The sequence below is a fragment of the Rana temporaria genome, chromosome 7 (assembly GCF_905171775.1).
Source record: "Rana temporaria chromosome 7, aRanTem1.1, whole genome shotgun sequence".
NCBI classification, from domain to species: Eukaryota; Metazoa; Chordata; class Amphibia; order Anura; family Ranidae; genus Rana; species Rana temporaria.
In genome coordinates, this window is record NC_053495.1 from 179422355 (window position 1) to 179549332 (window position 126978).

A 126978-nucleotide genomic window follows, 5' to 3' on the forward strand; every position below is an offset into this window, starting at 1 on the left:
ATTCTTCGGCCTGTTTATTGATATGTACAGTATATTGTGTTTATTCTACTTTGTTGCAATATGCTTACTTTATCTAGAGAGACACCTTTAGTAAAGGGAAAATCCACAACTAAGTAGTTACCAGAACAATAAAAAAGGAAAAACCTTTAATTGTTTCAGTAACAACTGTTGAAGCTTAATCCCCTCACCTTAAAAAGATTTCCTTTCACTTTTCATTCTGTGTGTAGCGCTACCCCCATAGGGGCTGCTGGTAATAGCTGGTTCTCCCCAAATAGTACAGAGGTTACCGACCACGCAAGTGCCAGTCCATACACTCTGACTCAATAACTCAGTCTAGAAGATGTCTTTTTGATGTTTATGTTTGAACTTTGAACAAAGAAGGGTTAGGACATGGGCTACTCCAAAGACCAATCAGCAATAGCAATGAGCGGACAATGTTCTTCCTAGTTTCCCTACCTCTCTCTCTCACTGGAGGTATTTAGGGGCTTTGAACGGTCTAACAGCTGTAGACCATAATGCAAATCTCTTTGGCATCAGGTCACCTTGTGCTACTGAACAACTATTGGCAACCGGTGCGATTTCCAGAATGCTGCACAGTAACAGGGAACACTTTCTTCTAGGGTCACGCTCCAGATTCTGCTGAGGACAGGGGAACAGACATTTCTCTAAAACTCTATGAGAGCTGTGTCAGTCCATAGCTACCTCTGTTGCATATATCCCAAGAACAAATTCAGGGTATTTTCTCAAGTCCCAGGGCAGTTGGACACCTTCCAGCTTCCTCCAAACACTGTCCACTGAGGGAGACAATGCTTCTTCTGACTTCTCCAGCTTCTCAGGAGATCAATCCAGGCCCTCGGCCCTGACAATGCTGAGGCATCAAGAACAACTACACAGTCTATCGGCGGTTTTAGGGCAGCAGCCCCTGAGGCTTCTGAAACCCTCCTGGGGAGAAGGAACAATCTCACCAAGGCTTCAAACTATTGTATTTATTTCCTCCCAGCCACCTTTTGGACACTCCTCTCCATGGATTGGCCAGACCATGATAATTATTTAGGCATTTGAATCTCCCTCCCTATGTTCTGGAAGCTACTTCCAAAGACAGGGAGAAGCACTTAAACCCCCAGACTGTGAAACCCTGAAAAGACAAGAACAATCACTTGACTAAAGGAGCTAAAAAAATAAAATTGTCTAGTTTTCCATGCTAAAAGGGTGCTTCATGTGTACATGACCAGGAATGAGGGGAAACCTCCCAGTGGGAACCGTTCCCTACTCTATCCAAATGGGGGAAAAAACATATGGCTTTAAATACACTTTATCAAAAATATTTAAATCTGTAACACTGTATAAATAACGTATATAGACATTGATAAAATTACTTTATTAACTGTTAGTTTCTACAAAAATAAATGACAGATAATATTCTATGTAATTTTTAACAACGTCCATTGTCTGTACTGAGCGGAATATATCCTGAGCTATATCCTGGTTTTACCATCACTAGTCTAGTTATAAGTATAATTTTCAGCTGGTTAGAAAATGGCTTCAGTGCCAAACTTCCTATTAGAATCACAGTTGATCAGCAAAGTAGAAGCCAGTTAGAATGACAGGAAAGAAGGTCAAGGTTCATAGTGTAGATTGCAAGACTTATGCCGCGTACACACGATCGTTTTTTCAAGTTCTAAAAAATTACGTTTTTTTTATGTCATTAAAAACAATCGTGTGTGGGCTTCAGAGCATTTTTCTGGTTCTAAAAAATGGGCAAAAAAAAAATTCGAACATGCTCTATTTTTTAACGACGTTTTTAACGTTGTTGTTTTTTTTCGGGTTGTAAAAAATGGTCGTGTGTAGGCTTTAACAATGTGAAAAATCTGCGCATGCTCAGAAGCAAGTTATGAGACGGGAGCGCTCGTTCTGGTAAAACTAGCGTTCGTAATGGAGTAAGCACATTCATCACGCTGTAACAGACAGAAAAGCGCAAATCGTCTTTTACTAACACAAAATCAGCTAAAGCAGCCCAAAGGGTGGCGTCATCCAAATGGAATTTCCCCTTTATAGTGCCGTCATACGTGTTGTACGTCACCGCGCTTTTCTAGAGCATTTTTTGTTCACGATCGTGTGTAGGCAAGGACGTTTTAATGATCAAGTTGAAAAAAAAATTTTTTTTTTCTAGAGCCTGAAAAACTTAATTTTTTAGAACCCGGAAAATGATTGTGTGTACGCGGCATTAGATTTATCAATTTTAGCTTTGCAGGCAATCATGAACAATCAACCTATCTGCTGCCATCGACCGGTGTATTGTCCATTCAGTTCTTTTCAATCTTCTTCAGCTTTATATGAATCCCATTTAAAGAACGAAGAACTACTTGAGAGATTTTAACAGGCTCATTTTCTGGATCTGGAAGCAGCTGAAACCTCTGCAATGTCAAAGCCAAAGCTACTTTCATTTCATTCATTGCAAAAGTTTGTCCGATGCAATTCCTAAAAAACAAAATATAGATTTGCAGTTTAATTTCTATAACTCAATGTTCTCCCTTAAAATCTGCTGATTACATTCCAGGTGCATCAATACAAAGTTTACGTTTTTAGGTGTTTTATTTTTTATTTTTATTTACATATATTTGCATTTATTTATTAAAATTGATATCTTTGTATAATTTTTATATTTTGTTGTATTTTAAGAAATGCAAAGTCTTAAGCCGCGAACACACAATCAGTTTGTCCTCTGAAAACAGACCGATGGAGTGGTTTCATTGGACAAACCGTTCGTGTGTGGGCCCCATCGGTTTTATTTCCATTGGTGTAAGAAATAACAACATGTTTTACATTTTTCCTATGGATTATTCTATGGATAAAAAAATAAGAAAATCTGATCGTCTGTATGGAACTCCATCGGTCAAAAATCCACGCATGCTCAGAATCAAGTTGACGCGCGCTTGGAAGCATTGAACTTCATTCAGCATTGGACTATTCGGCTCGTCGTAGTGTTGTACGTCACCGCGTTTTGGCACAATCGGATTTTTGACTGATGAAAGTCAGCTTCATCGGATATCTGACGAAAAAATCCATCGGATTAGATTCCATCAGATATCCGATCGTGTGTACAGGGCTTTACAGTTTGTTTTATTTAGAAGCAGCCACAGCCTAAATAGAAAAGCCTGTTCCCTGCCAGCATGGTGTAGAGCAGGCCCGGACTGGCCGTAGGGCAGACCGGCGTTTGCCCAGTAGACCGGGGGGGGGGACATGCACAGCCACAGGTTCGGATATGCAGGGTCGGCCGCCGCCGCCAACGCGGGTTCCGACATGCAGGGCCGGCCACTGATGTTCTGCGCTGCATGCAGGGACATCCAGGGCCGGCCGCTAGTGGTGGTGGGAGGAGGAGGCATTCTCCGCCTACTAAGCCCATCCATGGAATCATAGGCCGTCGCTTCACGCATGCGCCTCGCAGCCGACGGGCGCCTGGCAACCAGGATGCCAGGAGAGGAGGAGGGAGGAGAGCAAGGAGAGACGCTGAGGAGCCGAGAAAGAGGTCGCTATGGGGAGGTGGTGCCGTTCGCCAGTGAACACAAGCGGCTGCGCTGTGACAAGGGGAAGGCGAGCTGCTGGATGTCAGCATATCTCCCCCATATCTCCCCCGCTCGCCCCCCCCCCCCCCTTCTCCTGTCAGCAGAGCGCGGCTCTCATCTTGTTGCCAAATTGCTATTGTCCCCATTGGGACAGTGCAGGGCCAATCAGAAGAGGCTAGCTGTGCATCATGGGACATATAGTACTGGAGGATTTGTAGGCCCCATTGCTGTCCACAGGCAGCAGACTTCAGCCCCCAGCATGCACTCTGCTGGGGGAAAGAGTGAGTAAATCAGGGAGATACGCCTATTCACGAACGTACGCTTGCCCGTCGCAGTAAAGATACGCCGTTTATGTAAGGCGTTTTCAGGCCTAAAGGTATTCCACCAAAAAGATGGCACAGCCAATGTTAAGTATGGACGTCGGAACCGCGTAAAATTTTTAAATTTTTACGTTGTTTGCGTAAGTCGTCCGTGAATGGGGCTGGGCGTAATTTACGTTCACATCAAAACCAAGTCTTTGTGGCGTAATTTGGAGCATGCGCACTGGGATACGTCCACGGACGGCGCATGCACCGTTCGTTCAAAAAGTCAATCACGTCGGGTCACGATTCATTAGCATAAAACACGCCCACCTCTTCACAATTTGAATTAGGCGCGCTTACGCCGGCACATTTACGCTACGCCGCCGTAACCTAGGACGCAAGTGCTTTTTGAATACAGCACTTGCCTCTCTAACTTACGGCGGCGTAGCGTATATGAGATACGCTACGCCTGCCTAACGTTAGGCACTTCTTCCTGAATCCAGCTAATAATATGTTTTTATATATTTTTTAGGGATATTTATTATAGCAAAAAGTAAAAAATATATATTTTTTTCAAAATTGTCGCTCAATTTTTGTTTATAGCGCAAAAAATAAAAACCGCAGGGGTGATCAAATACCACCAAAAGAAAGCTCTATTTGTGGGGGGAAAAAGGAAGTAAATTTTGTTTGGGAGCCACGTCGCATTACCGCGCAATTGTCAGTTAAAGCGCCACAGTGCCGAATCGCAAAAAGTGGCCTGGTCTTTGGCCAGCCAAATGGTCCGGGGCTTAAGTGGTTAATTGTACATCTTGAGTCCATGAAGTCTAGTGAACATGGAATTCATTTTTTTCTCATTGATCTAAAAAAAAATTCTGCCTGCAGGCTATCAATATTCATCTTGCTCACTTGGACTATGTTGTACTGTATTTGGTACTGTAAGGGGTTAGCTCGGTAGCGGGGTGTGTGACCCCCTGGATGGGTTTACCACACACTGAATTTATACAGACAGGCAGTCGAAGACGGTTGAAAAAAAAGATTTTGGTTTATTCTTCCATCTTGCTGGAAACAAGTGCAAGCATCCAAACAGCATAAACAAAATCAAACATAAAATAAACCCTGGCCACTTTGGGCGTCTACCTTCCACAATAGTCTCTTTTTTGATTTTTATCACACAGAAAAATCAATCACCACCTCACCTCCTCAGAAGACTTTCAGCTACTGCTCTCCTTCACTCAGAAAGCCTCAGGATGCAGCAAATCAGTGGTAATCCTCTGGATTACTTATAGAGGCCTTAATTGCCTCATTCTGAACAGCTGAAGTTCTCCAACGCCCTTAAACCTTTTCTGGCTACTTCTGCAGCCGACACCTAATAACAATTGGTGTATTGTCTAAACAAGGCAGAAATTTATCTCCCGTCTGTGACAACACCCACTTCCTGTCACAGTACCTAATTGGAAAATAACCATGATATATGGCCATAGTACTGATCTGGTCACAAAATGTGTTTCGCATTTTTTGTTTGTACTGTAAAATAGTTTTTACTTTGTAATTAAACAAATATATATTGCAAAGAAAAAAAGTCAAAAAGGCAAAAACAAATTACATTTGCAGGCAATGAAAAAAAAATAAACTTTCAGCTCCCCTAAAGTTTACGCATCCCTGTGTGCAACTGAAGGAGCCTATTTTGTACCTGACTAGCATTTTACAGAGTACAGTTCCACTGGGGGCTGAATCTCATGACAACATGTTGGATAACCGAGATGATATTTCCTTACCGTGGGCCGGCAGAGAATGGAATGAAGGCATGTGGGTTTCTATCTGATGTGTTCTCTGTAGAAAACCGTAGTGGGTCAAACACCTAATTGACACAAAATATTCAGAGATCATCTTGCAGTAATGGGTAAGGCACCTTGATAATATCTTAAATGAACATTGAAATTCTTAACTCCATAAGATAGGGCAAAACCTAAGGCCACCGTGACAGTGAGAGAGGAAATGTACCCAATAGGGACACAAACAGCATTAGAAACCTGATAGATGCCAGGTTATGATTTATCCCAATTTTTGTCACTCAATTTTTGTCATTGCTCGCCGCAATCCTGGGAAAAGGCCTTCTGAAGGACCGGTACGACTCTGGATGTCAAGCGCCTTGAGGCGATTAAGTTTGCATTTGTTGCGCTATACAAGTTACTCACTCACTCACTCACTCACGAGGCCGGACGCCGCAAACTAGGCTGAAGCCATGACCTTGCGCCCTTTTCCCAGGATTGCGGTGAGCTGCAGGCAGAATTTTTTAGGCAAGGCCGCGGCTTCGGCCTAGTCCACGGCCTTTTCCCAGGATCGCGGTGAGCTGCAGGCAGAATTTTTTAGGCAAGGCCGCGGCTTCGGCCTAGTCCACAGCCTTTTCCCAGGACCGCGGCGGACTAGGCCGAAGCCGCAGCCTCGCCTAAAAACACCTGACCGCAGCTCCTTAGGACCAGCGCGGTGTCCATCAGAAAGAAAAAAAACCACGATTCGAATCATGAATAGAGGTTTTTTTTTTTAAACGCAGATTTTTTGGGGGGCCAAAATCGCCCATCTCTAGTCTTTTGGTGAACCTACTGCTCTGGAAGATGAAGAGAAATGCGTTAAAATAGAATATTATTGCTCATTACATCACCTCAGGGTCTTTCCAGAAAATGGTTGATCTGTTTATGCAGTAAAGGCTCAGGATAATCAGTGAACCTGTAAAGGATAGAACAAATGTTATTTTTATTACTCTGATATAAAAACACCAAATTTTCAATGCCAACATTATATAAACCTAACTGTAGCGCCTACAGAGGCGTATCTAGTGAAAATGGTGCCTATGGCAAGCACTGAAACTGCGCCCCTGTCAAAATATTTGAAACACATCTTTTAGATAACCTTAACAAAAACAACAAAACAGCTAACAAAACTTTAAGTCAGGCGCTTTAATTACCCCCTTACTCCAGAGTCAGTAGCGTTACATCTTATAACACAGTTCCCCCCTTAGGCCTCGTACACACGGTCGGTTTGGTCCGCTGAGAATGAACCGAAGTTCAGTTTCATCCGACCAAACCGACCGTGTGTATAGGCCATCGGTCTGGTTTCCTTCGGTCCAAAATTTCTAAACATGCTTCAAAACTGAACCGCTGGACCGCTGGGCGATCGGACCAAACCGATGGTTAGTACAGAAAAGCATCGGTTCAAAACCCGCGCATGCTCAGAATCAAGTCGACGCATGCTTGGAAGCATTGAACTTCGTTTTATTCAGCACGTCGTGTGTTTTACGTCACCGCGTTCTGACCCGCTCGGATTTTGGACTGATGGTGTGTACACACGTCCGAGGAACTCGACGTGCCAAACACATCGAGTTCCTCGTCGAGTTCTGTGTTTTATGCCGCCGAGGATCTCGGCGAGCCAACTTTCCTCATTGAACAACGAGGAAATAGAGAACATGTTCTCTATTTGGCCCGACGAGTTCCTCGTCGGCTTCCTCGGGTGAAAAGTGTACACACGGCCGAGTTTCTCTGCAGAATCCAGCTCCGATCGAGTTTCTGGCTGAATTCTGCCAAGAAACTCGGTCGTGTGTACGGGGCCTCAGAGTTCCCAGAGAGCCCTCCTTACATCGGAATCCACAGAGTTCCCCTTCACACTGGAAAATCTGATCTAAAGAATGCTGTGGACTCTGGCATCATCTTTATATACACTGTAAGGGGGGGATGGGACTCTGACACAAAGGGGATCTCTGCAGACTGGGATGTAGGGTAGGGTGACCAGACATCCCCAGTTTCAGGGGACAGTCCCCTGATTAAGGACACTGTCCCCGGACCAAGTCTGTTCCTGGTTTTGTCCCCAGATTGGATTTAATAGGGGGCTAGGGTAATTTCAAAGACAGTCAGTGCAGAATTAAAATAAAAAAATTAGAATTACACACCCCCGCTCCGCCGTGCCTACTAGCATAGGGGGGTTGTATTTTTCCCATTATCTGTGCCCCTTTCTGGTGATCATGTGCTGGTCGGAGCGGAGGGAATATTTCTTCAGTTTCGGGTGCATGCCCATTCAGCTTCGCTCGCATGTTCTTCTGCCTTGGCTCAAATCCTGGCCAGCCACCTGCCTATATCTTTGCCTTCCCTGATCTTCCTCCGCTCTCCATCCAGTAGTAGCCGGGGCCCGAAGAGAAAGACTTGAGAGGCTGTGAGGCGGGCAGCGACGGGCAGAGAGTCGCTGATTGTTGCCATTACTAGTAAAGAAAAAATATGTCCCCGGATTTCATTTTAAAAATCTGGTCACCTTAAAGCGGTGTTTCACCCTAAAAAACAACTTTCTAGCATGTCATTCAGCATAGTAGCGCGAGCTACAGTATGCCTTTATATATATTTTTTGGCGCCGTACTCACTGTTTAATCGCGTAGTAAAGTTTCCGACTCCCCGTGGGGAATGGGAGTTCCTATGCAGAGGGCTCTTGATTGACGGCCGGCTATGGCGCGTCATGCTTCACGAAAATAGCCGGAGTAGGTCTTGGCTCTTCACGCTGCTATACGGCGCCTGCGCACAGACATCGGAGCTGACTGCGCAGGCGCCGTGAAGAGCCAGCCGTGAAAAGCGTGACGCGCCATAGCCGGCCGTCAATCACGAGCCCTCTGCATAGGAACGCCCATTCCCCTGAAACTTTACTACGCGATTAAACAGTGAGTACGGCGCCAAAAAAAAATATAAAGGCATACTGTAACTCACGCTACTATGCTGAATGACATGCTAGAATTTTTTTTTTTTTTAGGGAGAACCCCCGCTTTAATGTAGGGGGGCCTCTGATGTGAGGGGGTATCCGGTTATCACAGAGTCCAGAGATCCCACTTACATCCGCGTTCCCCGTTACCCCAGATTCTGCAGAGTTCCCCCTTAAATCAGTGTGCCAGACAATAAGTATTTCTAGACAGGGGTCAGGTAAGCCATGGCAGCCCTGTAACAGCACATAGCCTTTTACTTTATATGACCAGCCCTCCCTCCACAGTATGAGATCTAAGGCGATCACCAAGTATGGGAAGAAACATGCATGGAACTCGTGCTATGTGTCCTTTTATGATATGATATGCATGCTTCGTCTTACTTTATGTGAGTTGCATATTGATTTCCACTACACGTATTCTGTGCACTTTGCTCTTTGACAAGTAGAATTTTAGTTGAGGAACAAGCCTAAAGGTCAGACGGGAGTGGCAGTGGAGATAAGGACAGCTGCATATATATATGTAAAAGAGCAAGATATAGGCTGGAGAGAGCACAATAATCTGGTAAACAGGAACTGCAGAGACATGGCTTGAATCAGTAGGCCCATGGGAGGAGCAAAGGGTTTAATGGGGTTGTAAAGCTTTGTGTTTTTTTCACCTTAATGCATCCTATGCATTAAGGTGAAAATAACACCTTGCAGTCACCGCCCCCCCCCCCCCCCCCCTCTTGAGCGACTGTTTTACTTACCTGAGACCCGAATCTCTACGGCCACAATCCCGCTTTCCTTTTAAGGAGCTGTACTCGGCTCTTCACTGGATGATTGAAAGCAGCTTAGCCATTGGCTCCCGCTGCTGTCAATCAAATCATGGGCGGGGCCAAGTCATACACTTGGTGGCTATGGGCGCCGGGTTACTTGGTATCGGTGCATCGCTACTATCATCGCTACATCTGTGTACTGTGTTAGGTTGCCACAGTCAGTTATCCAAGTCCACAGCTGTGTCTCAACCTCTTTTGTGACCCAGTCTCTGTAGAATCACTTGGTGTGCCCTGACCTATTTTCTTGATCATGTCCAAATCCTTCTCTCTATCTGCCTAGTTGAATGCAATTACACCTTTGGGTACTGCTTTGTTAGATGTAGAGACCGCATTCTTGACGGTCGAAAGTTCAGAGAACTTATGTGTGACCGTGTGTATGCAAGCCAAGCTTGAGCGGAATTCCGTCGGAAAAACCATCCAAGGTTTTTCCGACGGAAAATCAGATCTTGTGTACGCGGCATAAGTCTTCAGAGACTGGGTCACTCAAGAGGATGTGCTATGGCTCTGGACCTGGCTAGCTCTCTACATCTAACTAACAGTAAACAAGGGTCTGGAAAGCACAAAACAGCAGAACCCCAGTGTCAAAAGATAACATTTCAGCCTAGCTTTAGATCCAACAGGGTTCAGGTATGGTCTCAGCTGTTGCTGAGGATGTGCTGATCCAGATAGCTGCTGTAAAGAGACTACAGTAAGTTCCAGTACACATATCTATAGCAGGTGAACATTTTCCATAATATTCATTAATCATAGCCACTGCTTTAGAAAGAATGAAATACATTTTGATGTTCATTAAAACAGAACTGAGCAAATGACGTAAGCTCATGTAAGCCCAAATGTTCCCTAAGGCAAACCAACACTTATGGTAAATGCCAGAGTAGGCCAGTGGGACTTTGCATAACAGGCCTACAGGGGTAGCTGAGTGGTTGTTTGTTGTGCGTCTCTCTCCCGCTCTGCCTCTTTGCGCCAGACATTGAAAGATGGCGGCCGGAGCTTTGGGCGGCCGGGGACACAGGAAATTAAATTTAGGAGGACGCAGCCAGTGTGACACACACTGGCTTGAAATTGCGCCCCCTAAATATCGCGCACGGGGCCACGGCACCCCCTGCACCCCCCACGCTACGCCACTGTCGACAACATCACCCTTACTGCTAGCGGCCTTGCCACCTATGACAGGTACACGCAATTGACAGGCTGCTGTAAAACTTCTGTTACTCTGGGTAACCACTTGTATCTTCACACTATTCCAATCCACATGGATGTCTTTACAGGGAGTGCAGAATTATTAGGCAAATGAGTATTTTGACCACATCATCCTCTTTATGCATGTTGTCTTACTCCAAGCTGTATAGGCTCGAAAGCCTACTACCAATTAAGCATATTAGGTGATGTGCATCTGTGTAATGAGAAGGGGTGTGGTCTAATGACATCAACACCCTATATCAGGTGTGCATAATTATTAGGCAACTTCCTTTCCTTTGGCAAAATGGGTCAAAAGAAGGACTTGACACGCTCAGAAAAGTCAAAAATAGTGAGATATCTTGCAGAGGGATGCAGCACTCTTAAAATTGCAAAGCTTCTGAAGCGTGATCATCGAACAATCAAGCGTTTCATTCAAAATAGTCAACAGGGTCGCAAGAAGCGTGTGGAAAAAGCAAGGCGCAAAATAACTGCCCATGAACTGAGAAAAGTCAAGCGTGCAGCTGCCAAGATGCCACTTGCCACCAGTTTGGCCATATTTCAGAGCTGCAACATCACTGGAGTGCCCAAAAGCACAAGGTGTGCAATACTCAGAGACATGGCCAAGGTAAGAAAGGCTGAAAGACGACCACCACTGAACAAGACACACAAGCTGAAACGTCAAGACTGGGCCAAGAAATATCTCAAGACTGATTTTTCTAACGTTTTATGGACTGATGAAATGAGAGTGAGTCTTGATGGGCCCGTGGCTGGATTGGTAAAGGGCAGAGAGCTCCAGTCCGACTCAGACGCCAGCAAGGTGGAGGTGGAGTACTGGTTTGGGCTGGTATCATCAAAGATGAGCTTGTGGGGCCTTTTCGGGTTGAGGATGGAGTCAAGCTCAACTCCCAGTCCTACTGCCAGTTTCTGGAAGACACCTTCTTCAAGCAGTGGTACAGGAAGAAGTCTGCATCCTTCAAGAAAAACATGATTTTCATGCAGGACAATGCTCCATCACACGCGTCCAAGTACTCCACAGCGTGGCTGGCAAGAAAGGGTATAAAAGAAGAAAAACTAATGACATGGCCTCCTTGTTCATCTGATCTGAACCCCATTGAGAACCTGTGGTCCATCATCAAATGTGAGATTTACAAGGAGTGAAAACAGTACACCTCTCTGAACAGTGTCTGGGAGGCTGTGGTTGCTGCTGCACGCAATGTTGATGGTGAACAGATCAAAACACTGACAGAATCCATGGATGGCAGGCTTTTGAGTGTCCTTGCAAAGAAAGGTGGCTATATTGGTCACTGATTTGTTTTTGTTTTGTTTTTGAATGTCAGAAATGTATATTTGTGAATGTTGAGATGTTATATTGGTTTCACTGGTAAAAATAAATAATTGAAATGGGTATATATATTTTTTTGTTAAGTTGCCTAATAATTATGCACTGTAATAGTCACCTGCACACACAGATATCCCCCTAAAATAGCTAAAACTAAAAACAAACTAAAAACTACTTCCAAAAATATTCAGCTTTGATATTAATGAGTTTTTTGGGTTCATTGAGAACATGGTTGTTGTTCAATAATAAAATTAATCCTCAAAAATACAACTTGCCTACTAATTCTGCACTCCCTGTATACTCCAATGTGTTTAAGACCCACTCGGTGAACCATGTGTGCCGGTTACTTACAATACACCCCTTTCAGTAACTTCAGACCAGGCAGGGACAGAGTTTCAAACGCTTTACCTTGTAAAAGTGCAAAAATAAAAATTTCACAGTCCAACAGGCAAGACATGATACTTCTTGGACCCCGAACACTACAAGTAAAGTGCTACCCTGGCATACCTACAAATTTTGCTTTTCAGAGTTCATGGTCCTTCCAAGGCTCTCAGGCAAGTGTAAATCCTTATGCGGCACATCCCAGCACTAGTGTCTTTGGGATCAATCCCAGGTTCCGATAGCTTGGCATTCCTATAGTGATAAACAGCATCCTTCTGGTTCCACACGCATTGATGAATCCTGGGCTCTAGGCCATGGTCCCTTTTATGTCACAGGACTAGTGGGTCGGACACAACAAAATGACTTGCCAAAAGGCAAAACTCCTACCCTCCCCCCGGCCGAGGCAGCACCAAACTTACGTCTTTTACTAACATAAAATCAGCAAAAGCAGCCCCAAGGGTGGCGCCATCCGAATGGAACTTCCCCTTTATAGTGCCGTTGTACGTGTTGTACGTCACCGCGCTTTGCTAGAGCATTTTTTTTTCATGGTCGTGTGTAGGCAAGGCCGGTTTAACAATAATCGGGTTAAAAAAACGTCGTTTGTACGCGGTATAAGCCTCCAGAAAAACCTTATATAAATAGTGGAAGAACACACAAACTTCATGCAGATAGTGTCCCAAGTGGGAGTTGAATCCATTATCCCAGTGGTGTATGTGCTACAAAACCAGGGCCGCCATCAGGGGGGTACAGGCATTTTCGTTTGACCCCCCCCCCACCTTTAGAAACTTGTGGTAGGGCCCCCCCATTTTATTTTATTTCCGTCTGCCCCCCCACCTTTAGAAACTCACGGCAGGGGTGCGTCCCCCCCCCTTTTTATTTATTTATTTAGTCTGACTTTAGCAACTCGTGGCAGGAGAGAGAAGAGAAGAGATGACACTTTTGTTACCACAAATCCCCCCCGCTTATCATCTTGTGGCAGGAAAGAGGAGGGCCCCCCCCCCCCCCCGGTTCTCTGCTCCAGGGGGGCCCTGCCTAAAGTTGTGTAAGGGGCTCCAAAATTTGTGATGGCTGCCCTGTACAAAACTGTGCTGTAGGGCTGTTTCACATATACAGTAGTTATTCCTGTTTGTACTTCTACATCCTAGCCTGAGGATGCAAAAATGATAAACTTACCTTCTGGAAGGCTCCGCCCATCACAGAAAGTAATTGGTTTGGTCAGCCTCCTTGCAATACCGGGAACAGGAGGATAAAGACGCAAACATTCCTTAATGCACATAGTTGTGTAAGGTATCTTTCCAATGTCGTCCCTAGTACAAAATGAACAAAGTAAATGTAGATCAATCTCTAGAAACAACCAACACATATTAGGCATCAATTTCTCTTTATGCTTCACTAATACCTTTCTAAAAACACATAGGGCCAGATTCAGGTAGACTTACGACGGGCGTATCAGTAGATACGCCGTCGTAAGTCCGAATCCCCGCCGTTGTATATTTAAGCGCATTCTCAAACTGAGATACGCTTAAATATTGCTAAGATACGACCGGCGTAAGTCTCCTACGCCGTCGTATCTTAACTGCATATTTACGCTGGCCGCTAGGGGCGTGTACGCTGATTAACGCCTAGAATATGTAAATCAGCTAGATACGCCTATTCACGAACATACGCCCGGCCGTCGCAGTAAAGATACGCCGTTTACGTGAGGGGTTTTCAGGCGTAAAGATAAACCACCAAAAAGATGGCGCAGCCGATGTTAAGTATGGACGTCGGAACCGCATAAAAGTTTTCAAGTTTTAGGTCATTTGCGTAACTCGTCCGTGAATGGGGCTGGCCGTAAGTTACATTCACGTCGAAAGCATTGACGATTTGCTGACGTCATTTGGAGCATGCGCACTGGGATACGTCCACGGACGGTGCATGCGCCGTTCGAACGAAACTTCATTTACGTGGGGTCACACTTAATATACATAAAACACGCCCACAGCTTCAACATTTGAATTAGGCGGGCTTACGCCGGCCCTAATACGCTACGCCAATGTAACTTCGGGCGCAAAATCTTTGAGAATACCATACTCGCCTCTCAAAGTTACGGCGGCGTAGCGTATAGGAGATACGCTACGTCCGCCTAAAGGTATGTGAATCTATCCCATACTATATAAGTTTATGTAAAAATTAATCATTTAACCACTTCAATACAGGACACTTTCACCCCCTTCCTGCCCTGGGAAATTTTCATCTTTCAGCGCTGTCACACTTTGAATGACAATGCGCGGTCATGCAACACTGTACCTAAATTACATTTTTATCATTTTTTTTTAGACAGATAGAGCTTTCTTTTGTTGGCATTTAATCATAGCTGGGTCTATTTTTTGCTGTACAAAACAAAACAAAAAAAAAAAATGCAAATGAAACAAAAAAAAAAAGGGGGGGGGGTTCTTAGTTTATATAATAAAAGTTAGCAAATAAGTAATTTTTCTACTGATGAGACTGCACTGATGGCCATTGGTAAGATGCACTGATAGGCACTGATGAGGCTGCAAGGATGGGCACTAATGAGGAAGCACTGATGGGCACTGATGGGGCTGCACTAATGATCAGGGCACTGATTATCAGTGTAAATAGTGTGCTGACAGTTTAGTCAGTTACCGGCACTCCTTTTCTCACACTGGCACAGCGCATGAGGAAAGGAATGCCAAAAAACAGCAATTCTATTTATATGTGATCAGCTGTGATTGGACACAGCTGATCACATGCTAAAGGGCCGCTGTAATTGGCGCTGGTGGGCACTGATTAGGCTGCAAGGATGGGCACTGGTAAGGCGGCACTGATGAGGCTGCACTAATGATCAGGGCACTGATTATCAGTGTAAACAGCATGCTGACAGTTTTGTCGGTTATCGGCACTCCTTTTCTCATACAGCCACAGCGCATAAGGAAAGGAATGCCGATAACCAGCAAGTCTGTTTACATGTGATCAGCTGTGATTGGACACAGCTGATCACATGGTAAAGGGCCGCTGTGATTTGCCCTTTACCCCGATCATAGTACAGGACACAGCAGTCACAGAGCGTGCACGATGCACAGCCCATGGGTTGCGTGGGGGCAGGGTTCTGGGAGGATGCCTATGGGCACCCTCCCAGAACTACAGTACCGCACTGTAGTTGTCTTTTGGCTATATAGCGGTACTAAAGTGGTTAATGTGCAGACTTGACAGAAATGTAACAGTTAAAGTGTTACCAAACCCAGGAGCCTGCATTCACTATATATGGTCTTCCACAGTACACAGAACATGGAAATGCAATAGTTTTATTAAATATAAACGCCTAAATATCTTTTCTCATCAGCAGTTAGAGCCGTCTTGTGACTTCTATCAGTGTCCAACAGAGCACTAGTTAAAGCTTTTGGGAGGAGTTTTCATTCTCCCGTGACTGTCCTTTGAGGCTGAAGGACCCCTGACCCTCTGTCTGGACAGTGCTGATTGGCCCTGTGCTGAACACACACACACTCTCCCAAGAAAAAAAGAAAAAAACACTCCAGCAATACACACCAAATTGAGCATGTGCAGCTTGCCCCCAAGGGTCTGTTCTATCAGAAGATGGTTTGGGGACTGTGTAAGAAGGGGAGGATCAGAGAAGACAGGCTCAAATAGATTTTTTTTACACAAGGCAGAGGATTGACCTCTTAGGTTCCACAGTGAGTATAACAGGCATGCTTTACTCCATATACAGACTGGCCCAGATTCAAATAGATTTGCGCATTTTTTACGGAGGCGCAGGGTAACGTTTTTGCCCTGCGCCCCCGCAAATTTACTGCGCTGCCCTTGATTCACGGAGCAGTAGCTCCGTAAATTGCGTGGGCGCGCCGGCAAAATGCCCGGCGTAAGCGCGCGCAATTTAAATGATCCTGTAGGGGGCGGGAATCATTTAAATTAGGCGCGTTCCCGCGCCGAGCGTAGAGCGCATGCTCCGTCGGGAAACTTTCCCGACGTGCATTGCGGCAAATGATGTCGCAAGGACGTCATTTGCTTCAAAGTGAACGTGAATGGCGTCCAGCGTCATTCACGATTCACTTGCGCAAACTACGTAAATTTCAAATTTCGCGACGCGGGAACGACGGGTATACGTAACATTGGCTGCCCCTTACGCGAAAACCGCCGTATGGAAGCAACGTAAATTGCGTACGCAGGGCTCACGCAACGTTGTGAATCGGCGTTAGTATGCAATTTGCATACTATACGCTGAGCACAACGGGAACACCACCTAGCGGCCATCGCAAGAATGCAGCCTAAGATATGCGGGCATAAGAGCCTTATGCCGCGCATATCTTAGGCTGCAGTCGACGTAACGACGTTCCTGAATCAGGAGCATTCGTTACGCCGGGGCAAGTAAGCAATTGCGCTGTGTAACTTATGGTTACACAGGCGCAATTGCTTCTTGAATCCAGGCCACTGATTTTACTGTTGTGGGTTTAGTAACACTTTAAGCTGGCCATAGATGGGAAGAATTTCAAGCAACAATTCTTAGTGAAAAAGAAGATTCTAAGAAAGTTCAATAGTTTTTTCTAATTTCATTAGTAGGATGAAATTGATGTTTGTTTTTGACCGCATTGACGACAAAAGTCCAAAGAGTGGGATGCAAAAATGTTTCTCAAGAGATGTTCAATCGGGTTCAAGTCTGGGCTGTGGCTGGGCCACTCATAGACATTCACAGAGTTGTCCCGTAGCCACTCCTTTGTTACCTTGGCTGTGTGCTTCGGGTCATTGCCCTGTTGAAAGATTAAACGTCGCCCCAGTCTGAGGTCCATAGTGCTCTTTAGCAGGTTTTCATCAAGGATGTCTCTAGATTCCTATTGGTATTCATTAACCACTTCAGCCCCGGAAGAATTTACCCCCTTTTTTAGCAGAGCACTTTTTGCGATTCAGCACTGCGTCGCTTTAACTGACAATTGCGCGGTCGTGCGACGTGGCACCCAAACAAAATTGTTTGCGCTATAAATAAAAGTAGAGCAACCATTTTGAATTTTTTTTTTATATTTTTAACTTTTTGCTATAATAAATATCCCCCAAAAATCTATAAAAAAACTTTCTTCAGTTTAGGCTGATACGCATTCTTCTACATATTTTTGGTTAAAAAAAAAAATCGCAATAAGCGTATATTAATTGGTTTGCGCAAACGTTATAGCGTCTACAAAATAGGCCATGGATTTATTGCATTTTTTTTTTTTTTACTAGTAATGGCGGCGATCTGAAATTTTTATTGTGACTGTGACATTGCAACGGACATATCAGACACTTTTGACACATTTTAACCACTTCCCGACGGCCGTACGACTATTTAAATTTAAGGGTGGATCAGAGTGTAGTTAAACTCTGATCCAAAATTGTTGTTAAGATAGGGTCTCTGTCTCAGCTTGGCTGTGCTGTGGGCTTATTCTGTTGTACTGGGGTGTTCTTCCAGCCCCGGTGCTACAGGTGGCAGCAGTGGAGTCAAGGTTTGGGTGCTCTTACCCAGCAGCCAATCAGGAGAGTTTGACCTCGCTGTGCATGCTGGTGAGGGGTATTTATGAGGCAGACGCCATTGGTCCTTTTTTTTCCTCGTCCAGTGTGGCACCCACCTTTAGGGTGACCACATCACGGTGCCCCGGCGTTATGGCCTACCTGGCTGGGGTGTGCGTGCCACGCGGTTTTCCTGGTTCCGGGACCATGCTGACTCGGAGCATCTGAACAGCGACGGGGACCCAGTGAGTGACTGGGTTCCCACCTTTGAAGATGAAGCTGAAAATTGGTCTGGGCGGGAGGGTGTATAAGTGCCCTGTATGGAAGGATGAGGTAAGTGATGGAGGACTGCACTAAGGTAAAGGAAGCTATTTAGGAAAAAAAAAATTACCTTTACAACCCCATTAAGTGCTGTGAATACTTTCCGGATGCACAGTATCTGTTAGGAGTTCAGAGACTTAAAAGTGGTCAGTCATGGTGGCCTTCATGTTTCTCTTATAATCAGTTTCCCTAAATATAACTGTAGTCCATCAGTTTAAAGTAAGAAAAGTAAAAAATATCATTTATTTACCATTCCATGGTGTCCCGATCTCCCAGGACCTCACTGATCTCCTCCCGACATTTGTCTTGGTGTTCTGGATATTTGGCCATACAGTAGAATATCCAGGAGAGCCCACTGGCTGTTGTATCGTGTCCTTCAAACATGAAGGTGTCCACCTCTGCACGTAGGTCCTTATCAGACAAACTCTGGCCGTTCTCATCCTAAAAACACACAGCCATCATTTATTTACATTTGAGCTTCTAACTCTTACTTAGCATGGAGAAGCATCTTGCAAGATGGCTAAAAACTGTATTTAACACATTTACATTTTTATTTTTTTACTTTATCTATATGCATTTACATCTGTTTCTATCCATTAATGTACCTTTCCAGGAAAGGAATTAAAGTGGATGTAAACCCACTCTCATCCTTTCTAAACTACTACCATAGTGCTGATCTATAAGTTCTTCACGCCTCCTGCATGTATCCTTACCTGTCAAATGTCTCCCCTCTGTCTGTTATAAGAACTTAAAGACTGCAGATTCTGTGGGTGGATCTGTTGTCTGGAGCTCAGTGGGTGGAGTCGTGATGTCAGTAGACTCCCTGCCCACCTCTACACTCCCCTTGTCAACATGCATTTTTTCCTATGTATTCCTTACACTAAATTCAGCTATGATCACTAACATCCAGTCAAAATCCAGAAAAGTAACCACAGTTACAGAAAAGGAGTGGGGGTGGGAAATAAAAAATAATGCCTGTCTCCAGGCTAGTGCATGAGATATGTAAATAACCTGTCACTCACAGCAAGGGGGCGGAACGGACTAACGTTTTTATCTGTAAGTCCGTTTTATTTCACTGAACAATAAAAGAGGATTGCTTAGAGCTCGATTTACTCTGTGTGGCAAGACTGGGCACAGATTTTAGGAAATCCTTTACTGTACATTGTGACATCAAAAAAAAAAAAAAATCGGGTTTACATCCACTTTAGGCCTATAATAAATGTACTTGTTTCTTAGTACAAGGCACATCAATGTTGGTGCAGAACTATAAAGTTGTCAACAATGATTTTTTTTATTTTATAAAACACAAAAATTATTTTATTTCACATTAAACAGAAGAAGGGGCAGCCATTTAAGCCAATTAGAACAACTGCCCAGTGCTGGCAATCTAACCCAGGGAGCTTGAAAACAAGGGTAAAGCACAACAGATGCTGTTACTTCTTCAAGATCCAATCAGAATCTAAGACAGTTTTTTGGATCAATGCCGCATACACACGGCCGTTTTTGGATTTTTAACCGATGGTCGTGCCTACTAACGATCGGTTTTGACCTATCGGTTAGGAATCCATAGGTTAATTTTAAAGCAAGTTGGCTTTTTTTTAACCTATGGTTAAATAACCTATGGGGCCCACACACGATCGGTTTTGACCGATGAAAACAGTCCATCAGACCGTTGTCCTCTTAACCTATCGTGTGTACGAGGCCTAACATTCACACTACTTCTAACATCTGACCTTTGCACACAGTAGAATATCAAGAAAATCCAGATGTCTTTTTTGGCTGATTTTGTCCAATTCCTTCTCACATTTTAGCAGTTCTTTTCTGTTTTTGATTACTTTATCTAGAATGCAAAGAAAAATGTTAGTTTCACTAATCTATAGATAGATAAACATGCAAGTGTTTATCTCTGTTCCCTACCATATTTTACCACACAAGACCAACTTCATCCCGGCAACGACCCTATCGTCTTTACCAGCTTGATACAATTTAATGTTACCAGCACCAATAGAGCCAGTCCCATACCTTGTCTTAAACGGCTATACATCTCATTTTGTCCACAAAGCCACCTATGCACCTCCAATGGCCCCTGTAGTACTTTATGCCCCGTGCAACTGTGCAGGCAGTATTTCTTATCTTTACTCCAACACAGGCCTCCTCAGATACATCATGTTTAAGGCTGCATTCACACCTGAGCGTCGGTCGTTCGGCGTTTTTTTCGGCGTTTTTTTCCGGCGTTTTGTCGCGCGTATTCATGCTTATTTGCGCGTTTGCATACAGCGTTGTCCGACGTTTTTGTACTTTGACGTTTTTTATTTTAGCCAATAGGAAAAACTATCATCTTTTCATCACTTGTTGCTATGTTGGTAGATTTTTTTAATCTTCTGCATGGGCGACAAGTTCTATTGATTAAAGCGACGAAACGCCCGTAGCAAACGCCCGTTGTCGCGCAAGTCGCTTGAATCGAGCGTTTCCATTACTTTCTATGGGAAATGGAAACGCTCAAATACGCCCAAACCGCCCGATACGCGCGACAAAAAAGGGTCCGGAACTTTTTTTGGCTCCAGGCGATGGGCGTCAGGCGCATCAGCGTTCAGATGTGAACCATCCCCATAGACTTTCATGTATTTTGGTCCCTCTGGCGTTTGTGAGCGTCGCGCTACAGGCGACAAAACGCCTAGGTGTGAATGGGTAGGTAAATTTCGTTTTTGGCTTGCCCTGTAATCTGAGGAACAGTGATCATTTGCCTTGGTCTGATCGTGATTTCACAGTCTAGGAAATAGATTGTTTCCGGGTTGCCTCTGGGAGAAGTTTCCAGAGCATAGGGAGGGAAATGCAAATGACTAGCCTGTATATTTATTATGCCTTGGCCAATTTCTGGGGAGGTGCAACCAGAAGGTGATCAGGGAGGAGTAGGGAATAAGCCGAACATCCCCCTGTTCGGTTCGCACCAGAACCTGCGAACACACCAAATGTTCTTGTGAACTTTAGAACCCCGTTAAAGTTTATGGGACTCGAACGTTTGGAATCTAAAGTGCTAATTTTAAAGGCTAATATGCAAGTTATTGTCCAAAAAGGGTTTGGGGACCCGGGTCCTGCACCAGGGGACATGTATCAATGCAAAAAAAGTTTTAAAAACGGACGTTTAAATGCTTAAAGTGAAACAATAAAAGTGAAATATAAATTTCGTACCTAGTGGGGGGGGGGGGGGTAAAGTAAGCATGTGAAATAGCGCATGTTTCCCGTACTTAGAACTGTCTCTGCACAAAGTGTCATTTCTGAAAGAAAAAAAAAGTAATTTAAACTGGACTCGCGGCTATAATGAATTGTCGTCTCCTGGCAATTCAGAGAGAATTCATTCATAAAAAAAAAAACGTGGGGTCCCCCCAAATTCAATTAACAGGCCCTTCAGGTCTGGTATGGACATTAAGGGGAACCCCGCCGTCAATTTAAAAAAAAAATGACGTGGGGTTCCCCCCAAATATCCATTCCAGACCCTTCAGGTCTGGTGTGGATTTTAAGGGGAACTTCACCCCAAATAAAAAAAAAATGGCGTGGAGTTCCCCCAAAAATCCACACCAGACCCCTTATCCGAGCACGTAACCTGACCGGCCGCAGAAAAAAGGGGGGACGGAGAGCGGCCCCCCTCTCCTAAACCGTACCAGGCCACATGCCCTCAACATGGGGAGGATGTCCCCATGTTGATGGGGACAAGGGCCTCATCCCCACAACCCTGGCAAGTGGTTGTGGGGGTCTGAGGGCGGGGGGCTTATTAGAATCTTGAAGACCCCTTTAACAAAGGGGACCCCCAGATCCTGCCCCCCCTCTATGTGAATTGGTAATGGGATACATTGTACCCCTACCATTTCACGAAGGAAGTGTAAATAGTTGTAAAATTACACACACCGTGGAAAAAAGTCCTTTATTAAAAAAAAAAAAAAAAACAGCGGTGGTAATCCACTCAGTCCCGGCTCCCCGCTCCAACGTTGTCGGTATCCAGCGACGGGTGATCATCTCTCCGGTCCAGCGATGAGAAGATCATCCGGGATCCAGAGCGCAGCATCGGAGACAGCCCGGCGAATGACACTGCTGAAGCTGTGACATTTCTTTTATAGGTGAGGCGGGGCCACCCCGTCACGTGACCCCGCCCCCTCTGACACGAGGGGGAAGCCTGGACTTCCCCATTGACGTAGCAGAGGGTGCGTTAGAGGGGGACGGGGTCACGTGACTGGTGGCCCTGCCTCACCTATAAAAGAAATGTCACAGATTCAGCAGCGTCATTCACCGGGCTGTCTCCGGTGGAGACAGGTGGCCGGCGATGCTGCGCTCTGGATCCCGGACGATCTTCTCATCGCTGGACCGGAGAGGAGATCCCCCGTCGCTGGATACCGACAACGTTGGAGTGGGAAGCCGGGACCGAGTGGATTACCACCGCTGGATTTATTTTTTATTTTTAATAAAGGACTTTTTTCCACCGTGTGTGTTTTTTACAACTATTTACACTTTCTTCGTGAAATGGTAGGGGTACAATGTACCCCATTACCAATTCACATAGGGAGGGCAGGATCTGGGGGTCCCCTTTGTTAAAGGGATCTTCCAGATTCTGATAAGCCCCCTACCTGCAGACCCCCACAACCACCGGCCAGGGTTGTGGGGATGAGGCCCTTGTCCCCATCAACATGGGGACATCCTCCTCATGTTAAGGGCATGTGGCCTTGTTACGGTTCAGGAGAGGGGGGGGGCGCTCTCTGTCCCCCCCTCTTTTCTGCACCCCGTCAGGTTACGTGCTCGGATAAGGGGTCTGGTGTGGATTTTTTGGGGAACTCCACACCATTTTTTTTTTATTTGGGGTGGAGTTCCTCTTAAAATCCACACCAGACCTGAAATTGAGATTTGGGGGGAACCCCACGTCATTTTTTTTTAAATTGACGGCGGGGTTCAAAAACAGACCTGAAGTGCCTGGTAATAGAATTTGGTGGGACCCCACGTTTTTTTTTTTTTTTTTATGAATGAATTCTCTCTGAATTGCCGGGAGCCGACAATTCATTATAGCTGCGAGTCCAGTTTTAAATGACTTTTTTTCCTTCAGAAATGACACTTTGTGCAGAGACAGTTCTAAGTGCGGGAAACATGCGCTATTTCACATGCTTACTTTACACCCCCCAGGTACAAAATTTAAAGGAATATTTCACTTTTATTGTTTCACTTTAAGCATTATTAAATTCACTGCTCCCGAAAAAACGTTAGTTTTTAAAACTTTTTTGGGCATTGATACATGTCCCCAGGTGCAGGACCCAGGTCCCAAAACACTTTTTAGGGCAATAACTTGCATATTAGCCTTTAAAATTAGCACTTTAGATTTCTCCCATAGACTTTAACAGGGTGTTTCTGCGGCTTTTCGAATTTGCCGTGAACACCCCAAATTGTTCGTTGTTCGCCGAACAGGCGAACAGGCAATGTTTGAGTCGAACATGAGTTCGACTCGAACTCGAAGCTCATCCCTAGGGAGAAGGTAAACAGCCTGAAGCATGCTCTTTTTCCCCATGAGGGATGGATGAATCAGTGAGCTTCAGTGGGCTGCTTGCCCTTAAGGCATTCCTGGACTAACTGCAGAGCTTTGCTATTAGTGGATCACACCTAAGAAGATGTCTCTTCTGGGATTTGTGAGTAGAGACTTCAACTGTTCTGTAATTATTCCCATGATCCCCTGCTGTCAGATTCTAACTATTCTGGAGCTACCTCATGGTCGCCAGCTATGAGGCTTTAACTGTTCTGCAGACTCATGATCACCAGCTGTAAGGCTGCATTCACACCTGAGCGTATAGTTTTGCAGCGTTTTTTACCGCGATTTGCTGCGACAAAACGCTGCATTTTTTTCCACGATTTGCTGCGACAAAACGCAGCGTTTTTTACCGCGATTTTTTACAGGTCTAGGGTCACCAATGTAAAACGCCCAAATTCGAGCGACAAAAAAGGGTCCAGAACTTGTTTGGGCTTCAGGCGTTCGGCGTCAGGCGTTTTGTAGTGGAGATGTGAACCATCTCCATAGAGAATAATGTATTTTTTCCCCTCTAGCGTTTTGGGGCATTGCGCTTCAGGCGACAAAACGCTCAGGTGTGAATGCAGCCTAAGAGCTAGATTGCACTGTCTTTATTGAGAGTAAGGAGTCATTTGTCAACAGTTTTTAAGCATTTGGAGTGTCCCATATGCCTCATACCCCTCTCCTGTTCTGCAAGCAATAGTTAAAAAAAAGGACATGCCCTAGACTGTGTAATCGAACCAGAGTGAATGAATTGTTGCCTGTGTGATCGCTACTCTCTGTACTGTTTGGGGAAGAACCAGTTAAAACCAGTGGCTCCAATCCTATGGGGATAGCGCTACATAAACACACACACTTATAGAAAAACACATACAGTAAATCCAAAATCTTACCTGTATGATGATGTGCTATCCTTTGTGCCTTTCGAAAGCGGAATCCCTGGGGGCTGAGGTAATAAATGGTGTCACTATGATAGAGGAAGTTGCGGAACCGGTTATCGACCTGGTAGGCCAGCTGATAAACTGCCTTAATGTAGTCATTGTCACTTGAAAAAAGGGAAAAAATAAGAAATATTAACATTGTGTAACATTGAGGCTGGATTAATCTCCCTAGCGGTATTCCCGAGTGTGGCTTGTGGTTAATTTCCATTACCAAAAGCGGTAACCCCCGAGCCACACTCGGGATCGCATCGCAGTATTCTGGTCCAGGTTACTTACCTTGTCCCCAGGATCCTGCGATGTCCTCCCGCTGTGTCTTCCGCCTGATGTATTACTGTTCCGGTGGCAGATTCCAAAAAGTACAAAACACATTACACATACAGTACACTGTTATCTGTAGATTACATTTTCTTTATCGTTACATCACGGGACACAGAGCGGCATTCATTACTATATGGGTTATATGGAGTACCTTCAGGTGTAGACACTGGCAATCTTCAAACAGGAAATGCCCCTCCCTATATAACCCCCTCCCATAGGAGGAGTACCTCAGTTTTTACGCCAGTGTCTTAGGTGTTAGTCATGGTTTAGCTTGCCTCCGCATCCTTGGGATTAGGTGAGCTACCGGTTCTGTCCAAAAAAGCCTGCGCGCTAAAGTGGTCAGTAACCGGACCCCAAACCCTTGGGGTATAGCCCATAATGCTTTCTTTTTAAGAGAGCTGGACCCTGGGCCCAGAACTTAGAAAACCTTTGGGGCGCCTAATGTTTTCTGTTTGCCAGGGTGCTGTATGGGCCCAGGACAGTGGATCCTTCATGGAAGAAGAAGGTTCCCAGGGCCTGAAGGTCTAGACATCCCCACGGAGATGGGGGAAGATTGGACCTCTTGCTTGGCAAAGTCCTGCGGCATGGAGCAGGTAAGTAAGGGGAAAAACCTGCGGGGCTTGGCTCTTAGCAAGTTTTTTCTGGGAGGTCACAGGGGACATGCCTAAGGTTATGCATTGCATCTGGCAAACCAGTCACATATCATGAAGATAGGATGGCTCTATATGTTATATTTCCCCATAAAAAGTGACCTCCCTGGTAGTGTTGGAAAAGCTGTGAGTGGGGCCTTTTATGTACAAGTGTATGTGTGTGTCAGAGAGCTATGCTTACCTGCAAGCCTCCAGGCGATGCTCTATCCAGTCCTCTCCCTCATGCCTGCAAGGCAGGCAAAACGCTGACCTCCTCGTGTGTTCCAGGCCTGCGGCTGCAGGAACAGAGAGGCCCTTCCTCCCAACCCCCCCCCCCCGTCGGCGGGCGCGCGCGCGGTGCGCGTGCACGTGTTATAGACGCATTTGGCGCCGTTTTAGCTGGGGGGGAAGGGCGGGTCAGTGGTTTAAAGGAAGGGGCGGCCCTTCCTTAGATGCCACAGCTCATTCATTTCTCTGGCTTAAGGGAGGAAGGACTGGAGTGAAGCACGGGGCGCTGAGGACACACAGTGGCCAGAAAGAATACTACAGTCTTCAGAAGATTGTGGTTTAGCCTAGGAATAGGCTGGTTTTCTTTTCCATCTCATAGTCTTTTCTTTGGCAATACTACTCAGGGGGATAGAATGTTTTTTCTTGCCTAGATTGAAAAAAAAAAAAAAAAAAAGAAGAGAAGTTTTTCTTTGAAAAAAAAAAAAAAAAAAAAGTGTCATCTAGGGTAGAGGAAACATTTTTTATTCCCCAAACAGGTGTTTGGGCATTTAACTATTATAAGTCCCAGGTACCAATAAGTAGCAGGTGTACCTCGGTATTGTACCATGGCATCAAGATCAGAGGGTACAAAAGGTGGGGATTCCCCCGCAGAATCTGAGGTCTCGGATAGAGCTATGCCGCTGCTTTCCCCACAGGGAGCCTTTGGGCCATCGGGGTCTGGGGCTAGAGCTGACGCGAGTCAACCCAACCCTAAGGTGGTCACGGAGGAGGTGTTACTCGCCTCTTTAAATGAGATGCGGAGAAGCATGGGAGAAATGATAGCCGCAGCCATGCGGGGTAGTAAGCGGAATAGATCTCCGTCACCCGTGCGCGGACCCTCGGAAGAGGAGGTCCTTTCCTCTGGGGAATTGGACCTCTTGGACAGAGACCAAGTAGGTTCAGGGATCGAAGATCCGGATACAGAGGAGTCTGGGGCAGTCTCCCTGAGGGAGAGCTGGTGGATTCAGGGCTTGACGGACTTGGTCCATAAGGCATTTAACCTGCCTGTACCAGATCTCCAGGTATCGACGGTTTCAGCTTTGGGCTCACTGAGGGCGCCTCAAAGCAGTGCTGTGTTTCCGATCCATCCTCTATTGGAGGAAGTCTTGTTCCAAGAGTGGAACAAACCAGACAAGGTTTTCTTTCCACCTAAGAAATTTTCTGTCTTATATCCTATGGAAGAAAAGTTTTCCAAGAGATGGGCTTCTCCTGCAGTAGACGCAGCCATCTCATGTGTTAACAAATCGTTAACATGTCCTGTAGAAAACGTACAGGTTTTCAAAGATCCAGTTGATAGACGCTTGGAAGCCCTACTTAAGAACTCCTTCACTTCTGCAGGGGCAGTAGTACAGCCAGCCGTGGCTGCGATTGGAGTCGCTCAAGCTTTATCGGATCAATTTAAGCAAATGCTTGAACTTATTCCTGCCGAGCAGGCAGAAGAATTTTCGGATGTCCCTAAGGCCATATGTTTTACGGTAGACGCAATCAAGGATTCTATCCAACAAGCGTCACGTTTATCATTATCCCTTATCCATATGAGAAGACTCTTATGGTTAAAAAGCTGGGAGGCTGAGCCCCCATGCAAGAAGCTCCTGGCAGGGTTTCCCTTCCATGGAGGACGGCTCTTCGGAGAGGACTTAGATAAATACATTCAGACCATTTCAAGCGGCAAGAGTACTCTCTTGCCAACTAAGAAAAGGGTTCAGGGACCTGCGTTTAAACGACAGTCCTCCCCTGGGCAGGGGCCCTCTAATGCCAAGCAGTATCGACGGCCTCCTGCAAGAACAAACTTCGGCTTCAACAGCAGATCACGAGGACAGGCCGTTAGGGGCAAGAGGCAGTGGTTTCGCAAGCCAGCAAAACCAGCCCCCAAGTCTACCTCATGAAGGGGCGCCCCCACCCACGAAGGTGGGGGGAAGGCTGCGACTCTTTTCGGAGATTTGGGAAGCCAGCATTCCCGACGAGTGGGTACGGTCTTCCGTGGCCACAGGCTACAAGCTAGAATTCCTAAGGTTTCCTCCTCCTCATTTCCAGGAGTCGAGGATTCCAAACGATCTGGAGAAAAGAGCCGCATTAAGGTCGGCTCTAGATCATCTACTTTCCCAGGAAGTAATAGTAGAGGTACCAGTCCTGGAACAGGGGCTGGGTTTCTACTCCAACCTATTCATCATCCTAAAGCCCAATGGAGATGTCAGGCCAATTTTGGACCTAAAGATGGTAAATGCATACTTAAAAGTCCGCTCATTTCGGATGGAATCCGTGCGGTCAGCAGCTGCCACACTCCAAAAAGACGACTTCATGGCGTCCATAGACATAAAGGATGCCTACCTTCATGTTCCAATTTATCAGCCACATCAAAGATATCTACGCTTTATGGTGGCTTCGCGTCATTTCCAATTCGTGGCGCTTCCCTTCGGGTTGGCTACGGCCCCCCGGGTGTTCACGAAGGTTCTAGCTCCAATCCTAGCCAAGCTAAGGATCCAAGGGGTCACGATCCTAGCATACCTGGACGACCTCCTAGTCATAGACCACTCGTCTCCCGGCTTGGAACGAGCAGTGGCCCTCACGGTCCAATACCTCGAGAGGTTCGGCTGGGTCCTAAATCGAGAAAAGTCAGCATTCCAGCCCACAAGGCAGTTGGAATATCTCGGCATGAGATTAGACACGGAACAACAAGGGGTGTTCCTACCTCTGAGGAAGGTCAAAGCCATCAAGGAATTAATCCTACTGGTTCTAAGCAAGAAAGAACCGACTATTCGCCTATGTATGAGATTACTAGGCAAGATGGTGGCTACTTTCGAGGCGGTGCCATACGCCCAGAGCCACACTCGCATCCTGCAGGCAGCCATCCTGTCAGCATGGAGCAGAAGGCCACAGGCCTTGGATATCCCGTTGCCTCTCTCATCAAGAGTCCGGCAAAGTCTGTGTTGGTGGTTAGACCCTCAGAATCTACTGAAGGGAAAATCTTTCAGCCCAGTGGCTTGGAAGATAGTGACCACAGACGCCAGCCTGACGGGCTGGGGAGCGATTGTGGATGGTTCCACTCGCCAAGGTATTTGGGCAAAGCCAGAGAAGCTTTTACCCATCAACATCTTGGAGCTCAGAGCTGTTCGACTAGCCCTCAGGGCTTGGACGTCGAAATTGCAGGGGCTCCCGGTGAGAATTCAATCAGACAATGCCACGGCAGTGGCATACATAAATCACCAAGGGGGGACCAGGAGTCAGGCCGCTCAGAGAGAAGTGAGCTTGATTCTCCTATGGGCAGAGGCTCATGTGCCCTGCATATCGGCAGTATTCATTCCCGGAGTGGACAACTTTCAGGCGGACTTCTTAAGCCGCCAGACTCTATGGCCGGGGGAATGGTCTCTGCATCCACAAGTCTTTCAAGCACTCTGCCAAAGATGGGGAGTGCCGGACGTGGATATCATGGCATCGAGACTCAACAAGAAGCTAGACAGGTTCATGTCCCGCTCAAGGGATCCGATGGCCTGCGGAACCGATGCTCTGGTTTGTCCTTGGCATCAGTTCAAGCTTCTTTATGCGTTTCCCCCGCTCCAGTTACTACCCCGCCTGCTGCGCAGGATCCGGGTGGAGCACATACCAGTTATCCTGGTAGCTCCAGCATGGCCCAGAAGGGCTTGGTACTCACTAATCCTAAGGATGGTAGTGGGAAACCCTTGGACTCTGCCTCTAAGGCCAGACCTGCTATCGCAAGGTCCGATCCTCCACCCTGCCTTACGGCATCTAAATTTGACGGCCTGGAAGCTGAATCCTTGATTCTCAGGGGTAGAGGTCTGTCTCAGAAAGTAATCTCTACCCTAATCAGAGCCAGGAAACCGGTCTCTAGGGTGATTTATCACAGGGTCTGGAAGGCCTATATAGGCTGGTGCGAGTCCAAGCTATGGCTTCCTCGCAAGTTCACCATAGATAGAGTTTTAAGTTTTCTCCAGCTAGGAGTGGATAAAGGATTGGCATTAAGCACAATCAAAGGACAGATTTCTGCCCTGTCAGTGTGGTTTCAGCGGCCACTGGCCACCCACTCGCTGGTTAAGACCTTCCTTCAAGGGGTCTTACGTATTAAACCTCCAGTTAAATCCCCGCTTTGTCCGTGGGATTTAAATCTTGTTCTGTCGAGTTTACAGAAACAACCGTTTGAGCCGTTGGCTGAAGTTCCTTTGGTTCTACTGACAAGGAAGTTGGTGTTTTTGGTTGCCATAGTTTCCGCAAGAAGAGTTTCGGAACTGGCAGCCTTATCCTGTAAGGAACCATATCTTATATTTCATAAGGACAAGGTCGTTCTCCGCCCTCATCCTTCCTTCTTACCGAAGGTCATATCCAGTTTTCATTTGAACCAGGATTTGGTATTACCATCCTTCTTCCCTAAACCTACTTCCAGAAAGGAAGGGTTGCTGCATACCTTGGATATTGTCAGGGCCATGAAGGCCTATCTTAAAGCCACAGAGAAGATCCGGAAAACAGATGTGCTGTTTATTCTACCGGATGGGCCCAAGAAGGGGCAGGCAGCTGCAAAGTCCACCATTTCTAGGTGGATTAAGCAATTGATCACTCAGGCCTACGGCTTGAAAGGGTTGCCTCCTCCAGTATCATTAAGGGCTCATTCTACTAGAGCCATGGGCGCCTCCTGGGCAGCACACCACCAGATCTCTATGGCTCAAGTTTGCAAGGCGGCAACCTGGTCTTCTGTCCACACATTTACAAAATTCTACAAGTTGGACGTAAGAAGGAATACTGATACTGCCTTCGGGCAGGCAGTGCTGCAGGCTGCAGTTTGAGACCCTCGGATTCCGGGGGCTCCTCTTTTTTTGAGTTAAATTTAAAATTTAAGATTATTTTTCTCAAATAAGTTGGATTTATTATGATTTGAGTATATCTCTAAATTAAATCCTTTTGTCTTGGAGATGTTCTCCCTCCCCTCATTGTAAGCATTGCTTTGGGACATCCCATATAGTAATGAATGCCGCTCTGTGTCCCGTGATGTAACGATAAAGAAAAAGAGATTTTTAATACAGCTTACCTGTAAAATCTTTTTCTTGGAGTACATCACGGGACACAGAGCTCCCACCCCTCTTTTGAGGACCATTTTGGGAGGCATACTGCTTGCTACAAAACTGAGGTACTCCTCCTATGGGAGGGGGTTATATAGGGAGGGGCATTTCCTGTTTGAAGATTGCCAGTGTCTACACCTGAAGGTACTCCATATAACCCATATAGTAATGAATGCCGCTCTGTGTCCCGTGATGTACTCCAAGAAAAAGATTTTACAGGTAAGCTGTATTAAAAATCTCTTTATTGTATCAAATCATTTCCGTTTTGTGACTAGTGGTTTGTCCAGTGCCCTGCCTGTATTTTAATATTATATATACTGTTCTTTCTGCCTGGAAACTTGAGATGGTCCATGGCAACCAAAAAGCGTCCCTTTAAGTCAAAAGCGGTTTTAGACCAGCTAGAAAACAGCGATAATAAATTAGAATCACTTGCAGAATTGAGCGATAGCGATTCGTGGGGAAATTCGCCATCAGACACTGAAAGTGACGACAGCGACGATTCTGAGACTGAGCACATTTCAGTGTTTTTATTTTGATTACATTATTGAATAAAATGTATTATTATTATATTATTATTTGTTATAATTATTTATAGCTATTTATTATATTATAATTTATGATTTTGTGTTCCAAACTTCATCATACCCAGGATGTCAACTAGACTCTTGTTTGGACAGATTTAAGTGAGTTATTCCAAAGAATTACAGGCCTAAAATATAAAACGCCAATTTTCCATGCAGAACAGTGTACCACTTTGACAAAAAAGAAAATTACCGTAAGTATGATATAATTTTTATTTATTTTTTCATTTTGGGTAGAGTAAGGGAGGGTCATTCTTAACATGGGCACAAACAGATATAAAAACTGGCAGGTGTTTTAGACCCTCTTTACTCCATCCAAAAAAATGTATTTGCCTTTATTATAGTTGTATTTTAAAGGGGTTTTAAGCCTTCATGTTTTTTCACCTTAACCACTTAAGCCCCGGACCAATATGCTGGCTAAAGACCCAAGGGGTTTTTACAGTTCGGGACTGCGTCGCTTTAACAGACAATTGCGCGGTCGTGCGACGTGGCTCCCAAACAAAATTGGCGTCCTTTTTTCCCCACAAATAGAGCTTTCTTTTGGTGGTATTTGATCACCTCTGCGGTTTTTATTTTTTGCGCTATAAACAAAAATAGAGCGACAATTTAAAAAAAAATGCAATATTTTTTACTTTTTGCTGTAATAAATATCCCCCAAAAACATATATAAAAAAAAAAATTCCTCAGTTTAGGCTGATACGTATTCTTCTACCTATTTTTGGTAAAAAAAATCGCAATAATCGTTTATCGGTTGGTTTGCGCAAAATTTATAGCGTTTACAAAATAGGGGATAGTTTTTTTTTTTTTTGTTTTTTTTACTAGTAATGGCGGCGATCAGCGATTTTTTTCGTGACTGCGACATTATGGCGGACACTTCGGACAATTTTGACACATTTTTGGGACCATTGTCATTTTCACAGCAAAAAATGCATTTAAATTGCATTCTTTATTGTGAAAATGACAGTTGCAGTTTGGGAGTTAAACACAGGGGGCTCTGTAACATTTAGGGATCACTGTGTATGTGTTTACTAGTGTAGGGGGGTGTGGCTGTAGGACTGACACCATCGACCGAGTCTTCCCTATATAAGGGATCACTCGATCGATGCAGCGCCACAGTGAAGCACAGGGAAGCCGTGTTTACACACGGCTCTCCCCGTTCTTCAGCTCCGGGGAGCGATCGCGACGGAGCAGCTATAAACAAATAGCCGCGCCGTCGTCCCGGATCGCTCCCCGAGCGGACCCGACCTCCGCATGTACCGGGGGGGGTCTCGATCGGACCCCCCACCCACGTCTAGGCAGGCACGTACAGGTACGTTGATGTGCCTGTCCGTGCCATTCTGCCGACGTAAATGTACATGAGGAGGTCGGGAAGTGGTTAATGCATCCTATGCATTAAGGTGAAAAAACATCCGCTACTTACTGAACCCCCTAGCCCCCCCCCCCCCGTTTACTTACCTTAGCCCTCGAAAGTCCCGCGTCGAGAACACTCTTGCTTCTCGGCTCTTCTTGGCCCGGTCTTCTAGGCTGTTCATTGGATAGATTGATAGCAGCGCAGCCATTGGCTCGCGCTGCTGTCACTCCACTCCAATGACGCGAGGGCCGGGGGCGGGCCGAGTCCTGTAGTCGGTGGCTATGGATGCCGAGAACAGGACTCAGGAGCGTGACGCAAGGTAACCCCTTTGAGAGAGCGCTTCCCAGGGGGGTTACCAGAAGTGGAGAGGAGCCGAGACAGCCGCTGAGGGATCCCAAAAGACATAGATCAGGGCCACTCTGTGCAAAACAAGCTGCACAGTGGAGGTAAGTATAACATGTTTTTGTTATTTAAAAAAAAAAATTTAAGCTTTACAACCCCTTTAAATGTTGTATACATTGATCTGCATAAGGTGTTTTGTAATCCTTCAAAGGCCCCCCCCCCCCCGTGGCCCCCGTTTTGCTCTTGCATTAGGTCTTTGACAGGAGGTCATGGCTATTCTGAACACAAACTTGCTATCAGACACAATGAATTATGACAGCTCAGGGGGCATTTGTAGGATTCCAAAACACTTTTTGGAGAACAATGTATACAACTTTTAAATATGTACTGTAACGGTCACCACCGTTTATGACCTTCTATCCCATCCACGACAGCTCATCTGACACACAGACAAATCAGCAGGCATCCCATTTTCCCAGAATCAAGACGAGACACAGCTCTGTACTTGTTCCAAATGTAATGACACTTTAATGGTTTCTTTCAGTCTTATATACAGTAAAAGGCATTAAAGGAACAATCAACTCCACACCCACACATCACACAATGATCTCCTTCCAATCCACATCCCCAGACAGACGCTCTGTCTCCGACAAGTACATTCCACACATAAACAGTATTTAGCATACATAATTAGAGGTCTGGGAGCAGACCTGGATTAACACCTTTACAGAAGGGACAATGAAATGTCTTCCAGGCCCTGACTCAATTAGCATGTCACTAGTCAGGGCTAATCATAGAAAAGAGTCAGTATTGACTGGTTGGGTCACAATATCCTTTACAGACATTTAAAGAATATATGGTAGATTACTGTCCATGTTAAAACAATCCAATATATGTCTCTTTATTTCCTGGCTCAACCTGTGCCCAAAAGTGACTCCTGTTACATGTACGTTTACCGGTAATTTACAGAAACAGTTCCTTTCTTGCATTCTGGCATCGAACCTGCATGCACTCAGCACAGAGGATCCCAGGGCAGGAAGAGGTGAATGTTGAGAAATTAATGTTTAAAAAATCATGGCATTATACTCTAACGCCGCGTACACACGATCGGAAATTCCGTCAAGAAACCCGTGGATTTTTTCTGACGAAATGTTGGCTAAAACTTATGTTGCATACACACGGTCACACAAATCTTGTCGGAAATTCCGACCGTCAAGAACACAGTGACGTACAAGACGTACGACGAGCTGAGATCAATGAAGTTCAAAAGGCAGTTTGGCTCTTCTGCTTGATTCTGAGCGTGCATGTTTTTTTTGCGCATTGGAATTGCATACAGACGAGCGGATTTTCCAATAGGAATTTTTTTCCGTCGGAAAAATAGAGAACCTGCTCGCATTCTTTTGTTGGCGGAAATTCCGACAGCAAAAGTCCGATGGAGCCTACACACGGTCGGAATTTCCAACCAAAAGCTAACATCGGACTTTTATTTTCGGAATTTCCGATCGTGTGTACACAGCAATACATGACCAACCCCATAGACTCCACAAAACTACATTCTTGGCTTCTCTACTATGATTGAAATCTCTTGACATTTTTTTTATTTAAATAAGTTAACACTTTTTTTGAGAACACCCTAATCAAAATGTATTTGAATATTACAGGTTTGCAGTCTTCAAAGTTTTGTTCTACCTGTCTGTCTGGCAGTTGCTTTGATAGCTGAAGGCACATTTCATGATGGTGTCCAGTGTCATGAGGCTGACATGTTGGAAGAGTTCCACTGGCTTATCTTGGACAAGCTGCTCCCATTTATCCTGAAATCAGATAATCAGATAAAACAATCTTAGAGGGGTTGTGTTCTCTAAATAATGTTCCTATTTAATTAGCCATAGAAATTGGATCATCATTTCGTAATCTGGCCAATTTTAGCAGGAACAGGTAACCATCATATTAATGGGAACATTTGGAGTGCAGCAGACATTCCTAGCCAATTACTAAGGTGTTACTATTTCACTGTGCCGTTTTCCTTATGTTTTGTCTATATTCAGGTGCATCTCCAAAAATTTGAAAATCAAAAAGTCAGATATATATGACTCTGTGTGTAATGAATCTACATAATATATGAGTTTTGAATTGAATTACTGAAATAAAAAAACTTTTTATTCAATATTCAATTTTTTTTAGATGAACCTGTACTATGTGGGGTATTGTAATTGCCTTGTAACTGTTTTCACTGGCTGGTGCACTCTGGTAAGGAGGAGGCTATGTTCTTGTAGCAGCTCACTCCCTCTATGTTTATATGTAAAGACCTGTTTCAGTAAAATAATTCAGTTGCCTGGTCTGAAGTTATTCAAGGTCTTATAGTAGTGTATGTACAGTGTATCACCTCAATGTGTGGCTGAGTTAACCCTTGAGGGTGGTGAGGGTAGTGTTCCTGCCAAAGAGATATGAAGGTACCAGTGTTTAATAGATAGCAGCCAGCCGGCCGGGAATCAGGTGACTTGGCTGAAGTGATGGAGAACCTAAGTAATGAAAGGACCAGTGTGCTTGGGTTCCTTCCCTAGCGGTTGGTACCCAACGCCAGTTGTGGTACTGGCAGGGTTTTTTTTCTCAGAGAATAGGTGCAGGAACTCAACCATGCCCACCACACACACACCTGCCAAATGGCATCATATAGTAGCTCTTCCCTCTGGATACAACCCTTCCCTCCACTGCCCTCATCTTCTCCCCCCTCCTTAAAAGCTTTACCATTTGCCATGGATCTTCTATATACACTCTAATCTTCTCTCCAGCACAACCACTTGCTACACACCGGCCCTCATCCAGCACTCTCTTGCTGCAGACAGTTACTCAACCAGCACTTCCCTTGCTGCAGACTGTTACTCCTCCGGACTAGCTAGCACTGCATGGCTAGGCCTGACACTGCTACAGCCAGGCCTCAATGCAGTTTGCCAAAATGTACTTAAGTAAGCCAAAATCCTTCTGGGAAAACATCTTGTGGACTGATAAGACCAAGATGGAGCTTTTTGGTAAAGCACATCATTCTACTGTTTACTGAAAATGGATTGAGGCCTACAAAGAAAAGAACACAGTTCCTACAGTGAAATATGGTGGAGGTTCAATGATGTTTTGGGGTTGTTTTTGGCAGTGGGTGCCTTGAATGTGTGCAAGGCATCATGAAATCTGAGGATTACCAAAGGATTTTGGGTCGCACTGTAGAGCCCAGTGTCAGAAAGCTGGGTTTGCGTCCGAGATCTTGGGTCTTCCAGCAGGACGATGACCCCAAACATACGTCAAAAAGCACCCAGAAATGGATGGCAACAAAGCGCTGGAGAGTTCTAAAGTGGCCAACAATGAGTCCAGATCTAAATCCCATTGAACATCTGTGGAGAGATCTTAAAATTTCTGTTGGGAAAAGGTGCCTTCCAATAAGAGAGACCTGGAGCAGTTTGCAAAGGAAGAGTGGTCCAAAATTTCAGGTGAGAGGTGTAAGAAGCTTATTGATGGTTGTAGGAAGCGACTGATTTCAGTTATTTTTTCCAAAGGGTGTGCAACCAAATATTAAGTTAGGGGGCTAGGAATTTTGACCAGTACATTTTTGGAGTTTTGTGTGACATTTTGACCAATTAGCTTTTTTTCCTCCCTTTTTTTGTTTTGTTCCAATACACACAAAGGGAATAAACATGTGTATAGCAAAACATGTGTTACTGCAATACTTTTCTGTGAGAAACACTTGATTTTATGGAAAAATTTCTGGGGTGCCAACAATTTTTGGCCATGACTGTATAAACCGAGACAAATTTCATTCTACTGCTATAGATTTGGATGATGACCATTCCACAATGTTATTTCCAAGAAGGCTCACCCATCTATGTTGTCTAACGGTAATCTTACCAAACAAAACATCAAATAAAATTTAATTTGCCATTAAACCACATCAATACCGGGCATTTTCACCCCCTTCCTGCCCAGGCCAAGTTTCAGCTTTCAGCGCTGTCACACTTTGAATGACAATTGCGCAGTCATACAACACTGTACACCAATGAAATCTTGATTTTTTTTCCCCACAAATAGAGCTTTCTTTTGGTGGTATTTGATCATCTGCGGTTTAAATTTTTTGCGCTATAAGCAAAAAAAGACTGACAATTTTGACAAAACAATTACAATATTTTTTACTTTTTACTATAATAAATATCCTTTTTTTTCAAAAAATATATATTTTTCTCAATTTTGGCCGATATGTATTCTTCTACATATTGTTGTTAAAAAAAAATCGCAATAAGCGTATATTGATTGGTTTGCGCAACCTACAAAATAGGGGATAGATGTATGATATATTTTTATTTTTTTTACTAGTAAGGGCGGTTATCTGCGATTTTTGTCAAGACTGCGATATTGCGGCAGACAGATCGAACAGTTTTGACACTATTTTGGTACCATTGGCATTTATACAGCGAAAAGTGCTATAAATGTAATTGGCAGGAAATACTAGGGGGCGATCAAGGGGTTATATGTGTTACCTAGAGAGTGATTCTAACTGTGGGAAGAGGGGACTGACTGGAGGAGGTGATGGATCAGTGTCCCTATTTACAAGGAAGACAACATCGGTCTCCTCTCCCCTGACAGGATGTGGATCTGTGTGTTTACACACACAGAACCACGTCCATGGCTCTGTAACCGGCAAACGCGGGTCTCTGGCAGACATTTCAGCCGCCAGGCACATGCATCAGCTCCCGAGTGAAGTGGCGCGCGCGAGCCCCCTAGCTGCCGGGAAGCAGAGGACATCATACGATGGACGCCCAGGATGGCAGAGCCACCTTGCGGCCGTCATTTGACTATACGCGAGATGGGAAGAGGTTAAAGACATTCAGTGCTGGAGGTGGTGGAACTGCGTTCCCCCACAATCCCGCTGAAAAAAAAAGGCCTGCCCACATGGATGTCAGATTGGAAACAGCCACTGTGTCAGTGTGTATTTATTAGTGCAGCTGCTGTTTCCCAATTGACTTCAATGGGACTGCCTGTGCAGGGATGCAAAGAACAGCTTAAGTACACCCCAAATTAACAAGGCGTAATGCATATTACCTTTAAATAAAAAAATAAAAATACATTAAAATTGTCTGAATGTAGTCTGTAGGTGAACGCTAAACATCTCGATGATATTATTTGAGCTTTGAAGGAAAAAAAAAACTTTACCAGCATGATCTTAGTGCAGTTAGCCATTAATCGAACGTAGGGCTTTAGGACATCATAGTGAAAGCCAGGAGTCAGAAGCTTGCGATGCTGGAACCACTTTGGCCCGGATAACACCAATAATCCTTCACCTAGGTCAAATAATAGTATCTTTAGAAAGCTGTCAGACCAGTCAGGTAAGTCAAATAGCTAACATAGGCTGCAGATCTGTCAGTAATATTTTACATCGTTTACATATTTGACATCTGAAAAAAAAAACACCCTGCAAAATAAAGGCATAAGGAGCTAGTATGCATAGCACTTATACATACCCGAGATTGAAGCCCCCGCAGCCGTCCTCGTCTTCCCACATTTATCCTGGAGGTCATTTCCTGGTATTGGGGCTTCGGCGCTGTGATTGGTCGGAGCCGCAATGATGTCACTCCCGCGCATGCGCGCGGCGTGGGAGCTCCCGGAACGGCACAGTACAACTGAAGCAACGGTACGTACGTATCATTGCTTCAGTTGGCTTAAGTGTGCATGTGCCGCATGACGTTGGTACATGCAAATACAGGGATATCTCCTAAACCGTGCAGGTTTAGGAGATATCCAGTGCAGCTACAGGCAAGCTTAATTATAGGCTTGCCTGTAGTTAAAAATGGTTGTAAAGGGTTTACAACCACTTTAATAAACTGTTATAGAGTACTACCCTGACTGCCAGTGAACTGTAAATGGTCGTGCCTCCATAGGGCAAGGGAGGGCGTTTGCCCTCCCCTAGGTTTCCAAGCTCAAAACATTCTGGATATACCAGTTAAAAACATATGTGCCCCATGGAATGAACATAGAGTGGGACGTGAATGCCTTCATGAATCAATCATAGATGTTTACCTTACGCCCTCTCTTCTGCTCACCACCCAGTTATCGTTCTCTCTATATTACTCTTACCGGATTTTTTATCATTATATTTGGTTGGTAACATTTCTATAGGTGTTGCTGCCACATACTGGCTAGTTTATAATTAGCCAGGAGACTATCACGCATACATGACTCTTATTATATTGAGTGATAAATGAATTATGAATTCCATTTTGATTTTATAATTTGCGTGGATTTATTCTTACTTAGATACATCACTCTAATATTGGTTAATGTTTATCAAAGTCATGCAGATGAACTTCGGTCCACAAAAAAAAATTGAATTAACTCACCAATCCATGGGACAATAAATCTATAGGCTGCATCATCTTTAGGATCTGAAAATAAAAAGGCAAAATACGACAAAATGAAAAGTCTGTAAATGCAGTCTGTACATGTTTGATACAAATAGGGACAGATTTCCACCACTGGAGCCTGTAGGCATAATGTCTTTGATGTATTTGATATGACTATCTTGACCAGTGTGTATATGACTGACCTTCCCGTTCATTTCCAGGGACCCTCAGCTGCTGCAGTGATATATGTGAGTGCCATAGGTGGGCAGAGGTCTCACCAGGGGATGGGAGGGGTGCTATCCTTCCACTAGAACGGCATTGGCAGGGGCGGACTGCCCGAGGGCCCCATGCCACTAGGGGGCCCCATCAGGGTTGCCAGCTTCAGTAAAACCATGGACAGTATGTAAAAATATGTGTTTTTTTACATCTGTTCCTGAAATGTCCCTTAACGACATCATTTTGGTCTAAAAATCCCAAGATTATAGCTGCCCCACCTCTCCAGTAACTTTTCAGTATGTGTATGTGTTTTCTGTGTGTATGTATACTGTGTCTCCTATTGCCCGGGGGTCCCATAATCTCCTATTGCACAGGGGCCCCATAATCTCATATTGCCCGGGGGCCCCATGAGTTGTCAGTCCGTCCCTGGGCATCATTCATGTGTGCTTCTCTAAAAAGCAGCAGCGGATCTCTTTTTTAAACGTTTAACAGGTGACGAGGTGGCCATATCATATCTGCTTTAACCCTCAAGACGCCAAGCCACCCATTTGGGGGGAACCCCACGTCATTTTTTTTTTTAAATTGATGGCGGGGTTCCCCTTAATATCCATTCCAGACCTGAAGGGCCTGGTAATTGAATTTGGGGAACCCCCCACGCTATTTTTTATTTTTTTTTTATGAATGAATTCGCTCTGAATTGCCAGAGCCGACAATTAATTATAGCCGCAAGTCAGTTTTAAATGTATTTTTTTCTTTCAGAAATGACACTTTGTGCAGTGACAGTTCTATGTACAGGAAACATGCGCTATTTCACGTGCTAACTTTACACCACCCCTAGGTACGAAATTTAAAGGAATATTTCACTTTTATTGTTTCACTTTTAGCATTATTAAATTCACTGCTACCGAAAAAACTGCTGTTTTGAAAAAAAAAATGCATTGATACATGTCCCCTGGGGCAGGACCCAGGTCCCCAAACACTTTTTAGGACAATAACTTGCATATTAGCCTTTAAAATTAGCACTTTCGATTTCAAACGTTCGAGTTTAATAGGGTTCTAAAGTTCACACGAACATTTGGTGTGTTCGCAAGTTCTGGTGCGAACCGAACAGGGGGGTGTTCGGCTCATCCCTACTGTACAATGTACTATTGACATAGACGCACACACATAAAGGTTGAACTTGATGGACTTGTGTCTTTTTTCAACCTCACCAACTATGTAACTATGTAACTAGGACAAAATGCGGGGCGGGGGAATACCTATTACTTATTTTTTACACACTACTATATGTGTTTTGGTGTGCTATTAAAAATAAATGGCAAATCACCACAATGAGTGTCTTTACGCAACAGTGCAAGTTTTCAGGAGTTGCTATTGTCATAGCTTCTCAGTCTTTTGGCTTAAATCAAGTGTAGTATCTGCTCTTATCAGTGATCCTGTGAGGGTGCTGTGCTGTCATTCTGGCCTGACCAGGGCTGGAGTGGTGGCTATTTACTTTTGCTGGAGTGATGGGGGTTTGGAAGCTTAGTACCGGCTGGGACAGAAATGGGGGGGGGCCCACAGGCAGTTGGGGCTCGAAAGTAATCCTCCCGGGAAAACTGGAAGAACATAGCTCCCAACTGTCCCTGATTTTGAGGGACTGTCCCTGATTTGGAACAATGTCCATCTTGTCCCTCTTTCCTCCTCATTTGTCCCTCATTTTGGTCTGATTTATTTTTATAGATGTATATAAAAATGCACTTTTTATCTTTCAAAAAGTGGTTCCCAGTGCTAAACCTTTCATCTAATTTCTGCAATTGCTGCATTTGTAAATTTTAAAAGCCAATATAAAGGAATAGCAGTGGGGAAAAAAAGGCCTTGTGTATTTAATAAACCTTTTTTTTGGGTTAATTCTTCTTTAAGGGGGCGTGTTCTATGCCTACATACATTTGCTAGTAGGTGTCCCTCATTCCCATCACAAAATGTTGGGAGGTATGGAAGAACCCAGTACCTGCTGATTTGAGTGGATCTACCTTGTCTGGCCATGGGTTGGGAAGACAGAGAGTCTGCGGTATCTGTGCCCCCTGTAAGTGGTCACCCTAGGGGTACTCTTAGTAACACTTGGGTGTGGGACCCGCTGTGTGAACAGGCACATACATGGTCACAGTCACCAAATGCATATTTTCTGCACTGCTTCTTTTTGGACTGGGCCTTTTGGTACTTTTTGTCTTCCAGGCCTCAGGGCCAGGCCAGTGCACTATTGCACAGCCACTTATTTTATTTATTTTCTCCCACTGTTTGTCTCACTTTCACTTTTGTGTGTCTTCTCACTAGGATGAAGTCCTCGGGCTTGTCCTGACTTCTAGGGGTAGGATGTGGGGCCTTCTGGTTTCTTCCTCCCCTGCCCCTGGGGGGGGGGGGGACGGTCACTTTTTGTGAGAGCTCTTCGACCAAGTTTTCGATGGTCGGTTTCGGCTGATAATAAATAAGGCCCAGATTCACGTAGGGAGCGCGTATTTGTGAGCGGGCTTAACGTATCCTATTTACGCTACGCCTCCGCAACTTTGATAGGCAAGTGCAGTATTCTCAAAGCAAAGTTGCGGCGGCGTAGCGTAAATAGGCCGGGGTAAGCCCGCCTTTCAAATATGGAACATGTGGGCGTGTTTTATGTTAATGTATTGTGACCCCCACGTAAATTACGCTTTTTACGAACGGCGCATGCGCCGTCCGTGAAAGAATCCCAGTGCGCATGCTCCAAATGAACCCACAAAAAGCCAATGCTTTCGACGTGAACGTAAATGACGCACAGCCCTATTCGCGAACGACTTATGCAAATGACGTAATCGACGGAAAATTCGACGCTGGCCCGACGTCCATACTTAACATTGGCTGCGCCTCATATAGCAGGGGTAACTTAACGCCGGAAAAAGCCTAACGTAAATGGCGTATCTGTAATGCGACGGCCGGGCATACGTTCGTGAATTGGCGTATCTAGCGGATTTACATATTCTAGGCGTAAATCAGCGTACACGCCCCTAGCGGCCAGCGTAAATATGCAGTTAAGATACGACGGCGTAGGCGACTTACGCTGGTCGTATCTTAGAAAAATTCTGGCGTATCTGATTCTTTGAATCAGGCGCCAAGATACGATGCCTCAGACTCGGAGATACGACGGCGTATCTGGAGATACGCCGTCATATCTCCTACTTGAATCTGGGCCTAAATGTTTACTTTTGGGTTACCGTTTAAAACTGCTTTAAGATTTTATTCACACTTAAGCTCATCATCTTTAGTACATTTTCAATTGTTTTCTATAGCCAGAGGAAAGCTAGTTATTAGGCAACAAAACACCTCAATAACACACATTTTCATACCTCCCAGCATTTTGAGATGGGAATGAGGGACACCTATCAGCAAAAGTATGCAGACATAGGACAAGCCCCCCCCCCCCCCCCCCCCCCTGCAATGCCCTCTTAAAAGTCGTGTGTACGAGGCATCAGTACTGTGAATGGAAAACTACAGGTCCCTTTGCGGCTGTCGGCTTGTAGTTTTCAATGAACTACGATGGCGCAGTGGAGCGCTGTGGTAGTTCATCGAGTCTTCCTGTCAGATTGTATCTGTGTGCCCGTACGGGCACACAGATACACTGACAGGTCTGCAGGAGACCTGCATTGCATCAGTGGTCTGCTAATGGTTGGTGCAATGCTTTACAGGCTCCAGAAACAAAAAATAATAAATGCACATTTTCTTTACCTGCAAAAAAAATAAAAAAAAGTGCATTTATTATTTTTGTTAAAAGGTGAACTTATCCTTTAAGGCCTGGTTCACACAACTATGCAACTAAGAGGGCTGCTTTTGCATTGCATGAATCTATCCATGGCCTCCGCTGCCACCCCCTCTAATAGGCTTAAAAAAATGTGGACATTGCGCTCGCAGTCCACCCAGGCGTCTTTGAAAAGCAAACTGATATTTGCTTTTCTAACACTGAACCGCCTCTCCGCCAATCAGGAGACACGGGTCTAATACCGGTCACCTGATTGGCTGAAGGAACAGGCGATCCCATTGGCCAGCTAGCAGAAGCAAAGAAGAGACACATGAAGGACACAGGAGCCATTGACTGACCCACGCTACCCGTCCCACAGCTCGTCGCTGTCTGACACGCCACCAAGATGGGGTAAGTGCTGGTCAGACAGCGAGCGGGCATGCAGAGGGGACACAGTAGCTGTATATGATGGGCACAGAGGCTGCCTAAGGGGAACTGCCTGGGGTAAGTGCTGGTCCGACAGCGAGCAGATGGGGAGGACAGAGGCTGCATATTAAGGGGACAGAAGCTGCAATTGATGGGCACAGTGGCTGCAATTGATGGGAACAGAGGCTGCATTTCATGGGAACAGAGGCTGCATATGATGGGCACAGAAGCTGCAATTGATGAGGCACAGAAGCTGCAATTGATGGGGCACAGAGGTTACGTTTCATGGGGAGAATCTGCATATGAAGGGCACAGTGGCTGCATCTGATCAGTACAGAGGCTGCATTTCATGGAAACAGAGGCTGAATATGATGGGCACAGTGGCTGCATTTCATGGACACAGTGGTTACATTTGATGGGCACAGTGGCTGCATTTCATGGGCAAAGAGGCTGCATAGGATGGGTACAGTGACTGCATTTCATGGACACAGTGGTTATATTTGATGGGGACAGTGGCTGCACTTGATGGGGCACAGTGGCTAAATATGATAGGCACAGTGGTTGCAATTGATGCTTTTGTTTCAGTATTTTTCTCAAATTTTTTTTGTTTGCGCCCCCCAAGAATTTGGAGCACCAGTCGCCAGGGTTTAATTAATCTTTTTTTCTTCTATAATCCTCCTTTAAGGTGGTGTGCCCTAGGCCTACATACAGGTCAGAGTCTTAGGCCCCGTACACACGACCGAACATGTCCGCTGCAACTGGTCTGCGTACTGTGTGTAGGGCCTAGCGGACAATTTTCCGGCCTAGCGGACAGGTTTCCAGCGGACAAAAGTTTCTTAGCATGCTAAGAAACTTGTCCGCTGGAAACATGTCCGTCGGACATGTCCGATGGTTAGTACGACTCATTGGACATGTCCGCTGGTTATGACGTATAACCAGCGGCCCGAAATCCCGCGCATGCGTCGAATTGATTCGACGCATGCGTGGAAGCATTGAACTTCCGTGTCAGAGAATGTCGGTGTCTTCTACGTCACCGCGTTCTCTGTCCGCGGGGATTTTGGTCTGATGGTGTGTACACACATCAGACCAAAAGCTCCCAGCAGACATGTCCGATGAAAACGGTCCGCGGACCGTTTTCATCTGACATGTCTGCTCGTGTGTACAAGGCCTTAAACAACAATTCAACACTAATACAACACTGACATTTATTTCTTACCCTGCCTGGCCAAAATAGCCTTTGCGTAATCAGGGTGGGTGACTACCAGCCATGCTTTGAAATTGCCGACCCACAGAGGGAATCCATGCGGATACGTCTGAGCCCAATGCAGAGCAAAGTCCAAGTCCTTTCCGACTTTAAGGAACTGCAATTGAAGTAGACAAAATTTACATACAGTACTTGCAGGAGACAATCTTGACCTTTTAAATGACATATGTCCCTGATTTCCAAATATTTTCATGGGTTTTGAAGGCAGGGGTGGCACTGAGACACACAGGGGACACGGTGGTGGGTACTAGAGTCAGCTGTTGTAAGAAGATGATAAAAAGCTAAGGTGTGGTGGGAGTGTAGTATGGGAGTACTCCCATAGGGGTTGATTTACTAAAGGCAAAAGGTACCTGAAGTTTGAAGTTTTTGAAAATATCGTTTATTACCTTAAAAACAATATATAACAAATTATGTGTATATTACCCAGGCCAATTCTGACACTTCTCTTCGCTAGAAAATTACTCAGAACCTTCAAACATTATATATATATTGTTTTAGCAGACACTCCAGGGAATAAAATGGTGACTATTGCAGCTTTTTATGTTACACGGTATTTGAGCATTCTTTTTTTTCTTTTTTTTTTTTATAAATAAATAAAAACACTAAAAGGTAGCCTAATTTTTTTTTGTATACTATGAAACATGATGTTACGACGAGTGACACCTAACATGTCACACTTTAAAATAACGTAAATTTGTGGAATGTAATATATTTTTTACAGATTACTAGCCAGATTCAGGTAGATGTGCCTAACTTTAGGCGGGCGTAGCACATCTCATATACGCTACGCCGCCGTAAGTTAGAGAGGCAAGTACAGTATTCACAAAGAACTTGCGTCCTAAGTTACGGCGGCGTAGTGTAAATGGGCCGGCGTAAGCGTGCGTAATTCAGAGTAGGCTGTAGTGGGCGTGTTGTATGGTAATGAATCGTGACCCCACGTAAATGACGCGCCTAACGAACGCCGCATGCGCCGTCCGTGGACGTATCCCAGTGCGCATTCTCAAAATCACGTCGCAAATAGTCAATGCTTTCGACGTCAACGTAACCTACGCCCAGCCCCATTCTGTCATGCGACATGAGTTCTCAATGTCGGAGTGTTTGTCGTATCAGTGTAAACCCAGCCTCAATGCCTGAATCCCCAGTGGTCCACCGGATGTGAGATATAAAGAATTAGATGTAAATACTAAGGTAATGTTATAAAGTTTGGATTAAAGATTAAGATTACAATATAAAGACTTTTGCAAAGTTAATTCTACATTCATTTATACAAATCTTATGAATTAGACCTGAAAGAGAGACAGTTGGGTATAACGAAAGGACAGGAGTAATGTTGTGCAATTCCAAGTGCAATAATACAATTATCATATGTGAAAGGGATTAAAGTGCACCTTACCTCCCGTGCGTTTCCATACAGCCAGTGACACGGAGGACCTGGGAAAGGTTGGAATGCGGTGACCAGCTCCCTCCATCCCATATAAAATCTAGTGATTCTGTACAGCACATAGAGCCCAAACAGCCAGGCTGCCCATTGATACAGATTTGTGACACTCAGTGACAAGAGAGAGGAAAGCAAAGGAGACAAAGCCATGGCCAGGATAGTAAACAGACTGATCTTACCGCTCCCTACTGAGCATGTGTAATGAGGAACGCAGCTGCTGCTAAGGGTAGCATAGCTTCAGCCTATCATTGTAAGCAGAAGGCTGGCCATAATTGAGAGAGGCTGGGAAACAATCTGAGCTTTGTATTCTGACGGAAGAATAGCTGCAGATAGAGAAGACTGAAGTGAGTAATTTCTGATCACCGCCAAGGATTAGCAAAACCTCTCATGTATAATACGTGTTATTTCATGGAAAATTACCTTATTAGAAAATAATATCTACATATACAGGGTACTTAAATGTAGGTACACATTACTTCCACATTATACATGTAGCACTACTCCCGTTGAAGCCGCAGGAATTTTTCGCGAATCTTTCGCCCCATAGCCAGGCACACAGTATTTTCTACAGCCAGGTGCACACAACACTTCCGCTCCTTTCTTCAATGACCAGTCTGGGGGATGTTGTTTTTGGAGAATTTGGATAGGCATGAGGGTTGTGATGGGATCCCAGATAGCAAGCAATTGTGCTGCAAGTTTGAAAGCTAAGCTATTGCTAGACTTTCCAGGCTTCACAAGTTTGTTGCACAATTTCAGCGAGTCCGCATTGCATTACTCCAGATGAGCTTTCTGTGCAAACATTTTGCAAGTCTGCAGCAAGTTCTGGTTCGGTTATGTTGTGCAATAGTCATCCCACCACAGGGGGGCACTGTGGCTGAATTTTCATGCTGTAGACTTGCAGAGCTCTTGCTGTAGACGCACCACTGCAACTTTGCTAAAGACTTGCCGCGCAAGTTTGCTACAAATTGGAAAAGCATCAACTAGAACGTGTGCTTCAAGTGCTTTGCAAGTGTACAGCTTGCCAGTGAAAATGTGCAGCAAGTTAACAAGACTTACAATTCAACACTGCCACACATTTGTGGCAAGTTATCCTTGTGTAGCGGTACTCCCGCAGGAGCTGCTGATTAGATTTGGGTCTACTCTCTGACCTATCAGCCCCTTTAAGCGGCTAGAACCCTCCCTTGACACAACAGGCAAATGCAAATGTATTGTGAGTCCCACGTTCTGCTAGGACCACAATAACACATGTAAAATACACAATGACATGCAATAATGTTGTTACCTTCTTCTGCATGCAGTCCTCAGGAGCAAACACACCTCAGACAATCAATATAGTAAACCAAGGATAACTTTACTTGGCATGTGAAAAACATAAATAAAAGAGCAAACAGCAGTTTACACACACATATATATATATATATATATATATATATATATATATATATATATATATATATATATGTAGCTGACTCTGCAAGGGCCCTTGCAAGAGTCAATAAGAGCAAAAGTAAAGTGTTAATGTTATAAAATATGCAAGTAGCTATAAGTAGTCTATGCTCACGAGCTCCCCCTAGTGGGCAATTCCTTTAAGTACAGTTGCTGGTAATCTCAATTAGGCCTGGCCCAGATAACTCCAGATAGTTCCTCAGTGGTGAAGTCTATTGTAAATACGTTGGTGCACTTTAACTTATTTGTAATCCAAAGGGTTCTCTAATTAATGAAGTAATGTAGAACAATATAGAACAGTAACTTCAATTGTGCAAAGTACCTGTGCACTCCTTCCTGGGAATATACTTCCAACAGCAGTCACTTGATAATTAACTTAGGCTTGAGGCCTATACACACGTAACTGTATTGAACTGAACTAGTGCTGTGACACACTTATTGTTTCTCCCAATATAATTGTCTATTAATCTCAAAATATCAGTCCCCAAAGCAGTGTGGAACTTAGGCCTATTTGTAACTCAGTTTAGCTTAATGAATTTTTCTCCGAGGAACTACAAGTTCCAACAACACTGTGGTAGTAAGTCTAAGGCCCCGTACACACGACCAAACATGTATGCTGAAACTGGTCCGCGGGCCTGTTTCAGCATACATGTTTGGTCGTGTGTAGGCGCGAGCGGGCCGAATTCCAGCAAACATTTGCCCGCCGGGCCTTTTCCCAGCGGGCAAATATTCCTGGACGTGTTTTAAAACCATCCGCTGGAATCCTGCCCGCTCGGACATGTACGGTCGTCAGTACAGACCTACCGTACATGTCCGAGCGCCCGCCGTCCCTCGCATGCGTCAAATGACTTCAACGCATGCGTGGAAGCCTTTAAATGGCAGGCCCGCCCACGTCGCCGCGTCATCGTCGCGGCGACGACGCGGACACGCCCCGCGTAGTGTTTACGTGCGGACTTCTGTTCGATGGTTAGTACAACCATCGTACAGAAGCCCTCTGGCAGGCATGTACGGTGAAAACGGTCCGACGGACCGGTTTCACCGTACATGTTTGCTCGTGAGTACCCGGCCTAAGTGTAAGAGTGTATCAAGCAACTGTGGGCGGCTGCCCTGCTCACCACACTGGGCCTGGAAGAACTGGAAACCTCCGCTCTGGCTGTCCCTGGATCCTGCTTTCAGTCAGCACAAGCACGCCACTTAGCTTCACAGGATGGCTGGAACCCGCAGATGTCTCTGGATCCTTCTTGATCTCGTCCCTCTGTCTCTTCAGCTCAGGGATGAGACATGGGATCGCTGGATGTTCTTCCCCACAGTCTTGTAGGCCCCGCTCTCTGCATCACCTCCTCACAGCTCCCTGTAGGCAGGCCACACGTCCAGAAGAGACCCAAGATGGCCACCACATGGCCTTTAATCTCCTGGGGTCGCGTGCAACGCGGAGTTCCTGACTCTAGGCCCTCATGGCCTGGAGCAACTGATGCTATCAGGGGCCCCGGTGACTTACTGGGTCCCTGTGACAGAACCCACTGTCACTGTGTGTTTTGGAAGGGACTGGGGGCGGGCCTCCTACCGACAGACTATGGGCCAGAAAAGATACTGGGGACCCGTGACATGCTGGCACTGAGACAGGAGGGGTTACCCCGGCAGACAGACCTGGAACCTTAAGACTACTTTTCCAACATCCTCGAGTTGACCCGTTCGGGGTCCCACTGTGGCTGTTGGACTGTTTCCCAGGGGAAGTATTGTCATGGACCTTGGAATGCGGAAGTGTTCCTTCTTCAAATCTGTTACACAGTGGGGGGTCTTCTGCTCTGTCTTAAGGCTCCAGACGGCTCCATTGTTCTGTGTCTAGCTATTGTGTACATTGATTGCCCCCTGGGGGTTCTGTCTCATTACACATAGCAGTCCTTCTATTCAAGCTATCGGACCAATCCCTGCTGACTCATTTTCAAGTCCTCATTTGCATGGCTAAGAGGACCTGAAGGAGAACTACATGTACTTTACAATTGACCAATAGGAAAGCGGTTGTTGGGGGCAGGATGTTCCAAATTCTGTATAAAAGTGTGTTGTGTGCTTCCAATAAAAGTCTTCCTGTTTGAACTTACATACAGCCTGCCTGGTGTTTGTTCTAATGGATTCCGAACGGCACATAGCTGTAGTTCGGATCCCGGAGCCTTGGATGACCGAACCCTCAGACGTTGCAATCTGCAATCTGATCCAATAGTAGCAGAGGAGTGTCAGTACTGTCAGTCGGTGACCTCAAAGAGAAAGACTGGGGAGGAATTGCTCTGCGGTTCACCATTGTCAGCATCAAGCCTGTGGCAGAGGCCTCATCTGGCATCTTATTTAAGGTCAGAGCCAAGTCAGTGTAGTGACTTGTTCTTCCCAGCAACTTTAAAGTGACGCTTCGGCTGCCAGGCTTGTGGCAGGAGTCTGTCCAGGGGCACTCTAACCACTCTGGCTAGAGTGGCGACGAACTGTATCTACTACTGCTGAGAGCAGGATTGCTCTTTTCATATCCAGGCCTGATAATGCAAAGTTCTCTTATTTCATCAACCTTTTCTCTCTACCTCATGTTGATGTTGGTCGTGTTGGGCCGAGAAATAAAACATTCAGAAAAGCTTACTCGCTGATTGGACATTCGTTTACTGCTCTACTCACTACAATCACCCTAGACAACGATTAAAGGTAACTTAATACGCCGATCCCAAAACAACCAGCGGCTCCTGAGGGGGTAGCGCTACACAAGCACAGCACCTGTAGCATATTCCAAATTTCTGAAGAACCTCCCTGCGCTCTTGTAACGTCTTTGCCCTAAGCCCACAACATTTCTTTAGGGGGTGAGGCTTCTTGTGAATAGGGCACTGTCGATAACGGTCTTTATCTCTGTAACCCGAATCGCTCAGGTGAGCAGGAGAGGACACGGGTGGTGTGATGTCTGTCCTTTTAACAGATATTGCTCTATTAAAGTCTCTACGCTTAGCTGCTGTGTTATCATACCTTGATGAAAATAATGATGATGATGATGAAGCAGGCAAGTTGGGTTCACTGAAGCTGAAAGCGGGGGTTCACCCTAAAAACAAATTTTTAACATTAGAGCCAGCATACTAAGGGCATTTACTTTCGGCTGGTCAATTTTTTTTTCTCCGTACATACCTTTATATTCTGATTTTGTCCAGGGCTTCCGCGTTCTGATGACTCCGGGACTGGGCGTTCCTATCCCTGCCTCAGGGTTTCCGATGACTGCGGGACTGGGCGTTCTTATCCTTCGGTTCGATAATTGACGGCTTGTGAAACAGGTCCCCTGTCGCACAACGCGCGTCACCACATTTCCGGAAATAGCCGAGCTGCGAGTCGGCACTATACGGCGCCTGCGCCCGCCGTGTAGAGCTGACTGCGCAGGCGCCGTATAGTGCCGACTCGCAGCTCGGCTATTTCCGGAAATGTGGTGACGCGCGTTGTGCGGATTATGGCATTTTTTATATTATTCTTTTTTTTACTAGTAATGGGGGGTGTCAGGCCGGTGCCCCTCCACGACTGAAGCGGTGACAGGGTGGGTTTAGGCGGTGGCAGATAAGAGCAGGGAGAGGCAGATACAGTGGTGTTTCAAGAGGGGGGTGCACCAACCATTCCCTTCTTTTGCGGCCGTGGACTGTCCAATTGGTCCCGGATCGGATGTCACACAGGCACAGCCGAGCAGAGTGAAGTAGCCTCCCCCTCCTCCCTGTTTATGTGTACACAGGGCAAGACAGACCTTCTGTGCATGTGCCGCCGCTGCACTGATCTGAGGTACTGAATGGAGGGGGGGTCTGCACTAAAGGGAGGGGGTCTGCACTGAAGATCAGGGGGTCTGTGTAACATACAGGGGGTCCAGAGATGTGAGGGGCTGTATAACGTAAAGGGGTCCAGAGGTGCAGGGTGCTGTATAATGTAAAGGGGTCCATAGATGCAGGGTGCTGTGTAATGTAAAGGAGTCCAGGGTGCTTTGTAATGTAAAGGGGTCCTGAGGTGCAGGGGGCTGTGCAATGTAAAGGGCTTCAGAGGTGCAGGGTGCTGTGTAATGTAAAGGGGTCCAGAGGTGCAGGGTGCTGTGTAATGTAAAAAGGTTCAGGGACTGTGTAATGTAAAGGGGTCCAGAGGTGCAGGGTGCTGTGTAATGTAAAGAGGTCCAGAGGTTTAGGGGCTGTGTAATGTAAAGGGTTCCAGAGGTGCAGGGTGCTGTGTAATGTAAAGGGGTCCAGAGGTGCAGGGTGCTGTGTAATGTAAAGGGGTCCAGAGGTGCAGGGTGCTGTGTAATGTAAAGGGGTCCGGAGATGCAGGGAGCTGTGTAATGTAAAGGGGTCCAGAGATGCAGGGTGCTGTGTAATGTAAAGGGGTGCAGAGGGCTGTGTAATGTAAAGGGGTCCAGAGTTGCAGGGTGATGTGTAATGTAAAGGGGTGCAGGGAGCTATGTAATGTAAAGGGGTCCAGAGATGCAGGGGGCTGTGTAATGTAAAGGGGTCCCGAGGTGCAGTTGTGGAGAGGGGGTACACAGTATTAACAAGAGTAAGAGATATTGCAGGGGGCACAGTGGGGTGTTTTTACATTTTAACGTGGGGGGGGGGGATGCCAGATGCTCTAGGTACGCCCCTGGCCCTTACTACTGCAGGGGTGGATCAGACCGATTTGTTGGATTTTACATTATTCGCAGTGACAATATTTATTGTTCCACCTTCACATTTACATCCTTAGCAAATTCTTTCCACCTACTGTATAATTTTGTAACCTTTTTGCTGTGTTTTTATGCATGCTATAACCTTGCACAATGTTAGGTTATCTACAGAAGAGACGAGAAAAGTGATTATGTAATACAAAGGTTAAGGTCATACAGGTAATCATGAGAGTTGAATGCCTTCTTAACTTTACCTTCATTTCCATAAACAAAGAATTGGATGGTTGTCAGACTGATGACATCGGGTGTTCTATCCCCAAATCACAAAGAACATATCTGTTATCAGACAGCATCCTCAGTGATATAGTGAATCCATAGTAATTATTTATACTGCAGTTTACTGAAGAACTACAAGAACGACATGGATTACAGTTAGTTATTATGGCTATTGGACTTAGCACTTTGCCGCTTGTCCTGTTTTATAGAACTGGCCCATAAGTTTCACCCAGAACCTAAATGAAACAATTAAAAAAGATTTATGGTCCTGTAAATGTTTGTATTAGATGTATTGTACAATTAAATGTATTCATCCTAATGCACAGTGCTAAAGGCAAAACAAAAGTGGGTGTAAATAGAGCACAACTGTGAACTAGTGCAATCGACCATTAATCCTAGGATATCAAACAAGTGAACTTGTGCATACAGGATCAGTGATACATGTAGTCCATTCTATTTGAAGGATAGTCCATACACCGTATAGGTAATAGAAAGGCAGTTTCCCCTCAGGTGGACTTGGGCAGTATATATCTAAAGATGCAATCCCCGAAACGTAAACAGATTATGTACTCTTACCGGATGGAGTGGACCCTCAACTCACTGTACGGTGGGGGCGGGGATATCCTGACTACACTGGATGCTGATCACGTCTGGGTGACCTGTTCAAGGGACCGAGACCAAGACGGTGACCAGGGAGGGCAATCAGCCCACCAACGCCTTTGAGACCCCCCACCGTACGGTGAGTTGAGGGTCCACTCCATCCGCTAAGAGTACATAATCTGTTTATGTTTCGGGGATTGCATCTTTAGATATATTTTGCCCAAGTCCACCTGAGGGGAAACTGTCTTTCTACCACCTATACGGTGTATGGACTATCCTTCATATTTAATGGACTACATGTATCACTTATACTGTATGCACTAGTTCACTTGTTTGATATCCTAGGATTAATGGCCACCACCCTATGTGGCTACGAAACATACCAAAAGGACAACTGACGAGAGTAAGGCGCAACTGTACCAATGATGAAGACTTCATCTCCCAGGCTTCTATACTGAAAGAGAAATTTTTACAAAAGGGCTACCAAGAAAGCTATCTTACAAGAACTATTGAAGATCTCCTACTAGTACCAAGAAGTGATTGCCTAAGAAACAAACTTCCATCCACCAATAGGAGCACTCATGAGTGGAGTTTTATTTCCGGCTACCACTCCCAGTATAAAGAAGTGGAAAAAATCTTCTCATCACACTGACATATTCTTTTTCTAGACAGAATACTGAAAACTGTCATCCCCATGAAACCAGGGTTCATATATAAAAAAGCTCTGAGTTTTGGAGATGAGGTCGTAAAAAAAGTTTTAGACCCCCCCCCAAAAAAACACCTTCTTTCTGGGACAAAGATGGGTTTTTGCATGTCGCAAATGCCTCCCTTGTAGGGAAGCTGATAGACCACTAAGAGCTATTGAAACTTTTACTTCTACATCTAACTATATAGAATTCCCCATAAAGGAGTTCATTACGTGCAATACTGCCTATGTGGTACACATCTTAGAATGTCCCTGCAAGCTCATGTACATAGGCCGCACAAAGAGAGAACTAAAAGTGAGAATAGCTGAGCACGTAGCTAATATCAAGCTGGGCTACAAGGACCACAATGTTTCCATAGAAAAAAGAAATATTGTTGCGCAGACCCAACCTAAAGTGCAAAAAAAAATTTAATTTTATCAGCCGCGTCTTAAGTGTGCCATACAGCACAAAACAAACATAGTAGAAAAAGGAAGTCGCGCTAATTTAGAGTGATATAATGAACCACCAGTGACTAACAAACCATAAGTTAGAAACAGTTCAAAATATGGTGCTGAAAAACCACCAGTAGTGTGAATATAGATTGTAAATAACTATTGGATATCATGAATGTCTCTGCAGTTGATATACACAATTTGACAATCTAGGCCAGCCAAAAGGTTTAAAGCAGTCCACAGGTGTAGTGATGAAAGAAATCTCAGGTAACGGTGATGACAACCACGCTGTGTTCAGAACAAACAGGAGACCTCCACCACAGATAATACTGACTCTTACCAGAATTCAGTAAATATACAGCATAAAAAATCAGATCCAGCAGCAGCCCAAATGGTTATCTTCAACTAGCGATATCACAATAGGGGAACTCTCCATTCATTAGTAATCACCGTTTAAATCCAAGCTCCACAGATATGTAAAGAAACACCAAGAGGGGAATATAGCGTAATACTGCACTGATTTATTTAAAACATAGAACAGCCGAATGCTTACTTACATTCCGAAGATTAAAATAGGCATCAAGCGGGCATAAAAAGTAGAAACAGCAGGGCAAAAAACACAGCCGGCCGGACTGTGTGTTGGCGTACGTCCGGAGTATCCGGATCCTTACACTAGTAAACGCGGTAACGTCAGGGCGTCTCCTCCCGACGTTTCGTCACAATAGGGACGTGTTCACGGGGTAAGGTTTCCATACACATTAAACTCTTCCATGATAAAAATCCTGCGGGACTTAAATTTTGGGGAGTTCGTCATCTAAAGCCTTCATGGAGGGGGTCCAACCGTGTCAGGGAACTGTCCAAGCTTGGAACTTAATGGATATATTCTGTCGATACCATGGTGCTGAAAGGGTTAAATGTTGAACTAGACATCAACTGTTTTATTAGCGATTACTAAATATCCTATACTGTCCGAGATAGAGATAGATATGTATATACATGAATTTACTTCCAATATTTCTTCTAGATATGTCCCTAATTTTGAGATATTTATGTTTTCCATCATAATATATTTCAAATATATCTCAGAGATTTTAATTATACATATTTTTACGCTACATATTTTTACTCTACATGGTAGAGATGTATTATTACTACTGGTTCTTCTTTCATATACTTATTGATATATGATTTTGATTATTTATTATGATATACACTCTTAGGCCTCGTACACACGACAGAGTTTCTCGGCAGAATTCAGCGAGAAACTCGGTCAGAGCCGGATTCTGCCGAGAAACTCTGTCGTGTGTACACTTTCGGCCCGATGGAGCCGCCGAGGAACTCGTCGAGAAAATAGAGAACATGTTCTCTATTTTCTCGTTGTTCTATGGGAGAACTCGGCCCGCCGAGCTCCTCGGCAGCTTCAGGGCTGAACTCGCCGAGGAACTCGACGTGTTTGGCACGTCGAGTTCCTCGGCCGTGTGTACGAGGCCTTACTATCAAGAATCTAGCAGTTATGCACTGATTAGAATTTGTTGACAAGAATTTTTTTCTCCAACCTTTATTTCTATTTTTATATTTAATTTTATTGAATTTTATTGAGTTTCACAACAGTCAACTTTCAGGTTGCCTTTTTCCTCTTCCTAGATGCATTTTTATATGCATTTGCATTTTTATGTGCATTTTATATGTTTATGCATATTTTTATATATTAAAACGCACACCCCTATATGTTTGAAATTAACATTGACCGTAACGGGTTAATGGATAAATAACGGCATGATTTGGTATACAAAGGGTAAATGTCTGTGACACTGATATGCTACTGATATTGTTTGCCCACCTCCCACTGGCTGATAGGTACTTTACCTTAGCCGCACGCTGATGATCATATCAGGGATGTCTGTTTTTATAGTGACATTATCTTGCCTTCTCACTTTGGTATAGATGCAAATGCAATGTTGTCACAGCGTATTGGCTATTGTTTTTGCAAAGTGTCTCTGTACGTTATTACCGTGGAACATTATGTTATTATGTAGACACGTTCAACTATTTTATTATGTTATAGATCGTTTACTTTGTGCAGCGTTAACAAATCACACGTTTGTACTATCCCAGTGACTCAACACGGCTGACGTCTGCTCTGTCTTCCGCTCTCCCAAGCACCAATGGGAGCGGGCGAGCATGGATGTTTCACCCAATAGCCGTGGAGGAGGGATGACAAAAGGATGTGATGGACGCCGAGTAGCCACGCCCTCTGTTGAAGCCGGAAGTGACGAAACATGTCAGGGCGTGGCTACGATGTCGTATCCAGGAACTGCTAGGAGTGCGTTCCACCACTGAACCATCGCAACCAAGACAGGCGTCAACGAATTTGCGCCGTAAGTTACGGCGGCGTAGTGTATCTCTTGCGGCGTAAGGGCGCAGAAATTCAAATGGATGTAATGGGGGCGTGTTTTATGCAAATACGTCGTGACCCGACGTAAACGACGTTTTTTTTTAACTGCGCATGCGCCGTCCCTGGGGGTATCCCAGTGCGCATGCTCGAAATTTAACCGGAACAAGCCAATGCTTACGATGGTGACGTCATTCTACGCAAATTCCTATTCGCGAACGACTTACGCAAACGACGTAAAAAATTCAAAATTGTACGCGGGAACGACGGCCATACTTAACATTGAGTACGCCACCATATAGCAGCTTTAACTGTACGCCGGAAAAAGTCGAACGCAAACGACGGAAAAAAATGCGCCGGGCCGACGTACGTTCGTGGATCGCCATAAATAGCTAATTTGCATACTCGACGTGGATTTCGACAGGAACGTCACCTAGCGGCCACCGAAAAATTGCAGCTAAGATCTGACGGCGTACTAAGACGTATGCCTGTCGGATCGAGCCCAGATGCCGTCGTATCTTGTTTTGTGGATACAAAACAAAGATACGACGCGGGAAATTTAAAATTACGCCGGCGTATCAGTAGATACGCCGGCGTAATCCTTTTGTGGATCTGCCCCTTACTATCTACACTGGACTTTATCCATCTTAGCGCTGTTTTATCATTTTATAACCACCTTTTGGGCTATATGTTTTGATATCAATTTTTTATTCCTTGATAGATGAGTTCTCATCTATTTTAAACAGCTGCTACATTATTTTTATCATATTTTACTGCTGGGTATTTTCTGATATTGATATATGTTTTATTATTTTTAATTATTTATGACTTTTTTCCTATACTTACCAGTAGCTCATTAACAAGTTAATTAACTTCTTTTGGCGCCGGGAAGTGCACCTTGCTCCCCCCCTGTTGCTGTCTTTTGTGTGCACTAAACATTTGAATCTCCCTCCCTATGTTCTGGAAGCTACTTCCAAAGACAGGGAGAAGCACCTAAACCCTCAGACTGTGAAACCCTGAAAAGACAAGAACAATCACTTGACTAAAGGAGCTAAAAACGAAAATTGTCTAGCATCCCATGCTAAAAGGGTGCTTCATGTGTACATGACCGGGAGTGAGGGAAACCTCCCAGTGGGAACCATTCCCTACTCTATCCAAATGGGGGAAAAAACGTATGGCTTTAAATACACTTTATCAAAAATATTTAAATCTGTAACACTGTATAAATAACGTATATAGACATTGATAAAATTACTTTATTAACTGTTAGTTTCTACAAAAATAAATGACAGATAATATTGTCATTTTTAACAACATCCATTGTTTGTACTGAGCGGAACAGCTATATCCTGGTTTTACCATCACTAGTCTAGTTATAAGTATAATTTTCAGCTGGTTAGAAAATGGCTTCAGTACCAAACTTCCTATTAGAATCACAGTTGATCAGCAAAGTAAGAAGCCATTTAGAATGACAGGAAAGAAGGTCAAGGTTCATAGTGTAGATTGCAAGACTTATGCCGCGTACAAACGATCGTTTTTCAGGTTCTAAAAAATTAAGTTTTTTTTTTAAATGTCATTAAAAACAATCGTGTGTGGGCTTCAGAGCATTTTTCTGGTTCTAAAAAATGGGCAAAAAAAATAATCGAACATGTTCTATTTTTTAACGGTGTTTTTAACGTTGTCGTTCTTCGGGTTGTAAAAAATGGTCGTGTGTAGGCTTTAACGATGTGAAAAATCCGTGCATGCTCAGAAGCAAGCTATGAGACGGGAGCGCTCGTTCTGGTAAAACTACATAATGGAGTAAGCACATTCATCACGCTGTAACAGACAGAAAAGCGCGAATCGTCTTTTACTAACACAAAATCAGCTAAAGCAGCCCAAAGGGTGGCGTCATCCGAATGGAACTTCCCCTTTATAGTGCCATCGTACGTGTTGTACGTCACCACGCTTTTCTAGAGCATTTTTTGTTCACGATCGTGTGTAGGCAAGGCCGGTTTAATGATCAAGTTGAACAAAAAAAATTTGCTTTTTCTAGAGCCTAAAAAACGTAATTATTTAGAACCCAAAAAATTAATTGTGTGTACGCGGCATTAGATTTATCAATTTTAGCTTTGCAGGCAATCATGAACAATCAACCTATCTGCTGCCATCGACCGGTGCATTGTCCATTCAGTTCTTTTCAATCTTCTTCAGCTTTATATGAATCCCATTTGAAGAACGAAGAACTACTTGAGAGATTTTAACTGGCTCATTTTCTGGATCTGGAAGCAGCTGAAACCTCTGCAATGTCAAAACCAAAGCTACTTTCATTTCATTCATTGCAAAAGTTTGTCCGATGCAATTCCTAAAAAACAAAATATAGATTTGCAGTTTAATTTCTATAACTCAATGTTCCCCCTAAAATCTGCTGATTACATTCCAGGTGCATCAATACAAAGTTTCCATTTTTAGGTGTTTTTTTTTTTAAATTTAATTTACGTATATTTTTTTTCACATTTGCATTTATTTATTAAAATGTATATCTTTGTATAATTTTTATATTTTGTTGTATTTTAAGAAATGCAAAGTCCTAAGCCGCGAACACATGATCGGTTTGGACTGTTTTCATTGGAAAAACTGATGGTGTGTGGGCCCAATGCTGAAAGAAGTTCAATGCTTCCAAGCACGAGTCGACTTGATTCTGAGCATGCGTGGATTTTTGACCGATGGAGTTCCATACAGACGATCAGATTTTTCTATAGTTTTTTTATCCATAGGAAAAATGTAAAACATGTTCTATTTTCTTACACCTATAAAAATGCCATAAAACTATCCCCTATTTGGTTTGCGCAAAAGTTATAGCATCTACAAATCAATAAACGCTTATTGCGTTTTTTAAACCAAAAATATGTAGAAGAATACATATTGGCCTAAACTGAGGGAAAAAAAATGTTTTTATATATTTTTTGGGGATATTTATTATAGCAAAAAGTAAAAAAAAAATTGTTTTTTTCAAAATTGTCGCTCTATTTTTGTTTATAGCGCAAAAAATAAAAACCGCAGGGGTGATCAAATACCACCAAAAGAAAGCTCTATTTGTTGGAAAAAAAGGAAGTCAAATTTGTTTGGGAGCCACATCGCATTACCGCGCAATTGTCAGTTAAAGCGACGCAGTGCCGAATCGCAAAAAGTGGCCTGGTCTTTGGCCAGCCAAATGGTCCGGGGCTTAAGTAGTTAATTGTACACCTTGAGTCCATGAAGTCTAGTGAACATGCAATTCATTTTTTTATCATTGATCTAAAAAAAATTCTGCCTGCAGGCTATCAATATTCATCTTGCTCACTTGGACTATGTTGTACTGTATTTGGTACCTAATTGGAAAATAACCATGATATATGGCCATAGTACTGATCTGGTCACAAAATGTGTTTCGCATTTTTTATTTGTACTGTAAAATAGTTTTTACTTTGTAATTAAACAAAAATATATTGCAAAGAAAAAAAGGCAAAAAGGCAAAAACAAATTAAATTAGCAGGCAATGAAAAAAAAAAAAACTTTCAGCCCCCCTAAAGTTTACGCATCCCTGTGCGCAACTGAAGGAGCCTATTTTGTACCTGACTAGCATTTTACAGAGTACAGTTCCACTGGGGGCTGAATCTCATGACAACATACAGCAGTTGGATAACCGAGATGATATTTTCTTACCGTGGGCCGGCAGAGAATGGAATGAAGGCATGTGGGTTTCTATCTGATGTGTTCTCTGTAGAAAACCGTAGTGGGTCAAACACCTAATTGACACAAAATATTCAGAGATCATCTTTCAGGAATGTGTAAGGCACCTTGATAATATCTTAAATGAACATTGAAATTCTTAACTCCATAAGATAGGGCAAAACCTAAGGCCACCGTGACAGTGAGAGAGGAAATGTACCCAATAGGGACACAAACAGCATTAGAAACCTGATAGATGCCAGGTTATGATTTATCCCAATTTTTGTCACTCAATTTTTGTCATTCCTCGTCGCAATCCTGGGAAAAGGCCACAAGGCCGGACGCCGCAGACTAGGCTGAAGCCATGACCTTGCGCCCTTTTTCCAGGATTGCGGTGAGCTGCGGGCAGATTTTTTAGGCAAGGCCGCAGCTTCGGCCTAGTCCATGGGCTTTTCCCAGGATCGCGGTGAGCTGCGGGCAGGATTTTTTAGGCGAGGCCGCAGGTTCGGCATAGGCCACGGCCTTTTCCCAGGATCGCGGCGGACTAGGCCGAAGCCGCAGCCTCTCCTTAAAACACCTGCCTGCAGCTCTTTAGGACCGGCGCGGTGTCCATCAGGAAAAAAAAAAACACACAATTCGAATCATGAATAGAGTTTTTTTGGTTTTTTTAACGCCAATTTTTTTGGGGGCCAAAATCGCCCATCTCTAGTCTTTTGGTGAACCTACTGCTCTGGAAGATGAAGAGAAATGCGTTAAAATAGAATATTATTGCTCATTACATCACCTCAGGGTCTTTCCAGAAAATGGTTGATCTGTTTATGCTGTAAATGCTCAGGATAATCAGTGAACCTGTATAGGATAGAACAAATGTTATTTTTATTACTCTGATATAAAAACACCAAAAGGCTTTCACACTGGAGCAGTGCGCTGGCAGGACGGTAAAAAAAAGTCCTGCCAGACGCATCTTTGGTGCACTGTAGGAGCGGTGAATACACCGATCCTAAAGCACCCCTGCCCATTTACGGGCGCCACGACCAACGCCTGCGATGCCCCAGTGTGAAAGTACCCTAATACTAAAAAAAAAAACTGGCTCTTAACTTTTTTAGCTGGCTCCTAGATTCAAACAAATTTTGTCAAACCCTGTCATAAGCTCAATAATGGCATGCAATGCCAAGCTGCGGTTTCCAAAGCGAGCAAAGTCCTTTCTTGTATTAAGAGAGGTATGGACTCCAGAGAGAGAGATATAATTTTGCCCCCCTGTACAAATCATTAGTAAGACCTCATCTGGAATATGCAGTTCAGTTTTGGGCCCCAGTTCTCAAAAAGGATATCGGAGAACTGTAGAAAGTGCAGAGAAGGGCAACCAAACTGATAAGAGGCATGGAGGAGCTCAGCTATGAGGAAAGATTAGAATAATAACTAATTGACTGGAGGATGCAGCCAATGTGACACACACTGGCTTGAAATTGCGCCCCCTAAATATCGCTCCCCGGGGCCATGGCACCCCCTGCACCCCCCACGCTACGCCACTGCCGACAACATCACCCTCACTGCTAGCGGCCTTGCCACCTATGACAGGTACACGCAATTGACAGGCTGCTGTAAAACTTCTGTTACTCTGGGTAACCACTTATATCTTCAAACTATTCCACTCCACACGGATGTCTTCATACTCCAATGTGTTTAAGACCCACTCGGTGAACCATGTGTGCCGGTTACTTACAATACACCCCTTTCAGTAACTTCAGACCAGGCAGGGACAGAGTTTCAAACGCTTTACCTTGTAAAAGTGAAAAAATAAAAATTTCACAGTCCAACAGGCAAGACATGATACTTCCTGGACCCCTAACACTAGAAGTGAAGTGCTGCCCTGGCATACCTAAAAATTTTGCTTTTCAGAGTTCATAGTCCTTCCAAGGCTCTCAGGCAAGTGTAAATCCTTATGAGGCACATCCCAGCACTAGTGTCTTTGGGATCAATCCCAGGTTCCGATAGCTTGGCATTCCTATAGTGATAAGCAGCATCCTTCTGGTTCCACACACACTGATGAATCCTGGGCTCTAGGCCATGGTCCCTTTTATATGTCACAGGACTAGTGGGTCGGACCCAACAAAATGACTTGCCAAAAGGCAAAACTCCTACCCTCCCCCCGGCCAAAGCAGCACCAAACTTACGTCTTTTACCAACATGAAATCAGCAAAAGCAGCCCCAAGGGTGGCGCCATCCGAATGGAACTTCCCCTTTATAGTGCCGTCGTATGTGTTGTACGTCACCGCGCTTTGCTAGAGCATTTTTTTTTTCACGGTCGTGCGTAGGCAAGGCCGGTTTAACAATAATCGGATTGAAAAAAACGTAATTTTTTCTAGACTATTAAAAAAGGTTGTGTGTACGCAGCATAAGCCTCCAGAAAAACCCAAGTGTCCCAAGTGGGAGTTGAACTCAATATCCCAGTGGTGTATGTGCTACAAAACCAGGGCCGCCATCAGGGGGTACAGGCATTTTCGTTTGACCCCCCCCACCTTTAGAAACTTGTGGCAGGAGAGAGAAGAGAATACTTGACTTTGTTTTTTATTCCCGTCTGCCCCCCCCCCCACCTTTAGAAACTCGCGGCAGGAGAGAGAAGAGAATACTTGACTTTGTTTTGTTCGTCAGCACCAACCCCCCCTGTCCCTCTTATCTTGCGGCAGGAGAGAGAAGACCGCTTATCATCTCGTGGCAGATACACATATACAGTAGTTATTTCTTTGTTTGTACTTCTACATTTTGGGTATAATCCTAGCCTGAGGATGCAAAAATGATAAACTTACCTTCTGGAAGGCTCCGCCCATCACAGAAAGTAATTGGTTTGGTCAGCCTCCTTGCAATACCGGGAACAGGAGGATAAAGACGCAAACATTCCTTAATGCACATAGTTATGTAAGGTATCTTTCCAATGTCGTCCCTAGTACAAAATGAACAAAGTAAATGTAGATCATTAATTTTTGATGTGCAATAAATTCCCAGAAAGAAAAGAGTTTCACAGCAAATCACACCATAAACAGCCACGGAGTTCAACAACTCCTCAATCTCTAGAAACAACCAACACATATTAGGCATCAATTTCTCTTTATGCTTCACTAATACCTTTCTAAAAACACATACTATATGGGCCAGATTCACGTAGAAGTGCGTCGGCGTAACGTATCGTAGATACGTTACACCGCCGCAAGTTTTCATCGCAAGTGCCTGATTCACAAAGCACTTGCAATGAAAACCTACGCTGGCGGCCTCCGGCGTAAGCCCGCGTAATTCAAAGGGCCATTTAAATTAGGCGTGCTCCCGCGCCGGACCTACTGCGCATGCTCCGTTCTGAAATTCCCGCCGTGCTTTGCGCGAACCGACGTCATTTTTTCGAACGGCACCGTATTCCCGGACGTCTTACGCAAACTACGTGAATTTTTAAATTTCGACGTGGGAACGACGGCCATACTTTATACAGCACATACGTGTGCTGTGTAAAGATAGGGCACCCAAAACGACGACTAAATTTGCGATGGGAAACTAGACTAGCAGCGACGTAGCGAACACGAAAAACCGTTGTGGATCGCCGTAACTCCTAATTTGCATACCCGATGCTGGTTTACGACGCAAACTCCCCCCAGCGGCGGCCGCGGTATTGCATCCTAAGATCCGACAGTGTAAAACAATTACACCTGTCGGATCTTAGGGCTATCTATGCGTAACTGATTCTATGAATCAGTCGCATAGATACTCTGAGAGATACGACGGAGTATCTGAGATACTCCGTCGTATATCCTTTGTGAATCTGGGCCTATAAGTTTATAGAAAAATAAATCATTTAACCACTTCAATACAGGACACTTTCATCCCCTTCCTGCCCTGGGAAATTTTCATCTTTCAGCGCTGACAATGCGCGGTCATGCAACACTGTACCTAAATTAAATTTTTATCATTTTTTTTTTAGACAGATAGAGCTTTCTTTTGTTGGCATTTAATCACAGATGGGTCTATTTTTTGCTGTACAAAACAAAACAAAAAAAAGTAATGCAAATTAAAAACAAAAAAAAGGCACAGTGAGGCATGCAGATGGACACAGTAAGGCACAGTGAGGCATTCAGATGGACACCCTAGGCTTATACTCAAGTCAATAAGTTTTCCCATTTTTTGGTGGTAAAATTAGGTGCCTCGGCTTATATTCGGGTCGGCTTATACTCGAGTATATACGGTACCTTGGTATAGTAATATCTTGACAGGTGGGAGATTTTCGAATGTTGAAATTCCGATCTAGTAATACAGGAGCTTAGGAAATAATTCAAGGTATGGGAAGTGCTGCCCCTGTCCCTACTAGGACGTATAAATTTAATAAATGTTTGTATATGTTTAGAAATTCTCCACAATGGTTGCCTAATGCCTTGTGCATGCCTTGTACACAAATGGAATTTTTTCATCGGATATTCCGACCTTGTGTGGGCCCCATCTGACTTTTTTCTGTCGGAGTTTAGAAATAGAACATGTTTTATTTTTTTCCGATGGAAAAAAATCCTATCGGAAATTCTGATCGTCTGTGTGGAACTCCGACGGAGAAAAAAACATGCATGCTCAGAATCAAGTCGACGCATGCTAGGAAGCATTGAAATTAATTTTTCACCGCGTTTTGGACGGTCGGAATTTGGTCTGACAGTGTGTATGCAAGACAGCTTGAACGGAATTCCGACGGAAAATTCCATCGGATTTTATCCCATCGGAAATTCCGATCGTGTGTACGGGGCATAAAAGTTTTTTGTACAGCTGCATGGTATGTTTTCTGCATTTAAATGGGCAAACAAACTAGAATTAAATTAAGCACGCTCATTTGACCCGCAGTACGGGGGGGGGGGGGATTGGCCTTCCCAGACCTCTATAAGTATTATTTAGCCACACATTTAGTGACGGTGGGGGGGGGTGGCTGAACCCTGACGGGTTTGACTCTGCTACAATGCTGGAAGCAGCAGTGGTTCAATCGGTCCGATTAGTACGTTAGTGCCACCTATCAGTGCCCATCTATGCCCATCCGTGCCACCTATCAGTGCCCATCCATGTCACCTATCAGTGCCCATCAATGCTGCCTATCAGTGCCCATCCATTCTGCCTATCCCTGCCCATCCATGCCGCCTATCCGTGCCCATCCATGCCACCTATCCGTGCCCATCTGTGTCACCTATCCGTGCCCATCCATGCTGCCTATCCGTGCCCATCCGTGCCGCCTATCAGTGCCCATCTGTGCCGCATATTAGTGCCCATCATCAGTGCCTATCAATGCCACCTCATCGGTGTCCATCAGTGCCACCTTATCAGTGCAGTACCATCAGTGCCCATCCGTGAAGGAGAAAACGTACTTATTTAAAATGTTTTATAACTGAAACCAAAAAAAAAACGTTTTTTTTTCTAAATGTTCAGTCATTTTTTTGCAGAAAATAAAAATCCCAGAGGTGATCAAATACCACCAAAAGAAAGCTCTATTTGTGGGAACAAAATGATAAAAACTTAGTTTGGGTACAGTGTTGCATGACCGCGCAATTGTCATTCAAAGTGCAACAGCGCTGAAAGCTGAAAATTGGTCTGGGCGGGAGGGTGTATAAGTGCCCGGTATGGAAGTGGTTAAAAGCAAAATGGAAGGATGAGGTAAGTGAAGGAGGACTGCACTACGGTAAAGGAAGCTATTTAGGGAAAGAAAATTACCTTTACAACCCCATTAAGTGCTGTGAATACTTTCCGGATGCACAGTATCTGTTAGGAGTTCAGCGACTTAAAAGTGGTCAGTCATGGTGGCCTTCATGTTTCTCTTATAATCAGTTTCCCTAAATATAACTGTAGTCCATCAGTTTAAAGCAGAGCTTTTTTTCGCAGAAAATAGGTGCAGGAACTCAACCACGACCCCGTTCAGATTTCACAAACAGTAGAAGGGTCTTAAAGGGGCATTAAATACCAGGGTTGCATTACATATAGAGTGCAGAGTTCAGGAGGGTTACACACAGAGTCACTTCTGTGTTTACAAGTATACAATAGGAGATGTAACTGTCAGCACAGATACAAAGTACATATATGGGTAGGAGTATGGTGATTAGTCCATTGGAAATAGTAGTAACAGGCAGTTCAATGGTTAAAAATGCAGGTGATGTGGCTGTTCAATGGCGGCTGCTGTCCTCAGAGAGCTGACTCTGTGGTAAACAAAAAAGGGGTAGAGAAAGGAAGCGCCACCTAAGTGCAGTATTAAAGAGGTTCTTTTAATAACACATTGTAAAAAACACACTTACAAGAAGGTAAGGAAAGAAGGCTCATCTGTAACATCCTGTAGTCCTCGTCCCGGATCCATGGGCTGCTTTAGAAGAGAAGAAAGCAGATTGTGTGGAGTCTTCAGGCCTGTCCTGTGGCCTTCAGGATGTAGTCTGTTCCAGCCTCACAGGTCACGTGACAGGTCACGTGATTACTTCCCAGGAACACTTCCGGGAGGAGGGTCAAACAGGGAGAACAAAGGCTGATTGGGCTACGCGCTCGGAGCCACTGCTCCTTCTATTGGCCTGATCTAGTGATTCAGGATAGAACTGACTATGCCCGTGAATCACATAGATTATTGTCTGACACTAAGACCTATTCAGCACTTCCTAGTGACCCCACCTCTCAGTTTGCCCTTGAAGCTATGAACCTTGCTGACCGAGCTCTCAAGGACAATATTATTTCAAAATCTGAAGCCACATTTTTAATTAAGAATTTTTATAAAGTCCCCTATTTTTATCATTTACCCAAAGTCCATAAAGATCTTACCAACCCCCCTGGCCGCCCTATAGTAGCGGCCGTGTATAGTGTCACTAGTGGCTTTTCTATTTATATCGATCAATTTCTCCAGCCCTTAGCACAAGATCTTCCCTCTTACATACAGGATGGTTCTCATTTGCTTGAGATGCTTAAACATTACACCTGGGAAGACAACTATTGGTGGCTTTCTCTTGATGTGTCATCTCTATACACATCAATTCCCCATGAGATAGGCTTGAGGGCCGCCGAACATTTTTTGGCCAAAGATCCCCTAATTAATTCCAGACAAATCAATTTTATACTAGAATCCCTAATGTTCTGTTTAAAACATAACTACTTTGAGTCAGATGGAACACATTATCTACAAGTCCATGGCACAGCTATGGGGGCAAACTTTGCCCCCAGCTATGCCAACCTCACAATGGGGTTTTGGGAGAGCATGTACCTTGCAGCTGACCACCCCTTTGCCGCCCAGGTGGTGTACTATGGTCGATATATTGACGACATAGTGATCATCTGGGATGGCACAGCTGATGATATCGCTGGCTTTGTGCAATATTGCAATTTAAACACTTTGGGCCTATCTTTTACCCACGTGGCCGACCCACATACCCTAGCATTCTTAGTACCTTTCTCGTGGCAAAATTCAAGGTCTATCTATGCAAACAACTTCAACAAACCTACAGCAGGGAACCCATTCATTCATTACAAGAGTTGTTACCATCCTAGATGGGTTAATAACATCCCCCGCAGTCAGTTCTGTCGCCTACGTAGGAATTGCACCAAAGATTCCGATTTTGAGGCCCATGGCCAATTGCTCTCCCAGAAGTTTTTAGAGAAAGGTTATCCCAACGCACTTATTAGTGATGCTTTTAACAATTATCGCAACCCAACTACAGGCCCACGAACTCCACCACCTGTTACTAAGCCTCCCACACGTTTTATTACACAGTTCCATGACAAGTACAAAAACATGGAAAAGATTTTAGCGGCACACTGGCCCATTCTAGTTGAGGACCCTCATTTGATAACTACCATTGAAACAAAACCCAAAGTTGCATACAGAAAATGTAGAAATATAAAGAGCAAAATCGCACCCAGTAAAAGTAAAAATAAGTTAGTCCAACCCATCTCATCACGACTAGTACTCATACCCCTTAGAGGGATGTACCAGTGTAAAAAACCACTCTGTTTGACTTGTCAGTTTATACACCATGGTCAAAAAACTTTTTCCGTTAAAGGGAAAAGTTATACCCTTAAGGAATTTTATAATTGTTCTACAGAGTTTGTTGTGTACTGCCTCACCTGTCCATGCGGGCTCTTTTATGTCGGCAGGACAATTAGGGCACTTAGGGCGCGTTTCGGCGAGCACAGGCGGTTTATCGAAAAGGGCCGTGACCACCACAGTGTTCCTAAGCACTTCCTCACCCACCATGACCAATCTACAGCTGGTCTCAAGGTGTGGGTGGTTGAGTCCATCCCTGCCATCTACACTGCCGCTGAACGGTACAAACGCCTGTGTCAGCAAGAAACTTATTGGATATATTCCCTGGGCACTCTTGCCCCTGGGAGGTTGAACGAGGAGATTGAGGTTCACACATTGTTGTGAACTCAATTTTTATTTTGTGTAGATATGTCTTACCCTCCTTCCTTCCCTTATATGCTAATGTGTGTATTTTGTGTATGTAAGTGTGCATCTATCGCGCCTCTTCTACACATTTAGATGCATACCTATATGTGTACACGTGCATGCATATGTGTATGCACACCCACTATGTGTATCCCTTGCACAGCGTAGTGTATTGTTTATGTGTATATATATGTATATATATATATATATATATATATCTATGTGTGGCAAATCACCTAATTACCCCATGTCCCTTACCTGTACTGAGTTCCTCTGTCCGATTTGCTACCATAGTAAGTATCATAATAATTAGCTGTAATAATTACAACTACGGTTTTAGCATTTCTTCTTTTAACTAATTTTGCCTATATTTTATAATCCTTTGGTGTTACCCAATTATAGTGATATTTTGTCAGTTTTCTAGCTGATCTTAATCATGTATTAATTGGGTATGTGATCACCCATGGCTACATCACCCTGAAAGCACCTGATCTCGAAAGCTAAGCAGGGTCAGCTCTGGTTAGTACCTGGATGGGAGACCGCCTGGGAATACCAGGTGCTGTAGGCTTCTGAGCATCCTCCCCATGTGTTATAAAAATATATATATATATATATATATATATATATTCTTGAATAGGTCCCTTCTAATAATCCATACAAACATGTTTTTATTCTTTTTCTATTTTATTTATTTATTTTTTGCATTTTTAATATATACTTAATGTTTATATATATATATATATATATATATATATATATATATATATATATATATATATATATATATATATTCATTTTACATATATTCTCTGTTGGCCCCATGTTTTATGTATTGTGTATATGTATATATATATATGTGTATATTCGCTATAGTTTTATGACATACATATGTTTAATTATCCTGGTTCTTATACACCCCAGTTTTTATATACATGTTTTTTTTTTTTTTGTTTTTTTTTTGTTTGTTTTTTACACGTCTTTTATAGTATTTTATCCAGCTTTTCTACTTATGCCATCATATTTATTTGTTAGTTTGCTGCTATCTTGGGCCACGCTGGGACCTGTAGTCCCACTTCACCGACATAAGCATAAAAGCACCAGCCTCTATAGCTCACCATCAGGCCAATAGAAGGAGCAGTGGCTCCGAGCGCGTAGCCCAATCAGCCTTTGTTCTCCCTGTTTGACCCTCCTCCCGGAAGTGTTCCTGGGAAGTAATCACGTGACCTGTCACGTGACCTGTGAGGCTGAAACAGACTACATCCTGAAGGCCACAGGACAGGCCTGAAGACTCCACACAATCTGCTTTCTTCTCTTCTAAAGCAGCCCATGGATCCGGGACGAGGACTACAGGATGTTACAGATGAGCCTTCTTTCCTTACCTTCTTGTAAGTGTGTTTTTTACAATGTGTCATTAAAAGAACCTCTTTAATACTGCACTTAGGTTCCTTTCTCTACCCCTTTTCTGTGTTTACAAGTGATTGTGGTGAGCGGGCACCAAAGGGTCTGAGCCAGAGGTGGTGGAACTAAGTTCCCCCAAGTTCCCCCTAAAAAAAGCCCTGGTTTAAAGTAAAGTAAAAAATATCATTTATTTACCATTCCATGGTGTCCCGATCTCCCAGCACCTCACTGATCTCCTCCCGACATTTTTCTTGGTGTTCTGGATATTTGGCCATACAGTAGAATATCCAGGAGATCCCACTGGCTGTTGTATCGTGTCCTTCAAACATGAAGGTGTCCACCTCTGCGCGTAGGTCCTTATCAGACAAGCTCTGACCGTTCTCATCCTAAAAACACACAGCCATCATTTATTTGCATTTGAGCTTCTAACTCTTACTTAGCATGGAGAAGTGGAGAATGTTGAAAGATGGCTAAAAACTGTATTTAACACATTTACATTTTTATTTTTTTACTTTATCTATATGCAGTTACATCTGTTTCTATCCATTAATGTACCTTTCCAGGAAAGGAATTAAATTGGATGTAAACCCCCTCTCATCCTTTCTAAACTACTGCCATAGTGCTGATCTATAAGGATATAGATGCCTCCTGCATGTATCATTACCTGTCAAATGTCTCCCCTCTGTCTGTTATAAGAACTTAAAGACTGCAGATTCTGTGGGTGGATCTGTTGTCTGGAGCTCGGTGGGTGGAGTCGTGATGCCATTAGACTCCCCACCCACCTCTACACTCCGTCAACATGCATTTTTTCCTATGTATTCCTTACACTAAATTCTGCTATGATCACTAACATCCAGTCAAAATCCAGAAAAGTAACCACATGAATTCAGAAAAGGAGTGGGGGTGGGAAATAAAAAATAATGCCTGTCTCCAGGCTAGTGCATGAGATATGTAAATAACCTGTCACTCACAGCAAGGGGGTGGAACGGACTAAAGTTTTTGGGCCACATTCAGGTACATTGTCGTATCTTTGTGCCGGCGTATCGCATCTCATATGCGCTACGCCGACGTAACATTGAGAGGCAGGTTGAGTATTCACAAAGCACTTGCTCCCATATTTACGCCAGCGTAACGTAAATAGGCCGGCGTAAGCCCGCCTAATTCAAAGTAGGCAGGTAGTGGGCGTGTTGTATTAAAATGAGTCGTGACCCCATGTAAATGAATGGCCGTACGAACGGCGCATGCGCGCGCATGCTCAGAATCACGTTGCATATACTCCCTAAGATACGACGACTTAATGCTTTCGACTTGAACGTAACCTACGCCCAGCCCCATTCACGTACGACTTACGTAAACGATGTAAAATACGACGGCTGTTCCGACGTTTCCGACGTCCATACCTTAACATGACTTACCCCTGCTTTATGAGGGGTAAACTTACGCCGGACGTACGCCTTACGTAAACGTGCGTAGATTACTGCGACGGGCGTAAGTACGTTCGTGAATCGGCGTATCTTGCTCATTTACATATTCGACGCGTAAATCAATGGAAGCGCCCCTTGCAGCCAGCGAAAATATGCGCCCAAGAAACGACGGCGTAGGAGACTTACGTCGGTCGTATCAAGCCAAAATTCAGGCGTATCTTGTTTCCTGAATCACGCACATAGATACGACGGCGCATCCCAGAACTTACGCGGCGTATCAGAAGATACGTCGCGTAAGTCGTACCTGAATCTGGCCCTCTATCTGTAAGTCCGTTTTATTTCACTGAACAATAAAAGAGGATTGCTTAGAGCTGGATTAACTCTGTGTGGCAAGACTGGGCACAGATGATAGGAAATCCTTTGCTCTACATTGTGACATCAAAAAACAAAATTGGGTTTACATCCACTTTAAGGCCTATAATAAATGTACTTGTTTCTTCGTACAAGGCACATCAATGTTGGTGCAGAACTATAAAGTTGTCAACAATGATTTATTTTATTTTATAAAACACTACAATTATTTTATTGCACATTAAACAGAAGAAGGGGCAGCCATTTAGGCCAATTAGAACAACTGCCCAGTGCTGGCAATCTAACCCAGGGAGCTTGAAAACAGGGGTAAAGCACAACAGATGCTGTTACTTCTTCAAGATCCAATCAGAATCTAAGACAGTTTTTTGGACCGCATACACACGGATGTTTTTTCCATTGGAATAAACTCAGACGAGTTTTTCCGCCGGAATTCCATTCAAGCTGTCTTGCATACACACTGTCACACCAAATAATGCTTCCGAGCATGCGTCGACTTCATTCTGAGCATGCATGGTTTTTATTCCAATGGAATTGCATCCATACGAACGGAATTTCAGGTAAAAAAAATTCAGTCGTAAAAAAAAGAGAATGGGCCGGATTCAGATACATTGGCGTATCTGTCCAGCCCGCGTAACGTATCTCCGATACGATACGTTACGCCGCTCTAACTTTGGGCGCAAGTTCTTTATTCACAAAGAACTTGTGCCCTTAGTTAGAGCGGCGTAGCGTATGTGTTGCGGCGTAAGGCCGTGTAATTCAAATGGGGATGTAGGGGGCGTGTTTTATTTAAATTTCCCTTGACCCCGCGTTTTTTACGTTTTACTTGAACGGCGCATGCGCCGTCCGTAAAATCTTCCAGTGTTCATTGCTCTAAATGACGTCGCAAGGACGTCATAGCTTTCGTCGTGAACGTAAATTACGTCCATCCGTATTCGCGAACGGCTTACGCATACGACGTAAACATTTCAAAACTCGGCGCAGGTACGACGGCCTAACTTAACATTGGCTGCGCCTCATAGACCCAGGGGTATCTATACGCCGGAAAAAGCCGAACGCAAACGACGTAAAAAAAAAGCGCCGGGCGGTCGTTCGTTTCTGAATCGGCGTAACTCCTCATTTGCATATTCGTTGCGTAATAATATGGAAGCGCCACCTAGCGGCCGGCCTGGAATTGCAGCCTAAGATCCGACGGTGTAAGACACTTACACCTGTCAGATCTTAGGGATATCTATGCGTAACCTGATTCTATGAATCAGGCGCATAGATACGACCGTCGCAACTCGGAGATACGACGGCGTATCTCTTTCTGAATCCAGCCCAGCATGTTCTCTTTCTAAGTCCGTAGGAATTTCGGAAGTAAAAGGTCAGATGGGGCACCCACACGTTCGGAACATCCGATGAAAAAATTCCGTCTTACTTTTTCCATCGGAAATTCCGAACGTGTGTACACGACATTAGGCCGGTCATACACGGTTCGAATCTCCGCCAATTCAGCAGGGACCAGCTGGGATTCTAACTGTTGGCAGGCTAAATGTACCAAGTAGACTGATCAATCAACTTGGGTACAACCAGCCTGCTGGATTATTTTTGCAATTACCGCTTGCGGCTGCTATAGCGTCTTCCGATAATCACTGTCAATGGCCTGGCAGGAGGGATTCCCGCATCAACACTGGGGAAATCGAGCGATTTGCAGGCCTGAAAACTCATAACTGCAGGAAAGAAATTCACTCTGTGTATGGCTGGTCTAAGGCCTCTTTTACAGGGGCGCCTCCGTGGAAAGGAATTCCGCTTGCTCAGCGGGGGATCGGTCCGAGCTGAGCAGGCAGATGACAGGTCCTGGCCGCTCCGCTATACAGAACAGACACAGTCCTGCTCGCCTCTATGGGGAAATCGGGTGGAAATGGATCGCTTGTGCCATTTCATTCGATCCTATGCAATCTGTCAGACAGATGGAAAATAGGACCATCATCCATCTGGATTTTGCGAGCAGGATCGGATGAGATAGCGCCGGATGTCAGCGGACATGTGCCCTCTGACATCCGCCGCTTCATAGGGAAGACTGCAAGATCCAATCAGGTCCGCCTGAAAAACTGACAGGTGGACCTGATCGGAAAGCCCTTGTGAAAGGGCCTAAGGGAATGCAATACATAAACGATACATACGATACACATCTAACAATCACACTACTTCTAACATCTGACCTTTGCACACAGTAGAATATCAAGAAAATCAAGATGTCTTTTTTGGCTGATTTTGTCCAATTCCTTCTCACATTTTAGCAATTCTTTTCTGTTTTTGATTACTTTATCTAGAATGCAAAGAAAAATGTTAGTTTCACTAATCTATAGATAGATAGATAGATAGATAGATAGATAGATAGATAGATAGATAGATAGATAGATAGATAGATCTTACCACACAAGACCAACTTCATCCCGGCAAAGACTCTATCGTCTTTACCAGCTTGATACAATTTAATGTTACCAGCACCAATAGAGCCAATCCCATACCTTGTCTTAAAGCGGGAGTTCACCCAATTCGTTTTTCTTTTCTCTTTTCCCCTTAGCTTCATGCTCGTTTTGTCTAGGGGAATCGGCTATTTGTTTTAAAATATGAGCCGTACTTACCGTTTTCGAGATGCATCTTCTTCCGTCGCTTCCGGGTATGGGTCTTCGGGAGCAGGCATTCCTTCTTGATTGACAGTCTTCCGAGAGGCTTCCGACGGTCGCATCCATCGCGTCACTCGTACCCGAAAGAAGCCGAACGTCGGTGCGGCTCTATACTGCGCCTGCGCACTGACGTTCGGCTTCTTTCGGAAAATCGTGACGTGATGGATGCGACCGTCGGAAGCCTCTCAGAAGACTGTCAATCAAGAAGGAACGCCCAGTCCCGCAGCCCATACCCGGAAGCGGCGGAGAAGATGCATCTCGTAAACGGTAAGTACAGGTCATATTTTAAAACAACTAGCCGATTCCCATAGACAAAAAGGGGAAAATGTGTTCTCTATGGGTGAACCTCCGCTTTAAACGGCTGTAGCGCCTGGCTACTTTTATAGCAGGTGCTGTTGTAAATTTAGAAGGAGGTCAGAGAGTTAATTGGCTCTGACCATGTTAATTTGGCTAAATTTGGGGCCTCTGTTCCAGCCCTGGCTGTGCTGTGTGCCTATCCTCCTGTCTGGGGACTTCAGTCACCCCCAGAGGGTAGGGGGCAGCAGTAGAATCAGGGTCGTGTGGATACTTCTCCTCGGCAGCCAATCAGGAGGGTTGATCGCCTCGCTGTGCATTCTGAGGAGGGGTATTTAAGGGGCAGACGCCATTGGTTCGGGTTGTCGCTGCCCCACGCCCTCCACCTGGGCAGTGGTCCCACCACCTCCGTAAGTGGCCCTCCTGGCCGGGGTGTGTGCAGGTGTTACTGTGTTCCTGGCTCCGGGACCACGTTGGTCCGGAGCATTAATTTACCTAGAAGGCTCAGTAAGCAGACTGGGTCTACAGATTTACAAGTGGTCCTGTGCTGTCTGTCCAAAGTGGAGGAAGCGGGTTGAAGGAGAACCTGTCTGAGGGGCACAGAGCACGAGGCGGGTGTCGCAAGAGAGGCCTATCTGCTCATCGAAGAACACTTCGTACCTGAGAGGCTGGACGGTGGTCGCCTGTCAGTTATTGATGCAATTGAAGCTATTTGAAGGAGATGCGGTGCTGAATCCAGTTGAGAGGGATTTTGGACCGAGATTGTCTCCACCTTTAGGAAGGTCTGTGGCAGAGACTTTAACCCTCCTGGCGGTATTCCCGAGCGTGACTTGGGGTGGATTTTTTGTGCCAAAATCGGTAACCCTGAGTCACGCTCTGGGTAGCTATGCAGAGCCTGCAGCACGCGCTGGCTTACCTTGTTCCTGGATCCAGCGATGCCACCGCGCTGTGTGAGTGAGCGGGACCTCCTGTGCCGCCGATCTCCGTTCCCTGCGACGTTACGACGCACGGGGGCGGAGATCAGCGCCAAATTCAAAAAGGTAAACAAACACTATACATACAGTATACTGTAATCTTATAGATTACAGTACTGTATGTAAAAAATACACCCCCCTTGTCCCTAGTGGTCTGCCCAGTGTCCTACATGTTCTTTTATATAATAAAAACTGTTCTTTCTGCCTGCAAACTGTAGATTGTCCATAGCAACCAAAAGTGTCCCTTTATGTCAAAAATGGTTTTAGATCAGCTAGAAAACAGCGATAATAAATTATAATCACTTGCAGAATTGTGCGATAGCGATTTGTGGGGAAATTCGTCATAAAAAAAAAAAAATTATGACAGCAACAATTCTGCAACTGAGCAAATTTCAGTGATTTTGAGTTGATTACATTATTGAATAATTTTTATTAGAATTATATTATTATTTGTTATAATTATTTATTATATTATAATTTATAATTTTGTTTTTAAAAAAATGTCATACCCGGGATGCCTATTAGACTCTGGTTTGGTCAGATTTAAGTGAGTTATTCATAAGGATTACAGGCCTACAGTATAAAACGCCAAATTTCCTTGCAAATAATGGTACCGCTTTCAGCATCTTTTTTCTGAAAGAATCATACCGCCAGGGAGGTTAACCTAAAGCTCCGAGTGACACTCTGTCTGCTAGGCTGGTGAGAGAGGCCTATCCAGGTGCACTATACCCACTCTGACTAGAGTGGTGAAGAGGTTTATCATTGGAAGCAGGACTGTTTTCCGCGCCAGTTAACGCTGAATCCACCATTTCCATTTCTTCCATCCCTTCACCTACTTCTACTTCTATAGTTTTTACCCGGCTTGGTAATAAAAGCACAGAAAAGACACCTGTTGTGTGGACATTGACTTTATTACAGCTCTCATCCAGTACCCTAGACGGCGAGAAGGCAGAGGTAACGTGCCACCCAAATCAAACCAGCAGCTTCTTCGGGGCTAGTGCTACACGGCTATACATCTCATTTTGTCCACAAAGTCACCTATGCACTTCCAATGGCCCATGTAGTACTTTATGACCTGTGCAACTGTGCAGGCAGTATTTCTCACCTTTACTTCAACACAGGCCTCCTCAGATACATCGGGCCAGATTCAGGTAGCTCTGCGTATTGTTCAGCGGGCGTAGCGCATCTCATATGCGCTATGCCGACGTAACTCTGAGAGGAAGAGCTGCATTCACAAAGCACTTGCTCCCAAAGTTACGGCGGCATAGCGTAAATGGGCCGGCGTAAGCCCGCCTAATTTAAAGTAGGCAGGTAGTGGGCGTGCTACATTTAAATTAACCGTGACCCCATGTAAATGAAGGGCCATTCGAACGGCGCATGCGCGCACATGCTCAGAATCACGTCACATATACTCCCTAAGATACGACGGCTCAATGCGGACGACGTGAACATAACCTACGCCCAGCCCCATTCACGTACAACTTACGTAAACTACATAAAATACGACGGCTGTGCCGTGGTCCATACCTTGCATGGGTTGCGCCACCTATAGAGGTGTTTTATCTTTACAGAAGGTGATCAGGGAGGAGGTAAATACACAGTCGAAATTTCGAACAAATTTTCTTTTCAAAATCAGAAAGTTCGTTTTTTTTGTGATCTGATGATGCCACCATTGATTTTCGAAATTCGGCCGACAAAATATTCATGTTGCCGGGAATGTTCGTTTCTCTCCGGGAATATTCTTTTCTCCCCGGGAATATTCTTTTCTTGCACATGCGCATTTTTTTTTCTATTACATTTCTCGCACGATTCTCCCATCATTGATCAGAAAATTGTTTGTTTTTCCAAAAAAATTCCAACATGTCGGATTTCTCAAATTTTTTGCCGTGCGAAAATTGGCTGTTGCTGCAGCCCACTAACGGTGCGAAATACGAACGAAAATTCTTTCATATGATTTTCGAAAGAAAATTCTTTCGAAATTCGAACCGTGTATGGCCGCCTTAACTGCAGAGCTTTGCTATTAGTGGATCACACCTGAGAAGATGTCTCTTCTGGGATTTGTGAGTAGAGACTTCAACTGTTCTGCAATAATTCCCATGATCCCCTGCTGTCAGATTCTAACTATTCTGGAGCTACCTCATGGTCGCCAGCTATGAGGCTTTAAGGCCCCGTACAGACGAGCGGACAGTCCGATGAAAACGGTCCGCAGGATCGTTTTAATCGGACATGTCCGCTCAGAGATTTCGGTCTGATGGTTGTACACACCATCAAACCGAAATCCGCGTGGACAGACAGCGCGGTGACGTGGCCGCGCCGTCGCCGCGACGATGACACAGCGACGTGCGCAACCCTGGAAGGTCAATGCTTCCACGCATGCGTCTAATCACTTTGACGCATGCGAGGGATGGCGGTCCATCGGACATGTCCGGTAAGTCGTAAAGACGACCGAACATCTCCGACGGACAGGCTTCCAGTGGACCAGTTTCAGCAGACATGTTCGGTCGTGTGTACGAGGCCTAACTGTTCTGCAGACTCATGATCCCCAGCTGTAAGAGCTAGATTGCACTGTCTTTATTGAGAGTAGGGAGTCATTTGTCAACTGTTATTAAGCATTTGGAGTGTCCCATATGCCTCGTACCCCTCTCCTGTTCTGCAAGCAATAGATAAAAAAAAGACATGCCCTAGACTGTGTAATCGAACCAGAGTGAATGGATTGTTGCCTGTGTGATTGCTACTCTCTGTACTGTTTGGGGAAGAACCAGTTAAAACCAATGGCTCCTACGGAGATAGCGCTACATAAACACACACACATATAGAAAAACACACACAGTAAATCCAAAATCTTACCTGTATGATGATGTGCTATCCTTTGTGCTTTTCGAAAGCGGAATCCCTGGGGGCTTAGGTAATAAATGGTGTCACTTTGATAGAATAAGTTGCGGAACCTGTTATCGACCTGGTAGGCCAGCTGATAAACTGCCTTAATGTAGTCATTGTCACTTGAAAAAAAGGGAAAAAATAAGAAATATTAACATTGTGTAACATTGAGGCTGAATTCATCTCCTTAGCGGTATTCCCAAGTGTGGCTCGGGGTTAATTTTCATTACCAAAAGCGGTAACCCCCGAGCCACACTCGGGATTGCATCGGAGTACTCTGGTCCAGGTTACTTACCTTGTCCCCAGGATCCTGCTATGTCCTCCCGCTGTGTTCCCTGCCAGATCCTCCGCCTGATGTATTACTGTTCCGGGCTCCATTCCCTGCGAGCGTCGCAACGTATGGGGGCGGAGCCCGGTGGCAGATTCAAAAAAGTGCAAAACACATTACACATACAGTACACTGTAATCTGTAGATTACATTACTGTATCAAATCATTTCTGTTTTGTGACTAGTGGTTTGTCCAGTGCCCTGCCTGTATTTTAATATTATATATACTGTTCTTTCTGCCTGGAAACTTGAGATGGTCCATGGCAACCAACAAGTGTCCCTTTAGCTGGTTTTAGACCAGCTAGAAAACAGCGATAGTGAATTAGGCCCCTTTCACACTGAGGAGTTTTTCAGGCGGTACAGCGCTAAAAATAGCGCCTAAATACCGCCTGAAAAACTCCTGCCCCAGCCTTCACAATGTGAAAGCCCGAGGGATTTCACACTGAGGGGATGCGCTGGCAGGAGAGAAAAAAATCTCCTGCAAGCAGCATCTTTGGAGCGGTGAGGGGAGCGGTGTGTATACCGCTCCTTCACTGCTCCTTCCCATTTAAAACAATGGGAAACCACGGTAATACCGCCCGCAATCCTTTTTTAGATGCTAGCAGGGGGTTAATACCGCACCGCTAGCGGCCGAATCCCGCGGCAATTCCGACGGTATAGTGCCGCTATTTTTAGCATCGCTATACTGCCACCGCACCTCAACTGCCCCAGGTGAAAGTGGCCTTAGAATCACTTGCAGAATTGAGCGATAGCGATTCATGGGAAAATTCGCCATCAGACATCGAAAGTGACGACAGCGACGATTCTGCGACTGAGCAAATATCAGTGTTTTTGATTTAATTACATTATTGAATAAAATGTATTATTATTATATTAATATTTGCTATAATTATTTATAGCTATTTATTATATTATAATTTATGATTTTGTGTTTTAACCACTTGCTTACTGGGCACATAAACCTCCTTCGTTCCCAGGCGAAATTTCAGCTTACGGCACTGCGTCGCTTTAACTGACATTTGCGCGGTCGTGCGACGTGGCTCCCAAACAAAATTGATGTCCTTTTTTCCCCACAAATAGAGCTTTATTTTGGTGGTATTTGATCACCTCTGCGGTTTTTATTTTTTGCGCTATAAACAAAAAAAGAGCGACAATTTAAAAATATATATATTTTTTTTTTACTTGCTGCTATAATAAATATCCCATTTTTTTTTTTTTAAAACAATTTTTTTTCTCAGTTAAGGCCGATACGTATTTTTCGACGTATTTTTGTAAAAAAAAAAAAAAAAAACGCAATAAGCGTCTGGTTTGCGCAAAAGTTATAGCGCCTACAAAATAGGGGGCAGAATTATGATTTTTTTTTTTTTTACTAGTAATGGCGGCGATCTGCAATTTTTATTGGGACTGCGATATTGCAACGGACGTATCGGACACTTTTGACACAAATTTGGCGCTGTTCACATTTATACAGCGATCAGTGCTATAAAAATGCACTAATTACTGTATAAATGTGACTGGCAGTGAAGGGGTTAACACTAGGGGGTGAGGAAGGGGTTAAATGTGTAGCCTGGGTGTGTTCTAACTGTGTGGGGGGAGGGGGGTGACTGGGGGAGGTGACCGATGCTGTGTCTCTATGTACAAAAGACGCAGATCGGTCTCCTCTCCTCTGACAGCACGTGGAGCTCTGTGTTTACAAACAGAGCTCCACGTCCCTGCTGTCTTACCGACGATCGCGTGTACCGGGCGGACATCACGGCCGCCAGGTACACGCATCGGCTTCCCAGCTATGCGCCGGGACAGTGTTTACCCGCTGCGCGCCCCCCAGTGGCGCGCGCGGGTAATGCTTTTAAATGACGTCCAAAGACATCCAATTGGCACTTGAGAGCCGCGCTGTTGACGTCTTTTGTAAATAGCGCGGGTCTCAAGTGGTTAAACTTTATCATACCCGGGATGTCTACTAGACAAAACAATGTACCACTTTGACATTCAAAAATCAGACATAATCATACCGCCAGGGAGGTTAACATCACTTAAATTGCATTTAGTGTGTGCGCTAAACACACATGAGTTAATGCTTGTCGACATGTTTTTTGTTTTTTTTTCTACACGTGCATCCATGTGGGGTTTATTTTGTGTTTTACAGCAAGAGCCCAACTACTTTTAATTCATAGTTAAATAGTTACATAGTTAGTCAGGTTGAAAAAAGACACAAGTCCATCCAGTCCAACCACAAAACAATAAAAAATAAACAAACAAAATAAAAAACATTCCTTAAAGGGGTGGTTCCCCTAAAAATAAACTTTTATCATTGCATTTCCCACATTAATGTTCGGCTTCTTCCGGCATCTTGTGACGCGATGTATGCGTCGGTCGGATGCCTGTCCATCAATTAGGAACGCCCATCCCCACCATCGTACCCGGAAGTGCCGGTGAGAACGCATATAGCAAACGGTACGTACGGATGTTTTTTTTTTATTAAAACCACCTGATTCTAATTGTCATTAATGTGGGAAATGCAATGATAAAAGTTTATTTTTAGGGGAACCTCCACTTTAACATGCATTTCAAAACACTTGCAACACATTGGGGTTCATTTACTAAAGGCAAATAGACTGTGCATTTTGCAGGTACAGTTGCACTCTGCAAGGGCATTTGCTCTAGAGCTAAAAAAAAAAAGCAAAGAGAGCTACATAAGCCAAATAAGGGAAAGCTTTGTCGACTTCCATCATCCAATCATGTGCAAGCAAAAATGCAGGAAGAGGTGACTGTTGAGAAATTAATGTTTAAAAAATCATGGCATTATACTCTAACGCCGCATACACACGATCGGAAATTCCGACAAGAAAACCATGGATTTTTTCTGACGAAATGTTGGCTCAAACTTATGTTGCATACACACGGTCACACAAATCTTGTCGGAAATTCTGACCGCCAAGAACACGGTGACGTACAAGACGTACGACGAGCCGAGATCAATGAAGTTCAATAGGCAGTTCGGCTCTTCTGCTTGATTCTGAGCGTGCACGTTTTTTTTGCGCATTGGAATTGCATACAGACGAGCAGATTTTCCAATAGAAATTTTTTCCGTCGGAAAAATAGAGAACCTGCTCGCAATTTCCAACCAAAAGCTAACATCGGACTTTTCTTTTCGGAATTTCCGATCGTGTGTACACAGCAATACATGACCAACCCCATAGACTCCATAAAACTCCATTCTTGGCTTCTCTACTATGATTGAAATCTCTTGACATTTTTTTTTTAAAATACGTTTTTAAATAAGTTAACACTTTTTTTTGAGAACACCTTAATCAAAATGTATTTGAATATTACAGGTGAGAGTTTGCAGTCTTCAAAGTTTTGTTCTACCTGTCTGTCTGGCAGTTGCTTTGATAGCTGAAGGCACATTTCATGATGGTGTCCAGTGTCATGAGGCTGACATGATGGAAGAGTTCCACTGGCTTATCTTGGACAAGCTGCTCCCATTTATCCTGAAATCAGATAATCAGATAAAACAATCTTAGAGGGGTTGTGTTCTCTAAATAATGTTCCTATTTAATTAGCCATAGAAATTCGATCATCATTTCGTAATCTGGCCAATTTTAGCAGGAACAGGTAACCATCATATTAATGGGAACATTTGGAGTGCAGCAGACATTCTTAGCCAAGTACTAAGGTGTTACTATTTCACTGTGCCGTTTTCCTTATGTTTTGTCTATATTCAGGTGCATCTCCAAAAATTTGAAAATCAAAAAGTCAGATATATATGACTCTGTGTGTAATGAATCTACCAATGAGCTACCACTCCCAGATAGCTCTCTTCAGGTCCCGCCAGTTAGCCTGGCTGCAATGACCTCTCTCCACTGTCCTTCCCACAGTCCTTTCTTCTGGTTCGGCACCCATCTCAAACTGCAATCTTCCAGTTCTCTTAGGCGTGCCTCCCCAGTCCTCCCGACGGTGCCTACTCACTAGCCCTCCAGGCTGCGACCAGTAGTCCTCCCTGGAGACTCTTAGAAGTGTTCTCTCACACTGTCCTCTACTTGCTCTCTCATGTGCCTATCCTTCCAGGATCTCTTTACTCCTCCTGGATGCACCCGAGCCCCAGCTCAGGGTCACCCCCCCCCCCCAGACTGGGGAGCTCCTCGTGGGCCCCGACAGCCTCCACACCCTCTCAATCCAGCTTCTCCACCCGACAACTCCTCCCCAGATGGGCTGACCCCAGGTATTTAAGGAGGTCTGCCCCCTGCCAGGTTGGGGATTGGTCAGAGCTCCCTAAAACACCCCAGGCAGCTCCACCTCTCCTCTCCTTCCAGATCTTTCTAGTAAGCCCTAGAAAGAAGTGATGTTGCCTGTGAGTCACCAGCTGCTACCCCGAGTCACTCCCAGCCCAGAATGAAAACAAACAGGCCTAGCAACCAGCTGGGCCTGCTTTAAGTTACCTACTCTGCTAGAATATCCTCACTCTAGCACCTACCTAACTAGAGTATATTGATTGGTTTGCGCAAAAGTTATAGCACCTACAAAATAGGGGATAGATTGATATTTTTTTATTTTTTTTACTAGTAAAGGCGGTTATCTGCGATTTTTGTTGGCATTTATACAGCGAACAGTGCTATAAATATGCACTGATTACTGTATAAATGTCATTGGCAGGGAACACTAGGGGGCGATCAACGGGTTATATGTGTTACTTAGGGAGTGATTTTAACTGTGGGAAGAGGGGACTGACTGGAGGAGGTGACCGATCAGTGTCCCTATGTACAAGGAAGACAATATCGGTCTCCACTCCCCTGACAGGATGTGGAGCTGTGTGTTTACACACACAGAACCACGTCCATGGCTCTGTAACCAGCAATCGCGGGTCCCTGGCGGACATTGCAGCCGCCAGGCACATGCATCAGCTCCCGAGTGACGTGGCGCGTGCAAACCCCCTAGCTGCCGGGAAGCAGAGGACATCATACGACGGCCTCCCAGGATGGCGGGAAAGGAAGAGGTTAAAGACATTCAGTGCTGGAGGTGGTGGAACTGCGTTCCCCCTTGATCCCGCTGAAAAAAAAGCCCTGCCCACTAGGGGGTGTCAAATTTAATCGCTGCATCGGTGCATCGCGATTCGGGTGTCCCTGATGCGGCACAGATGCATGCGACCGTAATAATCGATGTTTAGCCCCGCCCCCGTCCCTCCCAGGAGAGTGCTCTGTTCAGATGTTACCTTGTGTTTGTATATGGTGCGCTCATGTGACTGCCTGGCCCGCCTCTCTCCTCTCTGCTCTTACATCTCACGTCTCTCCTGGCGTCAGCCCCACCCACTGACTGTAACTATCAGATCAGTAGAAAGGCAGGAGGGGCTGACGCCAGGAGAGACATGAGACCTCAGAGCAGAGAGGCGGGCCGGGCAGTCAGTCACATAAGCCAGGACTGCAGTAAGGTAAAGGAAGCTATTTAGCTATAAAAAAAAATTCCTTTAGTGACCCTTTAAGTAAACCCCAAATTAACAAGGCGTAATGCATATTACCTTTGAATAAAAAAATAAAAATAAATTTAAATTGTCTGAATGTAGTCTGTAGGTGAACGCTAAACATCTCGATGATATTATTTGAGCTTTGAAGGAAAAAAAAAAAACGTTACCAGCATGATCTTAGTGCAGTTAGCCATTAATCGAACGTAGGGCTTTAGGACATCATAGTGAAAGCCAGGAGTCAGAAGCTTGCGATGCTGGAACCACTTTGGCCCGGATAACACCAATAATCCTTCACCTAGTTCAAAAAATAGCATCTTTAGAAAGCTGTCAGACCAGTCAGGTAAGTCAAATAGCTAACATAGTCTGCGGATCAGTCAGTAATATTTTACATCTGAAAAAAAAAAAAAACACCCTGCAAGATAAAGGCATAAGGAGCTAGTATGCAATAGCTTTTATACTTACCCGAGATTGAAGCCTGCCGCAGCCGTCCTCGTCCTCCCCCCCCCCCCCCCCCGGCCGGCGACATCTATCCCGGAGGTTACTTCAGGTATTGCAGCTCCAGCGCTTTGATTGGCCGGAGCCGCAATGACGTCACTCCCGCACATGCGTGCGGGAGCTCCCGGAACGAACGGCACAGTACAACTAAAGCAATGGTACGTGCATTCCATTGCTTCAGTTGGCTTAAGTGCGCATGTGCCGCATGACGCCGTGCAGGTTTAGGAGATATGTGGCGCAGCTACAGGTAAGCCTAATTATAGGCTTGCCTGTAGTTTAAAGTGATTGTAAAGGGTTTACAACCACTTTAATAAACTGTTATAGAGTACTACCCTGACTGCCAGTGAACTGCAAATGGTCTTTCCACGGTTTATACCTTTATTTAATAGAATATTGCGCATAGCTCCCAATTGTCCCTAATTTTGAGGGACTGTTCCTCATTCAGAACAAAGTCCCTCTGTTTCTTTATCGTACATCACGGGACACAGAGCAGCCATAGCAATTACTATGTGGGCAATAGGCTACCTTCAGGTGATTGGACACTGGCATAATCAAGACATGAAGTTCCCCCTATATAACCCCTCCCATACCGGGAGCACCTCAGTTTTTTCGCCAGTGTCTAAGGTGTTGGTCACGGTTAAAGAAGTGCTAAGAGAGCTGATCCTTCACAGGATCAGTGGGCTATGCAAACGGATCCATTCAAAATGCCAAGTAGGCTAAAGCGGATGGTACTCGAGCCTCGTGGAAGAAGGAGTTTGTTGCCTATAATGCTTCTCTTTGAGAGCTGGACTCTGGGACTCAGCAACCTCGGTTCATAACAACAAACCAAAGGCTTGCTCTGTCAGAGTGCTAAATAGGTCCAAGGCAGTGAGACTCTATACAGAGAGGACCCAGTTCTTAAAGGTCTGTCATGACATGGCCCGTGGTGATGGGTGAAGGTTGGGTCTGTCTGTGATATTCCAACAGTACCCTGCGGCAGGGACTGGTAAGTGTTAGGCCCTGTACACACGATCAGTCCAAAACAATGAAAAACACACTGAAGTTCAGTTTCATCGGTCCAAACCGATCGTGTGTGGGCCCCATCGGTCCGTTATCCTTCGGTCGCAAAATTTAGAACTTGCTTTAAAATTGAACCGATGGACGCCTAACCGATCGGTCAAAACCGACGGTTAGTACGCAAAAGCATCGGTTCCTAACCCGCGCATGCTCAAAATCAAGTCGACACATGTTTGGAAGCATTGAACTTCATTTTTCTGTGCACGTCGTTGTGTTTTACGTCACCGCGTTGGACTCGATCGGTTTTTGAACTGATGGTGTGTAGGCACATCAGACCATCAGTCAGCTTCATCGGTTAACCAATGAAACTGAACTTCAGTCCGTTTTCATCGGTTTGGACTGATCGTGTGTACAGGGCCTTAGAAGATCCTTAAAGAGGAGCTCCACCCCAAAGTGGAACTCCCGCTGATCGGAACCCTCCCCCCTCCGGTGTCACATTTGACACCTTTCAGTGGGAGGGGGGTGCAAATATCTAAAGACAGGTATTTGCACCCACTTCTGGCCACACAGTTTCGGGTAAACTGCGGGCATGACGTCACCTCCCGTCCCCCGTCCCCGTTGTGTTCTGGGAACACTCTGCTCCCAGTACACAGTGGGAGCCAATCGGCAGGCGTAGCGCGACTCGCGCATGCGCCGTAGGGAACCGGGCAGTGAAGCCGGAGCACTTCACTCCCTGGTTTCCTCACCGAGGATGGCGGGGGGCAGCAGAGTGATGAGCGATCGCTCGTCCTCTGCTGCCGACGGCGCTGGACTCCAGGACAGGTAAGTGTCCTAATATTAAAAGTCAGCAGCTGCAGTATTTGTGTTTTTTTCAGCGGACATCCTCCGCTTTAAGTTTTATTTATGGACTTTTTGTGTGAATAAGATGTTGTCATGCCTATTGTTCACCACTAGAGGGTGCAAACTAAAAACATCCTTAGTATCAACATATGGCTCAGTGTCAACATTGCTTGTGGACAGCCTTGCTTTTCTCCACTCCTGACAGTCTTTAAAATAGGATTTTTTGGGGGACCCTCACCTGAGTGCTGGGCATCCTGCTGGGGTGGGTTCTCTCTCCCCCTGACCCCCCCCCTTCCGATCCCATGGATTGCAGCGCGCGCACTGAAGAAGAAAAACGAAGAAAAGAGAGGGGGGCATGCTACGTCATGGGGGTGTGGCTTAGTGCAGCCAACATGCACAATATAGATGGTGCATGCGCAAGGCGGCTTCCTTTAAACACTCACTCTGTGTGAGCCTGACTGAAGGAGAGACACAGCAGCATATCTAGGCACGTAAGCTAGGGTGACCAGACATCCCCGGTTTCAGGGGACAGTCCCTGGATTGAGGACACTGTCCTCGGACCAAGTCTGTCCCCAGTTTTGTCCCCGGATTGGATTTGAAAGGGGGCTGGGGCAATTTCAAAGACAATCAGTGCAGAATAAAAAAAAATATTCTGAATTACACCCCCCCCCCCCTGCTCTGCCGCTCCTACTAGCTTAGGGGGGGTGTATTTTTTCCATTATCTGTGCCCCTTTCTGATGATCATGTGCTGGTCAGAGATCGGAGGGATTATTTCTTCAGGTTCGGGAGCATGCCCATTCAGCTCTACTCGCCTGTTTATCTCCTTGCCTTCCCTGGTGGAGTGATCTTCCTCTGCACCCCACCCAGTAGTAGCCGGGACCCGGAGTAAGACTTGACAGCAGGGGCGGACTGACAACTCATGGGGCCCCCAGGCAATAGAAGATTATGGGGCCCCTCTGGCTTACAGATGGCCACCACGCCAGGAGGCAGTGCAGAGGCAGGGCAGCTAAAATCTTGGGATCTTCACATTAAAAGCATGTCAGTTTCGGACATATCAGGGACAGATCTAAAAAAAACACAGATTTTTACATACTGTCCCTGGTTTTACTGAGCCTGGCAACCCTGATGGGGCCCCCTAGTGGCATGGGGCCCTCGGGCAGTGCCCGAGTGACTCAATGGTCAGTCCGCCCCTGCTTGACAGGCTGTGAAGCGGGCAGTGATGGGCAGAGAGTTGCTGATTGCCGTCATTTCTAGTAAAAAAAAAAATGTCCCCGGATTTCATTTTAAAAATCTGGTCACCTTAACATAAGCGGTATATGGTATTGAATTCAGGCATTATCAAAGCACATCTACTCAGCATCAGCCTAGGCACTGATAGCAGCAGATAAAACAGTGCTTGACTAAATCCAAGCAGCAGATGCATTTTGATGGTTGTACCTCTACTTTGTGCTTAGGACTATGTATTCCGATAAGAGGAATGTAAAATCAGTAAGGAGGAGCGCAAGGGCACCGCGGTCAGGTCGGTGGATCCTAGTCTCGCTTCCACAGTATCACCCTCCCCTGATAGACCTAAAGTGGCTGACGGGGCATAGCCATTGCTTGCATAAAGCATTGTAGCTACTTGCAACACTCCAGCCTCTGCATACGTCACTAAGGACGATCTGGCTGCAGCATTGGCTGGCTTGGAGGGTAAGATAGCTGATATGTTTGCGTCCTCCTCCCAGGCTGGAAGGAAGCGTGATAGGTCCCCCTCTCCTGTCCCAGGTGCCTCAGGGGAGTAGGAATGGGTAGAGGATGTTGAATCACTCTTGGGGGACCAAGTAGAGAGGGAAGAAGGCTCCTCTTTTAGGGGTTTAGCCTCAGAAGAACCCTCCTCAGTCTTGCAATCCCAGAGGTTGCTAGTCCAATCCCTTACGGAGTTGGTCCATTTGAGATATAAGTTGCCCCTGGCAGAGGCGGCTGTAGTTCCCTTTTCAACTTTGGGTTCTTTAAAGCCCCCTCGGGTTCTCACGCATTCCCTATGCACCCATTTTTGGAGCAACTTATACAGTCTTAATTAAAAGATTAAGACCACTTGAAAAATGGCAAAAAATCATATTTTACATTGTTGGATCTTAACAAGGTTCCAAGTAGAGCTTCAACATGCAACAAGAAGAAATGAGAGAGACAAAACATTTTTTGAGCATTCAATTAATTGAAAATAACGATTAAACTGAAACAGGCTGTTTTTCAGCTGATCCAAATTTTAGGACCACATGCCTTTAAAAGGCCAAATCTGTGCAAAGATGTGGATTCATTGTCATATTTTGTCAGGTAGTCACACGTTGTGAATGTGATGGCAAAGGCAAAAAAACTCTCCCTTTTTGAACGTGGTCGGGTTGCTGAACTGCATAAGCAGGGTCTCTCACAGCGCACCATCGCTGCTGAGGTGGGGCGCAGTAAGACAGTCATTTAGAATTTCTTAAATGATCCTGAGGGTTATGGAACAAAAAAGTCAAGCGGAAGACCCAAAAAATTTTCATGATGATTTTTGGTACGAGAACAAATATTTTAAACAAATTTGTGGCATTGCGATGGGTGCAAAATATGCGCCAAGTGTGGCCAACCTTTACATGGCAGAATGGGAAGCAGACGTCTTATACAATAGAAAACCACAACAGTTACTTTTATATAAACGTTTTATTGATGATATTTTAATTATCTGGTCAGGAGACAGAGAGAGTTTAGTTGATTTTGTTTTTTATCCAAATACAAATGAAAAAAACATCAAACTTAAGTGGGAGATAAGTGATGAGAAAATTAACTTTCTTGATCTGGAAATTACCAAAGAAGGAGAAAAATTGATAACACAGACGCACTTTAACCACTTAAGGACCGCCTAACGCCTATATACGTCGGCAGAATGGCACGGCTGGGCACATGAACGTATATGTACGTTGATCTTTAAGCCCAGCCGTGGGTCGCGGGACCCGCGGACCCGATCGCCGCTGGAGTCCCACGATCGGTCCCCAGAGCTGAAGAACGGGGAGAGCCGTGTGTAGAGCCTCTAAGAGCCTCTGCCACACACGTCCCTGTTCTGCCTCTCATGCCCGCGATCGCTTGTGGCTGGCGGTCATTGCGACCGCCGGTCACAAGCATCGGCACCCCTGCGATGCAGCGGCTGTGCGCATGCCTGCTATCCCACTTAAAGGGACAGACGCACATCTACGGTGGTTCACAGGATCGCGCTGACCTGCCGCCATATAACGACGGCGGCTGGTCGGCAAGAGATTAAAGCTTTAATGATGCTTAACAGGTGCCCTGTGTGTGTTGATATCTCATACCTGCAATTTCTCCAAAACAAAGAAAAGCTAAACCTGAATTAAAGCCTCTCAAAATCTGTAGGTGCTTCAAGCGAGCTTTGCCATAGACTTCTATGGAGGCTTTGAAGATGCTTTGAAGGGCCACTAAAGAGACATGGGGTATAATTTTTGAAGCAAAGCAAATGGGACTTGTAAACATTACTGTAAGCAAACCATTTTCTTTAGTGACAGGGGCTTTGACTGGTGTTCAGAGAGCTTTAACAAAGCGTATTCAAAGCCATATTTTGAAGCAAATGTAAACAAGCCCTTACGGAACTGCAGGAGGAATCAATAAACTACGAGAGTGCTCACCAGTGCCCTCACAGCCATCTGCCGCTGTTCTCCTAGAGCTGATAAGACACATTTTTGGCTCTCCAGATCTACAGGTGGAGAATCACTTCAGCAGATAGCACAAAACCCTTTGCTGAAAAGACACTGTGGCATATACAGGCCATGGCACGAAAGAGGTGGAGACCCCTCCCCATGGGGCACCTGGAAAGTCGTGCAGATAAACTTCGGTCTACAAAAAAAATTGAATTAACTTACCAATCCATGGGATAAGAAATCTATAGGCTGCATCATCTTTAGGATCTGAAATAAAAATGCAAAATAAGACAAAATGAAAAGTTAAGCATTGCAGTCTGTACATGTTTGATACAAATAGGGACAGATTTCCACCACTGGAGCCTGCAGGCATAATATCTTTGATGTATTTGATATGACTATCTTTACCAGTGTGTATATAACTGACCTTCCCGTTCATTTCCAGGGACCCTCAGCTGCTGCAGCGATATATGTGAGTGCCATAGGTGGGCAGAGGTCTCACTGGGGGATGGGAGGGGTGCTCAGTGGCGTCACTAGGTTTGGTGTCACCTGGTGCCGTAAAACATCCCCCAATAATTTTGATTTGATTTTGACCTGCTGACAGGGTGTCTTGCTAGCTGGATGGGATCTGATGGCTGCAGGGAACATGGCAGAGTGCTGTGACCTGCCCACAACAAGGAGTGTTTCTACAAGGCCCTGTAGTCAGCAAGCAGAAGACAGTAGCTAAAAAGAGAAGTACTCTGCAGGCACACATGGCGTAATTGTTTGCTAGTGTAGCGCCCCCTTACTTTCAGTATGGGCACTACTCTAAAGTTAGTAGGGAATGGGAGAATTGCTTTGCTCCCATTCACTATGTGTTCAAATTGTGGGACTTCTGTCATTCCAGAAATGTCCACTGGGTCAATCTGTGGTCCAGGGATGCAATATCATCCCTGGCCAGCAGTTAGCGCCAGAGGGGTTCTGGCAGAGTAAGTTTCTCCAGCAGCCAATCAGAGGAGTTTTTCCCTCGGGGGGGGGGGGGGGGGGGGGGCGTGCTGGAGAGGAGTATATCTGTGACAGGTGTCATGTATTCGAAAATCTTCGCGGGGTCCCGGTGGCCCGCCTGGCCATGATTGCAGACTACTTGGGACCTCATCCGGAGGTACCAGGGGACCCCAGCGACTTGCTGGGTTCCAGATTCCACTGAAAGGATCCCAGGCTGGGTGCTGTTCGATTGGGGAGTCGGTTTGAGGAGGACCCGGAGGCAGGTCGTCCAACAGAGCCTGAACAAACCAATTGGGGATCCGGTGACCAGAGTACTGACAGGTATGTTTGCTGTCATCTGGTGACCAATGCAGAAATCTACTGGGAGGATTCGCTCCATCTATCTATCTAGCTCAGTTATTGTAATTGGCCTGTGGCAGAGGCCCGAGCCGGGTCTGTGAGAGAGGCCCGTTCCTCCCAGAAATCCTAAGTGACATCTCGGCTGCCAGGCCTGTAAAGAGGGGTCTGTCCGGGGGCACTTTACGCACGGACCGGTACGTCGGACCGTTTTCACCGTACATGTCTGCCCGCGGGCTTCTGTACGATGGCTGTACTAACCATCGTACAGAAGTCCGCGCGTAAACAATACGCGGGGCGTGGCCACGTCGTCGCCGCGATGATGACGCAGCGATGACTCGGCGATGTGGGCGGGCCTGCCATTTAAATGCTTCCACGCATGCGTCAAACTCATTCGACGCATGCGAGGGACGGCGGGCGCTCGGACATGTACGGTAGGTCTGTACTGACGACCGTTCATGTCCGAGCGGGCAGGATTCCAGCGGACGGTTTTAAAACACGTCCAGGAATATTTGTCTGCTGGGAAAAGGCCCGGCGGGCAAATGTTTGCTGGAAATCTGCCCGCTCGCGCCTACACACGACCAAACATGTATGCTGAAACTGGTCCGCGGACCAGTTTCAGCATACATGTTTGGTCGTGTGTACGGGGCCTTAGACAACGCCAGGATAACTTAAATCGGCTGATCCCAAATCAAACAGCGGCTCCTTCGGGGGTAGCGCTACACTAGGATGCTGGCAGTCCTAGCAATCAATGACAGCTCTCAGCAGACATGTGTCTAAAGGAGATTGTACAATCAGATTGTATCCCAGCGATCCCCTAACTATAAACCGAGCTCCACATACACAGCGGGCAGCCCCATCCCTGTGTGCCGAAATGACTGACTCCCACGCATGCACAGGAGTGACGTCATCCCACACCAGCCAATTAAAAAGGCACACAAGATGCTGACACCGGCAAGGGAGCGTTGGGAAGAGGAGTCTCCTCCTTTTAGTTCCGCCATTTGACCCCCTTCCTAATCAGCCACCTGCACAAGGCATTCAGGCAAGGTTGGTCGCACTGCTAAATGTGACCCATTTAAGTGAATGGGGTTGCATCACAACCACCTGCAAAGCAGGTGGTGGCGGCAGGATGGCCTGGTGTCTTGAGGGTTAAAGCAGATGCCCTAGCTCTCTCATCACCTCCTCCCATGCTTGTCTCCAGAGCCTCTCCAAGCCTATGGAACTCCTTACCCCAATCTGTCCGTCTTTCTCCTTCTCTATTAGCTTTAAGAGGATCCCTGAAAAACCTCCTCTTCAGAAGAAGCCTACCCTACCCGCACCTAACAACTGTATTTTTATTTTTGTCCATCTGATCATCCCCCACAGCTACTACCCTTTGTTTCACTTGACCCTCTCTTCTAGATTGTAAGCTCTAACATGCAGGGCCCTCTGATCCCTCCTGTATCGATTTGTATTGTGACTGTACTGTCTTCCCTGATGTAAAACGCTGCGCAAACTGTTGGCGCTATATAAATCCTGTATAATAATAATAATAATAATGTAATATGGCCACCTCGTCACCTGTCAAACGCAGTGGCGGCTGGTGCTCTATTTTTTTGGGGGGGGGCGCAAACAAAACCCCAGTCAACCCCCCCCCCCCGCCACTCGCAGACAATGGGACCTGCAGACAGACAGAGAGACAGATAGATAGATAGACAGACAGATAATAAAACAAATAGATAGATAGATAGATAGATAGATAGATAGATAGATAGATAGATAGATAGATAGATAGATAATTAGGCAGATAGCTATAGATAGATAGAGGGAGGGGGAGGGAGGGAGCGAGAGATAGAGCTATATATAATTAGATAGATAATTAGATAGAGAGACAGACAGATAGATAGATAGAGAGACATAGCTAGATAGAGCTATAGATAAATAGATAATTAAACAGATAGATAGATGGAGGGAGGGGGAGAGAGATAGAGCTATAGATAATTAGATAGATAGATAATTAGACATACAGATAGATAATTAGATAGATAGATAGATAGATAGATAATTAGACAGACATATAGATATAGATAATTAGATAGATCGATAGATAGATCGATAGATAGATAATCAGACAGACAGATATAGATAGATAATTAGATAGAGAGCGATAGATAGATAGATAGATAGATAGATAGATAGATAGATAGATAGATAGATAGATAGATAGATAGATAGATAGAGCTGTAGATAGATAAAGAGATAGAGCTGTAGATAGATAATTAAACAGACAGATATATAGATATAGATAGATAATTAGATGGATATAGATAGATAGATAGATAATCAGACAGACAGCTAGCTATAGATAATTAGATAGACAGACAAATAGATAGATAGATAGATAGAGACATAGAGATATAGAGCTATAGATAGATAGATAGATAGATAGATAGATAGATAGATAGAGACATAGAGCTATAGATAGATAGATAGATAATTAAACAGACAGATAGATATAGATAGACAGACAGATAATTAGATAGATAAATAGATAGATAATTAGACAGAGGTAGCTAATAGATAGATAGATAGATAGATAGATAGATAGATAGATAGATAGAGACATAGAGATATAGAGCTATAGATAGATAGATAGATAGAGACATAGAGCTATAGATAGATAGATAGATAGATAGATAGATAGATAGATAGATAGATAGATAGATAGATAATTAAACAGACAGATAGATATAGATAGACAGACAGATAATTAGATAGATAAATAGATAGATAATTAGACAGAGGTAGCTAATAGATAGATAGATAGATAGATAGATAGATAGATAGATAGATAGATAGATAGATAGATAGATAGAGACATAGATAGATAGAGACATAGATAGATAGAGACATAGATAGATAGAGACATAGATAGATAGAGACATAGATAGAGAGAGAGAGAGAGAGAGAGAGAGAGAGAGAGAGAGAGAGAGAGATAGAGATCGATCTATAGAGAGAGAGAGAGAGAGAGAGATAGATCTATAGAGAGAGAGAGATAGATAGAGCTATAGATAGATAGAGACATAGAGCTATAGATAGAGAGATAGATAGATAGAGAGAGATAGATAGATCTATAGATCGAGAGATAGATAGATAGAGCTATAGATAGATAGATAGATAGATAGATAGATAGATAGATCTATAGAAAGATAGATAGATAGATAGATAGATAGATAGAGCTATAGATAGAGAGATAGATAGATCTATAGATAGAGCTATAGATAGATAGATAGATAGATAGATAGATAGAGCTATAGATAGATAGATAGATAGATAGATAGATAGATAGATAGATAGATAGATAGATAGATAGATAGATAGATAGAGCTATAGATAGAGAGATAGATAGATCTATAGATAGAGAGATAGATAGATAGATAGATAGATAGATAGATAGATAGATAGATAGATAGATAGATAGAGCTATAGATAGATAGATAGATAGATAGATAGAGCTATAGATAGAGAGATAGATAGATAGATCTATAGAAAGATAGATAGATAGATAGATAGATAGATAGATAGATAGATAGATAGATAGATAGATAGATAGATAGATAGATAGATCTATAGAAAGATAGATAGATAGATAGATAGATAGATAGATAGATAGAGCTATAGATAGAGAGATAGATAGATCTATAGATAGAGCTATAGATAGATCTATAGATAGATAGATAGATAGATAGATAGATAGATAGGATAGATAGATAGGATAGATAGATAGAGCTATAGATAGAGAGATAGATAGATCTATAGATAGAGAGATAGATAGATAGATAGATAGATAGATAGATAGATAGATAGATAGATAGATAGATAGATAGAGAGATAGATAGATAGATAGATAGATAGATAGATAGATAGATAGATAGATAGATAGATATGGCTATAGATAGATAGAGAGATAGATAGATAGATAGAGCTATAGATAGATCTATAGATAGAGAGATAGATAGATAGATAGATAGATAGATAGATAGATAGATAGATAGATAGATAGATAGATAGATATGGCTATAGATAGATAGAGAGATAGATAGATAATTAAACAGATAGACAGACAGAGAGAGAGAGAGAGAGAGATAGAGGACAGGCAGGACAGTCAGATAGATTAGACAGACAGAGATGAGAGATTTGTAAAGCACAGCTGCAGGACGCAGGTACTCTAAGCCCTCACACACAGACAGGAGATGTGAAGCACGGCACCCTCCCCCTCCCTCCTGTCCTCTCTCAGTCCGATCACAGTACAGGCTGAGCATACAGCATAAGGTGCTGGACATGATGGGATGGACAGGGACACAGGACAGACAATGAGACAAATAAAGTGTTTTTAATAAAGTTAATTACCTTAGTCCTCCTGGAGTCAAAACCGGCAGTAACACTGCCCTGGGGAAAGCACCGCCCATTTCCTTCTGCAGTGAGGAAGCAGCAGGACCCAATTAGAGAGGAGAGTGGAGACACTGGAGAGTGATTGGCTCATGGCGCACAGCACATAGCCACAGAACTGCAAATGAAGCGTCTTGCCTGCTGCATTGGCATGACGCTTCAATGATGCTATAGCAGTGCTCTGAGTCTTTGACCGGCGCTCACCCTGAACATGCACCGTCTTAAAGGACCTTTTTTTTTCTTAAAGGGCCCAAAAAAAAATATTTTTTTTTCATTTTTTTTTTTTTTTTTTTTTTTTACTGGCTTTGGGGAGAGGGGGGGCGGCGCCCATGCGCCCCCTATGGACGGGCCGCCACTGGTCAAACGCCTTAAAAAAGTGATCCATCGCTGCTTTTTAGAGAAGTACACATGAACAAATCCTCAATTACCAACAGCCAATCGCCTTTTTTCCCAACCATCACCGGGCGAAGTATGGCGACCGATGCCGTTCTAGTGGAAGAGGGGGATAGCACCCCATGGGCCTGGTGCTAAGGATTTTGGTGGGCCTTTTAATGGAGATAAATAAAATGAAAATGCAAACAATTTTTTGCTAAAACTATTTAAATATGCTGCCGCAATTTACACATCAATGAGGGACACAGGAGCCATCGCCTAAACCACGCTACCCGTCCCACAGCTCGTCGCCGTAACTCGCTGTCTGACCTGCCACCAAGATGGGGTCAGTACTGGTCAGACGAGTGGGCGTGCAGGGGGGCACAGTAGCTGCATATGATGGGTACAGAGGCTGCCTTAGGGCACTGCCTGGGGTAAGTGCTAGTCCGACTGCAGGTGGGGGGCACATTTGCTGCATATGATGGGCACAGGGGCTGCAAATGATGGGCACAGTGGCTGCATATGATGGGCACAGTGGCTGCAATTGAAGGGGGACAGAGGCTGAAATTGAAGGGGGACAGAAGCTGCAACTGATGGGGCACATTGGCTCGCATATGATGGGTACAGAGGCTGCATTTCATGGGAACAGAGGCTGCATACGATGGGCACAGTGGCTGCATTTCATGGACACAGTGGTTACATTTGATGGGCACAGTGGCTGCATTTCATGGACAAAGAGGCTGCATACGAAGGGCACAGTAGCTGCAATTGATGGGCACAGTGGTTATATTTGATGGGCACAGTGGCTGCACTTGATGGGGCACAGTGGTTGAATATGATAGGCACAGTGGCTGCATTTGATGCTTTTGTTTCAGTATTTTTCAGAATTTTTTGTTTGTTTGCGCTCCCCGAAGAATTTGCGCTCCTCCTTTAAGGTGGTGTGCCCTAGGCCTACATACAGGTCAGAGCCTTAAACAACAATTGAACACTAATACAACATTGACATTGATTTCTTACCCTGCCTGGCCAAAATAGCCTTTGCGTAATCAGGGTGGGTGACTACCAGCCATGCTCTGAAATTGCCGACCCACAGAGGGAATCCATGCGGATACGTCTGAGCCCAATGCAGAGCAAAGTCCAAGTCCTTTCCGAGTTTAAGGAACTGCAATTGAAGCAGACAAAATTTACATACAGTACTTGCAGTAGACAATCTCAACCTTTTAAATGACATATGTCCCTGATTTCCAAATATTTTCATGGGTTTTGAAGGCAGGGGTGGCACTGAGACACACAGGGGACACGGTGGTGGGTACTAGAGTCAGCTGTTGTAAGAAGATGACAAAAGCTAAGGTATGGTGGGAGTGTGGCTGCTGGTGTGCATTTCTCACTACTCCCATAGGGGTTGATTTACTAAAGGCAAATAGACTGTGCACTTTACAGTTGCTCCAGAGCTTAAAGGGGTACTAAAGGTTTGATTTTTTTTTATAACAAACGTCAACAAATGTCATACTTACCTTCACTGTGCAGCTCGTTTTGCAAAGAGTGGCCCCGATCCCCGTCTTCTGGGTCCCTCGGCAGCTGTCTCAGCTCCTCCCCGCATCAGCCAACCCCCCTGGGAAGCATTTCTCAAGGGGGTTACCTTGCGGGGACGCTCCAGTGTCCAGCATTTGCATCCATAGACACGGATACCGGCCCCGGCCCCCAGCGCCCGCGTCATTGGATTTGATTGACAGCAGCGCGAGCCAATGGCTGTGTTGCTATCAATCTATCCAATTAAGAGCCGAGAAGACCGGGCCGAAATCCAGGGAGTTCTGACTTTCGAGGGTTCAGGTAAGTAGAAAAAGAGACCGCCGCTCCAGGAAAATGCAATAAGCAATCAATGTCCTCCTCAAAGACCATGGGTGCTGGCAATGCACAAGGCAAAAAATCTATGAAAGGAATTCATGGACAGCCGCACACCAAAATGATCCTTTTTACACCAATAAAGGCTACCTTTTTAGGTTCATTTTGGTGTGCGGCTGTCCATGAATTCCTTTCATTGACTTTTTGGTTCAGATAAGTAAACGGGGGGGGGGGGGGGGGGGCTGCATAGGATGCATTAAGGTGAAAAAACTGGAACCTTTACAACCCCTTTAATGCATCCTATGCTGCAGCTGCCCCCAGACCCACCCCCCTTATGGTGCAGGTGAGGCGACCGGGGGTCAAAGAGACCCCAAATTATGGGGAGGGGGGGGGGTAGGTAGCTGAAGTTTGAAGTTTTTGAAGATATAGTAAATTACCTTAAAAACCATATATAATAAATGATTTGTATATTACCCAGGCCAATTCTGACACTTCTCTCCTACATGTAAAAATCATTATTATTTTGCTAGAAAATTACTTAGAACATTCAAACATTACATATATTGTTTTAGCAGACACTCCGGGAATAAAATGGTGGCCATTGCAGCTTTTTATGTTCAACAGTTTTTGTAAAAAAAACTTTTTTTTTATAATAAAAAAAAAACACTAAAAGGTAGCCTGATTTTTTTTGTATACTATGAAACATGATGTTACAACGAGTAAATAGACACCTAAGGGCCCTTTGACACGGGGCGGATCAGTAATGATCCACCTCCGTGTGTCCGTAAGCTCAGCGGGGATCGCTCCGTATATCCCCGCTGAGCCGGCGGCTGACAGGGCGATAATGATAATGTGATAATGAAAACACTGCAGTTACTGGGCTGGATTCAGGTAGAATTGCGCATTTTTTACGGAGGCGCAGGGCAACGATTTTGCCCTGCGCCCCCGCAAATTTGCTGCGCTGCCCTTGATTCACGGAGCAGTAGCTCCGTAAATTGCGTGGGCGCGCCGGCAAAATGCCCGGCGCAAGCGCGCGCAGTTTAAATGATCCCGTAGGGGGTGGGAATCATTTAAATTAGGCGCGTTCCCGCGCCGATCGTAGAGCGCATGCTCCGTCGGGAAACGTTCGCAAGGACGTCATTTGCTTCAAAGTGAACGTGAATGGCGTCCAGCGCCATTCACAATTCACTTACGCAAACTACGTAAATTTCAAATTTCGCGACGCGGGAACGACGGGTATACGTAACATTGGCTGCCCCTGCTAATAGCAGGGGCAGCCTTACGCAAAAACCGTCGTACGGAAACGACGTAAATTGCGTACGCAAGGCTCGCGCAACGTTGTGAATCGGCGTTAGTATGCAATTTGCATACTATACGCTGAGCACAACGGGAACGCCACCTAGCGGCCATCGCAAGAATGCAGCCTAAGATATGCGGCCATAAGAGCCTTATGCCGCGCATATCTTAGGCTGCAGTCGGCGTAACGAGGTTCCTGAATCAGGAGCATTCGTTACGCCGGGGCAAGTAAGCAATTGCGCTGTGTAACCTATGGTTACACAGGCGCAATTGCTTCTTGAATCCAGCCCACTGTGTCTGTGCTGTTATAATAAGGTGACCAGATTTTTTAAATGAAATCCGGGGACATATTTTTTCTTTACTAGTAATGGCAACAATCAGCGACTCTCTGCCCGTCGCCGCCCGCCTCACAAATCTTACTCTTCGGGCCCCGGCTACTACCGGATTGGGGAGCGGAGGAAGATCACTCCGCCAGGGAAGGCAAGGAGATAGGCAGGTGGCTGGCCAGGATTTGAGCCAAGGCATAAGAACATGCGCCCGAAACTGAAGAAATATTCCCTCCGCTCCGACCAGCACATGATCATCAGAAAGGGGCACAGATAATGGGAAAAATACACCCCCCTATCCTAGTAGGCACGGCGGAGCGGGGGTGTGTAATTCAAATTTTTTTTATTTTAATTCTGCACTGACTGTCTTTGGAATTGCCCCTGCCCCTTATTAAATCCAATCTGGGGACAAAACCAGGGACAGACATGGTGCGGGGACAGTGTCCTCAATCAGGGGACTGTCCCCTGAAACTGGGGATGTCTGGTCACCCTATGTTATAAGAGCCATGCTGAGTGTTACTTCCTGGTTCCTTCCTTCTTGCCCTGTGCTGTGTGCCCATACCTCCCAACTGTCCCTGATTTCGAGGGACTGTCCCTGATTTGGAGCAATTTCCCTCTGTCCCTCATTCTCCTCATTTGTCCCTCATTTTGGTCTGATCTATATAGATTAGGGCTGCTACTGATCAAAATTTTTGTGTTCGATTAATCGATTTTTTTTTTAATCGATTAATCGACTAATTTCGATTAATTATAACGCACATACAGATCCAACTACTTTTAGCTGATCTCCTTGCAGGCTGATTCCCAGTGCAGCTACCAACACCTGGAAAAATGGATAGCAGGATACAAAAAACACACAAAGGCAGCGCTTGATGGGAATAGCATTAAAACTTTTATAGTCTTCAAGTAGGTAACAAAATAAATATTGCCCTGGAGATAAAATCGATGTAGCTACATAAACTGTAAAAATGGTGCGAGTAATACCAAACGGTAGCATAAGCAGTCATGAAAACAGGTAGCAAAGTATGATACTGGTATAAAAATGTGTACAACGATACCACTGCTGAAACCAGATGAGGAGGGGTTAACATCAGTTCGTCGGCATGTAGATTTCCCAGGAAGGGAACTATCACAACTCCCATTGGATTGGCTGTAGAATCCCAGGTTGATAGAGGGAAGTGATAGAGGGAAGTGTAACAGCCCTTGCATGTGGCAGATAGTAAGGTCCCGCCGGCATGCAGATATGAAGGCACAGCAAAGGAGCCCTTCAGATGGACACGGCAAGCCCCGCCGGTGTCCGTGACGTCACCGGATCTCCGGCAGAACTCCCTGAAGGCCCGGAAACTGGCAGGGAGGTGAGTACCAATCAAAAGAATTTTGATCGATCAAAAAAAATTTGATCGATCAAAGAAATTAAAGATTAATCGATGAATTAATAGTTAATTTCCACAGCCCTAATATAGATGTATATAAAATGCACTTTTTATCTATCAGAAAGTGTTTCCCAGCGCTAAACCTTTCATCTGATTTCTAAATTGCTACATTTGTAAATTCCAAAAGCCAATATAAAGAAATAGTATTGGTAAAAAAAGCACTTGTGGGTTTAACCAATCTTATTTTTTTGTACAATTCTCCTTTAAGGGGGCGTGGCAAGGGGTGTGTCCTATGCCTGCATACTTTTGCTGATAGGTGTCCCTCATTCCTATTTCAGAAAGTTGGGAGGTATGTGTGCCTATTTACCAGGTGGCAGGTCAGGTCAGGTCAGGTGCTATTCACTGATATGGGAAAAAGAAAATTGCCCTTATTCAGTGGATGTCAAGCAAGCAACTAAAAGTGTTATACTACACAAATGCAAGAAAAGGAAAAAAAAAAACAGGAAAAACAAGCTGCGCAGGCAGGGGCGGACAGACAACTCATGGGACCCCCGGGCAAAAGAAGATTATAGGGCCCCCGGGCTTACAGATGGCCACCAAGTCAGGAGGCATTACAGAGGCGGGGCAGCTAAAATCTCAGGATTTTCACATCAAAAGCATGTCGGTTTTGGACATATCAGGGACAGATGTAAAAAAACACAGATTTTTACATACTGTCCCTGGTTTTAATGAGCCTGGCAACCCTGATGGGGCCCCCTAGTGGCATGGGGCCCTCTGGCAGTGGCCAAGTGCCCCTGTGCGCAGCTTGTTTTTCCTTCGCTATTCACTGATATCTGGTACACTGAATGCCACTCAATGCACTCAGTGTATAGATATCAGTGTTCTATAGGGAATAGCACTTAGCCCTGGTTCACATTGGAGCAATTTGCCATGCGATTTGACATGTCAAATCGCATGGCAATGGCACTACCTGAATCAGTGCGATGCCCCATTTGAGGCGCCGCACCGATTCCCAAAAGTAGTTTCTGGCCTTCAGGAGAAAGATTAAAACCCATCTCTTCTGAGGTCAAGGGGTTCCTTACCCATGAAATGGATACAGCGCCCAGAGGCGATTCAGTTCGCATGTGTTGCGCTTTACAAGTCTCTCTCTCTCTCTCTCTCTAGTTTCTGTACAACTTTTAGTGACTTCTGGGTGCAATTTCCATAGACATCTGTGCAGCAACCCGCACAGATGTCTCTGAAATCGCCCGCCAAACTCGCACTGACATGCGGGTATGAAATCGTGCGAGTTTAGCTGAACTTGCAGGATTTCATTCCCGCTGTCAGTGTGAACCTGGGCTAAGTGAGTGTTATTCCCTATATATATATATATATATATATATATATATATATATATATATATATATATATATATATATATATATATATATATATATATATACACACACTATGGGGTAGATCCACGTACAACGGCGCATTATTGCGCCGGGCGTAGCGTATCTAAGATACACTACGCCGCTGTAACTTACTTTTTTTTGTTTCGAATCCTCAACGAATTTGCGCCGTAAGTTACGGCGGCGTAGTGTATCTCTTGCGGCGTAAGGGCGCGGAATTCAAATGGATGTAATGGGGCGTGTTTTATGTAAATACGCTGTGACCCGACATAAACTACGTTTTTTTTAACTGCGCATGCGCGGTCCCTGGGGGTATCCCAGTGCGCATGCTCGAAATTTAATATGGATACAAAACAAAGATACGACGCGTAAATCTAAAATTACGCCGGCGTATCAGTAGATACGCCGGCGTAATCCTTTTGTGGATCTGCCCCTATATATGTATAAAATCATTGAAATGTATACACTGAGTGCTTTTCCCTAAGTCCCCTTTCACACTGGGAAGTTTTTCATGCGCTTTTGGGCTAAAAATAGCGCCTGTAAAACGTCTCCCCTGTAGTGTAAATGTGAAAGCCCGAGTACTTTCACACTGAGGCGATGCGCTGGCAGGATGTTAAAAAAAATTCCTGCCAGCAGCATCTTTGGAGTAGTGAAGGAGCGGTGTGTACACACCGCTCCTGCCCATTGAAATGCAGCGGCGCTTTGCGGTTTGTTTTATCCCTTTTTCGAACACTAGCTTGCAACACCCCCACACACGATCACCGCTGACTGTCCCGTGTCCTCCAGCCCCCCTCTGTTTTGCTGCAGTCTCCCTCCCTCCATGTCCCCTGCCGTGTTTCTCTCTCCCTCCGCGTCTCCCCGTGTTTCTCTCTCCCTCTGTGTATCCCTCCGTGTCCCCCCCCCGTGTTTCTCTCTCCCTCTGTGTATCCCTCCGTGTCCCCCCCCCCGTGTTTCTCTCTCCCTCCGTGTATCCCTCCGTGTCCCCCGCCGTCTTTCTCTCTCCCTCTGTGTATCCCCCCGTGTCCCCCGCCGTGTTTCTCTCTCCTTCCGTGTATCACTCCGTGCCCCCCCTCGTGTTTCTCTCTACCTTCGTGTATCCCTCCGTGTATCCCTCCGTGTCCCCCGCCGTGTTTTTGCTCTCCCTCCGTGTATCCCTCCGTGTCCCCCCCCCCGTGTTTCTCTCTCCCTCCGTGCTCCTCCTCCACCCCCTGGAACTGTCAGGATGGAGAAATCTGTCTCCTTACTGCTCCGAATGGACAGAGTCAGTGATCACTGACTCTGTCTATTCACATAACTGAAACATTGTAAACTGTGATTACAATGTTTCAGTTTATGAATGAAGAGAAGCCGCTATCTTCACTCCATTCATTTTCAGCGCAGCTGATGCTGCTGAGAAAGGGACTGGGGAACATGTGTCCCTAGTCCCTTTCTCTGGCTCAAAGGGGAGATGTCAGAGGTCTGTTAAGACCCCTCATATCTCACCAAAGCCCCCCAACAGGGCTGAATTTTTTTTTTATAAAAAAATTATTGTAGAAAATAATAAAAAAACAAAAGAAAAAACACACTGACACGGTCCTCCCCCCCTTAAAAAAAGAAAGAATTATAAATAAAAAAAAATTAAAAAAATTAAAAACAAATTGTTAAAGATAAAAAAAAAAAAAACTACTGACACATGTGCCGCTGTCACATGAGATTAAAAAAAATATCGGTATTCGGTATTGGCGAGTACTTGAAAAAAAGTATTGGTACTTGTACTCGGTCTTAAAAAGTGGTATCGGGACAACCCTAATTACAATATAAAGACTTTTGCAAGTTCAATTCTACATTCATTTATACAAATCTTATGAATCAGACCTGAAAGAGAGACAGTTGGGTATAACGAAAGGACAGGAGTATTTTCTTTCAAATGCTGTGCAATTCCAAATGCAATAATACAATTATCATATCTAAAAGGTATTAAAGTGCACCTTACCTCCCGTGCGTTTCCATACAGCCAGTGACACGGAGGACCCGGGAAAGGTTGGAATGCGGTGACCAGCTCCCTCCATCCCATATAAAATCTAGTGATTCTGTACAGCACATAGAGCCCAAACAGCCAGGCTGCCCATTGATACAGATTTGTGACACTCAGTGACAAGAGAGAGGAAAGCAAAGGAGACAAAGCCATGGCCAGGATAGTAAACAGACTGATGTTACTGCTCCCTACTGAGCATGTGTAATGATGAGGAATGCAGCTGCTGCTAAGGGTAGCATAGCCTCAGCCTATCATTGTAAGCAGAAGGCTGGCCATAATTGAGAGAGGCCGGGAAACAATCCAAGCAAGTATAGCTGCAGATAGAGAAGACTGAAGTGAGTAATTTCTGGTCACCGCCAAGGATTAGCAAAACCTCTCATGTATAATATGTGTTATTTCATGGAAAATTACCTTATTCTAAAATAATATCTACATATACAGGGCACTTAAATGTAGGTACACATTACTTCCACACTATACATGTAGCACTACTCCCGCTGCAGCCGCAGGAATTTTTTCCCCAGGTCTTCCCAAACTTCAGCCCCACAGCCAGGCACACAGTGGGCCAGATTCTCGTCCAGCGGCGTATCTCTGCGGTGGCGTAACGTATCCGATTTACGTTACGCCGTCGCAACTTAGACAGGCAAGTGCTGTATTCTCAAAGCACTTGCTCCGGCGGCGTAGCGTAAATCGGTCGGCGTAAGCCCGCCTAATTCAAATTTGGATCAGGGGGGGCGTGTTTTATGTAAATGTACTGTGACCCGACGTGATTGATGTTTTTCCTGAGCGGCGCATGCGCCGTCCGTGGAATTTCCCAGTGTGCATTGCTCCAAAGTACGCCGCAAGGACGTCATTGGTTTCGACATGAACGTAAATGACGTCCAGCCCCATTCACGGACGACTTATGCAACGGGAACGATGGCCATACTTAACATTGTTACGCCGCACTTATGCCACCATATAGCAGGGGTAACTATACACCGGGAAAAGCCTAATGTAAACGGCTTAACTTTACTGCGTCGGCCAGGCGTACGTTTGGGAATTTGCGTATCTACCTAATTTGCATACTCAACGCGGAATTCGACGGAAGCGCCACCTAGCGGCCAGCGTAAAAATGCAGTTACGATCCGACAGGGTAAGAGACTTACGCCTGTCGGATCTAACAGATATCTATGCGTAACTGATTCTAAGAATCAGGCGCATAGATATGGCGGCGCAACGCAGAGATACGACGGCGTATCTGGAGATACGCCGTCGTATCTCTTCTGAGAATCCGGGCCAGTATTTTCTTTAAGCAAAGTTGTTTTTGGAGAATTTGGATAGGGATGAGGGTTGTGGTGGGATCCCAGATAGCAAGCAATTGTGCTGCAAGTTTGAAAGCTAAGCTATTGCTAGACTTTCCAGGCTTCACAAGTTTGTTGCACAATTTCAGCGAGTCCACATTGCATTACTCCAGATGAGCTTTCTGTGCAAGTTTGCTACAAATTGGAAAAGCATCAACTAGAACTTGTGCTTCAAGTGCTCTGCAAGTGTACAACTTGCCAGTGAAAATGTGCAGCAAGTTAACAAGACTTACAATTCAACACTGCCACACATTTGTGGCAAGTTATCCTTGCTATCTGGGAGGTTGTTCCAAACATCTTGGAGAACTAACCACAGATCTTCTGTAGATGTAGGCTGTCTCTTCATGTAATCCCAGACAAACTTCATGATGTTGAGATCAGGGCTCTGTGGGGGCCAAACTATCACCTCCAGGACTCCTTGTTCTTTACGCTGAAGATAGTTCTTAATGACATTGGCTGTATGTTTGGGGTCATTGCAGAATACTTTTTGGGGCCAATCACGCATTTCCTTGATGGTATGGCATGATAGATAAGTATCTGGCTGGATTTCTCAGCATTGAGGGCACAATCGATCCTGACCAAACTCCATTTGAAAAAATGCAGCCCCAAACATCCAAGGAATCTTCCCTGAGGCCTGCAGACTCTAATGTATCGGTACCCCCCCCTAGGGTACGGTGACCAGATTTTGAAAATGAAATCCAGGGACATAATTTTTTTTCACTAGTAATGGAGGCTATTCTGACTCAGATTGTTGTGAAGCGATTTATCCCTTGTGAGACCTCTATGCCTCCCTTATTGGGAGTCTAAATACATCTGGGCCAACAACCCATTTGGCAGGAACCTGGTCCTATATTCACGGTACATAGACGACATTCTCATTATATGGAATGGTAGTGATGAAGAATTGGAGGGCTTTCTGGCACACTGTGAGAATAATCCGTTTGGTATCTCATTCACACATGTACTAGACAAAGACTCACTGGTATTCCTAGATTTGGAGTTGAGGGCTGATGACAGTGGCAAGATTTTTTCGAAAACCCACTTCAAACCAAGTGCGGGAAATTCATACCTACATGCCCACAGTCACCATCATCCAAGATGGATCAAAAATGTCCCATTTGGCCAGTTTTGCCGAATTAAGTGGACCTGCACTCACAAAAGGGACTATGAGGATCAAAGTCTGATTTTGAGAGAAAAATTCAAGGAGAAGGGGTATGAAGAAGCACATAGCGAGGAAGCTTTCCAAAAATACTTACAACTGTACGAGGAGGATGGACCAAAAAGTGATGAAATCGCGAAGCCAGCTAAGAATGAAATGAAACGCCAATGGTACGGTTTTGTACTAGATACAACAATAGAGTCCCTACGATACAGAAAATCTTTCAAAAGAACTGGAAGATTCTGGCATCAGACCCCTTTTTAAAGACCTGCCTCCCGCCCCACCCAAATCTAGTTTTTAGAAGGCCTAAAGATTTGAGGAGCATCATCGCCCCGAGTAGAGTTAAAGTGGAGGTTCCCCTAAAAATAAACTTTTTACATTGCATTTCCCACATTAATGACAATTAGAATTGTCTGGTTTTATTAAAAAAAAACGTCCGTAAGTACCGTTTGCTATATGCGTTCTCACCGCCACTTCCGGGTACGATGGTGGGGATGGGCGTTCCTAATTGATGGACAGGCATCCGACCGACGCATACATCGCGTCACGAAAAAAACCAAACGTGCGGCTCTATACGGCGCATGCGCACCGACGTTCGGCTTCTTTCGGCATCTTGTGACGCGATGTATGCGTCGGTCGGATGCCTGTCCATCAATTAGGAACGCCCATCCCCACCATCGTACCCGGAAGTGGCGGTGAGAACGCATATAGCAAACGGTACTTACGGACGTTTTTTTTTTATAAAACCAGTCGATTCTAATTGTCATTAATGTGGGAAATGCAATGTTAAAAGTTTATTTTTAGGGGAACCACCCCTTTAAGAAAAGCAAAAGTAAGGGATTAGATGGCCCCTGGACCACAATCTTTGACCAAAAGGGCAGTTATAGATGTGGAGTGCGCACACATGTGCCACAGGAAAAAAGCTGTCACGGGGACTGATTGAAGATGTCACACGATAAAGCAATTTATCAATTGTGGCATTTCATATGTTATATATGGCATCTTGTGCCCATGTGGTCTTCTGTATATAGGTCGAAAATCACGACAAATGAGGACCAGGATGAATGAGCATAAGAGCAGCATTCTAACAAAAAAGGATACATGCTCAGTGCCTAGACCAGTGGTTCTCAACCTTGTTGGAGGTACTGAACCCCACCAGTTTCATATGCGCATTCACCGAACCCTTCTTAATTGGAAAAATAAAATATGATTTTTTCAAATTCAAAACATAGGTATATATTTAGGTATATATTTATACATAGGTGCACAAAATGAACAAAACCATTAAAGAACAAAACCATTAAGAACAAAGAACAAAACCATGATTAAAACATGATTTTCACACGAAAACATAATAATGAATATTTACTGCAAATCAGTGTGGCTGCGTCTGATGGGCACAGTGGCTGCGTCTGATGGGCACAGTGGCTGCGTTTGATGGGCACAATGGCTGCATGTGATGGGCACAGTGGCGACAATTGATGGCACAGAGGCTGCATGTGATGGCATAGTGAGGCTGCAATTTATATATATATATATATATATATATATATATATATATATATATATATATATTATTTTTTTTTGCTAGTCAGAGAAGGCTCATTTAAAATAACACAAAAACATTTTTTTCTCTACCATTTTATATTAATAAAGTGCTGGTCACCTCACCTCAGTCAGCCTCCTCCCCTCCCCCCAATCCAGCCATTTATCTATATGCTCTTAACAGGTTCTACTTACTTTTAAACAAGTTCAGTAGTCTTTTTTAGCACACTGTCTGCTAGGTTCAAATTCCACTAGTCAAGCAGGCTTCTCAAGACTAGTCCTTGTTTCTCTAACTCGTCACAGGCAGCGCCGACACACAGCTCTCTGCGCACGCTCCGAGTCCCCCCCTTCCGGCCGTGAGTGGAGTGACGTCCCAGATGCAGGAGTGCACTCGGCACACAATTTGTACAGTGCCGCTGGCCACGGCAGAGCTTCACCTGCAGCTGCGCCCCCCTCCTATACAAAATAGTATCGCCCAGGGCACCCGTCCACCCCTGCCTTGCACCGGCGGCCCTGTGTGACCTCCGCCGAACCCCCAAGACTCACTCACCGAACCCCTGGGGTTCGATCGAACCCAGGTTAAGAATCACTGACCTAGACACTTTAAAGCGGGGGTTCACCCTATCGACGGGAATTTTTTTTTTTTTTTATTTTACCTTAAAATCAGGCATTGTAGCGCGAGCTACAGTATGCCTGTCCCGAATTTTTTACCGCCGTACTCACCTTGTAGTCGTCCATCGAAGATTCCGGGGAATGGGCGTGCCTATGGAGACGGAGGATGATTGACGGCCGGCTCTGGCGCGTCACGCTTCTCCGGAAATAGCCGAAATAGGCTTGGTCTTCACGACGCGTGCGCATAGCCTGTGCGCAGGCGCCGTGAAGAGCCGAGACCTACTCCGGCTGTCTTCGGGGAGAGTGACGTGCCAGGGCCGGCCATCAATCATCCTCCCTCTCCATAGGCACGCCCATTCCCCGCGGGAGCCGGAATCTACGATGGACGACTACAAGGTGAGTACGGGGTTAAAAAAATCGGGACAGGCATACTGTAGCTCGCGCTACAATGCCTGTCTCGATGGTAAAATGTGTCGGGGGGGGGGGGTGAACTACCGCTTTAAGGAAGTCCACGACAGCAAAGTGGACGGTCTTAAAGTGTTTGGCATAGAAGCCATTCTAAGTACTCTGGACAGTGGTAAGAAATACCAAATTCTTTGTAAGAGAGAGGCCTTTTGGATTTTCACCTTGGGTACCATGGCCCCGCAAGGTTTGAATGAAGAGATAGAGCTACACAATATAGTGTGATCAAACACATTAGAGTAACAGGGAGCACATAGAAATGAAGTGTGGCCATTGGTCCTGGCTTACCTGGTATGAGGCTGTTTTGCCTCCCAGACCATGGCCATACCTCATTCCAAGGGGGGTGCTGCTTGTGTTAGGCCTGATGGCTGCCAACATGTCATGCTGGGCACGATGGAGCTGCTTACCATCGGGCCCAAGAGGGTCCTTTATGGAGCCATCCCTTATGGTAAGGAGCTTTGTGTATTTACTAGAATAATGTGGAGGGAGGTTGTAACAATTTTATTACCCCATTGTGCCTCATTGGGTTTATGTAGGTGGTCAGTAGTCTCCTTACAGAGCCGTGATGCCTCGGATCTACGCACGAGATATGCGGGTCTGGTACGCAGTGGGTTATAGTAAAATGTGGATTTTTAACACTAGCATTAGTACTACTACTGTGATTTTATTACTTCATAATATATTATATAGGGCCTATCATATGTGCATATTCTCATATTACTAATTATTTATTGATTATTTACTTTTTTGTTTTTATATATTTATGTTGCATATACGTGCACATATGATCATGAATATGCATGGGGAGAGATGTACATATATATGTGTATATGTATGTATGTGCGTTTATCTATGCATTTTTATGTGGTTTGAATTTTTAATCTATACCTACAACTAGATCATATGGCCACACTAGACCATTATTATTATTATTATTACTAACCTTATATATTTTCTGCCTAGGTCTGGTAGAGCAGCAAAAGTTGGGCCATCAAAATATGTCATATTAATCTAGTGTAGGATACCATTTGATCTAGCTTGACTACAATTGTATGTTTTTACAGGTTTTATATGTATGTTCGTGTATGTATTCCCATATGCATACACTATATGTATGTGGGCGTATATATATATATATATATATATATATATATATATATATATATGGAGATATGTGCACCTAACCCATCGCATATATTTTCGGGGTTTTGCACGTATGAGCATGTGTAGAGAAAGCATTCAGAGACCGTGGTGCTGGGGTTCCCGCATCTTGTCAGACAATTCCCCATTTTCACCACTAGAGGGAGTACTGCAGTCTAAGATACTAGGTAATCTCCCTTTGGCAATATAGGTATGGGCTATATTAATAATTTTTAGAGTAGCAATGGCCAGCTTGTGTTTAGCCCCATCCCCCCCCACCCATAATAACGTATCTGGGCGTCTTGTTTTTGTGTACCATACGCGGTAAAACATCTGGATAAACTAGAGGGAGTGGGTAGAACACACACACACCCGCCCTTCCGGTTTTGCGGCAGGAACAAGCGCTGCGCGCTGTGCGCCGCATTTTGTGCGCATGCGCACGAGAGGAAGTGACGTTCCAGCCCATCCATGGCGAGGGCTGGAACGCATCTACTTCCTGCTAAAGTGCACGCCTATGGGGAGAGAGGAGGATGCTGTATGTGGGGTTTGGCCGTGGCGCAACCACAAGGAAGAGGACTGCAATCCCCTGCTCGGCAAGGTGAGCTATATGTGTATGTGTATCAGCTACATGCAATGGCCTGATCACTGGTCCAGTGCCCTGGCCTTCCCACCCCCTGGTAATAGGCAGAAAAGTGGGTGTCGCCATACACACGCATATTTCCATCTATGCACATGTACATTTATGCAATTATTCCAAAAGGGCTCTCATTAACCAATAGGGTTGACTCTTGTGAGAGACACATCCACGCAACTGTCTCGCAGTAGGGGGACTCCCCGGCCACACCCTATGGGACAGGAGTGGCAAAGGCGAAATGGGCGGGTCTGGCAAGTGGGAGATGGCCTATGGTCCGGGCACCTCTGCACATGCCCATGTGTGTATAAATACCTGACGGTTTCAGTATGAGGGGGCAACTACAGACCACCAAGGCTCTGAGGAAAGGGGCACACCCCTGAAACGCGTCAGCAATACCACCGGTCAGATACTACTTGATCTGTGTTGTCACCGTGTTCTTCTGGCGTTGCTGCGTACCAGCTGTACTGTTTGTCAAAGCGCGTTTTACAACTCATTTTGTGAGTATAACCATTGTTTTAATACATTTAATAAAACCTTTTTATACAGTATCACACTAGGTTGGTGCGCCCTCCTTGATTTTCTCTTTTTCACCTCTATGCCTGGCCTGTATAAGCAAATATAATCACTGAGGACAATCTTTATCAGATAGCTCGAACTCACCAATACCGATTCTATTTGCAGAAGTTGCTTTAATCCAAAACATCAGAATACATCAGATGACAGGTTACAGCAGATGAACAGGTTGTAGTATTGTGCAGTCAAAAGATGATACTGTCTGTAGCTTACTTATGCAGAATACATGTGCCCATGTTACATGAGGCCTGTTAAGCTGTGTCCATTAGACAGGAAGTACCAAACTCAACAAGAAGGGTGGAGCATTACACAGAAAGGAAGTGTGTCATAGATCAGACAAAAGAAATACAGAAAACTGTGCATTACCACAAAAGGTCACTAGATGGCAGCATGTAAACAAAACATAAAGTACATAGAAAATGGTTGAGAAACAATATGTATATATAACAAATCATATGCCTATTGGGCAGCACACTCCCCGTCTGGCATTGTAAATGTCACTATATACATCAGAACGGTGCAACGATGCAACTGCAATCAACAAACAGTGTAATTTGCCTTGATGTCTTGAAAATCTGAAAGACATAAAAGAACATGCATATATATGCAATAATAATAACTGCAATAAGGCATAAAGAAGTGTCACTTAAAGATCAAGGCACATTCTTCTTGAAGTCACAAGTAGGATCCAGCAGCGTAAGCAAACAAGTTTATAGGTCTGATGAAAGTCTCTACGGTCCCTTGTCTTGAAACCTTTACCTCCACTTTGCGTACCTTACCGTCATCACTAGAAATGCTCTGTACAATAAGTTCCATAGGCCATTCGATTCTTTCAGCTTGCTGATCCTTAAGCAGAACAAGGTCTCCAACTTGGAGGTTAGGGTACAGGTCAGTGGCAAAGGTCTTGACTTCAGGACGAATCTCTGGATCTTTGTCAGGTTCTAGAAGACTGAAGACATCAGCTGTGGTTTCCTCTGAATGACCCAGCAGGAATTCAGGACCTGTTATCCAGACATCGGGGCAGTGTTTACTGCATGTATCTCCTTAACCATGTAGGTTAAGGAGATATTTCTTGCACCTACAGGTAAGCCTTAATCTAGGCTTACCTGTAGGTGCAATTTGTCACAGTGGCTTTACAAGCACTTTAAGTGAGAATGGTCATATGCAGCCTCTGGAGTAGAAATTTCTTCCCTTTCGTCTGGTATCTGGTCACACTCAACTAACATTGGTAGGGGTATGCCCTCTCCCATATTGATATGAGAGACCATGAACCCATATGCCCTTCTGCCGAAGGTCTCTTCACGACCGGAACAGGTTCTGAGAGTATACAGTTATGCATGTCCATCTATACCAAAGATCTCAATAAATTTAGGCTTAACCAGGGGTCTGTTGCTCTGTTCATCTATTATGGCATAAATCCTAATAGCTTCCTCAGGTTGGCTCTTTGTGTATACCTTGACTAGGCATATCTTAGCACAGTATTTATGATCCAAGCCTTCTCCACAGACTTCTGTGCATGAAGAGGAAACATTAGTTGTGGCTAGAGCATGACCTTGTTGCTCCCTGCCATGATTTGAGACAGGACTGGGGATAGGAGGCTGCTGAGAATTGTCTGAGGGTGGGCCCGGATGCATGACTGCAACATGTCTGTCGCTACTGCATTCTGTGCACTTGATGACAACTATACAGTCTTTAGTAAAATGTCCATAACAAGCACAGCACCTGTAGCATATTCCAAGCTTCTGAAGAATCTCCATGCGCTCTTGTAACGTCTTTGCCCTAAGCCCACATTTCTTTAGGGGGTGAGGCTTCTTGTGAATAGGGCACTGACGATTACGGTCTTTATCTCTGTAACCCGAATCGCTCAGGTGAGCAGGAGAGGATACGGGTGGTGTGATGTCTGTCTTTTTAACAGATATTGCTCTATTAAAGTCTCTTAGCTGCTGTGTTATCATACCTTGATGAAAATGATGATAATGATGATGAAGCAGGCAAGTTGGGTTCACTGAAGCTGGGATAGTTTCTCATCCAGGCTTGATCACTGATGAATCTGCAAAAATATGCGAATGGAGGAAAAGATACGTTATAGTCTCTTTTGTACCTTGAGCTGTTGTGCCCATTTCTCTTGCAGGTCGAATGGCAGTTTAGACACCACTGGATTGACACCATGAGCAGTGTCCAGGAAGCTTAGGCCAGGTAGACGTGGGTCTGTCTTTGCCAACTCCAGCTCCATGAGAAGGTCACTCAGATCTTGGAGCTTGCGATAGTCTTTGTTCCCGGATTGCAGAAACGCACTTAGGGTTTCCACCTGTCCGGTTTGTGAGACATATCTCTGGCCGCCTGTAACGCGGGCAGTGTCTCACTCGACATTTCCGCTCCTGCCGGCTAAAATTCCTTTGGCTTCAGACAAGACATGGAGGTGGAGGCAGAGCTAGGTGCTCTGGCTACAGACGGCACACGGAGGTGAAGGTGGAGGCGAAGCCGGTTGCTATCTGGCTGCAGACAGGACACAGAGGTGGAGGCGGAGCCGGGTGCTCTGGATGCAGATGGGACATGGAATCATACAATGATTCCATTAACACATACACTGCATATATAATTTGAGGAAACGATGCTTATAAAATAGTTTACCATTTGCCAAAAAAAAAATGTCCCTGGATTTCATTTTAAAAATCTAATCATCTTACATTCAGGTGAAAAAACATGAGGCTTTACAACCCCTTTAACATGCTATTTATATAGACAGAAGTTCAACAACCATCTCTCTTAGAAGTATGTGTTTGGTGGTTCTGCCACTGGGTGGTGCTGTAGGGTTAATTTATGCTCAACCTTCCTTTTTTCATTTTGGGCATGTCTTTATTTTGTACCTTACACCTTTTGTAGTTGTAGCGCCCTGCTCCTATTGAGTAGGCGATATATGTAAATTTAGAGTTATCTAAGCTGTAGTTAGCTGAGAGGGATTGTGTTTTTTGTTCCAGTTCAGCTGTGTTGTGCATTTTTCCACTTGACCGTGGGTGTCGCTGTCATTTTAGGTCAAGGTTGGAAATTCAGCGGGCTGGATCTATTGAGTGTTCTTTCCCCAGAGACAAGCCAGTGGGAGTGTTCCTGTTGTTGGGCATTCTGGGAGAGAGTACTTCAGGTAAGGTGACCAGATTTTTAAAATGAAATCCGGGGACATATATTTTTTTTTACTAGTAATCAGCGACTCTCTGCCCATCGCCGCTGCCGCCCACCTTACAGCCTGTCAAGTCTTACTCTCTGGGTCCTGGCTACTACTGGGTGGGGAGTGGAGGAAGATCACTCCACCAGGGAAGGCAAGGAGATAGGTCTCGTACACTCGACCGAGGAACTCGTCGTAAATTAAACATTGTTTTCCTCGACGAGTTCCTTGTTAGGCTTGTCGAGAATCTTGACAAGCTTTATTTACGTACACACTGTCAAGACAAAATCACGTCGTTCTCAAATGTGGTGACATACAAAACAGGTATGACGGCACTATAAAGAGGAAGTTTGATTCCACTGGCACCACCCTTGGGGCTGCTTTTGCTAATCTCATGTTACTGCGTGTTAAGTAAAAGTTTGGTGAGAGACGATTCGCACTTTTCAGACTGTTACAGCGTGACAAATGTGCTATCTCCATTACAAACCCTACTTTTACCGAAGGCACGCTTCCATCTCATAATTTATTCTGAGCATGCGCAGGTTTCTAAGCATACACATGAACGTGTTTCTCGTCGTAAACCAGCCCGACAAGGAACACGACAAGGAAATTGAGACTCCCGACGAGGAAAAAGAGAACCTGTTCTCTTTTTTTCTCGTCGATTTCCACAACAGTTTTCTCGATGAAAAACATACACACGACCAGTTTCCTCGGCAAAAAAGCTCTGCCACCAAGTTTCTTAATGGATTCTGTCGAGGAAAACGGTTGTGTGTACGAGGCCATAGGCAGGTGGCTGGCCAGAACGTAAGCCAAGGCAGAAGAGGATGCAAAAGGGAGCGGAATGGGCATGCACCCAAAACTGAAGAAATATTCCTTCCGATCTGACCAGCACATGATCATCAGAAAGGGGCACAAATAATAAAAAAAATACGAACGTGGTGACGTTATCGACTACGACGAGCATGTGCTCATCACATTCAATGCCGTCGCCGCCATCTTGCTTCACTCTACCTATGCCTTGGAAGCTACCGCGCATGCGTCAAAGTCATTTCCATGGAGAGGTAAGTATACACACGCTCGGGTTTTTCGGCAGGAAAACACTGCAGAGAATCTCACGACGAGAAAATAGAGAGCAGGTTCTCTATGTTTCTGGTCGAGATTCTGGGCAGTTTTCTTGGTGAGAAACCTCAAAGCCCCGTACACACGCACGGCAAGAAAGCTCTGCCAGCAGTTTTCTTGCCGTTTCTTGCCCAGAAAACCATGTGTGTGTACGAGGCTTAAGTGTTTGGTGCAGACTTTTGTGGACAACTCTCCAATGTGGACCCCTAGTGCTGATGGTGAACAGTAAGGTAAAGGCAGGCCCAAAATTTTATCCAGCAGCTCCTACGGGGGTATCGATACATAGTCTACATTAATGGTCATTTCAACTTTTGTAGTCTACCCTAATGTTTCATACCATTAAAACTTTTTGGACACATGGTTTTAATTTAACACTTAGGCCCCTTTCACACTGAGGAGTTTTTTAGGTGTTACAGCGCTAAAAATAGCGCTGCTATACCTCCTGAAAAACTCCTGCCCAGCCTTCTCAATGTGAAAGCCCGAGGATTCTATAATACATATCCCACATTTATAAAAAAAATAATACGATTTCTTCATCAATTTAGGCCAATATGTATTCTTCTACATATTTTGGGTAAAAAAAAAAATCGGAATAAGCGTATATTGGTTGGTATACGCAAATGTTATAGCATCTACAAAATTGGGAATAGATTTATGGCATTTTTTTTATTATTCTTTTTTTTACTAGTAATGGGGGGTGTCAGGTCGGTGCCCCTCCGCTACTGAAGCGTTGACAGCGCCGCAGGGGCGGGTTTAGGCGGCGGCAGATATGCGCACGGAGAGGCAGATACAGTGGTGATTCAAGAGGGGGGTGCAGGGTGACACGCTGCACCAACCATCCCCTTCTTTTGCGGCAGTGGGCCCGGATCGGATGTCACACAGGCACAGCCGAGCAGAGTGAAGCTGCCTCCCCCTCCTCCCTGTTTATGTGTACACAGGGGAAGAAGACCTTCTGTGCATGTGCCGCCGCTGCACTGATCTGAGGTACTGAATGGAGGGGGGGGTCTGCACTAAAGGGAGGGTGTCTGCACTGAAGAGCAGGGGGTCTGTATAACATGCAGGGGGTCCAGAGCTGTGAGGGGCTGTGTAATGTAAAGGGGTCCAGAGGTGCAAGGTGCTGTGTAATGTAAAGGGGTCCATAGATGCAGGGTGCTGTGTAATGTAAAGGAGTCCAGGGTGCTATGTAATGTAAAGGGGTCCATAGATGCAGGGTGCTGTGTAATGTAAAGGGCTTCAGAGGTGCAGGGTGCTGTGTAATGTAAAGGGGTCCAGAGATGCAGGGTGCTGTGTAATGTAAAGAGGTCCAGAGGTTTAGGGCCTGTGTAATGTAAAGGGGTCCAGAGATGCAGGGTGCTGTGTAATGTAAAGGGGTCCAGAGGTGCAGAGGGCTGTGTAATGTAAAGGGGTCCAGAGGTGCAGGGTGCTGTGTAATGTAAAGGGGTCCAGAGGTGCAGGGAGCTGTGTAATGTAAAGGGGTCCAGAGATGCAGGGTGCTGTGTAATGTAAAGGGGTCCAGAGATGCAGGGGGCTGTGTAATGTAAAGGGGTCCAGAGTTGCAGGGTGATGTGTAATGTAAAGGGGTGCAGGGGGCTGTGTAATGTAAAAGGGTCCCGAGGTGCAGTTGTGGAGAGGGGGTACACAGTATTAACAAGAGTAAGAGATATTGCAGGGGGCACAGTGGGGTGTTTTTACATTTTAACGTTGGGGGGGGGGGGGGGGCCAGATGCTCTAGGTACGCCCCTGGCCCTTACTACTGCAGGGGTGGATCAGACCGATTTGTTGGATTTTACATTATTCGCAGTGACAATATTTATTGCTCCACCTTCACATATACATCCTTAGCAAATTCTTTCCACCTACTGTATAATTTTGTAACCTTTTTGCTGTGTTGTTATGCATGCTATAACCTTGCACAATGTTAGGTTATCTACAGAAGAGACAAGAAAAGTGATTATGTAATACAAAGGTTAAGGTCATACAGGTAATCATGAGAGTTGAATGCCTTCTTACCTTTACCTTCATTTCCATAAACAAAGAATTGGATGGTTGTCAGACTGATGACATCGGGTGTACTATCCCCAAATCACAAAACATATCTGTTATCAGACAGCATCATCCTCAGTGATATAGTGAATCCACAGTAATTATTTATACTGCAGTTTACTGAAGAACGACAAGAACGACATGGATTACAGTTAGTTATTATGGCTATTGGACTTAGCACTTTGCCCCTTGTCCTGTTTTATAGAACTGGCCCATAAGTTTCACCCAGAACCTAAATGAAACAATTAAAAAAGATTTTATGGTCCTGTAAATGTTTGTATTAGATGTATTGTACAATTAAATGTATTCATCCTAATGCACTGTGCTAAAGGCAAAACGTCTACAGTGGAACCTTGGATTACGAGCATAATCCGTTCCAGGAGAATGCTCATAATCCAAAGCACTCGCATATCAAAGCGAGTTTCCCCATAGAAGTCAATGGAAGCGAAAATAATTTGTTCCGCATTGACTGCTATGGCATGCAATACTGCATGTGGCCAGAGGTGGGTGGCGCCGGAGAGCCTCGGAAAGGCTCAGGGACAGCTCGACTGAACTCGGAAAACTTAAGAAATGGTCGGGAACTGAGTATTTTCGAGTATTTATGTACTGCCCCGATCGGCTCTGACGCCCCCCCCCCCCCCACCTCAGGCCAAATGTGGTACTGCACACCGCTGTGGCTTGAATCCTGCTCGTTTTGGTTCAGCTCTGACACATGAACTCTGTGTATATTCCTATCTGTGAACCTTCTGACCCGCTGACCTCATGTCAAACCTTGGACACTGGAGCTGCGTCAAAAACCTGACATTCAAGATTCCTTAGGTCATTCTCATATTGGCTGACCAGAAATATCCAGGAAAGCTCAGCTTTAGAGTGAAGAATTATGTCTTATCAATTGAACAAGGTCATTCACTCATACCTAATTACTATGATTAATCATAAAACCAAATATGTTTTGCAAGCTTGCCATGAATTATGAATTGCCAAATTATGAATTTGAAATAATATTCTAACAGTCTGTGTGAAAGTTATAGAGTCTACAAACTATGGTACAGTGCATCCGGAAAATATTCACAGCGCTTCACTTTTTCCACATTTTGCTATGTTACAGCCTTGGCCCCTTTCACACAGGGTGGATCAGTAATGATCCGCCCCGTGAACCTCCGCTTGCTCAGCGGGGATCGCTCCGTTGATCCCCGCTGAGCCGGCGGATGACAGGGCAGTCCCCGCACACTGTGCAGGGACCGCCCTGTCTTTTCTCCGCTTTCCCCTATGGGGGGATCGGATGAACACGGACCGTATAAATAAAAAAATAAAAATTTACTTAAAGCAGTGTTTCACCCTAAAAACAAATTTCTAGCATGCCATCAAGCATACTAGCGCGATCTACAGTACAACTTTCTTTTATTTTTTGGCGCCGTACTTACAGTTTACTGCCGTAGTGACGTTTCAGACTCCCCGCGGGGAATGGGCGTTCCTATGCACAGGGAAGATGATTGACGGCCGGCTATGGCGCGTTACGCTCCCCGAAGATAGCCGAAATAGGACTTGCCTCTTCACGGCGCTATACGGCGCCTGCGCACAGACATCGGAGCTGACTGCACAGTCGCCGTGAAGAGGCAAGTCCTATTTCGGCTATCTTCGGGGAGCGTGACGCGCCATAGCCGGCCGTCAATCATCTTCCCTGTGCATAGGAACGCCCATTCCCCGCGGGGAGTCGGAAACTTCATTACGGCAGTAAGCAGTGAGTACGGCGCCAAAAAATAAAAGAAAGGTGTACTGTAGATCGCGCTAGTATGCTTGATGGCATGCTAGAAAAAAAAACTTTTTTTTTAGGGTGAACCCCCGCTTTAGGCATTCATAAGTAAAGAGAAAGGAATGGCCGCACACCACAACAGAAGCCTTTAAAATAATCTGTCCATAGGACAACTATAGGCGTGCTCTCCACAAATCTGCCCTTTATGGAAGAGTGGCAAGAAAAAAGACATTGTTGAACGAAAGCCATAAGAAGTCCCATTTGTAGTTTGTGAGAAGCCATGTGGGGGACACAGCAAACATGTGGAAGAAGGTGCTCTGGTCAGATAAGACCAAAATTAAACTTTTTGGCCTTAAAGCAAAACGCTATGTGTGGCAGAAAACTAACACAGCACATCACCCTGAACACACCATCCCCACCGTGAAACATGGTGGTGGCAGCATCCTGTTGTCGGGATGCTTTTTCTTCAGCAGGTGCAGGGAAGCTGGATGGAGCCAATTATAGGACAATCTTAGGCCTCTTACAGACGAGGGGACAGTTTTCAGCGGGACCGTTTTCAGCGGACATGTCCCCTCAGAGATTTCTGTCTGATGGCTGTACACACCATCAGACAGGAATCCGCGCGGACAGACAGCGCGGTGACGTGCGCGACGCTGGAAGGTCAATGCTTCCACGCATGCGTCAAAGTGATTCGACGCATGCAAGGGATGGCGGCCGGTCGGACATGTACGGTGAGTCTGTACAGACGACCGAACATGTCCGACAGACAGGATTCCAGCGGACATGTTTCTTAGCATGCTAAGAAACATTTATCCGCTCGAAAACGGTCGGGTGGACAAATGTCCGCTGGAAACCTGTCCGGTCGGCTGTACACACGACCGAACATGTCTGCTGAAACTGGTCCGCGGACCAGTTTCAGCAGACATGTTCGGTCGTCTGTACGAGGCCTTAGAAGAAAACCTGTTAGAGTCTGCAAAAGACTTGAGACTGCGGCAGAGGTTCACCTTCCAGCAGGACAATGGCCCTAAACATACAGCCAGAGCTACAATAGAATGGTTTAGATCAAAGTATATTCATGTGTTAAGGCCCGTACACACGGTCTGACTTTTTGCCAACGAACTTCAAAATCTGCAAGTTTTCAGATTTGTCTGATCGTGTGTACACTCCATCGGACCAACTTTTTCGGGTTTCATCGGACAAAAAGTTTGGTCTGCAATCGGACAAACTTTTCGACAACAAAAGTCTGATGGTGCCTTGTCCGACCGTGTGTACAGCAAGCCATCGGACTTTTGTACAAAGTGCAAATACGCATGCTCAGAATCAATGTTAAAATCAACCAACAATAGCAGAAGTTAACGAAAGGGTGGCGGTAAAGAGCAGAAAAAACGATGGTTTTCTCAGTTAAAGTTGATGGGGTTATGTTATTAGAAAATGGAAAAAGAGTAAGATGGCTATGCTTGTCGGATACTGTGTACGTGTTGTACTATAATGACTCTGAGTTTGTCTGAAATACCTTCTGACCCATGAGATGTGAAAATATGTACTGTATTATGCTGTTTTGTTATGCTATGGACATGTACAATAAAATTTACACTTTAAAAAAAAAAAAGAGCAGAAAAACCACGTGATGTTGGGAAAGTTTTAGAAAAGTTTGCAGAAAAGTCCAAGCGTGTGTATGCTATGGGTGTGACCGGACAACTCCCTTCGGACAAAAATCCAAGGGAAAGTTTGTTGGATGTCCGACCGTGTGTACGAGGCTTTAGAATACTTAGTCAAGGTCCAGAGCCAGACCTAAATCCAATTGAGAATCTGTGGCAAGGCTTGAAAATGGGTGTTCAGTAGCTTTCCATCCAATCTGACAGAGCTTGAGCTATTTTGCACAGAAGAATGGGCAAAAATGTCCCTCTCTAGATGTGCAAAGCTGGTAGAGACATCCCCAAAAAGACTTGCAGCTGTAATTGCAGTAAGAGGCGGTTCTACAAAGTATTGACTCAGGGGGGCTGAATACAAATACACTCCACACTTTTCACATATTGTAGCTCCATGTCGGACTGCTGGCAGGAAACGCTGCTTTAAAAACTTGATTTTTATCAGCGTTTTGCATTGCCGTCAATGCACGTTTAGCGGCGCTAGCTTTTAGCCGTGTTTCTCTGCCTCTATTCAAAATGAATGGTTCCCTATAGGAGCCTATTGATTTGAATAGAAGTCGCACCAGAAGTTGGATTATCATGATCCGACTTGCTGTGCCACTTATGCGCTGAGTATGAAGGAGAACCCCGCCAAAATGAAAAAAAAAATGGTGTGGGGCTCCCCCCTCAGATGATATCTGACCCTTCGGTCTGGTATGGATTTTAAGGGGAACCCCCTACGCCAAAAAAAAACCGCTTGGGATTCCCCCCAAAATCCATACCAGACCCTTATCCGCGCACGCAGCCCGGCTGGTCAGGAAAGGGGGTGGGGTGGGGAGGCTTAACGCTCTTTTACAGCATTAACCCTCATTTAACACCTTTTACCGGCGTCTGGCATTTCCAGGACTGCTCATGAACGCGATTTTAGGGCGTTCAGAAAACAGCCCATGAACTCCACTGCTGATTATCGTCCAAAAATGTCCATGTGTGCATGGACACATAGGATAACATAGTGGAGTTCATGGGCTTTTAGAAACAAAAGCCCAAACACCAAAAAATGGCCGTTTATGAGCTCCAGTGTGCATGGAGCCTGATTTGTACAAAATGTTGAAAACCATTTATCATTTTCCTTACACTTCACAATTATGTGCCACTTTGTGTTGGTCTATCATATAAAATTCATGTTTTTGGTTGTAACATGAACAAAATGTGGGAAATTTCAAGGGGTATGAATATTTATAGTCACTGTACCCATCAATTGCTGACACTGTACCCATCAATTTCCCCCAGTGTGCCCCATCAAATGCTGACAGTGTGCCCCATCAGATGCTGCCAGTGTGCCCAACAATTGCCACTACTGTGCCCCATCAGATGGTGCCAGTGTGCCCATCAATTGCCGATACTCTTCCCCATCAGATGCTGCCAGTTTACCCATCAATTGCTGCCAGTGTGCCGATCAATTGCCGCTACTGTGCCCCATCAGATGCTGCCAGTGTGCCCATCAATTGCCTCTACTTTCCCCCATCACATTCTGCCAGTGTGCCCATCAAATGCTGCCAGTGTGCCCCATCAGATGCTGCCAGTGTGCCCATCAATTGCCACTACTGTGCCCCATCAGATGCTGCTAGTTTACCCATCAATTGCTGCCAGTGTGCCGATCAATTGCCACTACTGTGCCCCATCAGATGCTGCCAGTGTGCCCATCAATTGCCTCTACTGTGCCCCATCAGATGCTGCCAGTGTGCCCAACAATTGCCTCTACTGTGCCCCATCAGGTGGCAGTCTCCTGCACGTCCTCCATGTCTTCTTCTGTCCTCTCTTAGGCGTCCAATCACAGTGCCTGGCATTTCAGCCAATCAAGTGACCGGTAATAGACCCGACAACCCGATTGGCTGAGAGGCGGATTCAATGTTAGCAAAGCAAATTCCTTCGCTTTGCTAACACACAGCTGAGTGAACAGCGAATGCCCAGCATGGCGATCGCTGTTCACGTTTTTGGGCACCTATTAGAGCCTATGGCTCTAACCAAGCACTTCCAAAAAACACCCCCGCCGGTGTAATTCAGGTGCCCGGCGCCCGAAAAGGGGCAGGACACCTGAACAGGGGGTGTCAGCAGCGACCATAGATAGATTCATGCATTGCATGAATCTATCTATGGTGATTAGGGATGATCTCCGGCGTGTTCGCACAGTCCACATGCAGAGCCCGCCAGGAAGTCTGCACCGCACTGTGCTAATCACAGGCAGGGAGACATTGTCCCGATGCGCGGCTGCAGAAAACAGAAAATGTCTCCCTGCCTGTGATTAGCGCAGCACCGTGCAGACTTCCTGGCGGGCTCTGCACGTGGACTGTGCGAACACGCCAGAGCTCATCCCTAATAGTGATTAGAGTGGTGCCAGGCGAGAGGGGGCGGAGCTCCAGCGCCCTTTATGGACGCACCGCCACTGACTGTGCTAATAAAAAGCACTCAACGCCCGACTGGGAGGTAAATATTCTCCTTGGAGCGATAGGTCACCTACTCTACAGAATCCAGGTGTAACAATAATCAGCACCCTGTGCTAGTGAAAAGCACACAATGCCGAACGGCGATGTAGATCTTCTCCTTGGATCGATCATACACAAACACGCCACAGCCTCCAGGTATAACGATAGCTGATGAGCTCAGTCACATGAAGGAAATAAACAGAGCTGGGTTTTCTTGCATGTTTTTAGGACTTGAGGGGGGGGGGGGGGGACTCTGGATGATCTATGTACATTGCAAAGAATGTAACAAACTTTGTAGCAGCTGCAGGCATCATCCCGGTACCGTTTTTTAGATCAGCTTTCCAGGGATAACAACCGATGTGGCTTAAAGAGGAAGTAAACCCAGGTATAAAATAAAAACACCACCTGCAAGACAAAGGCATAATGAGCTAGTATGCATGGCTCATTATGTAATACTCGCCTCCGATCGGAGCCACTTTAAAGACGCTCGGTTGTTATCCCATGAGGAGTGGGAGGGGACATTTCCCCCTCCCGCCGCCTCCCACCGCTCTTACCGGGCCTTCCGTCCCACCGGGAGACCCGATCCGCAATGCACCACTTCCGGTGCCTAGAAACAGACTGGAACAAAGCCGTTAACAGCTTAGTTCCAGTCTCCTGAATAGGGATGAGCTCCGGCGTGTTCGCACAGTTCACGTGCAGAGCCCGCCAGGAAGTGTGCACGGCGCTGCGCTAATCACAGGCAGGGAGACATTTCCCGATCTCTGCAGCCGCGCATCGAGACAAAGTCTCCCTGCCTGTGATTAGCACAGCGCTGTGCAGACTTCCTGGCGGGCTCTACATGTGGACTGTGCGAACACGCAGTAAAGAACCCTCTACGTAGTGTAGCGGGGTCATCCTGCCAGTCCAGTGGCAGTTCCTCCCCCCCCCCCCCCCCCCGCTGGAACTTTACCTACGCCTGTAAATATGTTGGATACCTTTACACAAGTTATGCATCGCGGGACTGCAAGTAGCAGGAGATATTGACTCCACTAACTCGTAGGAGAAATGGACTACATTTCCCGCAATGCTTTGGCCTTCAGGAAGATGTGACGTTTAGCTCGGACCGTTGAGAGAGGTTACTTAAGGAAGGGGAGTGGCGCCTTTTGGCTCTCTCTGGACCAGCCTTCTCTCCTGTGCGGAGCTGCAGACGGAGACAGCTGCACGTCTGGGCCAGAAGCCTGGGCCTAGATTTGCTGAGAGACCAGCCATCCAGACGGAAGCAAGATCCCAGCACCACGCCAGCATTCCCGGAGTTGAAGAGGCAGCCCAGCTGATAACTGTAGCAGGGGGACGCTCTCGTACGGGATTCCGTGTGTCTCGGAGCAGCATCTCATCAGCTCACTCTAATTCCTGAGGAAAGATCGGGCAGAGCACCTGCTCAGCTTCTAATTCCCTGACTACCATAGCCCTCCTGTTCTGTGATTCTTCTTTTAACTGTTCCCTGTGGATTACAATTTAATGTGCACCTACCGGCCGCCACAAAATATTAACTAATCTAAAGACTGCCCGCTAGGGGCGCTCGCAAGCATAGTCTGACTTTGAATTTAGGAGAATGGTACCATTCTTAGGTTCAGAATGTCTTGTTAATCCCCTTAAATTACTGATTCTTGCAAGGGCCCTTGCGAATCGGATCAAATTACTACTGACTAGTTGTGTTTAGGCTAAATCATTGTTACTGCTGTTTTCAACATTTCCAAACAGTAAACTTACCCTTTCTATATTCAAGTATATTCACTGTGTGGAGTATATTTTCTTACCCAGAGGGACAGTACTATTGCAGTAAGTAGTTTATGGTCATACTGTCATTACATACTGTGGTCCAGTTATTGTGACTCCAGCTCAGCAGGGGTCACCATACCTCACCACTAGGTTTCTGATGTGTCAAGGGAGGGTTCGAGCTATTTAA

General features: G+C 45.0%; 2 protein-coding genes across 2 annotated transcripts; both read right to left on the reverse strand.

Annotated features, from left to right (window-relative positions):
- Positions 1 to 2162: 2162 nt before the first annotated feature.
- Positions 2163 to 46833, reverse strand: LOC120945950 (cytochrome P450 4B1-like). Its single transcript, XM_040360546.1, has 12 exons — positions 46574 to 46833; positions 45133 to 45277; positions 39530 to 39574; positions 38346 to 38473; positions 34845 to 34966; positions 24554 to 24705; positions 19858 to 19964; positions 18375 to 18565; positions 13484 to 13617; positions 6525 to 6589; positions 5641 to 5723; positions 2163 to 2478 (listed from the first exon to the last, which is right to left on the reverse strand). Exons 1-12 carry the CDS (start codon positions 46766 to 46768, stop codon positions 2304 to 2306), a joined length of 1542 nt encoding a protein of 513 aa, XP_040216480.1. The 5' UTR covers positions 46769 to 46833; the 3' UTR covers positions 2163 to 2303.
- Positions 46834 to 59135: 12302 nt separating this feature from the next.
- On the reverse strand, positions 59136 to 105597 carry LOC120945951 (cytochrome P450 4B1-like). Its single transcript, XM_040360548.1, has 12 exons — positions 105338 to 105597; positions 98152 to 98296; positions 91237 to 91281; positions 85186 to 85313; positions 82930 to 83051; positions 79206 to 79357; positions 74623 to 74729; positions 70821 to 71011; positions 63613 to 63746; positions 61590 to 61654; positions 60800 to 60882; positions 59136 to 59459 (listed from the first exon to the last, which is right to left on the reverse strand). Exons 1-12 carry the CDS (start codon positions 105530 to 105532, stop codon positions 59285 to 59287), a joined length of 1542 nt encoding a protein of 513 aa, XP_040216482.1. The 5' UTR covers positions 105533 to 105597; the 3' UTR covers positions 59136 to 59284.
- Positions 105598 to 126978: the final 21381 nt, after the last annotated feature.

Coding starts and splice junctions, on each gene's coding strand:
- LOC120945950 (XM_040360546.1), bottom strand. CDS start 46,768: ATGGCTTTGTCTCCTTTGCTTTCCTCTCTCTTGTCACTGAGTGTCACA. Junction 19,965..24,553: donor GATAGCACATCATCATACAG/GTAAGATTTTGG, acceptor TTTGCATTCTAG/ATAAAGTAATCAAAAACAGA. Junction 5,724..6,524: donor TTTTCTGGAAAGACCCTGAG/GTGATGTAATGA, acceptor TGTGTCAATTAG/GTGTTTGACCCACTACGGTT.
- LOC120945951 (XM_040360548.1), bottom strand. CDS start 105,532: ATGGCTTTGTCTCCTTTGCTTTCCTCTCTCTTGTCACTGAGTGTCACA. Junction 74,730..79,205: donor GATAGCACATCATCATACAG/GTAAGATTTTGG, acceptor TTTGCATTCTAG/ATAAAGTAATCAAAAACAGA. Junction 60,883..61,589: donor TTTTCTGGAAAGACCCTGAG/GTGATGTAATGA, acceptor TGTGTCAATTAG/GTGTTTGACCCACTACGGTT.